Here is a 144,179-nt window from a genome sequence, read left to right as displayed (position 1 = left end):
GAAAGTAATACATGACATATTGAATAAAAACCCAAAGACTGCAGTGAGGAAACACACAAATGTAACGGCTGTGAAAGAGATGCCTGGTTGGACTAAGGATGTACAGGACCACAGAAAGGTGTCAAAGTGGGGCTGGCAGTAGCGAGAGCCCCAGGACAGTGTGTGCCCAGGACTGCATGGAGTTCTCTGTGCCAAACTCGGTCTCCTCAGACGTTCGCCACTGCATTGTCCACGCAATCTCTCCTTCCAGGGTGCCCCGTTCCTGCTCTTTGGGAACACCCCAGGAAGTGCCATCTCCTCGGCTGCCCCATCTCCGCAGCCTCTCTTCTGAGATGCATTCAGTCAGGCCTGGTACAGATTCCCTCACACATTTTTCCCGTTCGGGTATCTGTCAGCCTCCCTGTGTGTGATAATGCTTCTCTTCACACCGGTTGTGTGCTACAAGTGCTAAGGGAAATGATAAAACTGCTAAGTGCCTATTGTCCATTCCCAGTTTCCATGGCAACCATGATAAAATGTTTCTTTTCCCACATATCAGGAATGCCATTCACCTCATTTCTTCCCTCTCTTCAGTTCCCTTCAGGAAGAGGCGATACTTACCTGCCTGCTTCCCCGCAGCCAGACTCCTATGGCAAAGGCTCAGAGATGCCTGTGCTCCTAGACTGGATATTAGAGTGAACGGGGCAGTGTTGGGTAGCTACAGGACATCACCTTGATGCAAACTCCCCAGACCCCAAACAGGTCTCATCTGAAGAGGCAAGGGTCATGCCAGGACCACACTTGGAGCTGGTGTCTACCAGGCTGGCTCTCCTCATGGCTGCGGGAGTGAAAAGGGAGAGGCAGCTCTCTCCCAGGAGAACATTCTTGTCTTGCAGGAGTATGGTGTGCTATATGGGCTTTGATTTCCCTTGCACAGGACCTATAGATCAGCACAAGTGCACTGCAGATATACTGGCTTTCCCAGCGGTCTTCCTAAGCACTTCATGGTACCCTAAAATCTGCACGCACCTTGGTCAGCCTCGGTAGCTCGGTCACAGGAGCTCACCGCTGATAGCTCACTTTCTTAGTCATCTCAGCGAAATAGTGAGCTAGAGACCCTTTTCTAGAGAGGTTTTCTGCCTGGGATGTATTACTATTATATACATCCTGGGTTTGCAGTGTGCTTAATTATTTAACCAACGTGTTGGCAGTGCGCTGAACTCTGCATCGTGTGAGTTGCTGCGGGTGTACGGGGCTGAGGAAACCACCAGCAACGCAGGAACGGGATGCGAGGAGGGCGAGTCTGACGGATGGCTGCAGGGTGGACATGGTGGGCAGCAAACCTGTAAGAGTCTGATGACTTCATTTTGAGTTGGGTGGTGTGTGTACAAAGGGAAAGAGGGTTGAACACTAAGCAAATAGGGAGCCAGTACCTAGAGAAAAGAGTTTTTACATATTGCCTAAATATATAATTTGCACATATCTACTACTGGAGGATGTCTCTGCACTGTGTTCAGTGAGGCTCTTCTCAGGAACTCATCACCTGAATCTTCCAGGTCTTTGCCCATCACTGACTGCCTTTGCTCATATCCACCTTGGCAGACCCTGGGACACTTCTGAGGTCAAAAAAAGATGCTGGGGGTTACTTGTCTTGCTATTCACTGGCAACAAGGTAGTTCTGGGAAAACGCTCTATCCTGCCAGTGTCCTATCTGGCAGCATAATCTGTACAGCACACCTGTAGTATCGGAGATGTTATTTGCAGAAATATGGTCCAGCTCCCCATAAGCTGAACAAAGAGTGGGATCACTGTCTGCCTGCAAATACTTCTACCAGAGCAGTCTCGCCTTCCCGCAGCATGGGGCTGGCTCCAGGAGGGTTCTTCCTTCTCCATGGCCCTCCTTGTCCTGGCAGTGCTTCTCCAGATGGAGACTGAATACGCAGCTATGGAGACACAGCCTCGTCAGGCCCCAGCAGGGTCCGTAGAGGAGCTGTGCAGTGCTGTGAAATGAACATGCTCTTCTCGAGCATTGGGAAATGATAACACTGGAAAGCTGGCATCTAGTCAAGATGTCGCTGGAGTTGTAGTGGGCACGCAAGGGTACCGAGGAGGCCAGTCCCAATAAGGAGCAGTATCATTTGGGTAATGCTGGGAAACCTACCAGATGTGGCAATGTTGGTACCAGAGCTGGCTGAAGATCAGAAGTTCTGATTCACCAAAAATTACCTTTTTCTTGCCTTCTTTTTCCCCTTGGAGTTTCAGCAATTTGGGGCCAAATACCCGTAACCTCAAGGCTTCTGAGCCCAGGAACAGACTTTCCAAATACAGATTTCTGCCCCCACAGTTTGCAGTACCCCTAGCCTGGAGATGTTAGGGATGCAGAGGAAGGCACTCCAGAGCCTGGCCTCAGGTTTGGTCAGCTGAACCTAACACGTTCTACATGAAACATATAATCTTTGAAGAAAGCAGCTGTTGGGCTGAAAATTTACAGGAAAATTTCCAGCCAACCATAGTTTGAAAAGAGCCTTCATGAACCCTAGAGACAAAATGGCCTCATAGGGAAGTCAACGAGCATCTATTCATGGAGGTTTCTTACGTGTCCATCACCATGAGCAAAGGAAAGGCCCCAGGTATTGGCCATCATCCACGCTGTCTAATCGTTGTCTTGCTCCTTGTCCTGGTGCTGGCTAGTGCCCTGGCATGACATGGAGGGCAGCACGCACTGAGGACCATTCCCAAATGGGCAGTGGGGGCCAGGCTGTACTGGCTTCAGCACCATCCTCCCCACACAGTCCTTCATCAGTGCCACACTTTATCCGTACCCCATTTTCATAGTAATGAAATATCATCCTGCTCAACTGCAACACTAGTTCAGATGCTTTGAACTGAGAAAAAAAATCAATATAATAGTAGTAATATTATATTAGGGCCACAGGGGCAGCACATGGGGATCAGATGAGATTCAGAATCAGATGTGTTATGGACTGGACATGGGTAATCTGCGCCAGTTTGCTTCAGGTCCAGAGAGAATGGTCTCTGGCCTGATTTTATTTATTATTTCAGACCTAGACTGGCCAGCAAATTTGGTATAAAAGTGAGCAGCATGAGGACATCAGGCACTTTTTATGCAAACTAATTTAGTTACTCTGATGTAACATTTCCTTAATGAAGGTTTTATGGAAGCATCTGGAGGTACAGATGTGTTGTTTTTTCTGCATAATAGGTTCATAAGGGTGCTCAGGATGAAGTGTGCAACATAAGGGGTTCTTCAAATTGCCAAGGTGACCAAAATCCTCAGAGCTGCACAGTCTTCTGTATGATATATCGATTGTGATTTCAGTGGTGGTGTTTATAGGCTGCCCATAGTTTACCGAATTCTTCACAGACTCATTATGGGACAGTTTCTACATGTACTTACCCCCTAGATGGTCAGTGTACAGAACAGGGAGCTGGGGTGGTCCAAGGTTGGAGGATATTAACTCAGGTTATTTTGGATTTTCACTCCTCTAGTTTGCGAGTAGCTCTTTGGAAATTGTTGCTCACCAGCCTGGGCTGCAGCTCCAAGGGTGTTGTTGCATCTTCCGCAGCCAGGAGGAAATGGCCCGCCTTTTGTAGGCAGGGTCTAAACCTTAGTTAGTTTAATTATTCAATTCAATTCAAGCCAGCTGGGTAATAATAATCGGATGCCATAGGAAATAAGCCTGAGATTCCTAAGTCTGTTGAAAGAAAGGTATTTGAAGAAAAGGGCTGAAGAAGAGATTGGCTGCACAGCTAATTCCACATCATAGCTATGAACATCTTATCTGTCTCTCAGCCATTCCCATTACATCTAAAAAGACATGTTGTAATGAAGCATTGAGAGGTGAAAGAGGGGGTTAATGTACCAGTCTGATACTGCTGGAGATATAATTTCCAATTTTATGGAGGTCACACAGGAAAATAACTGCAGTCGTCTCAGCTGATTCTTCAGGGCATATCTGGTGGCTAATTTTCCTGAAATCCCCTGGTTTTCCATTAGTTAAGAACCTGCATAAGTGAGTTTGAGAGAGGAGATTGTGTTTATGTCCTCTTGGTTTTATTTAACATTGTACTCCTATTACCTGGGGTTTACTCTTCTAGTGTGATGCATCTCCCTTCTTTCATGTAAAGCAAAGTAACAGCTACCTGGAGGCCTGCAGAGCAAACAAACAGGGCTGAGTTGGAAAGGTTGGCCCTGCAGATATGTGGGACCACACCGAAGAGCAAGGTGAGCAGATTAAGCTATGTAAATATTTAAAGAGCTGTAATTAGGACTAACATGGCCCTGCTCCCAAGGTTCATATAAATGCACATGGCAGAAAAGTAACTAATCACGACCTTTTTCAGCTTGCTTTTCCTTATGTTTTTGACAGAACTTTTTTCACTCCCTAAGATGTCCCTGCTGGGCGCTGGCTTCATAGAAGGGCACAGGAGATTTGTCACGGCTTTCTGTGAAGCCAAGAGTAATCCCAGAGAGGTTTCATAGGCACGTAAGGGGGAGATGTTGGCTTTCACCCAGGAGTCACCCTGTGCCACTGGGGTCTGGGGCAAGGAGGCAGAGGTGTCCCAGCATGGTGGAAGCTCACGTCCAAAGCTCAGCATGACTGAGGAGCCCTTACTAAGGACACCAAGTGTCCCACTGTTGCAGACGTATAAACACCCTCCTTCTGGTGGGACGACTCCAGCTCATCCTTGGCCTCAAGTCCAAGTATTTGTGGCTCCTAGACTCAGCTGTTACAAGTTCCCTCAAGGCGTGCAATCTCACAAGCTAAAAATGCTCAAGTTGGTACAAAGCACAATTTCCTCTTTGCTTAGCAACGCACGTTTCCATGAACACCTCACGCCACGATGCTCACTGTTGCCACATCGCTCATCAACTGAGCCCGATGCAAGGTCTCTATGCTTGGATGGAGGTAATGGGTGGCATGGCCTCCCCACCTCCCCACTGCTGTGTCCTGCAGAAGCAGCCACCTTCCTCTGACACAGGAACCACTGGGACAGCCCAGGGGCTGGGGTACCATGGCAGCCGTCCTGAGCAGAGGGGGCCGGTCGCTTAAGGGGAGTTGCCTTCTCCTTCAGAAGAGGTCTGAGCTGTCTGCCTCAGAAGAAGAGGGTGAATGAGGGCCGAAGGCTTTTTTCAGATTGGGCACAGACAGACTCTGGTGCTGGATGGGGAACAGACCCGTAAATGCTCCCTGCAGGGCTGTTGGTCTGGGTCAGGGCTCAAGGCACACACCCACACCCACACCACATTTTTAGACCTCCTGCTTTTCCAAACACAGCGTTTTAAGTCAGTGCTTGTGCCGCTTCCCACTACGCTTGTAGCTCAAGAGGAAGAACCAGAATTGCCATGAATACAGCACAACTGGCACACCTGTTTTAAAACAAACGTGGTGGTGTTGGACAGCGTCAGACAAACTAAAGCAAAACTTCTGATGGTTGTGAACCAGTTTGGATGCCATTTCCAGTGAGACAGACTTACTGGTCATCTGACCAAAATGAAAGAAAGAAAGAAAGAAAGAAAGAAAGAAAGAAAGAAAGAAAGAAAGAAAGGCAGACTAAGGGAGGACGTGTCCCCAGAGAGAGTGGAAGCTTGCAAGCGCACCTATACTGCACTGACCAGCAGCCCATGCCCAGACACACGTCTCTGCAAGTGCTGATGGAACAAGAATCATAGAATCATAAAATGGTTTGGGTTGGAAAGGACCTTAAAGATCATCTAGTTCCAACCCCCCGCCATGGGCAGGGACATCTTCCACTAGAGTGGGTTGCTCAAAGCCTCATCCAGCCTGGTCTTGAACACTTTCAGGGATGGGGCATCCACAACTTCTCTGGGCAACCTGTTCCAGTGTATCATCACCCTCATTGAAAAAAATATCTTCCTTAGATCAATCTAAATCTCCCTCTTTCAGTTTAAATCCATTGCCCCTTGTCCCATCACTATACGCCTTTGTAAAAGTCCCTCTCCAGTTTTCTTGTAGGCCCCCTTCAGGTACTGGCTGCATACACCATGTATGTACACATACATGCACAGGGAAAAAAAAAAAGGAACAATAAAATTAAAAAAAGAAAAAAGAAAAGAAAAAAGCTTGTTTGCTACCCTGCTCTTCCCTGCAGCTAAATTAATTGGGTCTTACTCCTGCCGTCTGTACGCCGGCAGTACTCCCACAGCACTGACTTTAACAGGAGTGCAGATTGCAGGATCAGGCCCACGGTGTCTTGGAAAAGATGAATAATAATCACTATGTGGAGAAATACTGCAGTTTGCAACTCAAAGAACACTTTAAATCTGCTCAGCAATTTGTAACGCCCACAGTAGCACACTGTGTAAAGCTGCAGTTATGAGACAAATCACTTCTCCATTAACCGTGGCTCCAGGATGTGCCTTATGGCAGCTCACGCGGGGTGTGAGGGGATGGAGGGGAGGAGGACACGGCGCGAGGCAGTGCAAGAAGCCAAGAGGTTTGCTTTTTACAGCAGCAGCTGTGTTATCCCTTTACGGTGATTTTCTAGACTCACAGAAATTAATCTTTGCTGGCCAGCCCATCGGTGCTCCCTCAGCCACCCAGCACGCTGCTGGTTGTTATCCAACCTCACCTACAGCTTCACCCGAAACAGCCCTCTGCCATGCTGGAACGCAACAGTGGGGCTATAAAAACTTCTTTTAAGCACCTTTCTCTTTTCTATTTAAGCCTTTGACCTCCTGACGGTCTTCCAGAGCTGGAAAACATCTCCAGATGCAATGTGCCCTTGGTTGACTTGGGACTGTTTCACACTTGCAGGAGGCGCTGAGCCACTCAGGGCAGGAGTAAGTGGCAGATCTCAGTCTCAGCCACCACATACAGGCGTAATCAAATGGTGTTTGATCTGCACATGCTGCTGTCCTTGCCTGGACTGCACCGAGAGCAGGCAGGAGCCCATGGGGAGAGGAGTGTTGGGAGCCCATGGTGGGAAGTGAGAAGTGTTGCTGTTGGAGCTAATCCTCACCGTTATTGTGAGAGGGCTGGTTCTGGGGAGTCTTGCCATGGCTTGCTAGTGAGAAAAGTCTCAGAGGAAAGAGAGGCAAAATTGAAGAGGTCACACTGAAATAAGCCAAGGGAAGCCAAAGAGAGACTGACTCCGATGATCAGCCTCCAAAGCAGGTAAAGCCAGTACACCATAGCAAAACAATCCTTATCCACGGGACTGAAGCCCAAACCCATTCTCCCTAAATGGTCAGCTGACATCTCAGTGGTCCTTTCAGATTTAGGGGAGCAGCAGTAATGGGAGATCTTCCCTTCTAGCCAAGGGGAGGGGGCAAAGCTGCTAATTCTGGAGCCAGCAAGTCCTGCAGCTGAACACTCATCACTGCCACGGTGGTGATAAAGGATGGATTTAATCCACTCTTGCCAACTCTGACCCTCTTGTCCCCAAACTCTCCCATGTGCCTAGTGCAACAAGCCTCCACCACCCTCCAGTTTGAATTCGATGGTACCAAATGATGACAAAAAGGACCAGCAGAGACACTGCCTGAACCACAGCCATCAGTGGCAAGAGGCCATTTACCAACAAATTCTTCACTAAAGGCTTGGCCAGGGTGACCTGGCTCTGAAGTGCCACCAGGGCAGAGCAGGCTGCTGAGCATGGGAAAGACTTTGGACACATTGGAAATAAAAGTTGGTTTGAAATGCAGGGAGAGAGAGGACGGAGAGCTATCTTGAAGCATCTATGTGAACCATACAATGACATTTAAGTCTGACAAGGCCAGTGAGGAGATCCAGGTGGACTGGGAATTAGACAAAGGAGTTGGGGTCTCATTGTAAGCTTTTATCTCATTCCTAGGGAAGGTATTCGGAGACCTTGAATAAGAAGAAAGGGTAGCAAGATAAACAGAGCAGGCAGCTGAATCCCCTCAAGATTTTGAAACACTGATCAAAGGAAAATGCAAAAGAGGAACATGCCCTCAGAAAGTCAGAGGAAAAAGATTCATAGCTTGGCGGTGGAGATCAGGTATTAAAGGAGGTATTTCAACCCCTTTAGGGAATCCAGCCTGTCCTGCACCAGGGAAGCACACACTCATGCAGCAAGGAGAGGATGGGCAGGGCTGAGCAGAAAGGCCAAGCTTCTTGCTGCCTAGATTATGGAAAGTGCTGCAGGTCCTAAATGTTGGATCTGGGATGGCATGGGAAAAGGTATAAAAAATAAGATATTATACATAAAGGAAAAAAAATTCACAACAAAGGTGTTAAAAGGCTTGAACAGGTCATCTACAGAGATTGTGCAATCTCCATCCTTAGTGATTTTCAAATCTCAGCTGGGAAAGGCGCTGGGTAACCTCATTTAATCTTGAAGTTAGTCTTGCTTTGGATGGGGGGTTGAACCAAATGACCTATGTCAGTTCCTTCCAATCTAAATTGCTCTATGATTCTGTAACTCCATAATCTGGAATGATGTCAGGGTAATGTTTTAAAGTTCTAAGATGTTTGCCTGCACTGCAATGCTTGGACTTAGAGAGATGGAAGGGAGCTTACAAGAAAACACAGGCCATCCGCCAGCTCAGCAAAACCTAAGCCATTCCTGGAGTGACTCTGACAATCAAAGTGAAACTTCCCCAGTTTGGTCCCAGGCTGAGGCAGATTACATGTCTGTGCTCCTGTTGTGAACGTGAGGGATTTTACCATCCAGCGTTTCCACCGGCCAATGCATCTCCACTTGCAAAGGAGAAAAAAAGCATCTTTACTTCTTGCAAGCAGTCAGATATTTTTACTTTATATCCCAAAACAAGTTTTAGTGCTGAATTTGAGTAATGCTGTGCTGATGGAGTAAATGCAGGAACATTTTGTACACTCAAGGTCTCTTTGCAGACTACACCCTGTCAGCCTCAGGAGACAGTGTTTGACTGTAACATGTTTGAATCAGCCTGCTGGAAGAGTAAGCCCCAGGTCATGGACCTTGTAGCCCTGACTCAGAGCAGGAGCTAGAGAAATAAAGATGAAAATAAACCTGAAAAATAAAAGCGGAAAAAAAAATCCCATGACGCAGGCTAATCCTCAGTGAGCCCAACGGCAACATTTGATTTCAAGCTGGTCTTGCCTCGCATGTCAAGGCATGGCCAGGATGCCTTACCTTGAAGCTGTCAGTTACCCAGGACTGAATACCCCAAACAGATCACATTTGATCATTGTTTCTTCAGTAGCACCTTGAGGCTTCACTATAGGACAAGCACCCTACAGAGCTAGATATTATGAGCACAACATTCTTCACTCAGGGTGATGAGGCACTGGAACAAGTTGCCCCGAGAAGTTGTGGATGCCCCATCCCTGAAAGTGTTCAAGGCCAGGCTGGATGAGGCTTTGAGCAACCTGATTGAGTGGAAAGTGTCCCTGCCCATGGCAGGGGGCTTGGAACTAGATGATCTTTAAGGTCCCTTCCAACCCAAGCTATTCTATGATTCTACGATTTTTGTAGTAGGTGCTTTTAAATGAAGGAAAGAAAATGAGAAGCAGCTCTTTGGTGGCTACTGAAGGGCCTGGGATGGCAGCAGCAGCCCGGGCTGAGAAGGATTAACAGCCAGTGTGCACGTGAGGAGGTCAGAGGTAGCAAATAAATGCAGTTTATCAGAGAGTTACAGAAATAAAGGAGTGAATCACATTGCTCTCATCAGCATAGATGAGGTATAAATAGAGTTAATCAGCACTGAATGAAAGCATATTAACTCAAGGAGAATTATTCATTCACTGCAGGTGTTTTCCCAATCCCTGTCCATGGAAGTAATGAGCAAGACCAGTAATTGGTGTCCAGCCCATCTCTAGCCAGCAGCTATTGCCCCTTCTGGACTGAATTAATCTTCCAAATTGCTATGCTGCTTTACAACACATATTTCAACGTAATGATCTTTTACTTATTATTATTTTTGGTAGCTAGTGAGTTATCGAGATTGATAGCATCCTTTGCAGGAGAAATAAAGAACCCAAGGGGAACTAATAATTCATTGAACTTTTGAACTACCTCCAAGTCACCTCTCTGGGACTTGAAAACTATGATATATTATTTATGCAGCCCTGACTGTGCTTCTTGCAGTGTGGTAGGAAGCTTCAGGAGAGTAATAACAACACAGGTCCTATATGCTTTCCGTGAACATTCACTGGAGAGAGCCTGCTACTAATTTGCCTTTCAAAAGGGCAGTCTTTTTCCTTTGTAGCCACTTTTTAAAACAGCAATTTCTATGTGTCAGGTTACCAATGCAGCCTCAAGAGTTTCCTTCACCGGTCAGCTGAGCTGCTGCCTCACTGCTGTGGAACGGGTACTGGTGACCTCCTCCCTGCTCTCTGGGATGACACCACATCTCCCACAGACTTCAGCAGTACAAGGACCGTTCCCCAAATAAGCAATTATAAGGTCCTCTGGGCCCAGATATCCCCCTGTAAGGTGCTGCAGTGTGGATTCAGCAAAGTGCTTAAAAAAAGGCTTAACACAAGTGTGTGCTCACCTTCCTCATTAGCTTAGAGCTCAAGGGATCAACCCCGGGCAAGTCCAAGCCCCTTTTAGTTCCCAGCAAAGTGAAAAGGTGAACATTTCAGTGGGTGCTGAGAAAGCAGTTTCCACCTGTACCAGCAACACTGAGCTTTCTCACGCTGCCCTCCTCATCCTCCCTTCATGACATCAGGCAGGGGGAAGATGCTCGCTCAAGGGTTGCTGACGGGACCATCCCCAATGCGTTGGTCCTTGCGCTGGGAGCGGGGACACGGCAGCGGGGCCGAGACTGCACCGCTGAGACAGGCTCCTGCCCTGCCAAAGTCCCATTTCTTTGAAGTAGTTCAACGGGACGAAGAAGGGCGAGCACGAGAGCTGTCCGCCTGGGCCACTTCCACCGGGTTCACCCTTGACATCTCGGGTCACCTGCTGAATTTGTTCCGCGGGTAATCCCAGATATGTCACCGAGCCCACCTGCAGCTTTTATTTGGTGCTTCAGGCATCAAATGATGTGTGCGTACATTATTAACCCTTTGGGGGCCAAACCCCAGCTGCGCAGGTCGTGCGCAGCGCGATGGGCGCGGGGCCGGCGGGGTGCGGGGCGCCCCGGCTCCCCCCGCGGAGCCCCCGCAGCTGCCGGGCGGGGGGGAACGGGCGCCCCGCGGGCCGCGGCGGAGGCAGCCGCCGCCTTTCCTTTACTCCTGGCTCCCTCTCGTGGGCCTTCCCAAAAAGCACAACTTAGGCGGCCCCGCAGCTCCTGCCGCAGGGCTGCCGGCGGGGATCCCCCCCGCCCGGGGAGCCCGGCTGCCCCCTCCCCCGGCTCCGGGCCGTCATTCAGCCCGGGGAGCTCCGGGGGCGCGTAGGAAATGAAACCGCAGCTTGGGCTGCGGTACCCGGCCAGGTGCATGGCTCTGGCTGCAAGGTGAAATACAGTAATTTGAGTTTTCCAGGGTGCCTTCGGCTTCCCGGCTATGCTCATGCCCCCAGCTATGGGAAGTTACTCACTTAATGCTCCTACTTTCATGCCTTACGATCAATAAGTACAGATGCCCTTCCTTCCAAGAAAAAAGCTCATTCGTAGTTGTCACTCCTCTGCCCTTTCCTGCGCTCATTCCAACGGCAGTCTGAAGGAGCTGTGTCTCTGGCACTGCCGCTGCACCTCCTTCCCCTGCTGCCTCCCTCTGTCCCACGGGGTTGACCTGCCTGTCATTGTAGCATCCTCCGTTTACCCCACAGCTTGGCTTAAATCTTCATCTAAGTTTTCAGCTTACAGTGCTTTCAGGCAGCTGTCTCCTTCCTCCTTGTTCCCTGCCTGTCTGCCAGCTCCTCTGCCCCTTCTGGACCCACTTCACCCCTGCTCTCACCTCCTTTTTCACTGGCCATGGCCCTGCGCCTGCTGAGCAGCCCTTTCACCCCTCTGCCTTCTCTCTCAGCACCTTCTACGCTGTTGTCTGCCATGGCACTGTCAGCGCTGCTGTCTGCCTCTGTCACCTGACCCCTTCCTTTCATCCCTCTGAGCCCAAATCATCTGAAAATGTGCTTATCCTCCTTCATGCCTTCCTTTTATTCTTTCCTCTCTTATGTTTCCGTGTTTCGGTCCCAGCTGTTTGCCCTATTCCAGCCGTAACTCATTCTGAGACTTGAACAAAGACTGACAAGCCATGTTGCTGAAAGCCACACTGGGGACATGGAGCTGGCCAGAGGCTCAGGACATGCCTAAGGCTGCGGGGCTGTGAATTAGGGTCTCCTGCTTTGCTACATGAACTCAGATAGCTAACCAAAACCTTCCCGTGCCTTTCTTTCCCTCCGTCATGTCCTCTATATTTCAAACATACACTGCCGACCGCAGGACAATTTCTTGTCCTCTTGTGGTAAGGTGTCAGATTCAAAGAGGTCCTATTTTCTGTGCAAATCTAAGGCCTGGTAACAACACAAATAATAACAGCAGCGTATAGAGCTTGTAAAAGGAACCTTTGGCAAATGGATATCTTGTACGTGAAGCGATGCTTGCTAGACTTTTACACATTAAACGCCCATGAGCCTGCAGCTGCCTCCAGGACAATATATTTCAATTCCACCTCATTTTCCACTTGTGAGATACTCCATAAGGCTTAGTGACAGTATGTGAAAAAGGAGCTAGAAAGGGTTTTGGTGTAGAACAGCCACTGAGCCATCCAATATGCTTGATGTTCTTTATTCAGGAACATAAATTACTGAGTACTGAAATTTTACAGAGAACAATACCATTTGGTGATGCTTCTGCCTTGCCCTTCTCACCAGTCAGGTTTCTTTGGGTTCCTTGGTGCACGTAGCAAGGGGGAGTGTGCCAAGTCTGCCGGGAGCAGCCGGGTCTTCCATACCCCAGGTCGCTCCAAGAGCTCCTTTGCTGTACGGTACAAAGGGTGTAAGTGAAGTGGAAAACACACCTTTTTTCTCTGCAAGAATCACTATTTACATGTCACTTGCTTGGAAAATTTAACAAGGATTGCGTGTGTTAGAAACATCTGAAGCCTTTGTAAAACAAAGCAAGTCTATTTCTGAATGGTGTCGTTCACACTGGTGGGTTTCCCCATCAAAGTGGAACTTGGTTATTAGATAGCAATACAGTTCACAGCTGAGAGAGGAAATCGTTTTTGCTTTGACTGGTTTGGTATCTCTTTGGTCTGGTCATCCAGATCTCAGCAACATCAACTGCACAATAGCTGTCATGGGGCTAGGAGTACCTTTGTGTTGGCCTCACTCATTAACCATTGAAAAGATGCTGGAGGAAGCCCCAGCTCAGCTCTGCTCCAGCACGCCAGGCATTCAGTGAGAGGCAGCATGCCTGGGGACACCTTGTCCCCTTTGAGTCCAGGTGCTCTCAGCTTTGCATTTTCAGGCCCAGCTGTGCTAGAGGGCAAAGGAGTAAAGTCAGGCAGTTATTTAAAGCATGTCCAGCACCATGAGTCAATAGGAAGATGGCTTGAAATCTTTGGAAGTCAAAGCAATACAAATATCTATCTGCTGCAGGTCTCTTCCTTCAGTCCTTCTTTGTTTTGTCTGTTCCCACAACTCCACCTTTTCCTCCTTCTTCTCTTTCTTCTGGCAGTCCTCTCTCCCTCCTGTATCTGGGTTTCTGTCCTCTTGTTCTTAGACTCTTTTCTGCCGTCCTTTCCTCTTGACCCCCTGTGCTCCCTTTCAACAGAAAGCTGCCATCTTTAGCAAGTCACCTCACACCCAGCCTTGGCCTCCTGCTTTGCCAGTTGAAAGGAGACAAGATACAAGGTGCCGGGCTGAAGGCAAGATAAATACACCTTTCCAACCATCCCATGAACAATCAAATCCTGAAGAAGTGCAGGAGATAAGACAGATGAACAGAAAGACTCAGCCTTTTTTTTGTTTCTCATCGCTTGGTGCTGGCCCTTTTCTCCAACAGATCCTTCCAAAGCCACCACCAGCCCCACCAGTGGAGAGCTGCCCTCAGGCAGCACAGCACCAGCTGCTGTCCACTGACCCGCCACTGCCGTGACAGTGTAAACTCTTTCCTCTTCAAGAAGAGGTGGTATGCGTCTTGTCTCTCATGAAATGCCATCATGAGATGGGAAAGAGGAGCCTGTTCCTGCTGTCACTGCCATAAGTATGGGACTGGTTTTCAGTGCTGATGGCACGAGCTCCATCTCACAGCTGGCTGTGGTGGAGGGACCTAGGCTACTGGCTTAAAGGATCAGCTTGGCTCCCCCTGAGTCCAGCCGCTGCACCTCTACTCACATCGCTGTCGTCTCCACCCTGGCAGCCTGCGATTCGCTTCCCAACACATTCTTTTATTGGAGGGATAAACGCCGGCCAGTGGCTTGGCCGCTCAGTGCATTTCAAGTTGGGAATGTGCTGCTAAACGAAACAGCGCGTGCTCTCTGTCTGCCTGTCCCCGTCTCCTTTGTCTTCAGCAGGAATTATTTATTGCCCAGGAGCAGCAGCGAGGGGCTGGGTGTTTGTCTCCCTGTTAGAGAAAGGCCACAGCCAGAGCCGGGCTTTGCCTTTTGATTCCTTTGCTGTTGGATCCATTTTTATTTCAGAAGACCAGATACTCTCTTGATGTATAATAGAAATGAGTGAAGACATAGTGCTTACCCCAGGATCAGCCTCTTTGAATTCAGATGTTTGATTGAGCGGATAAAGGGTCAGAGAGCAGGGGAAGAAGGGGAGATGGCAGGACCATAAGGGTCTGGAGGAAGCCTTTGGAAACATCTTTGTGCTGTTTCCATCAGTGCAGGAAGCCTGGAGATTTTGATTCTGCACATCAAAGTCAACGGTGAAGGCAAGTAAATGGAGTTTATTCACTTCTCATTTGGGCAGTAAGAGTTTACTCATTCCCCACCGGGTGCCTGGACCCCCAAGCAGGGACAACTGCTTATTTTTATTCCCCCCTGTAGCACTGATCCTGTTTCAAAGGGAAGTTTTTTTTTTTTTCTATTTATTTTTTAACTTAACATTACACAAAATGGATGAACAGAGTCCTTTCTAGACAGTGTCCAGGAGTGGCAGCCAGCAGATACTTTGGGGAGCTGCAAGCACAAGTTTTCATCACCCCACAGCTGTGGGACTTTGTCAACTGTTGTGCCCAGACCTCTGTGCTGAACCCCCCCTGGGTGGTCTCTCTGACCCTGCTGGGTGTGCATGACACCCACCCTTGCTGCACCTGGCTGGGCTCCTTGGTGGGCCTTGGTGAGTCATGCGGGGTGAGGTGCAAACACACCCCCAAAGGATGATTTCCTCCTCCCTCAGGGTCTTCATGCCAAAGGATGGGACAGGGGACTTCAGTACGGCCATAAAGCAGAGGGCAGCAGTAAAACCAGCCCCTTTGCTGCTCGTGGTTACAGCCGTCTCCGTTTGTCCTGGTTTGGAGATGACTTAAGAGGAAGCACTGCAGTCAGCCGGCAGATTTGGGGAGGGCTTTCTAGCAGCTGCTGTGGTGGGAAGCAGAAGCGTAACCATAAAGCAGAAGACCACAAATTGGACATCAATATTGTCTGCATGGGCGAAGCAAAGTGGCCGAGGGGGACACAGTAGGACACATGATTTCAGCGCAGAGCCAGGCGTCTGGCTGGAGGAAGACTGAGCCAAGAGGTGAAACAGCATGGCCTTGGTGATACAGAGATCTTATGATATAGCATAGAAGTTGCTTTTTCTTCCTTTTTGTAATTACTTTTTATTAATAATTTGTAAGGGAGAGGTGGGGAAAGTGAACTATTTCAGCCTACATCTATGGTGGCAAGTTGCAAAGCTGGACTGCTGAATCTATACATCCTTAAAAGAGCTGGTAGCTGCGAGCTGGGTGCCCTGCTTGTCCCCAAGCCCAGGCTTGTGCTCACACGTCGGCTTGTACGAAACCAGGAGTGGCACCGTGGCTTCATCGGCAGCAATCTGAGCACTGGAAACTCTGACTAATTCCCTGGGGACTTGCGGGCCACTGACTTAAGAGAGCATTTGCAGTTATTCACGCTGGAGAAGTCCAGTCACAGGCAGCAATGTGGCATCTTATTGTTTGATTCATTCATCTTATGCGATAACAGTTACAGAGGAAGAAACATCCTGGAAAGACATCACATCTGACAGGTGGAAGCCTTGCCGACACAGTTTCTGCTCCCGCTGCGGTTACAACGCAGGGCTGCGTGACGATACCCACCATGGTTAGAGGGCACGGCCACGGTTTTGTGCTGCGGCGGGCAGGGACTGCAGCAGACAAGCAGAATCAGCCGGCACAGCGTGATTACTGTGCTCTACCTGGGCAAGCAACACAAAGGCCACTGGGTTTGGATTTAAGAGTGGGGAAAATGGCCCTTTGGAAAGAAGGTTCTGGCTGGAAATGATGGATAAATACTATGACGAGCTCCTATCCCCTCCCTGGGCTGCTGCTGGAGTGATTTATGAGCTAGTTTATGGACACAGACCTGCAGCAGCGATTGCCTGTTCCTCTCCGCAGCGCAACACAGGCTGCAGCTGGCAGCAGCTGAAGGGCGGCAGCGCTGCCATGTGATCCCACGGCTGGGAAGTGACAGGTCCACTCTCCCTGACCCCGGAAAGACCCATGCTGGGGTCCTGCTCTGGGATAACACCCTGCCCAGCAATCACAGCAGTCGTGTCCTGGCCTCTCCCAGGCAGTCAGGGCTTGAAAAATCGTATTCACAAGGCAGCTGCAATATTCAAGGGGTCAGAGGTGCAAGGATGCTCTTTTATAAATCAAGTGCATCTACTGTCTACATCTTCCCAGTGAGAGCTCCCAGGTTAAAAAAGGCTTTTTGTCTGGAATTAATGTTTGGAGGTTTGCTTTATGGTTCCAAGTCAATATGTTTAAATGCTTTGCAAAAGAGCAATGGAAAAGAAAAAGCTCTGCAAACTGGTCATGCATATTAAAAGCCTCATCCTTCAGCAGACTACAGCCAAGTAATAACCCGCTCCACTCTCGCTTATTTTAGGTTCATTTTTAAGACAAAATGTGGAAAACCATCAGAGCACTTGGAGTGCATTAGACAACCCAATATCACTGACTGAGCAGGTCGCAACCTGCAAACTTTCCCGAGGAACCGTGTGTGGCTAATTTGAATGTCCCCATCCTGCTGCGGCGCAGGGCTGTGTGTCAGGACCGCAGCCCGCTTAGGCCAAGGACAGTTTACAAGATCAGCTCAGCAGTGTTTCATTCTTGTCTTGCTTTGCCATAATAAACACAATAATTACAATCGGCTTTATCACCCTAGCTATTTATTATTGTTATTTGACTTATGGTGATACTTTGCATTATCGCATGAGAGCCTCTCTCTATTCCAAGCAACCGCATGGAGTCGGGAAGATATATGGGCAGTCAAACAGCGCATTTTAATTGACTCCCTCATCTTAGCAATGGCAGCGCCGGCCCAGCCTGCGCACAGAGCGAAGGCCTGCCAGCTGAGGACGCCGGCAATTTGCTCAGCTGTTCATCTCCTCACTTGACTTATTCCAGTAAACGGATTTCCACTGGGCTCCTACCCGAGCCTGCTGCAGGAACACGTTGCAATAACCCAAATGGAGAGATACACCAAAATCCCAACAAAAACTAGGGAGTTGCCTGGGTCAAGATGCAGTCTCCACGCAGGGGACAGCTGGAAGAACAGAGATTTCCTCGCCCTGACTATGTGCAGGGCTGCACAGAGGGAGGGGAGAGATGCCCATGGCCGCCGGCCCCCGGCTCGGAGCGGTGCCGCTGCAGCGTCAAGGGGAGTGGGCTGAGGTCTGGTGCCGCCGGCTGCTGCCCTTACATCCTTTATTTGAAAGGGCAGCTGATGACAGAGCGGCGAGGAACATTCGTCTGTGACTTTATCACTGGTTTCCATGGAAAATATTGTGTCACAGGGGAGTATGAATTCAAAGCAGGAAAAAGCCGAAGAATGGGAGAAGCTGGGTAGCAGGGCTCCTGCTGCTGAGCCAGGGCAGCTGGGAGAAGGGTGGTGAGGGAAGGCACCGATGTCTTACCGGGGGGCTTTCTCGGTGGTCAGCTTGCACGTACAGGCTGCACGACTGCTGCAGACAGCCGGGGTTTCCAGCAGATTACGGTGGCAGGGACGCGAGTTATTTTTATAAATCCTTACCCTCACAAGGTCTTCTCCCCTAAATCACCCCTCAAGGCCTCTTTGGGCTCCCACCACCACCCCTCAGCCAGACCCCCCCACCCCAAGCCCATCGATCCCCCCCTGGAGCCCCATCATGTCTCATATCCCGTATCACTAGAGGGCACTCGGGTTATTTTTTCCGCCAAGCCTTCAGTATTAATATTCATAACGGTGCGCTGTGCTCTTGGGGCGGGTTGGTGATGTTCTCTTACAGGAGCAGAGAATTTTTTTTCCAGCTGGTTTGCGGGGAGCAGGAGCGACAGCAAAGGCAGCGCCTGTTTTTGGAGGGGATGCTGCAGGGGCTGCCGACGGCTCAGAAGCAGCTCGCACGCATGGCGTGCTGCGCCAGCTCCCGTGCCCGCCATACGTGGGACCCCTTCTTGCTGCTCCTCGAAGCAGTGCGGGGGAAAGAGATGGGTCCTGGCCCCGCAGGGCTTTCAATAAAGTGCAACTTGCAGCAAACTCTCAGCCTCCTGGAGCTTCAAATAAAATCAGAGTACTGGCACATCCAAAGGTTGGCGCCTGGGGAAGTATGAACCAGCAGCGCGGGCTTTTCTTTATGGTCTCTGAAGCAGACAACTAACGCAACAGGGAGGTAATACACTTCTATGGGGACCTGGAAAAGATCCTTTAGAAAGAGGAGACGTGAGTGATCAACTGCCTGGATCCAGGGGCTGCATTCCAGGCCTCACTTGGAGGATTTTTCCTCCCTGTTTTGACCTGATGCTAAAGCTCCTGGTGTCCTGCCCTGGCTCTGGTGTCCCCAGTGGAGCAGAGGGTCCAGCTGCTGCCCAGTCCCCCCGGCTCAGTGCCGTGCCTGGCCCTTCCCCAGCTGCAGGATGCCCCACGCTAGGTCCTCCCCACCGCGTCCTGCGATTGCAGGAGGGTCAGTGTCATCACGACCCTCCAGCCTTCGCTGGCAGCAGAGCGCAGGTCTCCCTCCTCGGACGAAGCACGTTTCCCTCTCACAAACCGCGTCTCATTAGCAGTAATGCTTTCTAAGCTGTAACTGGTGTTCAAATCAAAGAGAAGTAGCATATTTTCCCATATTTATTGCCACTTTATTTGCACTGGAGTAGCAGCTCGAGGCTCTGATTGGGACCCCCTTGTGCAAGACATAATGAAAAGATGGTCCCTGCCCCAAAGAGCTTCCGGTTTAATTACAGAACAAGCGCCAACAGATGGATGCCCCATACAGACAGGGAGGAGCACAAGGTAACAGGGAGACAATTATGATTAGCTTAATAAGCCGTGGTCACAGTGCAACAGCTGCCTGCCATTGTCACTAATTGTCACTCCAGTTGCTATGAAAGGATTCTTTCAGTTTAATCGCAAAATGTTCTCTGTCACCCAGGGGGAAAAAAAACCAGGTATTTTCCTACGCCTTGCACCTCACCTCTCTATGGAACTGTCCTACCAAGCCTGGGGATGCAGGATGCATTACCTTCAGCAGCACTACTTCTGCAGGTATCACCCTGCCCCTGCTTGCTTCCCGCCTGGCCCTGGGACACGACTGCAGTTCTTGTCCCCTCCACTCATGTCCCTGCCTGGTCTCACCATGAAACAGATGGAGGAGCTACAGCTGACCATGCTGGCAGGAGTGCAGGGACAGAGCACCATGCACCCATGCACCCGGTCCCACACGGGAGTGAGCAGCCGGAGGTCTTGCTGCTGGAGGTCTGGTACTATTTAACCACAACCTGAGGGTTAAATCCATCTTTCTCTTTTTCTCTCTCTTTCTCCCCACCACGACTCAGCTACAGCGTATGTGTTTGCTCCCAGCACCTCTCCTGTGCTCTGACACTGTGACTGGTGCAGCATGAGACCAAACCACCGGCTCTTTTGTAGTTGAAGTAACCATCACGCTTTTAAGTGATACTTAATTCAAAACTGCCCCCCTCTGTAACTTTCTTGACTAGCTATTTTCTAGGTATTTCTGTGTTTTTTTCTTATGTATTTCTGTGTCTACTTCCAGATTTTGACCACTCAGATTAATGTTTTGGATGCCACTGAGCATCTACTGAGATTGGCTTGCCCATGTCGCACACATGGACACATGCAGGCTTGGAGGAAGTGGGATTCCTCCATGTCTACAGAGGGGGAGAAACAGAGGGCACATCTGGCCATCCAAATTGGATTTCTGCTTTGACTGAGCCCCAGAGGAGCATGTCTCCCTCCAGCGAGCAGGAAGATTCTCAGGAGAACAAGGCTGCTGCTTGGGCTTGAGCCCAGGCTCTGCCAGGTGCCACCGCCCCCCACTCCTCAATTTCTACAGCCACTGGCCGTTGTCCCTTCCTGTGCATGGGCATGAGTCTTTAAGGATTGAGCTGGCTGTGGGGTCACTCTGACCATCCTGTCTCCCTTCTCCACAGATGCCCATCTTAGGCTGGAAAAAATGACCTACTGCCTGCTGCGTTACACCCTGGCTCTCAAGGACCTCCACCAGTGTGGAGCCATGAGCTAATTTGGCCATGCCAGCTCTCGGTAGCATCTTTCCTAGGAAGGAGCAGGGCTGCACACATTGCCCCTGCTGGCTGCAGCAGACACCCTCTCTCCTTTCCAGGGGTTTGTATTGGCTTTGGTTTCTTTTGCTGCTCTCTTCAAGCTGAAGTAAAGGACACTTGTGTAGAAAGCATGGGGTAGGGAAGGAGGATGCAGCAGTGAGGACATGACCCCGAGGTCTCCAGTGCTCAGGTTGTTCCCCACAGCACCAAAACTGCTGTTGCAGTGCAGTGAGCGACAGCCAGCAACGAGGACCAGCGACTGGGCTGGATTTAAATGAGATCTAAGGAAAACATTTTTTACAATGAGGGTGGTGAAACACTGGAACAGGTTGCTCAGAGAAGTTGTGGATGCCCCATCCCTGGAGGTGTTCAAGGCCAGGTTGGATGAGGCTTTGAGCAACCTGATCTAGGGGAAGGTGTCCCTGCTCATGGCAGAGCGGTTAGAACTAGATGATCTTTAAGGTCCTTTCTAACCCAAACCATTCTGTGATTCTATGATCTCCCACCAGTGCTCAGGGAGGCTTCTCTGAAGTAAGATCAGCCACTGCAGTCCATGGGGAGGCAGGAGGAGCTCCAGCAGCTGGGATACTCCGGGCTCAGCTGGGCGGGCAGTGGGCTGCAGCCCACCTCTGCACACCGGCACGTTGTGTCAGCCACGCACACCGAAAGCGTTAGCTGTCGGCACTGCCTGGAGAGAAGGGGGGTGCCGGTTTAGCAGCTACCATGGAGCCCGGCCAGCTTCCAGTCAATTAAGCAGGAGCGCTTGCACTGAAGCGAAGGACGAGCCCACGTGCACTGCACACCAGCCAAGTGCCACGGGCGGCTGCTGGGCAGGCCTGGCTGCATCCTGCCTGTAAATGCCATGTCAAGGCACTTCATTCGCTTTGTAGCATCCTGAAAACAAGAATTAAGTTGCTTTTGCCTTGCAGCTCAGATCACTCTGCGTCCTTGGATATTCACGTCAGATTAAGTGTGAATTAATTGTACTTGCTGCTTTCCTGGACATATTGCTTTTGTTGGAACAGCAAACTGGCATGTTTATTAGCTAGCTGAAGAAAATCTCTGATTTTTGGTTTGGTTTGTTTTGTTTTTTTTTCTTGAGCGTTAATAACTCCTTATTTATTCCACTATCACAAAAAAAAAAAAAGTTCAGATATTCAAAGATTTTATGGCAGCTGCTGCTGAATCATTGCAAAGTGGAAAAACTTCTTCAGTAAAAATTAGCCCACCACATGTTTGTTTGCTGTGTTATCTGGGGCTGCATTTCTTTCCTTTCCTTACCTGGTAACTATCGACATGACAGGTACAAGCAAGATACAAGATAAAGGGAAAATGTAATTTTAAAATGAAACCTTCCGTGTTGAAAAGTGGTAACTATATCGCAATCAATCTGCTGCTACTGTTTTCCTTCTGCTCAAGTGGACATAAGTCACAGAAAAGGAGGATGCCACAGGACGTAGCGATGTGCTTGCCGCATCCCAGGCTGCCGAGTGAGGTATCTCAGGGCCTTAAAGACCATGACAGTTGGGAATGATTTGCCGGCGCATATTTTGCACCATATGTCCCAGCAGTTGAAGCACCTATAAAGTGTGCTTAAGCAATGATATGTTGCCAGGACGAAGGCTGGTGTTCCTCAGCCTTTCAGCAACTCTGCTGAGGGGAAGAATTACAGAAGCTGCAGAAATCTGTTGTTTTTTCTCCACCATGGGAATGAAGAGCTGGTTGAACTTGCCAGCCAGCCCAGCAAAAAGGTGAAAGACATCAGACGTAATTAAAGGTGAGTCAGCATAGAATTTGCAGAGTTCAATAATACTTGAACCGATCCTGTCAGAGTGAGGCAATATTCCCAAAAGAAAAAGGCAGCCAAATATGGGGAGGGGGAGGGAACCCAACATAAACATGCATAAGGAAGAAAATACTGTTATTTGTGAAGGATGCAGCAATCTATTTGAGACAGGTCTTGGTAAACCAGCGCTTCGGTGCCTTATTTACAATGATGAGACAGACGATGTGAAATGATGAGAACTCTTGCATAACTAATTCGTTGCAATGTTTCAAAGCTGTTAGTAGGATGATAGCAAGAGAAAATAGAGAGAATATTTTGTGCCAAGATTTTTAAAAAGCACTTCATAAAGAGAAAAGTTAAAGATTAATTAACTATTGGCTGTGGTATCATAATGCAGTACAGACAGATAACTGGCTTAAAACAGCTTATGAGGGGAGGTAAGACATGAGAAAATCGGCAAGCATTTGATTTTAAGACTTTAATTATCTGTAATATCTTGTATTTTTAAATGACTAGGTTGGGATACAAAATATTAGTTACCAAAATTTGCAGGTTAAGACAACAGTTGGATTTAATAAGCAGGAAGGGAGCTGGTCTGTATTCAATATAGCTCTGCTCTGAAAGGTGGCTATGAAAATTACATACTTGGATTTTTTTACACGGTTATATTTCATGTACAAGCAAACAACAGTTTCATAACCACCTGCTCTACAAACTGAACTGAAGATCCTTGAACACCAGTGGGAATATTTGTAGAGTCGGATGCTTCTCAAAGTGAATCAGGGCATCAGTCTCTGACCCGACGCCAATAAAGGAGAGAAGGGCTTTAATGTTGATGACTAATGTGAAACAATAAATCAGGGAGAAGTGCCAAGCTGCAAACAGCACTATCATGCAATACACTGCCAAGTATTTGGGAGTCCTATTCAGAAAAGTTTTGAGCTCATCAGCATTGTATGTAGCTGCAATAAAACTGGGAGAAATAACGCCGTGGCGGGTGGTACTGAATGCAGGATCTGCACCATATGGCCTGTGGTAGGTGCGTTTTCCTGAGATTACAGCACGAAACAAAAGCAGTAGCTCCATAAATGCTGGCTGAGGACTGGGTTAAATCTCATGAGCTATGGTAGGTTTCTATGCTGCTTTTCCATTTAAGGGATCTTTAGGACACAGTAAACATATGTTTCATATAGGGGAGGCTGCTCAGGAATTCGCCTGCTCTGGATAGTGTGATTTTGTCTGGATAGTGTTTGAGGCTGAGTGACAAGGGTTGAGAGACAGACAAGGAACTCATAGGCCATCCAGAAACAGACACAAGAAAATATATTAAAAACATGGCTCCAGCAGCCAGGAGGAGAGTGCGGGGCTTGTGTGTCTCTGTGTCTGCCCAGCCTGAACCCAGCTCATTCCCATCAGGGCACCGGCCAAAAGGCCTCCAGGGCTGTTGGCAGCAAAACCATCTCAGACCGTCGTGGGTTCTGTGTTCAGGAAAGCCTGACCAGCTCCCTGGCACAAGGGATCTGCCTCTTTCGTGTGTCACAGTTATCTTTTACAGGTCTTGCAGAACAGTTTCTGACATTCTCACACTCTTGTTTTCCTCCTTTCTCCAAACTGAGGATGCAATTTAGGTCACAGTCAACCCTTCTGTTATTGTTTCAAATCCAAACCAATAAAAATAGCTTGTTAAAGCTTTCACCTTATCTCCACCACCGATAGACAGGCTGAGAGATTTTCAGTTGTTCCTCCTGGAGAAGAGAAGGCTCTGGGGTGATCTTCTAGCAGCCTTCCAGTACTTAAAGGGGGCCTACAGGAAAGCTGGGGAGGGACTTTTGATAAGGGCGTGTAGTGATAAGACAAGGGGCAATGGATTTAAACTGAAAGAGGGCAGATTTTGATTAGATCTAAGGAAGAAATTCTTCACTCTGAGGTTAGTGGAACACTATAACAGGTTGGCCAGAGAAGTTGTGGATGCCCCATCCCTGGGAGTGTTCAAGGTCAGGTTGGATGAGGCTTTGAGCACCCTGATTTAGTGGAAGGTGTCCCTGCCCATAGCAGGGGAGTTGGAACTAGATGATCTTTGAGGTCCTTTCCAACTCAAACCATTCTATGATTCTATGATTCTATGATTTTTCAGTAATTCAGCAGAAACACTCTGTGTCCTGCTGCCTTGTTGGTCCTGAGCTTCCCAAGCACCTTTTGCATCATTTTTCAAAGTTTCTGCTGCAAACAACTCAGCTATTTGGAAAACAGCCACTTACTCTTCACCTTTGCCCACCTCTCTGTTAAGGAGCTCATTAAAGTGTTCCTCTGTCTCTCTGCAGTTGAATTCTTTATAACCAAAAGCTCCCAGTTTTGTTCTTTATCATACTCACTCCCACTTGCTATCTTTCTTTCACTGGAACTTTTGTGAAATGCTCACATGCTGTTAAGACTCCTACTCTGCTCCGCTGTGTCCGGCAAGCCACAAAAGAAATATCTTTTGCTTCACCCTATCAGCTTTTTGTACCCACTTTCAGCAGTGTTTCTCTTCCCTCTGCAACAGACTGAGTTGGATTTTGAATACAACTCATCATGCTGCATGTTGGTACTCAGCTGCTTCTGTGTCATCTTCCTCGTGTTGTATATATCTTATAGATACCAACCTCCTTCATAACTTTCATACAACACTCAGTCAGAACCTCAAGCTCTTCTTAGCATTTCTGTGATGTCCCTATCTAGATTGGGGTTCCTCAAAGCCTCTGGGGTGTTTCTATGGCTGTTCTTCATCTGCTGCTTCATCATGCAGGTATTTATGCCATCAGCATTCTTACAAGTCACAGTCAGAGCTCTTCAGGCTCCTGGTGTTCTGGTCGTTCCTGATTTCCTTAGCAACCTGTCTTCTGGTTATGAGTTCGTTGCTCCCCCTGCACCAGCAACCACTGAACCCGATTTCTACCAAATTCGGCAAAAGCACGGAAAATGCAAAGACGCTGTCTTCCTGCAAGTGCTGTGCAAATGGGTGATTAATAGAGGAGAGAGATGTTGCAGTTGCACCCTCTCAGAGAGAAAGGCAAGATTGCCTCCAGCCCTCACCTACCAGGTCTGGCAGCAAACACAGCCAGGATGCTCGCGGGCTTCAGTTGAGAGCCCACAAAAGGTAGGTGGGAAACAAGAGGGGAACTGGAAATACTGTGATTAGCCAGAAGGAACTGCTAAACACTTTGGCATACTGCAGGGCTGCAGGACAAAGGCATGGGAAGCATGGGTGGGAAAGGCAGGTACAGGACTGGAGTGTTGGATAGAATCATAGAATCATAGAATCATAGAATCATGGAATGGTTTGGTGTGGTGGTTTTAGGCTGATCTAGCAACTAAAACTCACACAGTCTCTCCTTCTCCAGTAAAGTAGAGAGGAGAGGGAAAAAAAAAACCAAAGGGACTGAGGGTTGAGACAAGAACAGAGGGAGCACCCACCAACCATGGTCCCGGGCAAAACAGGCAGAGCTTTTCTCAAAGCAAAAGAGTTTATTAATGATTACTTAGAAGGACAAAGGGAAACAAAACCGATTACTTGAGAGGACAGAAAGAAACAAAACCAGATCTTAAAACCGACACCTTCCCCCCCCACCTTCCTTTTCCTCCTGGCTCTACCTCCTCCCCCCAGCAGCACAGGGGGCAGGGACTGGGGGAGTGCAGGTCAGTTCATTTCGTGCTGTTACTGCTGCTTCTTTCTTAAAGGAGAAGGAGTCCTTACACCCTTTTCCCCTGCTCCAATGGATCCCCTACCCACGAGGAAAAATCCACAAACTTCTCCAGCGTGAGTCCAGCCCACTGGAAACAATCCTTCCCCACAGATTGCTCCAGTGTGGGCTTTACCACAGTCTCGGGTACTTAGGGAGCTGTAGCCACTCGCTCCAGCGTGGGTCGTCACGCAGACTCCAGATGCCTCTCTGCCTTGTTGTGCACCCCAACACGACCATCCTCAGGCTCAGGCATCTTCTCCCCACGGGCTGCGAGTGGGTCTCTGCTCCACTGAGGCCGTCCTGGTTGCAGGGGGGCCGCCTGCCTTCTCACCACCAGCCGCAGGGGAAACTCGGCTCCGGCACACCTCCTCCCGCTCCATCCTCACTGACCTGCTGTTGATGCGGCTGTTTCTCTCAGATCTCAGTCCTCTCCAGGTGAACTCAGCCCAGTGGGCACCCCGGGAGTGGGCTGCCCCCGAGTTCCCCAGCCGGCTCCGCCGCCGCCACTCTCCGTGGGCGGCGCCGGCCCGACGCAGGCAGCTGCCCAGCCGGGAGCCAGGGAGCGGGGGCAGTGCCCTCCTCCCTTCTCTGCTCGATCCTGGGCGAAGCACCTTTTCCGGTTCCTTTGTCCTGACTTAAATAGGGCAATTCCTCCTCAATAGAGGAGCCGACAAGGAGGGGTGCCATGCTTGACCTTGTGCTCACCAACAGGGAGGGACTGGTGGGCGATGTGAAACTTAAGGATAGCCTTGGCTGCAGTGACCACGACACAGTGGAGTTCAAGATCCATGGGGCAGCAAGGAAACCATTCAGCAAGCTCTGTACCCTAGACTTCAAGAAGGCGGACTTCGGCCTCTTGAAGCACCTGATGGGCAAAGTGCCGTGGGAGGCGGCCCTGGAGGGACAAGGGGCCCAGGAAAGTTGGTCCACATTCAAGGAGCACCTTCTCCAAGCTCAGCAGAGGTGCATCCCGACGAAGAACAAGTCGGGCAAAAAGACCAGGAGGCCGGCGTGGATGAGCAAGGAGCTCCTGGACCAACTGAAAATGAAGAGGTTAGCCTACAGAGGGTGGAAGCGGAGACAGATAGCCTGGGAGGAATACAGAGAAGCTGTAAGAGTGACCAGGGATCAAGTGAGGAAGGCTAAAGCCCTAAAGGAATTGAATTTGGCAAGGGATATAAAAAGCAACAAGAAATGCTTCTATAGGTATGTAGGGGACAAAAGGAAGTCCAAGGAGAACATAGGCCCCCTCCGGAAGGATACTGGTGCTCTGGTTACCCGGGACATAGAGAAGGCTGAGGTACTCAATGAATTTTTTGCCTCAGTCTTCACTGGTAAAGCCTCTTGTCTTACCACCCAAGCTGTGGAAAGAACTAGCAGGGACTGTGAGGATGAACCACCGCCCACTGTACTTGAAGACCAGGTTCGAGAACATCTGAGGAACTTGAAGGTGCACAAGTCCATGGGACCTGATGAGATCCATCCGCGGGTCCTGAAGGAACTGGCGGATGAAGTTGCCAAGCCACTGGCTATTGTATTCGAGAAGTCGTGGCGGTCTGGCGAGGTCCCCGATGACTGGAAGAGAGGGAACATAACCCCCATTTTTAAAAAGGGGAACAAGGAGGACCCGGGCAACTACAGACCGGTCAGCCTCACCTCTGTGCCTGGCAAGGTCATGGAGCAGATTCTCCTGGGAACCATGCTAAGGCACATGGAGAGCAAGGAGGTGGTGGGTGACAGCCAACATGGCTTCACCAAAGGCAGATCGTGCCTGACCAACTTGGTGGCCTTTTACGATGGGGTGACAACATCGGTGGACAAGGGTCGACCAACGGATGTCATCTACTTGGACTTGTGCAAAGCTTTTGACACTGTCCCGCACGACATTCTTCTCTCTAAACTAGAGAGTCATGGGTTTGATGGATGGACCACTCGGTGGATAAGGAATTGGCTCAATGGCCGCACTCAGAGAGTAGTGGTCAACGGCTCAATGTCCAAGTGGAGACCGGTCACGAGTGGCGTCCCTCAGGGGTCCGTGTTGGGCCCGGCCCTCTTCAACATCTTTGTCGGTGACGTGGACAGTGGCATGGAGTGCACCCTCAGCAAGTTCGCCGATGACACCAAGCTGTGTGGTGCCGTCGACACGCTGGAAGGGAGGGATGCCATCCAGAGGGACCTCGACAGGCTGGAGAGGTGGGCCCGTACCAACCTCATGAAGTTTAACCAGGCCAAATGCAAGGTCCTACATCTGGGTCGTGGCAATCCCAGGCATAAATACAGACTGGGTGGTGAATGGATCGACAGCAGCCCTGAGGAGAAGGACTTGGGAGTACTGGTGGACGAGAAGCTCAATATGAGCCGGCAATGTGCTCTTGCGGCCCAGAAGGCCAACCGCGTCCTGGGCTGCATCAAGAGGAGCGTGGCCAGCAGGTCGAGGGAGGTGATTCTCCCCCTCTACTCTGCCCTCGTGAGACCTCACTTGGAGTACTGCGTCCAGTTCTGGAGTCCCCAACATAAGAAGGACATGGACCAGTTGGAGAGGGTCCAGAGGAGGGCCACGAAGATGATAAGAGGGCTGGAGCACCTTTCCTATGAGGACAGGCTGAAAGAGTTGGGGCTGTTCAGCCTGGAGAAGAGGAGGCTCCGGGGTGACCTTATAGCGGTCTTCCAGTACCTCAAGGGGGCCTACAGGAAAGATGGGGAGAGGCTGTTCAGGAGGGCCAGTTATGATAGGACAAGGGGTAACGGTTTTAAAATAGAGGGAGGTAGGTTCAGGTTGGATATTAGGAAAAAATTTTTTACCATGAGAGTGGTAGAACACTGGAACAGGTTGCCCAGAGAGGTGGTGGATGCTCCATCCCTGGAGACGTTCAAGGCCAGGTTGGACAAGGCCCTGAGCAACCTGATCTAGTTGGAGATATCCCTGTTCCTTGCAGGGGGGTTGGACTAGATGACCTTTGAAGGTCCCTTCCAGCCCTAACCATTCTATGATTCTATGATTCTAATTCGCAGAGGCGCCCTATTGGCTCAACCCCGAGGGGGATGGCAGTCTGATCTGGTGGCCAGAACTAAGCCTAACCCAGTTCCAAAACCAGGGAGGTCACAGGGACCAAAACCCCTCTCCTGCCACCAGAACCACCCCCCCCTCCACATCAAACCATGACATTTGGGCTGGAAGGGACCTGAAAGATCATCTAGTTCCAAACCCTCAGCCACAGGCAGGGACATCTGTCACTATACCAGGTTGCTCAAAGCCTCATCCAACCTGGCCTTGAATACCTCCAGGGATGGGGCATCCACAAGTTCTCTGGGCAACCTGTTCCAGTGTTTCATCACCTTCATCGGAAAAAATTTCTTCCTTATATCTAATCAAATTCTACCCTTTTTCAGTTTAAAGCCATTGCCCCTTGTCTAATCACTACATGCCCTTCTAAAAATCCCCTCTCCAGCTTTCTTGTAGGCCCCCTTTATGTACTGGAAGACTGCTACAAAATCACCCTGGAGCCTTTGCTTCTCCAGGCTGAACAACCCCAACTCTCTCAGCCTGTCTTCACAGGAGAGGTGCTCCAGCCTTTGGATCATCTTCATGTCCCTCCTCTGGACCCACTCCAACAGCCCCATGTCCTTCTTGTGTTGGGGACTCCAGAGGTGAACGCGGTATTCCAGGTGGGGTCTCACGAGGGCAGAGTAGAGGGGCAGAATTGCCTTCCTCGGCCCGCTGGCCACGCTTCTTTGGATGCAGCCCAAGATACGGTTGGCTTTCTGGGCTGCCAGTGCACATTGCCGGCTCATGTCGAGCTTCTCATCAACCAGCACCCCCAAGTCCTTTTCCTCAGGGCTGCTCTCAATCCATTCTCCACCCAGACTGTATTGTTCTTGGAATTGCCCCAGTCCACATGCAGGACCTTGCACTTGGCCTTGTTGAACTTCATGAGGTCTCACAGGCCCACCTCTTCAGCCTGTCAGGGTCCCTCTGGATGGCATCCCTTCCCTCCAGCATGTCGACCACACCACACAGCTTGGTGTCATCAGCAAACTTGCTGATGCAGATGAGGAACAGATCTGAGGATGCTCCTGTGGAAATGATACAGAGGACAAGCAGAGGAGCTAGCACTAGTGCACAGGGCACAAAGCCACTGGAAAAAGGTTCCTTCCCTAGTTCTGCTCCTCATGAACCCTCTCCATCCTGGATCAATAGTGACTAACTGATCGACATGACTAACCTGATCTCCGGAGTTCTGCATGGCCAAATCTTGAAGTGTGGCACAGTTAGATGACCTCAGCCCCTCGTAACTGTTCATAGCTCAAGGACTCTTTTACCAGTGATTGATTTCTTCCTCTTTTTTAGCACTGTAGTTCTCTTGCCCATTTCTTAAGACAAACTTGAGAAAACCAGCAGGTATTGGTACAGTTCTTCATGGACTGTTCCTGTTATTTCATCATTCACTTCTGCAGTGACTACTGACAAAGCAGATACCATGCTCTCTTTTTTATCCTGAAACAGCAAATTTATTCACCAAGGGCTTCCAAACCGGTGACTGCTAATAACCCAGGCTCATCATAATACATGCCCATGCTGCATATCTAGCAGTCTTGTTTTTGCTACAAAACAGTGGGTTTACTCATTTTTAAAAGATAGTCTTCCAGCTCTCTCAGCTTTTACATGGCTGTGATACTTCTCTAGTTGCAATGCTGTCTTTTGGAGGTGGCCTGAACTGCATAAGATCAAAACATTCCACGTTCCAAATTTCTAGTCCTTTTCCATCATAACTAATTTGCACATATTATAGTTGGTGCTTTCCCAAGATATATCTCAGTTTCTTACAAATCAAGGCTTTCATAGAAGAGATGTGAAGCACATGCCCAGCCTACAACCTAAAGGACCAGGCTTCTTAACCTGGCCAGTCTCCTTCAGTGTGATGAGGCAAGAAGTCTGCAAGCAAAACTGCTCAAGGCTTAGCTGTGCGCCCATGGGAATATAAAAGCCCTTCTGCATGGTCATGCACTAACTAGAAACGGCCATTAAAACACCATTAGAGCTCATACTTTGTGATGAATGAGGCCCACAGCCCTGCCTCAAGGTAGTGAAAATGAAGCAAACCTTCACTGGAGCCTCAGGAGTTTCAAGGGGAAACATAGTAGGCAGGAGAGGTGCAGGCAGAACAGGACAAGCTGTTAACTTGCAAGACATCTGGGTTTGACGTGAGCTGCAGAGACCAGAGACTGCCTGCCTACTGCGTTAAAACATCATGGCCTGTCCCACACTGACGGGACAGCTACTCACAGCAGCACCGACAAAGCTAGAGAAGGGATGGCCAGTCTGACTAGGCTGTGTCTCGGCAAATCAGAGGCTGCTACAAGGTGTCTTAGACGTGAGAGTCTGCCTATATGACATCAAGGTCAAAATCCTGGCATAGGTGCCCACCCAGGGCTCAACTTGGCTCGGACCTTGGGTTGCTGCCCCATGTTCCTGTGTGTGCCACCAGCCAATGCCATCTTTGTGTTTTGCTAGGAGTCCAGCAGAATCCCACAATGAGAGCTGCACATCACCTTCCTCAGCAGTGGCTGTTCCTCAAGGAACACTAGTAACAACTCAGATAGTTTTGGAGCAAGATAGATGGGTGGATATGACTAGTGAGGACCTGACAAGGCAGATCCGTTGGTTAACTTACTGCACTCTTCGTTGTGTTCAGAGGAAACACCATATCAGCCCTGCTGAGCAATGTCTCAGCAGGTTCTCTAACTGTGAGGCTTGGCTCCAGGGGGTGACATCCTCTACACTCCTGCATAAAGCCTGTTTCCCCAGAAAAGATGGCAGTTACATGAGCCAGCAATGTGCCCTTGAGACAAAGAATGCCAAAGGCATCCTGGGCTGCATTAGGAGGAGTGTTGCCAGCAGGTTGAGGGAGGTGACCCTTCCCCTCTACTCAGCACTGGTGAGGCCATACCTGGGGCATTGTGTTCAGTTCTGAGCTCCCCAGTACAAGACAGACATTGACATAGTGGAGACAGTCCAGTGAAGGGTCACTAAGATGATTAAGGGACTAGAGCATCTCTTTTATGAAGAAAGGCTTAGTCAGCTGAGACTGTTCAGCCTGGAGAAGAGAAGGCTCTGGGGGGATCTTATAAATGTATATAAATACCTGAAGGGAAAGAGCAAACAGGATGGAACCACTTTTCTGACAGGACAAGATGCAATGAGCACAAATGGAAACCTGAGAGTTTCCATCTGAACATCAAGAAAAACTTTATCTCTGGGAGCGTGACTGAGCACTGGCATAGGTTGCCCAGGGAGGTTGTGGAGACTCTATCCCTGGAAATATTCTCTCATTCCTGGAGATATTGCCCATGGTCCCAGGCAAACAGCTGTAGGTCACCCTGCCTGAGCAGAGAGCTTGGACTAGATGACCTTTAGAGGTCCCTTCCAACCCCAACCATTCTGTGATCTGCGATGCTGTTATACAAGCAGCAAGGATCACACGTAACACCTGAACTCCCAGCACTTTTAAATAGGTGACCTCCACTTTCTACTAAGACAATGACTGATTACATTTGGAAGCTGTCCCTGAGATTCTGCTTGTGCTGAAACCTGCTGTGAGTACTTTGCATTTAGTCTTAGAAACTACACCCAGCTGGATGGTTCAGAGAAGAACTGTATTTAAATTAGGCATGTGGATTTGCATCTTAATCATGTTATCATGACTAAGTAGTACCTTGGTGTTACCTGAGGCAACCATAGGCTACACACCTAAATGAAACCTGAAATAGTCAAACCCCTCCTGCTTTACATATATTATGTCAGTACAGATTTTCACATCTGCAGGGCAAATCATAGATTCGCAAGCAGCGTTTTAATGATTGAAAGAGACAGCCTTGTCCAGGACAGACATCGATTAATAGCAGTCACAATGGATGCTTCGAAATAATGTATCCTGTTCCTGGACCATCACAAAATTAAATTTAGGTCTTGTCCTACTCCCAGCATAAACAATAGCAAAACCTCAGGGTCAGCTGGACATCAGAGGATTTCAATGAAGTTACGACCATTTCTACCAGCTGAAGATCAGCCCTGAGGGGTTTAGTTATTGACATTGTGAGTCTCTGCCATTTGCTACTGACTCCAATGAAGCCATGACTATTTATTGTAGCTGAGGATCTACCCTCCTGCTGCTTAACGTCAGGAACAGAAGCAATATCCATTTAATCGTTAATCCTCTCAGAAAGAGCAATCATGACTTCATGCCCCTCTGGCCTGTCCAGTCTGAGAACTCAGCCTGTGGCACTGGCCACTGCAGAGTCTTCATTTTTGTGCTCAGCAAAGTCCCTGTTTCCCCACCACAGCTAATGAACTCAGAACAACAAATGATAATCACAGCAGCTGCCTCCTCTTACACTGTACCTCTGCCTGTATCTCTCACAGGGGAGAAGTAGGTCTCTGAACTCAGGGCTGTTCGGGGAATCCCTCTTTGCTGCTCTTCCCATGGCACTTGCTGGTTGGAGGACCTCCTTGCCTGGGACTATGGGCTCTTGGAACCCCAGGGTGATCACTGCCTGGTCTTTTGTCATTGAAAATGGAGCTTTGATAAGACATGTGTGATGTCATAAAACATATGTTTGACACTTACTCACACTAGTGGGTGCAGTCTCTATCCCCCCATTAGTAGGAATTGCATCCACACCCAAAACAGGGAGCCTGTAACACTGCGTTTGGTCTTGTCTGCTGCAGAGTTGAAATCCCAACTGAGGCAGCTCAGCACAGATTCGATTTTCAGAGCTTCAAGTTGTTCTAACATGTGTGAATCATTTCAACATTCTATGGAGACAACCATATAGAGCTAAAAAGAAAACAAGATAAAAAAGTGAGGACTGCAGATTGCCAGGAGTGGATGAGGGCTGGTGACTACAGAGGCAGCTGGAGACCCATGCAGGACTAGCAGCTGTCCGTTTCTTCTCCCTCACTGAAGCTGAAGAGCAAAGCTTGCTGCTACTTCTTCGGAGAGGGGGGTGAATGCACTCCCAGGAGTATCGCCAGCCACTGCTCAACCCCCAACCCCAAACTACCAGCTCTTCAAGGTCCTCCCTGGCTTTTTGTCTCCCTTTCCTCTTGATTCGCTCAGGCAGCATGATCTTCACAGACCCCTGAAAAGTCCATTTGGGTGCCATCACCCACTCCTGCAGTATCTGCTACTGGAAGATGAGTAGTTCATCTCTAGTCCCGAAGAGATGGGGGTCAACATGGGGGATGAGAGGGAGCCAGACGCCAGCAGGGAGGTGAGATGGAAGAGGTCAAATATTTCCCATGGAGTGGGGGACTGGTGGTGTCTGAGAGAAGGAGAGTCACGCAGGGGTGGCATTCACGCTCACCTGCAGTGCTATGAAGTTTGGGTCTCTTCTGAATTGCTGTCAATGTTGTTACAAATCTTGGTAATTGCTGGCATAATGTGTGAGACGGAGGGCTTCCATGCAGCTCTTTGCTGAGATGGGGTAAGGTGGAAGCCAAAGATAGTAGTGTTTGTGTAAATCCAGACTGAGTGCCTCTGGATGTGTAATGGTGCAGCCAAGATCAGCGTGAAGCTTGGGTGAAATCTTTGTTCAGAGCAAATGAATAGGAGCAAAATATCTTTTTTGCACATTGTCAGAAAAATCACTTTGATTTTGGAAGAGGTTTTATTGAACAGAAAAGTGAGAATTATCAGGAGCAGCCTTTCAAGATATTTGATGCTGAAGTCGGTGTGCAGTTATTTTTTTACTGTCCTAGGATACTGTGAATAAATAGAAGCCATTTTGGTCCCACCTCTGCCTTCCTGAACAGTGCTCGGAAATTTATAATAAGGAACCATCAGCTGAGGCTGGTTTGCCAGGTCGTCATTACTGAGTTTTCTGCACAACATCTCCTGCTGCTTTTAGGGCAGTGTACAACTGTATTTTTCCTGAATGCTATTTATGCTCTGCCTGTATCTTAGAAATAGATTGGAATATTTTCTGATTTCAACTTCTCATTACCACAAAATGATTATCTATGGATTGCCCATTGTGGAGAGGGAACCAGGGAAGAGAGTACAATAGAACTTGCTTTTTATTTTGATTATACAGTCTCTGGAAATCAAAGAACACTTGTCACAGAAGAATGAAGTGTGTATTAAAGTAACATTACTTAAAATGCAAAAATATTTCATTCAAAGCAGACTAGTTCTTTTCCTTTTAGGTAGACTTAGTTGTGCTTATCTCCATGGGAACACTTCTATTAACGTCAGTGACAGATTTTTAAAGGTTCAAGAGAGAAGACTGGAGAAGTTTTATTTTTCATCTCCAGTCATTCTTCTCAAGACATAAAAAAAAATAGTTAAATGCAGTATTAATTTAAAATGCAATATGAATAACACTGCTACTCTCAGCAACCCAAGAGAACTAATCCTACAGATTAGCTAAGAAAAAGGGAGACATTTCCTATCTATTTTTTGCACATATCACCTAAAACTCATCTTATTCTCTGCAACGAACAGTACTACTGTCAGCTTGGCTGAACCAGAGTATCTAGAAAAAAGAAAAAAAGCCCACAAAACAAAAATGGGATAATCTTAGTCTAGCATCAACTCAGGCGCAAAAAATTGCCTCTAGCGACACGGCGCTTTCGACACTTTGTACAAAGATTGATCTGACCGAGGCTGGCAGACGCGAAGGTGCAGTAACGCATCACTGGTGAATGACAAAATGGCAGCTGTACAGAGAGCAAGGTATGGGACGGCTGCTCATGCGGTGTTACAATTGTTGACGAGTATTTGGGTTTTCTAATACCATCCCTGTACTGCTGCTTCCACCTTCTTTGAAGATCTCTGAAGCAGCATGAGTCTAAGGGGGGTTTTACATTTTGTTTTGCCAGTCTTTCAACATTACCATGTGCCTAAACAGACTGGACCATTGAGCCAATGCCTTCCTTGGGATATTGTCGATTTGAAATCAGCACTGAAATAAAATTGAGCTGTTGTGTTGCCTAAATGTGGTGATGACATTCTGTTCCAGATGTCCACGACAATGACCTCATCTAAAACCCTAGTTCCCTACACTTCAGTCATTTTTCAGACAAATTCTGGAAAAAAAAAACCAAACAAGCAGCCTCAGCCTCATAATGATTTTGATGGAAGCAGCTGCCCACTTCAGTTAATGCTGCTCTCAAAGCGTGAATGGAATGGGAAGCCCGTTAATTGGATGTGATCCATTTCAGGCTCCTTGTATTAAACTGCCTGTAATCAGGAAACACACTGATCAATAGAAATGATGGTTTCCTGAAGCAGCAGCAGGGAAGCAAGTTCCCTTCGTTCAGGTGAACTTTTAACAGGCATAAATTATTGAGAAAGAAAACTATGAAAGTAAGAAAAAATACTGAGGAAAAAACAATGTGTTTGGGAACCTGCTGCATCTAGGCTGGAAGCAGTGAGGGATTAGCACGGGTTTTTGCCTATGATGGCACTCTGCTCCCTAAATCCTGCAAAGCAAACTAGTCAGAAATGATAGTATCCCTAAAAGTCTCTACTAATATACTTGGTGATTTTTGGCTTCTTTAGGTTTTATTTTCTGTAAGAAAGCACACAGCAAGTGCAAAATCTTTCCATGCCCCAGTTTGCCAAACCTTCAGTTCAAAATGGTGGGTTATACCATCACTATGATCTTCATACTTACCGGAGCAAAACAGAAGCACTGCCAACAAACGCACTTAATGGCAGAATGCACTTAACAGAAGGTAGTCTGGCAAATGGCTTTGCTGCTTTTTTTTTTATTATTATTATTGTTATGAGAAAGCATTCAGAGAAAATTGGAAACGACCAGGCTCTCGGCCCTTCCCAGCACTTCTCCATGAGCAACTGCTCTTTCTTTCCTTCTGCATATCATCCTGTGCAAAGAGAGGGGCGTTTGTGAAACCCCCTTGCTCAGCTAATGCATTCACAGTGAGCTGAAGCAGACAGAGCTCCCTGGGAGCTGAAGCCAAGTTCTAGCATCCACCACTCTACCAAAAGAACAGAGACTTTGTTTTCTTTAAGGAATTTTCTATGTACTTCCCACCACAGCTAACATCACAGCAACGGTGACTTAGCTGTTGTTGGTTTTGAGCATGTTAGCTCAATGCTCAGGCTTACATGATGCAATGTCATCAAAGACAGTCCCCACTGACAGACTGTTTTTGGTTCCCAGTATGGATGACAGCTGTAGATTTACACTGCTTTTGGCAAGAAGGAATTTTTCAGAATATTGCCAAACCCAAACAGAGCTGGAAAGGTGACAGTTTCCTAAAAAATAATTCCAGGAAGGAAAGTCTATGATAACAACAAGATATAAACCAGTCCGGTTGCTTTTAGGCATGTTTAACTCTTTCTTGTAGTCTGCCTTTGGAACTCATTACTAGGAGCTTTCTCCAATTTCATTTTAATTATATTTTGCATTCTGAATCCTTAGAGAACTCCTCCCTTGCTCCATGTTAGTCAACTTCTCTCTTTAGTTTCATCTAATTTCCTTAATGAGTAGAATATATTTAGATCTTCTAGCTAGGTTTTCTAGCTCTTCAGAGTCTTCCCTTTGTCTATTAATGTAAAAACAATTAAACCAAAAAGCAAATAAAGGATTGCAACTTCATACTTTGTTCTCTTTTTCTAGAATTATCTGTGTGAAGGTGACAAAGTAGATATTTGCAATGTTTTCTTCATCTTTTTTTTTTTTTTTTTGTAGCACAGGGGTCTTCATTGTTAATGAGCTACGTTTGCAATTTCTGTCCATATTCTTTATATTTCTTAATTTTTCTAAATTCCAAAAAGATCTGTGGGTGGATTTTCCTGAAGTCATAAAGCGGTGACACAGCTATTTCCTGTTGCCATCAAAATTCTGCAACAGAATTTCTCCCTCTGCTAGTTACTAAGTTACTTGGAGTACAGCCAAAACAAGGAAAAAAAAAAAAAAAAAAAAAAGGAGACCTAAGTTGATTGGATCTGTAAGAACTTTTCAGTAGCCATATGGACTTTGTGCCTTCAGTTCTGTGAGTCTACAATGATTCCAGAAAATATATAAGTGAGAACCCATTCGCTTACATTTTTTCCCACAAAAAAAAAGGAGAGGATTTTTAAAATCAGATCAGTCCTAGAAAAAGGGGCTGTGTTTTTCCACTGAAATATACCACAGGAAAAAGGAACTGGTAAGACGAATCATTTAATTCATTTTAGCCAGATCACATTTATTTTTAGTATATGGAATTGGCACAGATGAGTAATAGAAGCAGGATAGCTTAAGCTACATTTTCAAGCTCACATACATTTTTTTAGTATATACACTGAACATCACTTTTCAGCTAAGTAGGTTTTTTGTAACTGCAAACCTTGCTGTGAAACCCCAGCGTTATTTACAATACACAAGGCTTTTAACTCTTCACAACAGTTTCTGAAATCTTTCTTCTAATTCTGGAATACTTACAGGATCGCTCATAAATAATCCTGCACGTGCTGGTCTGATACACTAAACCTTCCATAGTTGTTAAAGCAGGCTACAAAATCATCTGTCACCCATCTGCTGTTTTCCCAGAGCAGGATCTGATTCTTCCCTGTGACTGGTGTAAGTCAGGAATAGCTCCTGAAATCCCTGAATTCTACTAATGTAAAACAGACTGAGGAGACTGGAAATAGGCAGAAAATGGATATTTCTTCATCCAGTTGCAGTTTCCTTTATAATCTCTTCCTTGCTGAAGAAGGTGGTGATAAATCACCATCTGCAGGAACAGATAAAAAGGGGAAAGATAGATATTGTAACAGGATCTTTAAAACTCTGCTCGCCCTAGCCATTACTCTGATCAACTGCCCAAAAATGAGTCTCCAAAGTAGTATTAAGTGGAAAATGTTAAACTCTCCTTTTATTTAAAGCAACAGCACCAGAAATGCAATTGGAATTGTTAAAACACTATGGATCCTGCAAATGAATGTATCTATGGTATTAAACAGTTTGAGGTCAGGTGAAACAACTGTAACCAGGAAGGAACATCGAGAGAAAACAATGAAAACTTCTAGATATGCTGTGAAATATTTTTTCAAGAGGATGTTTGCAGAAGGGAGTACAAAGAGATAGAAGTAATTTAGGAAAAACAAAGCAAAATAAAACTATTTCAGTTCACTGTGGTTTTTCTTAGTTTTAAAATCATAGGTTCTCAGTATAGAAGTATGATTCATGGGAACTTCTATCAAATTGCATATTTTAGAATTAACAGGTCCCAAAACCTTCCTGATCCTGCTGGTAGGTCCAAATGCGCAGCACAGTATTATTATGACCTGAATAGCTCTCAGATATAACAGGTATTTGGTGTCAAAGAGACAGATATCAGACATGTCTGAGGGGCAAGGGCTCCTCGAAACAAGTATTTCTGTAGTCATCTGCTGGACCTCTCTGTCACTTTGGGAGTAATACCTGCTGGTACACAATACTCCATCTAGCTCTGTCTGGTTATGCTCCCGACCTTTCAAAAAGGGCAGCTCCCTGTGTGCAGCACCGGTCGGGTTTGGCCAAGCCATTGGCCCTGAAGGTGACAGTTGAGAACATTCAGGTCTTTCAACGATGACAGACATGTCACATCAGACAGTAGAGGACCCCTGGCGACTGTAGCTACCGTGGTGCAAACCCCTAACTCCAGCTCCTGGAGGCAGGGGGTTTCCCAGCCCTGACAGAACCAGCACGTAGTTGCCTCTCTCTCTAGTGCGATGATTTTCAGAAAGCATGCAGCACTCCATCTACTTGCCAGGGCAGACAAGCAAGGAAAAGGCATCCTTCCCAGTTCAGCTTTGCATCAGGACCTGACTGGCTGCATTCCTGGAGACGTAAACTCCCATCTCAAGCTATTCAGCATCTTGCCTTAAGGTGCTGCAGCCTCCGGAGAGAACAGTTCTCAGAATAAGTTATCATGCAAAACAAAAAAGCACTGCAGAAAGTTTGAGTGCCTTACACTGCGCTCCCTTCTCCTTCAAGGGAGTGCGGACACCAGCTGTTCACACACAGGGCTCTATTTGTGCAGAGAGGCACAGCTTCCAGACGCCACGTCCCGCTGCGGGGCCTTGTCCACCGTGCCAGCCCCACGCCTGTCGCCGGGCACTTGCCAGCCACAGAACCGTGGCCGAGGCAAGGAAAGGGAAGGGAAGGGAAGGCCCCACCACAGCCACGGCCGGAGACGCCTCCCAAGCACTGCGCTGGCCCTGGGCGGGCAGCGCCCAGCACAAGCCTGCGGGGATGGCACCCTCGGGGCCATCCCCGTCCTCCGAGGGAAGCCGTGGCCTGGCAGCGGGTGACTGAAGCGCGGAGGGGAACGCGCCCCTCACACCCTGCGCGGCGACTCTGCCGCGGCGCTGCGAAGAACGGGCGGCCAGACACATCCCCCACCCCCGCGCCGACCCCGCTACGGCGCGGCGCTCGGCCCAACCTTCCTGCGCAGCTTCGCGCGGCCCTGCCCACGTCGGAGCGCGCGGACGCTGCGTGGTGGGCGTGGCCGGGCGCCGCTGCGTGGGACGCGCCGGGCCGCGCTCGCCGGGCTCGCCGCTGCCGGGGGAGGAGGAGGAGCGGGAGCAGCAGCCCTTCCCCGCCGCCGGGGAGAGGCCGGAGCGGGGGAGGTGGCCGGGTCCGGCCCATGGACCGTCCGGGCCTGAGGCGGAGCCCGTGGAAGGAGGCGCTCGGCCCCGGCGCGGCCGTGAGGGGCGGGAGGCGGCGCGGGGCGCGGGCGGTGCGCCGCGGCTGAGCGCGGCGCCGGGGGCCTTTGCGCGCCGCCATCCGCCGGCTTCGCCGCCGCTCGAGCGGCCCGGCCCTGCCCTGCCCTGCGCCCGCCGCCGCGGCACCATGTCGGCCAAGGTGCGGCTGAAGCGGCTGGAGCAGCTGGTGCTGGACGGGCCGCAGCGGCACGACAGCGTGCTGAGCGTGGAGACCCTGCTCGACCTCCTGGTCGGCGTCTACGCCGAGTGCAGCCGCGACTCGCCGCTCCGCCGCGACCGATACGTCTCCGACTTCCTCGAGTGGGGTGAGCCCGGGTGGGAGGACGGGGACGAGCCGCGGGGATGGGGGAGACGGGGCCCGGCCGGGGCCGTGAGGGGGAGGGATGGGGCCCGGATAGCGGGGGGGTTGCGTGGGATCCCTGCTGTCCTGATCCCTGGGCGAGGGGCGGCTAGCTGGCTCGGGAGGGCGGCCCGGCCCGGCCCCGGGAGTGCGCTCCCCGCCACCGCTCCCGTCTAGAGCCGGGCGGGGTGGGGAGACGCCGCCCCTGGATGCGGAGCCTCCCTGAGGAACACCCCCGCCGCCAGCCGGGCCTTGACCCCTGCAGGTCTCCTCCCAGCTCCGCTCGGTCCCAAGCGGACCGCTTGGCAGCCGGCAGCAGGAACAGCACCGGAGTGTCCTTGGCCTGAAACCCTGCTCGGCTTAACCCGAAATGTCAGGCTAATCCGGTGCTCCTCGGAGGGTTTCCTACCTGGGGGAGGGGAGGAGGGGGAGAGCAGCAGGCGCAGGCTGTGGAATACTGCTCTTGTATATCCCGGGTTTGTTGGTGTTGGAGAGGGCGTGTGTGTGTCTTGAAGGAACAGCAGTTACCGTTCATCATGCAGTCTTTTTAATTTGGGCATGCCCCCGAAGGACAGAGCAATTCCAGGCAGCCTTTATAACAGCTTTGTTTAATAGTTTCCTACTGTTAAGCAGCCTGATAATGAGAAACCTCCAGTAGTCCGGAGCGTGCTGACAAAAGAAAACGTGAATATTTGTGGTAACGCTTAGGATAAAAGTTTTCTATCCAGTGTTGTTTAGTTAAGACTATTGACTACAAGTACGTGGATAGTAGAGATCCTTCCCTGCTGCATGCCTAAATGCATTTATGTTAAAACGGCCATGGTGGCTGACTGGTTTATTCAGCTGAGTAAGTTATGAATAATAATGCATGACAAAGGTGACTTAACTTCTCCATGGAATAAGAATTGGAGGGGAGGGAGGAGAGATCATTGCTTACCCCGTTTATCAGCTGTTCCATGCATGTACAGTTAATTAGGCTTTTGAAGAGCCCTCTTAAAAAAAACGCCACCAACCTAAAACAAAGGATTTCCTAAGGGAGGGGGAGGGAGCGACTTACTTCAGTAAATGCAAATGTGTGTCTTTAGCACTACAGGCCAGAGCACGAACGTGTAGGGACAGCTGGTTCTCCTTAATTTCTGTGGGGACCACCACTCTTTGTCATACACTAACAAACTAAGAGGATTCACTTCCTGGACTCTTCTATTTACGTCAGTAATGCGATTGCCAACTGAATAATTAACCACTTTATCACATCTGCCCTGCAAGGCAAGGTTGCAGCCTGGGGAACATTGATTATTTGTTTTGTGGTGGGAGCTTTGTACGTCTTCTGCAAAGTGCAATTTGTTTTTATACTCTCGTTTTCAAGCTGATGATTTGAATGAGGGAGTACCTACAAACTGTTAAATGCGATAATCGGACTAGAATAGTACTTTGAGCACTGGAGTTGAGGAAAAGATTTGGGGCAGGCCAAAGAATGATATGCTTTTTCTACAGCACTGCTGGTGGTTGTGTCTTACTGATTGATCCCCTCGTTGTCATTTTCTGTGTGATGGAGAGGCCGATTATCCAATTGTTTATAAAATCGCTTCTTTTAATTCTATTTATTGTGTTCACTGAATGTGAAAAGGTTACTGACTTGATGAAAAGCACAGCTCGCAATAAAAACAGTGTGTAGTTCTTACTGCAGTGTGGGATTACCCTAGTATAACAAAGTGCCTATTCAATAAATAATTGAAATGTATGTGAGCTACCATCTGGTGCTGCAGAGTGGGGATAAAAGTTTATAATCCAGGCTCTTGATGGTAAGGGGATGGGCCTAAATCTGGACTGCTGTATATTTGTGTTCCGTCAACAAGAAATACCCTTAAAACCAATTACACTTGATACTGTGTGTTATCCCGTTCCTTCAAGCTGTTAAAAACAAGTAAATGCCAACAACGAGACACCTTTTATCTGTCTCCTAATGCCCTCACAGTATGTTTCCACCAACAAGGAACTGGTTTCTCCCTCCAGCTAATGAGGAAAATATCATGCCAAACATGCTAATCTTCCTCATGTCACGATGTGCAGTCTTAAATGCAGCCTGATTCTCTGTTAGAAGATATTCTGGATTGATGTGCACAAGTTCTGTGTGCTGTTATGTGTCTGTAGAAGCATGAGAGTGTAGTTAAATATTTGGGATGTACTTTGAAGATCAATGTTTCTTTATCAACTGGAGACAAAAGGAATTTCCTTTTGACAAAATGGAGACTTATCACTGGCAGTGTAAATAAGCTGCGTAGGTATTAAGGTTAAATTAAGCTGATATATTTAACAAGTGTTTCTTTACTATTTTGGATGTAAAACTGGGTGTGAGGTATTACATGTGTAAAACTCCCTTAAAATGATTCGGTGTGGCTAATGGACTTACTTGCATTCTTAATTGCCAAGAGAAAATAGAGTTCAGGCGTGGTAGTTGAGGCAGAGTTTTTTCCTGGCTGTGGGGTGAAGAAGAGATGCTGAGTTGTGTCGTGTAGCTGCTGGATGTGGATATCTCCTCTCTGACAGCAGCATGATGCTGCTCGTGTTCTGGTGATTGTGGGAGAAGTGGAGAGTCCAGAAAATTAAATCCGATGTTTGTCTTGTGAGACTTACGCCACCTCCTTATTCAACATCTGTAGAAGCCTCGCACCTCACCTGTGGAGACTGATGAGCCCCAAATGGTGGATCTCATTGCTTGTATCCTATAAATCCCGCTGCTGCTTCCTGGCAGTCCTGCCACAGGCTTATTTCTTCAAAATCTTCTTCCTATTTGCTAACTATGGAAGAGTGTAGGGTGTGGCTGTTCGCCTTGAGGCAGCTTGTGGCTTCCATCGCTTTAGAAATGTTGTAAGAATCTGCCATTTTAACCTTGGCAATTGTAGCTTTCCCATGGTGAATGGAGCTTTCAAACAGACTATATTTTTTCCTTATACTGGAAGTATAATACACATATCTTTATGCCAAGCGTGTTTGGAGAAGAGCTAGCTGAGCTGCAGCTGAGGAGTTCAAAAGTCCTTTTCTTCTAGTTATTTTTATTTGTAACTCCTGTTGAATAAGGTCTCGCCCAGTTGGTTATCTCTGTGTTGTTTATATAATTGATATTGCAATAATGCTCAGTATTAGTGGGAATCGAATCCAAGTCTGTTAGATAGCAGACCCATGTCTACATGTTCAGAAAGAATCTTCCAAATCTGTGCTTAGTGTCTTTTAAACTGTTGCTACATATGCTGCTTCTAGAACAAGAAACAGCGAGGAGTCCTAACAGCGAGGGCTCCTGTTTATTCTAGTTATACTTGCTCATTCCTCTCTGAAAGTCGTTGGTGAAACTGGGCTGCTACAACCCTCCTGCCTCTGAGGCCAAAGTGCTTGACCGTCTCTGCTTATCCTTCCAGTTGTCAGGAGAGCAACCTAGCTGGCATCTGGGGAGATGCTGGAACTGGACAGTCCTGGGTCCTAGAAAGCCTGTAAAACAGTCTGCGTCGCCCTGGAAATCTATGGAGGTACTTTCCTTGGTAAAGCTGACCTAGGCCACTAGCGTGGCCTTTGGACTTAACCCGATGGATTCTGATGAACACCAGTGCGTGGGTGTTGTGGGTTGGTAACGTCCGTGCACTGCAGAGGGGCCTCCCAAGAGACTCTTCCTGCAAAAAATGTGTGCTGCTCCTTGTTTCACGTGACAAGAAGTCTTGTCCTTTGGCTTTCAGGTACAGCATGTTCCTCCCTATGGAGCCCCTTGTTCTGTCTTGTTGAGGGATCTGAACCTTTCATAATCCTGTGCTAGAATGGCTGCTGCTTGCAGGGCACCTTGCTGGCTGGCATCACATTTATGCTCGTCTGACATCACCTTGTTTTTCAGGAGTTGTCATAGTTGGCTGCGGCTGGTGCTCACTGCCCCTTACTTACAGTCAGCCGGGACTGGTGCAACCGGCTGCTCCGTTTTTGAACAGCTACTTGGTGCAGTTTGCAGCCAGTAGGCAAGCATGTTCAGGGAAGAGTCTAACAGGAATGGGCCTTATTTGTATTCAAAATGCTCTTGGTGCTGCATAGACTCTCTTGCTCCGGCCTTTGTTTCCTCTGACCCTGTTTTGCACTGCTGGTGTGCTACAGAGGGCAAGATGGCACATGTACCCACGTAGTTCATTCAGTGTTGTCTCACTCCTGGACTATGTACTGGCTGGTCCTCTCTGTGAGAGTGCCTCAAACCCAGTGTCAGAGTAGTTTAGACTGATCTGAAATGTGTTGTTTTTTTTTCCTCAAAGCAGGTCCACAGGATGCTTCTGTGGACTGTTTCTCCTGATGTGTTACAAGCCGTCTACCTGAATACTGACTTACCCTCTGCGTTCTCAGTTTGTGCAAGATCTGCTACCCAGCTAGACTGGTGTTCTGCTTCTGGATGGTGGTGGTGTTTTTTTTGGTTCGGGTGGTTGTTTTCATTCTTCCTGAGAGGAACTTACTTTAAGGGGCCTGAAGCTGCGGGAAAAAGAAAGAAGATTGCAGATGATTAGCACAAGTAGGCTGGCTGGGCACCTGCTGCCGAGCCCTTGAAGACAGTCTGGCATAATAAGCAGTAGATGCTAGTGTAGTAACAGCAGTATATTCCCAGTCTGGGCTGGAAGAGGGGAAAAATGTGCATGCAGAGCCCTCAAAACAGCCTCTCTAACCTAGCCTTGAGCTGCTAATTTTGGGTATGTATCTGTTACGCTTGAGGCTGGACCATAGGTGGGAAAACCAGGCACGGAAAGCTCACCAGAAAGGGTTGCTGTTGTGCTACTGCTGGTGCAGTGATTCACAATTTTAGATTGCTGTCAGGACTGGTGCTTCAAGTTTGGATCTTGCTGTTGGGGGGCTCTGTGAACTTTGCAAGTCTGGTCCCAGACCTACTTTCTTCTCCTTCCAGTTCTGCTTAAAGAGGCACCTTAACCTTTCAGATAAAAAAATATCTAATGAGGGAAGGGAGAACTTTGCAGGGTGGCCTTTCTGCTAGAAGAGTGTAGAGCGTGTTCTCTTGGCCTAAACACAGTTGTATTTAGAAGTGTAGATATGGACCTGAGCAAAGGTCTTCCCAGCCTGTATTAGAGCATCTTCAAAACTAGCTGCCAGTTAGACCTAGTCCTCTGGCTGCCACAGGCACTGAGGTACTAGAAAATGTGCTAGGTGAGGGTGGGGACACGATATGTGGCTGTGTGTGCTGCTAATATAGGAGGCAGAAACTATCCTTAAGTATTTTTGAGATGACCTTAGAGTTGTCAGACTTTGAGGGTTGCATATGAGGATCTTTCCTTTGGCCTTTTTGGGTTACACTAGGAAAAACTGTCACTTGATAACATGTCATATCTTTTGACTTGAGGGCTTAAATTCCTCTCTTCTTTCCCTTTAGCATTCCTCCCCCCCACCCCTCATGCTTGCAGAAATACACATAGAAAGCCAGGAAGGGACTTCAGGCTCTGCTAGCTTGTATAATGTCCTTCTCCGTGCGGGCAAATGCTGTGCAGTGAGCGATAAGCCTGTTGGGCACATGTGTGAAATGACTGTGGTTGGATAATGAAGACAGCTGATGGACAAGAAAACGGAATTTCAGATTCTGGCCTAAGTTCCTCTGCTTCCATCCTCTATCCACCAAAGCCCGTTCCGATCCCTTGCACTAGAGCTAGCGGCAGGAGAGTGTGGATGAGGGAGGGCCAACTGGGGCAGGGTGAAGCTACCAGGTGCCTCACAAAGTTTCTGGAAAGGCCACTGGTGGTGGCCACGGTTTCTTTGTGCACAGTGCAGTGTGGATGCAGCTGGAACCCATTCTTGATCCCTGAAGGCTTTCCTGTGGTTGGAGATGGGACACTGTAGCTTGGATAGCCTTGGCTAATGAAGTCTTTGATAGTCAACTGGCAGAATAGTGCGAGCATGGCCACCGAATCCCAGTTTCCTGCATTCTCTGCTTTGAGTAAACTGGTTTTGTTCTTTTGAAAAGTATACTTTAGGATTAATTCATGTTGAAGTAGCCCAAACTGCCATGTTAGCTTTGATAGCATTGTAGTCAGGGCTAGTGATCTGAAAGCATGAGATTCAAAGCCTGCTGCTGTATGTGTGATGGACCCTTTACAGTACATCTGTTCTAATCTGTTATTTTTAGAGTGAGGCAATATCTTTTAATGACTCTTTCTGTGAAACTTTATTCTGTGAAACATTGGCACTGGATGCCACAATCATGTTTTGAAAGTGGGAAAGTAATGTGGTCTGGAGGATGAGATACGTTGGCATGTGCTATTGTAATGACAAACGTCCTGGGTGAAGCTTTTGTCTCATAGAAGGAATTTGGTATTGCTTTTCTCCTGTGGATAAAGTTGCTAATAAATAGCAAGTCTTAGTGAGGGCTTGAGGAATTAGGTGGTATGTTAAAGGCTGTGACCTATATTTTGTATTTTAATTTTGTTTATATATGAAAACTCAGAAAGGGGTAAATAAGTCTTTGATAAATTTGTATTCATATAGAAAAAATGCATAGCTAGTACTTTCTCACTCATGGTACGTGGTAAGGTATAAAATGCAGAAGTAAGGTTTCATGACCGTCCATAAATCTAACATTTTTTCAGACTTGTTTCACTTAGCAGTCTAAATTATTATCATATTGCTTTTTCGTAGGTAATATTACAATATAATATTTTGAAAAAATACTTAATTTACGTCCTTAAAACTTGTGTTTGGCACAGTTATGCATTATCAGTGGAAACGGCTTAGATGTTGGTTTAGTCAGCAGATTCAAGTGCAATGATCTTTTTTATCAAATGAAGTTGAACTAACCTTTTTTCTTGAAAATAATTCACATGTTGGAGTGAGTGAGTTTCTTCTAGACCTACTAAAAAAAAGTATTTTAACTGTTTAAAGTCAGAACCGAAGAGACTTCATTAGCTTTTTTTTTAGCAAGTTGCTTTTACTGCATGGTGATATATTAATGTTTTGGGGGGTTTAGAAATGTTGATCTGTAGCTGAGATTTGTTGGGACTGTTAAACTACTACAGATTCTTCAAATTTATGTACCTTACATTTTATCCCTTGCTTGTAATTTGAGGCAATTCATGCAAACTGTTTTTAGAAGGGTATTACCAAAAGGAAGAATTAAAATACTTATCTAAACAATCACAAATTTTTCTGGACTGTTAACAGAATATAGTGCCTAGGATTAGGAAAAAATTTATGGGTTCGTCTTTTTCATTACCCATGTCTGAAAAGATGAATAGGCTGATGGACCACAAGCAAATCTGTTCAGAAAAGTAGAAGGGACTTGTCAAAGGTTTTTACTGTGTCTTGGCCTTTGATAATGCTTTAAACAGAGTTGAGATTAATTTTCTAAGTCTTTCGTAAGTTACACTTGAGAATTCCAATATATTCTTGATGTAGGTACCAAAGAGCTGGTATCATGCTCACTAATATATGCCACTGAAGCTCTAGGGTTTTGTTTTGTTTTGGTTTTGGTGGTGGTTGGTATCTTTTTAAGAAAAGGGATTTAATTTTAAAATGCTTTTCCTGGTCTGAGAATTTCTAAGTACGTTTGGTCTTTGGTTCGATGTGATCCGTTCGTTTTAGCTGTCTCCTATTACTAAAATATTCCACTCTCTTTTTTTCCTCAGCGTATGCAGATTGCCAGAACGCGAGCTTTCATTTACAAAGATCTTTGTTCACATAATGAATGTAGCTTTCTTCAGTAGGAAACTACACACTGTTTTCTTAAGCCCTGATTTTGCATAGACCTCAGTAATCATGTCTGTAGATAGAGTGCATTCAGATTAAGTGTGTGCATCCATCATTGCCAGCTGAGGCCTTAGGCATCCTGAAGTGCCTGAGATCTTAATTTCTGTCATTCATGTCATCAGGGTCTTAACACGGAAACCTGTTATTACTTAACCATGGCCTAAAGCTTCAAATGTGACTAGTGCCTCTGGATGCCCAACCCGAGACCTCTATAAAGGCGTCTGAGCTTTGGAAAATGGTGAAGATGTCTTCAAGAGGTATTGAATCATTGACAGTGTATGGAGCTTATTGATCAGGTGTGCATTAATGAAGGCTGAAGTATAGTTTTTAATTTGCTGAAGTCTGGTGCTATTGAGGGCTGAATATGTATAGCTGCCTTTCCTAAAAAGGCCAAGAAAAGAAAAGATCAGAAGCAGCATAATTTCCAGATATACCCCAAATTCTTTTCACCATTGATAATTGTTCTCCAGCATAAAAATCAACATGGATAATGGCTTTGTAAAGTCCTAGTTGAAACGCGTTTATGCCAGTTTAGTGAGATGTGCATGTTCAGGATTTTAGAAAAGTCTATAGAAAATTCTGTCTGGGCTTGTAATTCAGCTTAAACCTGGGTTATATTGTTCTAATTTTCATCAAAAAATTCAGTGAAAGATGAAGTAATAAGTAAAATGGAAATCAGTTTTAAACTCACTTAAGTATATATGTGGAAGTCAGTCTTAAAGGAGTGTTGCAGTTCTTCTGGCAATATTGTACTTTTATTTGGGACTGTGTAGTTTGTGGGATGTGGATTCACTCTTTTTATAGATGGTGTAGCTTTACCCAAAATACAGCAACCATTATAGAAGTATGGGGTTTTTTATTATATTATGATTTACCTGCTAGTAATGGTCCCTTAGCCTTAGAACTAAACTGCGTGCCTTCCCTGGATAGATGAGACTTAAGAAAAAGCTTTAGGTTGCTAGAAATTCTCCACAGGTACATAAAAATAGATTGTACTCTAGGCTGATTTAAACCCTGTAGCACTGGAAAAAAGGACAACAAATACCCTCTGCCAGCAAAGAACCTATTTTTTAATTGAAATCATTAAAAACTTGAATCCCTTTTAGAGTTGTGCTAAGTGGGGAGTGGGAAGTCTCTTTACTCTTCTGAGGAAGGACGAGGTTTCTAGTAACTGCGTGGTAATGATTCTGGGGCATCTGAAACCTTTTCCCCCACTCTTGAGGAACTCCTTTGTCTCTGGTTCCCTCTCTCTTCCAGAGATCCACATGTACCTTGGGGGAGGATGGAGGTGACCTGCGTTGCCTGCACACCTTTGGATTTCTGCTGTTGTTACAGCATGACTTCTGTGTTCTTCATTTTGCACATCCTTCGTCAAAAGTTGACTTCTTCATGGAGCTTTTCTGTGTGCTGCTGGCTTTATTGCTGCCCGTGTGACTTGGATTATCAATACTGAAAGCTGGAGTGTTCCAAGTGGTTTTTATTTTACTGTAATTAAGGCAGAGCAGAAACAGCAGGAGGGTGACTTTAGGCATGAAGATCCTGTTATTGTTTTGAAATATGTTCCCAAAGGTTTGCTTGGTCAGATGCATGTTTAGTCTTTAAATTTAGCTTTTTTTCTGATAGAATTAGTTAGGTCATCGTGTGTCATCGTTCCTTTGACCTCCATTTCTGTGTACAATAGCTACGTGGCTATGGTCTCCTTGGCTGTTAGTGCTGAGAGATGGATGGCTGGTGTGCATGCTCTGCAGGCTCTGTTCTGCAGGCTTCTCACCGTTCTTGGGCTGTGGATCTGAAGAAGAGTAGCAAATGTAGTTTTTCTACGGCTGGGTATACTTGAGTAAGAAGTTTGTATTGAAAATTTTAAATTAAGGATTTGGGTTTCTGTTACCTAGTCTGTGATCATTTGCACTGTGTCTGAGTGAAATGGGAATGTAACATCTATCCACATTTTCTTTATTTTTAGTTTGTATATTCCTTAAGGCAAGGAGAGGCTCTCACTGCACACTCTTTATCAGTGGTTCCCTTCAGGATGGCTTTGTTGCCCTGCAGCCCTCTCAAGTGACTCACCTAAAAAAAGGAAACTACATTTTTGTGATTCAGAACCTCACCCTATATGACTTGTTACAAGAGGCTGGGAGAAGAAAATTTTTATGTGTACAAATGACTGAAAGTGATCTGAAGTCCTAATGGAATAACGAGTAGCTAGTAACCACTTGATGCTGGGTTATAAATGCAGAGCGAAGGCTGGAGTCTGTGGTATTTAATCTTTCTGCCTTTTATGGATAATAGGGTATTTTTTCCTAAACTCACAACACTTCATCTTTCAGAGCAGACTTTGTGAGAAGTTGCAGATGAGTTAGCCTCTTGTGTCACAGGCAAGAAGCACAAACATTTTCTTTCCAGACCAGCTTTAGTTGTAGCAAAGTGTTTTCCTTATGTGGCGTGGTATCGCTGCATGGAAGAATTAAGTTTGACTGTCTTAACTTCCTCTGTTATGTAAGTGAAGATTTCCAGTAACAGTAAGTTCAGCCTTTGGTTTCCTGGACAGTTAATATTTAAGTTGGGAATAATGACAATGTCAAACAGCTGTTTCTAAACTGTGGTTTTGCTGACGTGGTACTCCAGATAACAGAACACAGGACAACATACAGTGGGATACCTAACTGGAGGCTGTATCAGGCCCACAGACTGTCTTTATCTTACCCTTACAAGTATTTACTGGTTATTAAGGCAACTGAACTGTGGCTATTGCTTTGTGTATGTTATTGCAAGCCAGCAGGATTTACTGGTTTGGGTGTAATGCTGTACCAACAGGGCTATACTGGTCAGGCTTGACCCAGGCAGGCAGGACGCAGTAAGGTCTACATCCATGGCTGGAAATAATCAATGCTTGTGCATCCTGAAGTTGTGTCTGATGTGAATTGTAAAGCCAAAAGACCTCACACTTTTAAGAAGGAGGGGAAGGGGAGGATTTTTCATGAAAAAAAAATAAATCAGTGATGGAGAAGCTTTTACTGCTCTTAGGAAAGGGCTTTGCAGTAATTATCCTCAGCGTTAAAGGGATGCATGTGTTTGAGTGGCTCAAATCAGGAGCAGAAATGCCCTGGTTGATTTGACAGAATCAGAGCTACAGGTAGTCTAGTTACAAGCTTCCTGTTCTTGTGGATAATAATAAACATCTTAAACATTTTGTTTAATGTTTCAGGCACTTTTTGAGGGCAAGAATAGCAGAGATTACGTTCTATATTTACCTTTTGCGTAGCAGCATTCTATTTCCTTCACACTGTAAAACCTCACAAAGTTCAGCATGACAAGCGCGAAGTCTTGCACTGTGGAGCTGTAAAAGTTGGGGAACAACCAACTAGAAAACAGCCTTGCAAAAAAAGATTTGGGGATCCTGGTAAATGATTAGTTGAAAAAGTCAAGTTGAAACAACGATTTCTAGTGTGTCATTGTAGAAGAGGAGGCTGCCCGTGTACTGGACTTCATCAGCAAGAGTGTAGCCTGCAGGTTGAGGCAAGTGGTTATTTTGCTCTTTACAGCACTCGTGAGGCCGTTTCTGGAGTACCGTGTCCAATTCTGGGCTGCCCAGAGCAGAAGAAACACTGGGAAACTGAAGTGAGTCCAGCAGAGAACCACTGGTGTGGTTGGAGGCCTGAAGCACGTGATGTGCAAGAAAAACCGGAGATACCTGGGTTTGGTGAGCCTAGAGAAAGAGAATCTGATCATGATCCTCAACTGCCAGATGTGTGATTATGGAGAGAACAGAGGCAGACTCTTCTCAGGTGCACCATCTGAGGACAATGGACACAGGCTGTGGCAAGGGAGATTCTGACTGTAGGGGGAAGAAAGTATTCCTCCTGAGGGTGGACAGGCACTGGAAGAGGCACCCAGAGAGGTGATTGTCTCTTCATCCTTGGAGGTAAACCTCAGCTGGACAAGGCCTTGTGCAACCTGATTGAACTTTGATGTTATCTTAGCTTCGAGTAGGAGGTTGGACTCTGATCACTTTCAACCTAGAATTATTCTGTGGTTCAGCGTCGTACTTCCCCGCCCCCCGCCCCCATGTTAGCAGATTAATTTAACATCATGGCTGCTTTAATAGAAAACAGTTGTTCCTTATACTTCTCAGAATGAAAAGAAATATCTGAAATAGAATCATCTTCTTCTTGTAGATAAAGTAGTTGATACAACTTATATGAATTTACTATTCATTTTTTTGTAATCTCAGGTTTTTACGCTGATTTGTTGGCATTTTATATACTCTGAACATAAGTATTGACAAGGTTTTAACTAAATTTTAAGCTTCTAAATGGTAGGAAACTAAACTTTGTTCATGTTATTCTGCCATGTATTTAATAAAAACACCAGTTTCCTTGTTGCTGGAGGAGAATTGCCAGGACAGGTTTCAAGAACTTTGAACCTACGTTTTATGTTTAGTGCTGTTTCCCAAGTGTGATTTCCTTATGTCCAGTTGTTAGCCTTGTTAGCAGTTGAAGTATTTCAAAGCTTTATTCCATGGAGCTGTCAGAAGGGCCTACAATCCCTGCATGACTGCAAGCCTGCATCATCCTTCACAACAAATACAGGTTTAGCTGTTCTGCTAGATATGTTCTCATTCATATCACAAAGGGATCTCTATCTAGTAGGGTTCCTAATATCCTTATATCTGACATTATAAGGAGTCTGACTAAGCAGTTGCTGACAATGGTGAAACAAATCTTCGTTATAGCTGTGAAGATCTAATGGGACATACTAGCTGGTTTTTGGTTTTGTCTGTAAAATAAGAGCTCGTATGACTTAGAGGAAGTTGGACTTGCAACATGGTTTTAATGCTGGTATTCTTTCATGATGATAGTGCGCTTAGCAAAACAAAACGCATAATAAACTCAGTGTTTCAAAATCCTATTGATATATGGAAAATGGCATGGGAAATGCTATCGATGATGAGGCTAACAATGTACAAATGGGACAAACCCAACCAAATCCTTTTAGTGGTGTGTTGTAATTATTAGTAGGGTATCCTAAGTGACACTTGACTTATATGCAATTAATTTATGTTTGTGTTTTTGAGTACATTGCTTGCAGCAAACTCCTGGGAAGATGGTACGATTTTCCAAAATTCTCATGATTCCTAAATGTCTGGCAGTCTGGTAGACATCCTCTCCAGAGAACATACTGTGTCAGCTATGTCATGAAGGCATTCATTGATGGTACTGTATAATGTAATGGTCCGTTACCCTTCTGGGGCAAGGACTGTGTCTGTGAGCAATTTATAATGTGTATTACTTTTTCAGAAGAAACTTTGTTCAAAAAGTGTTGTATAGTTGTTTCAGATGCTGTGGTTGTCAGCCCTCAGCTGTGTTTGTGATTGATGTATGGAAGTTGTTCACGCTATGTTCTAGCTGCAGCGTGTTGCTTCCCTCTTGGGAGGTACCTGCATGCTGTGCAGATGCCTTGAGGGGGAAGCGGATAGTGAAGTAATGGCAATAACTTCTTTTTTGGTCTGAGTCTTGCTGCCTAAAACTACTGAGAAATTTCATCCCGCTCCTCTCATGTCCTTAATTTCCTTTTTTGTTTCATCGTTCAGACTTTTTACTACTTATTTCTTATTTGAATTCAGAGAAGGCACTTAGCAGTGTTGCCTTTGAGACAGCAATGCACACTTGTGCGCACGTTGCTGCAATGGTCTTTTGCGTCAGTGGCTGTAGTATGTCATTGTGCACGTCGGTAATAATAACTCGTACTTCAAGTATATGCTTGATAGCTACAGAACGAATAATATGGAGACTTTACTGGAAAATGTGTTCTAGTAATTTACCTTCAGAGCTCTGTGGGGAGCTATGAAACGGGTGACAGCTGGTGAAAGATAATGGATTATCTTTCTGCACGAGAGAAGCATGGGCAAGACCTACTTCTTACTTCAATCTCCTTGCCCTCATCTCTCCCTCCCCCCTCATGGCCCATATGAGCCTAAGAACCTGTCTTCTCCATTTTCTGAGGGACTTAGGTGGAGACTGTTAGTTATCACTTTTGTGTTTAAGAAATAAATAAAAAAATAATTGGCAAGGAAATAAATTTTGCTGTGCATGACAATTCGTGGAAGAGGAAATCAACACTGTCTGGTTGTAGTCTTTTAACACTTGTCCAGAAATAGATTGTTGAGGAGTCATAGTATTTGAATTAAAATTTACAGCATTGAAATACAAAATAAGCAGGTACACGAATTAGAAAGGACTGAGAACAACATCACTTAAAGTCCTAGATATTTATCAGTGTGCCACAAACAGTGGTCAGGCCAGATTTCTTTACCTGATGCTTCCAGAAGTGATAGCCTGTACTTTAAGGAAAACTTCAAGCTGAGTTTATGTATTAAAATATCTGTTAAATAAGATTTTGAAGAAGAGAGATGGAACTGATGATAGTCAAAGAAAAATTTTGCATATGTGATAACTGAAAGATTCTAACTAGACTTTTGGGGGTTTTGGTATGTTAAAATATGTTCACATAAGAAAGATGAGACTCCAAATTGACTTATTGGTTTTTTGAAAATGCATTTCTCAAAGTGTTTTTTGAGTGAAGGACGACTTCTTCAATTTTGATTTTATATAATACAGTTGTAAATGCTCCTGGCTTCTTTCCTTCCTTTAAAATGCAGCTGAACAGTCAGTCAGGGGTGAACTTTTGCCAGCAACTGCACAAACTACTCAGCTATTACAAAATTTCTTACAATAATTAGGTACACTTTCGTTCCCATGTAAGAGTAACTACTAGTGCAGTCTGAGCAACGTAGTAGAAATTGTGATGAAGTTACGCTTGCTGCTTGTGCAAATAATACAGTGGAATAGCTGTTTGTGATATTTCTTTTTAAAGATTTTGTGACCTAGATTATTTTTTTTTCAAATGATACTGCCATGAACTTGGTATTAAAATTATAGAGGAAACAAGATTTAAGCTTCAAGAAATTGCAATAAAAATGAAATCGCATGGCTGTTAGGGTATGAACATTAGGATGGTTTTCAGAAGAATAGTCCTCAAGACTCAACTCCTTTACCAAAGCTTTGAACCACAAAAATGCAAGCTTTATAAGCACAGCCTTCTTTCTCCTCAATGCTGCATGGTATCTCTGTCTTGGAGACCATTGTCACAGATTTGTTTTGTGTGTACCTGCCCATAAGAACCAGATCAAAGCTCGCGTCTTGTTTTAAAGGCCATGAAACTACCAAGAGATAAAAAATATTTTTAGTGATAATCGTATCCTTGGTGGATTCACAATGGCAACCCGAAGAGGGAACGATGTGTTATTAAACAAGAAGTCCTGAGCACCTTTTCATGTACGTTAAAAAAAGGAAGATTTAAGTGGCATACATACTGAGAATGTTAAAAGATGAAAATGTAAAGGAAAAAAAATTAAAGACTACATCACTTGCAGACTTTTCTGTTAGAAATTCCAAAGAAGCTTATGGAACAAAAGGATTACATCACCTCAGCTCCACAATGCTAGCATCAGCAATGAAAATAGCGTGTCTGAACTACAGTATCAAGGATGAAAAGTTTGACAGTCTTTAAAAGATTGTGGTTTGGGACTGAACGTTTTTTTAAAGTGAGTCAATGCAAGTGGAAAATATTACTTAATAGCTAAAACAATCACTGAGTGGGCAAAGTAGCCAAGGTTTACTTAGATGACACTGGAAATAAATTAGTAAAGGAAAATATTAAATTCTGTGTGGAAAAAGAGAAGAGAATGGGGTAGAGCTAAAGTGATGTGTAAGGAAGTAGAAAGGCAACCATTCGGCTTGCCTCTGTATAGGTAATTGACTCAATGTCTATACTAGTTTGCAGTTACGTTGCAGCAGCTTTAAGCATTTTCAAGATTGACAGAAATTCCTTGTTCTTCTGCTTGTGGTTTCATCTTCTCCTTGTGGGCTCCTCAGAAGCCATGTACTATGTCAGAAGATTTCTGTAAGGAAGTTAATGCATCTTCACTGGTTCCTACTCTGGAAGTGGAAAGCTGTAAAAGCACATCTACGCTGGTAGGGTTTTCCCGCTGCATCTGTACTGGCATGCAGGTGCTCACCCTGGTGTTGCATTGGAGCTTTCCAGCATTTGGTTGTTAATTTCAAGTATGAGTAAAGGAAAAGGTTGGAAGCCAACAGAATAGAGCTTGAGGTATAGATGAAAATTTGAGATTACCATCCTACAACAAGCTGCTTCTGAATGTCCTGGTACTTGATTTTGTGTTTTCAAATCAACTCACCTGTCTAGACGGGCTGTAAACGAGGAAGGAAAAGGAATTCTCTACTTAAACACATGGAAATAGATCTCAGGGCAAAAGGATTATAGATGTAGTGCTTATTAAACAAAGATGGCATGCGGATAATCTTACTGTTATATTCAAAGTAAAGAGTGTACAAAACTGAAAAGTCATGTTCGGAACGATAAGCTGAAAAGCAGAGTGTTCTATCATATAGTGCATCTGATATAAAAACTTGTTGGGATGATCCTCACTTGATAGGCCTACCTTGAAAAGCTGAGGAGCGAGACGTAAAGATGTGACGTGGTATTTGCAACAGTGAGTGTAATGATTGAAATACTTTTCATATTTTAATGGCAGTAATTCTGATATCAGCTAAGGACAATGAACAGATTTTTGTTTCCTGCTGGCTTTAAGCATAGGCGAGACAGAGGGAGAAGCTAGAACCCAGGGAGCTTGGGCTGCTGCTAATCATGCTGGGGTGTGCAGTAATGGGAGGTATGCACAGGTTTGGAGTGGTAGTGTTGAGGATGTAAGCTTCCAGGAGCCTTCAAGAGGTTTGGGAATGCCTAGAAGAAGCATGTCCATTAAACAGTGTGTCATGTGGGCTGGCAATCTGTTGAGAGCTTGTCTGAAATCATGATCCAGAAACTGGATTTAAGGATTTCTGAAAGATATCACAGCAAAGATGTTAGGAAAAAATGGGCTAAAAATACTAAACAAAACCAAAAGCTTATTCTTTGCTACACAAAATATTGAGATAAGAAGAAAAAGCTTATTCAGTGTACTGTACATAAATTAGTGAAAAGTTGGATAAGAAAAGGTGACAAAAATGCAGAATGAGGGGAAGAGAAGAAGGGAGAACTCCATCCTGATTGTGCTAGAGAAAACTGAATTTATAACGCTTGGAGACTTGGAAACGTCTCTAGGAAAAGGCATGGCGTTCTGTTTTTAGATTCTTGTTCCGTATGCTTTGTATATACACATAATGTTAAAGCTCTTTAGTTGTGCTCTAAATCATTTGGATTTTAAAAATTCACTCTTATCTGTTGCAGGATTTGACTTCCCTAAGGAAGACTATTTGATTTAAAGGACAACTTAAAAATTTCAACATGTATAAATGGTCATATGTGTAATATTCCAAATTATCATTTATCCAAAATGTTTTCTTTCAGGGCTATTCAATATGTATTTTTCTAAAAAAACCCCCACCAAAACAAAAAACCTGCTTCCAAGCAAGCTTTAGGTGGATTTTTGTTCATATTTAATAGCAAGTGTTATGATCTTAGTCAGTTTGAAACTTCAGAATAATTAGTTGGTGATGTTTAGCAAACCAATAACTTAAATGGGCAATATTCTATGACAGAATTCTGCAGGCTTCTTGGTTTATTTCTTAATAATGACAGTTTTTGGCTTTTTTTTGAGCCATGAGCACTTCTAAAAAATCTGTTCTGCTGATGATCCATATACCACACGGTTTGACTCCATGTCTAGAAGTCTACTTCTAAGGGCAGGTTTAGGATCTCCTCATAGACTTCCAGTAGATTTCCCCCCACCCTGCAAAATCTAGACTTTCCTTTTTCAATTTAAATTTTAGCTGTAGTGTGTGGAAAGCCTGGGGATAGATCTAGTCAAATTTTGAAATGTGCTGAATTAATATCAGATCTTAAGGAAAAGTGAGATTAGAAGCACTTTGCTTTATCTGGATAAAGTTTTCATCACACCTTGGAAGGCTGAGATATATTTCTCTTCTCTTTCTGCTCTCTTTACATCCTTTCTGAGCAGGTAAGTGTCAGGAAGCATCCTCCCCTCTGGAGATGTGCTTGCCTTCTGAATACCCCAAAAGCCAGGGATTTTTCTGTTACAGATGGCTGACTGTGCTCCTAATGCCCTGCTTGCCCTGTGTTATGTTGGCAGTGACTTTTAGCACTTTGGAATCAGTGAAAATAGTGCTGCTGTAAATGGTCTTCCTCTTCATCACTCCCAGCCAGGAGCATTGGAGGGAGCAGAGTAAGGCAGAATGGCTGTGGCTCTGGAGTTCCTGGTCTAGAAAGGGAGCTGAAGAGGTGAAAGTATTTTATAATAAGAAAAAAGCCACTCTGAGCCTTCCACTATAACGTGTGGCAAACGTTAGCATGGGACTTGTTGGTATTCTCTGCAGATTTAAAGACAATCCTCCTCTTCACTTCTGAGTAACTTGAGCTACTCCAAAGATTCTAGTGCCTGGTTACAGTAATTGCTTGTCGCATGTCTTCGTGGCCTTTTCCTACGGCAAAAATCTGACTTTCATTGACCTTTTAATTAGATCTGGAGCTCTAAGGAAGTTCTGAAAAAGGGTGAGTAATGTCTGAGAAAATGTCCTCCTGCCTGCTGCCGTTCGAAAGGAAGTGGATTGAACAGAAAGATGTGCCACACCTGTGCTTTAAGTAGCTGTTGCTATCTGAACTCTGGAAATGGAAAAACAGCTTAGAGTATTTATATGCAGAGTGTTGCAGCCTTGAGCCATCAAAAAAAGAAAAAAAGTCAGGTGTTCTGTAGCACTGTAAGCTGATCTAATGCCCTGTTCCCTTAGCCTTGTATTTCCTAGCTTATGGTGTTGATCTGACTGAGAACTGAAGTATCAGGAAAGAGGTAATTGCCATTGGACTTGGCTCCTGTAGCCAACTCTCCGTGCAGGGCGTTAGCACCAAGGCAGGTCACCTCTGCACAATGAGGCTGCTGTGAAGGCCATTGCGTGGGCAGTTCATCTCACCTTGGTTGGTGCTACTTGAAATGATGCCCTCTGAAAAAGAGCTGTGCTCCTGTACCTTTCTTGCTTGCGCTGGCACAGCAGCCTCTCCCGACCCTTCAGTAACGACGGTTCAATTTGTGAAACTACAGGGTGATAGTTGTGTCTCGGTAGGTTGGATTTCCACTGCTTTACTGAGGAGAATCAGGTCAGTGAGGTGAGGCCACCTGAATTTCTTACAGCTGATTCGAGGAAGAGAGCAGATCTGTGGAACCGCTTGGATGGCTGTGACCAGCTTCAGTTGTATCATTGAGCTACATCTTTGATTCACTCTGAATTTATAAGCAGAGAAAAGGGGGATACCTTATAAGGTGGATTTCTCTCCTGTCACTGTAAGTGCTTTGTCAAGAACAGCTTATTAATAGAAGCCTCTAACCTTTAAGATAAAGGATGTGCCATGTGTTAAATATAGCACCAATGTAAAGTATGAATTGTTCTATTACATAATGCGTGTATTAAGTTTTTAGTAACTTGTGAGAACATCTTGCATATATCTGGAGAAAAGAGAAGATGTGCATTTACTGTAAATAATTAATAAAACAGTTATGCTAGTTGTCTTGCTAGGTTTTACTTTTAAGATGAAATAAAGCATGCAGTCAGAAAACTAGAACTTTGCTCATACATTGATGATGTAAGTGGTGACTTAATGTAAGTGTAAGCTTATATCAGCACAGTGTGGTCATCAAATTGGAATTGCTTTATTTCTCAGGAGGGTGTGCAAGAGGTGCTGGATGTGATGAAATGTAGGTTCATTCATATGTTGTTATTGAAATTTGAGTGAGTTCAAGTTTGAGATTTTCTTAATTTCTAGTTTGAATCTATCTGAAAAATAAGTGGCAATATCAAAGGGTTTTTCTGAGCAGTCATAATTCTCAAACTAGTCTACAAAAAAATTAACTAAGCTTTTTAGATTATTCATCATGCAGTAAAATAAGTGGATTTTAGCAATATTTGCAACTTTGTGATAGAATGAAAGAATTCGAGTCGTTGAAATTTTACTGTTTGAACTAGCAATTCAAGTAGAAGCCTGAAACAATTTTTCTATTACTGATGTGCTTCAATATGTGCTCGCCATTTGCTGTTGCTTAAATGACCTCTCCAACACCTCCAAAATCTTGCCCTGGGCTAGTAGTATAGAAAAATTCAGGTACAAATAAAGCTATGTTAAACAGATTGTGTTCTGTGGTGTTTGTTCCCATCCATTTCTTACAGTGTTTTGACATGTATCTTGGAAGACCCTGTCCTAATGTGCTGTAGGTTGGCTGGAAACACTCTTCCATAACACTTCCAGGGTCACTGCAGTCTGAGGCAGATCCAAATCAATTCCAGAAAGGCCATTTTACCCTTCTCCAGCCTTGTCCTGCTGCCTGCCTTGGGCTGGGGCTCCAAGGTCACAGCTGCATGTGAGTCACGTTGGGTGAATGGTTCATTGGGAGGGGATGGGACAGACAAGTTAGCTTTCGCCTGGAAATGTTTCCTGGTTTGACATACCACGTGAACACTAATGATGATCCAGGCAATAGAGTGGAGCGTGGTGAAGAGGAACAAGTAGGAGCTCTTTCAGCTGCAGAATGGGTTTCCTGGATTAAAGTGATCGTGTAGCTCCCCACTCAGTTGTCTCAAATATCTAGGATGTCAGACAGTCCCAGGGAAAACTGTAATTCAGAGAGCCCATAAATGACTGTATGTGCATGTGTCTTCTTGGCTGGGTATGATTGTCCTGAGGAGAATAAAAGGACTGAAGATGAAGCTTAAGAACGCATTGGATATCAACGGTTATTCAAGAGCGGAAAAGATTCTTTATTGTGGAATAATAATCTTTTCATTGCATTTTTTTAGCAAGGCTTAAGTGGAATGGAAGTACCACCTTTGAAAACCTTATGAAATTCAAGTAGAAGCAAGATCTGATACTTCAGTCTCTCCAAAAAGTGACAGCTTGCAGACAGTATTGGCCTTCTGCACAATAGATTAGTCAGTGAAGTCTCAAAGCCCAAAGAGGCCGGTAGTCCAGCGGGAATGCATGGTTGGTACCTAGTCTGCTGAAAGAGCTGAGAACCTTGGGGAGAGGCTAGAGAGGCGTGGCAGCTTTCCCTCTCCCAAACAAATGTGACAAGTTGGAAATAGCTGTGAAAAACTGGACTACAGACTGCAGTCAGGAACATGGTTTCTCTGAGAGCTTTCTTAATTCTCCTTTGAGAGCTGGCCCAGAACTTAGTCTCAAGCTGCTGAGTTTTTTGAAATGCCCTGGTTAGTATTCATAAAGGTGCAGGTTTTCTCGTTCAGAGTGTGTCATCCTGCTTAAAAAAAGTCTCTGTGTCCTGTTAGCTGTATGCTAAAATGTTACGTTTTGTGAAGCTGCACCAAGCTTGTGTGGATGGTAAGTCACTTCTGGATTTCCCAAACTAAATGCTATTCACAGTCATATGTTTTCTTCAGTCCTGTTACTCACAGTTTCATCTTTCAAGGTCAGCTTCAGTATTAAAAAAACCTAACAAACTCTGCCTGAATTGGTTCTAGAGACTGAGTTATAACTTCCCTAAATTATGGATCATTCCATGACAGTAACACAACATGAAGATGAGAAATTGGGTAGTGAGCTTCCTTCTGTTAGATCCCAGATGTAAGCTTCCACTCCCTTGTACTTGCATCCGTCATAGCATTAGCATATGCCATTACCTTTAGGTCTGACGTGGGTTTTGTTTTACCTGACCATTATTTTTGTAGGTAAGCTACTGTCTTTTATATGTATGAATGCAGCAAATAGTTGTTTGGTGTTTGTTCTTGAATACGTAAGTGAACGCTTACTTCCTCTCACCTGCTAGAACTCTGTTGCTGTCGAGTTCTTGGAGAAGGATGGTGGCTTTGACAGGAGTTAAACTGGCAAAGCCGTTTTGTCACTTGTACTACTCAACCATCTGCATGTTCCTCAATACTTGTCTGTACAAATCTTGAGTATAATCTTCGGTGTCCTTTGATTGTAAGTGTGAGGAGCAGTGAATGGGCACGTCAGGCAGATAGCCAGCAGATAGCCAGCTATTAAGCCTTTGTGGTAACATTCATCAACGAGCTGGCAAATGGTAATGTATTGCTGTGGATTGAGTCCTTCTGTGTGGTACTTGCTTTTGGGGCTTGCCATACAAAAATCTTGCTTAGTGAATAATGGTGAACACAGATGATGTTTCAAGGTAAATGCCTTGCTCTTCTGCTGTCAAATTTAGTGATGCTAATAGGATCAGCACCAGAACTACTACTCAGTACTTTTCTGCAAAACATTTTGCGATGCCATTACCCTTTAGCATGGTGATAAATTTTTCATGCAGTTATCACAAACTATTATACGAATTCTAAATGCCAGGATCAGTTCTTCTGTAGCTGATAAAGCCACTCATGGAGCAAAATGCAGAAGCAATGAACACTCAGTCTTGGTTTATGCCTAAAAGTAATGACACTTTTATCCTTTCAAACCTTTGAGGATTTTACATGTTATTATATGATCCAAATCTTGTCCAAACTCATAGTTCTGTTAAGTGCCAGCGAGGTATCTGATTGAAAGTGCTCACTCTATTTTACGCATGTCAAAAGGCTTTCATAAATCAAAGCAGAATCCATAATCAGAACTGCAAATGGATATGTTTGTGTGCTCCTTCTTCAGAAAAGTTTGGATTTTTTTATAAAAACATTTGTATACCAGATTAAGTATCATGATACAATATTTAATAACAGAAACAATATTTATTATTTTTTTATGTTATGTACTGATATTGTTCATTGATAAATATGCTGGCAAGCAGCCTCAAGATTCATACTTTCTTGGTGTTGTATTATTGTGTATGTCTGTTTTTACTGACGTTGCAGTTCAGCTGAGTACTGTTAGAAGAGAACATCTTAAAATTAGGGAGTACTGACTAACCCGGCACTACGAAAGTACATGGCCTTGCTCGGGGTAGAGGGGCCAGACTGTATGTGAAGCAGCGTCCTGTGTCAGGAGGCTGTTCTTGCAAGGGCTATAAACGCTTTGCAATAGGTAACCAGGTTGCACTTCTCAGGTTTTTAACCTGGTGGAGCTTGTGTCATTGTAATGATAACCAAGTCTTGCACTGCTCAATTTATTAGTCTAATAGATGTTGATGAATGATGGAGAATCAGATCATTGAGCAAGAGGCAGACAGAGTGAGTGAAGTGTGTGTATGTATGTTATAAAAACAGGAGGGAGGGCATAGCAGAAGGGAAAGGCCCAGGAGAAGGTGTGTCAGAGAACACAAAATACATCACCTTTTGCTTGTAAACAGCAGAACTTTGGTGAAATTTGGCTTCCTGTAGAATCGGGATCTACCTCCTTTACTAGGCTCAGTGGAATAACCCCTTGCCCTTCCCACCATCCTGCCTTCCCTCCTCTGTGTCGGTATCTCTCTACTGTTGCTCCATGGGTAAGGACAGCAAGGGATGACTGCTTTGCACCTTAGTACGTGATGGTTGCCCAGCAAAGCAGGTGATAGCTGTATTCCTGCTGCTGCCTTTCCCTTAGTGGAGATGATACTGTGGGTGTCTCCTATTCACTGCCAGTTTTTTTATGAAACTTGTAGCAATTCGGTATCTTCAGACGACTTCAGTGAAATTGCTATAGAGGATATTAAGGGTCTTCCCTGGGATCTAGAAGTACTGCGTGGGAGGAACAGACAGGCTGCCAAAGAGTGCGATCACACATACCTTATTTCCTTAGGAAACCAGGCTGAAAAAAAGCATTCACGGGGTGGACAGTAAGAGGAAACAGGAAAAGGGAGGCAAGGATTTATAATTAGAAAAATTAAGACTGGAGTCAGCAAAGCATGGAAGAATTAACAAAAAATTGCATTTCTAAAATACAGGGGAAATTGCACAATCAGGTAGCAAGAGGATTGTACTTCTTTAAAACTTAAGTGTGGGTTGTAACAAGTATTTATCACCCTAGTAAGCAGGTTGGGGCTACCTGGGTGTGGGTATCTCCCAGGACATGTATACAAGCACTAACTTGCTAAACCTGTCAGCCTACTGTTTTAGTAGCAATATCACAGGAATGCTGTTTCTTTGAAAAGAGTGCACAAAGGGCAAACAAGTTATTTGATTTCCAGAATGCGAGTTAAGAGGGGTGGTTGAGGGCAATGGTAAAACTTGCTGCTCTTTCATGTTCTTTCTCCACAGAAAGCATCTTAAATAAAATATTGGATCTGCCTGGTGGGAGTATGGCTCCACAGACAATTGTCTGCGTCATTTTGTTGTTTCCCTGACATTAGTATTTTGCAATTCGCATAGTTTCCTACCACAATGTTTTGTAAAGAGAGTGAGTAGGTAAGGAGAGTGTGGTGGCAGATGAATTTCTGTGTGACCAGACAGTTTGGACATACCTTCTGGGAAGATCGACCTGAATGTTATCGTCGTGTTATATAATGACTTAAACACCAAATCACTTAGTTTCACAGTTCAGAACTGATCTTCTATCTGGTGCAGGGCAGTCCAGTGTATGTGTAGGTTGTCCAGAGAGGCTATGGAGTCTCCATTCCTTGAAACTTTTTGAGACCTGACCAGGCAAAAGCCTGAGTAACCTGGTCTGAAGTCAATATTGACTGTGATTTGAGCAGGAGTTTGGACTAGAGATCTCTTGAGGTCCCTTTCAACCTGAATTGTTGTGAGAGACCTGTAAGTCTGTGTATTATTTTCTTGCAGTTGTCACATTTATTTAAAACTTGAAGCTGCCAATGATACAAAACATCAGATGTTCTTGAACATTTGGCAGCTTTGACTCAGTGATTTTTGTGACTCTGAATTTCTGGAAACTTGCACTGCTTAACAAAATGTGTGGGAGTCCTCAAATTAGAGCCATTGGGTAACTCCACCACTGAAGCAGTAGTTACCATAAACCCAGGGGGTAATCTTTTGTCCACTGTAAAGGTAAGGTGCTAGCTTTTGTGATTCCAGATAGTCAATTATTGACATAAATGGAGTGGTTCAGAATCTGAACAGAAAGTAAAAATCCAAAACGTACCTCAATGCTTCTCATATTTAGCTCTATTCTAGCTTGGAAAAAATTGCCCCATGATTTTTGAGGGTGATGTTGACAATACTACCATCCCTCCCTGACCTGCTTTCAGAAATGAGAGGAAATTCAATATATGCTTCTGACCTTGACAAAGGCCGGTGTGCGCCCGTTCCTGGGGTGGCAGTGCAGAGTGCCCAGTCTGCTGTGTCGCATCATCTCCACTGGCGTTTCCTGCAGCTTTTAGTTATTCTGAAACAGTCTTCAAATATCTTTTATCAGGTAGCATAATACAAATTGACTGCAGTGTAGATGCACCAGCTCACAAACCTAAATCACAAACCTATTTACCTATGACTGTGCTTCAAATTATGTTTTCAAATTATTCAAATTGATGTTTTCTTTTTGTTGCATCTATCACAGGAAGAGGAGAATGTGATTGGAATAGAATTCGTTTGTGGGTGGAGAATTATGTCTTTCATACATACTCTGGTTTTCGATGAAGAAATAAATGCTGGCATTTCACTTCCCATTATGAATATTGATCAAAACATCGACTGTTTTGTATCATATTCTTGAGAGCATACATTTCTTGGATCCTTAAAATTAGTTTTTTGTTTGTTTGTTTTCTTGTGTGGCCTTATGGAGAATGCTCTTTTTCCCAACGACTGTAAGTACAATAATGCAAAATCAGCTTGAGAGAGAAAAGGCAGTGATGCATACAAATATATTCCACGTAGAACGCCTATCCCAAATTCTGATTACAGCCTCAGAGTCATGAATAAACAAACTCTTGCAATTACTCTCAGCTAATGTTACCCTGACAACAGTATATATAACAAAATTCAGTAATCACTGCCAACAGAAACCCCCAGTACAGCTAAGGCTTCTGTTTGCCAGGATGAAATACTTCAAATTATCAGTTCTGCTTTTAGTATTAGGATCGAAACTAATCAGTAAAGTGTAATTATTCATTCCACTATGGAGAGAAGTTTGCTTTGAGTTCTTTATTTATAAAATGGTGATATGTAAATGGAGAAGCTGGAGCTTTTTACCATTTATATAGAGGTGGATATATCACTTGGCATCGCTCTGGCAAGCAGAGCGAACACAGCTGTCTGATATTTCTTGGTGCAGATTTGTGCTCACTCAATTTTGCCAGTTTTGTGTGTGCTACTGATCTAGGTATTAGAGGGTTGAGGAAGAGCAGCCTCCTGGAGGGGAGCAGGAAAGCAAATTGGAAATACTTTTTTATTTAACTTACTAAGAGGTAAAAATTGTGCAATCCAGTACTTAAAAGCAGCAGGTCGCATCCAGATGCAAACAGGTTTCTAGTCCAAAAGTCAATAAAGTAAATATCAGTTTAAATGAATTACTGGTGTGTTGCCTCCTCTGAGCTCTGATCTGCTGTGTAACCTCTATTGTAGTCTCTGTGATGATGAGATTCTATGGATATTAGGTTTTGTTTTCAAATTTTATTTACATATAAGGAATCTTAGATGGCTTGACAACAACTTGAATTTTTCTGTTTCAAAGGAAGTCCTATCCAATTTAAAATTTGTCTGTACATTCAAATATTCATGCTTGGTTCTTAGCTCTCCAAGAGAGAGACTGCTGAAGTTACAGTGTTTCTGAACACCAACACCTGCTAAGTACTAAAAGCCAATATTAGTTAGTTGCACAAGGAGTAACTTCCTTTTAGGAGGGAATGCTTTTTTTTCATTTACGTGTATTAAACTAATTTATTTTGAAGTGTAGTGCTTCAGTTGACCAACTGAAATGGAAAAAGCAGGACCAACCTAGGACTCTAGCAGTTTTTGAACTGAAATGGTGGTAAAGAGAATGAGGTCTGCTAATCCTTCCTTCTTGAAGGATGCAATTCCTAGAAAGATAGCATTAATGCTCTTCTCTGCAGACGCTATTTCTTCTGTTTACTCAAATTTAAATACATGCTCTGCTTGATAAATATTATTTATTATCTTTTAAAATGTAAAACTAATTGAATTCACTTGCTTTAATACAACTTAGTGCATTTCTAAACTGAATCCCAATTTTAGCGACGTGAAGATTGATAAACTTCAAAGGAAGGAAAACTGGAGACAAAATAATAAAATATTTCATCACCGGTTGACAAAACAAGAAAAATGTAAGAAACAAAGGGTTTTTTTTTAAGTGTACAGGACAGCTTAAACTTGTGTAGATTTGTATCTTTCTGCTTTGAAAGTTGCTTGTGATCAATTTACAGTATCAGGGTGTTTTATAAATACTTAAACCAATTATTTTGGTATTCTGTTTACTGACTAGAGTTATTGGTAAAATTGGTTATTTCTTTAAAAATTAAAAAAAAAAATAGTTCTTGGGTTGGTATCCCCCAGAAGTAAAATTACTGGATTTCATTTCCCCTTTCCTTTGCAGAACACCAGCTTCTGTTATTAAAATCAAAACTAATCTAATGAGTTGTATTCTGTAGTAGTGATCCATAACTTGATGGAACTTCCACATTGGTTTCTTATGTGTAGTTGTGTTTCCTCCATTTGTCCTGATTTGATGCAAAGGGAAGGAGGCAAGAGAGCCTTGCAAAATAAGTGATAATATATCATAGCCAATCGACAGTGGTATTTACTCATGTAGATGTCTGGTTGGACTGGTATAGCTCTCTAACTGATCTGAGCTGGTGTTGCTGGGTAAGTTTGTTAGAAACAATTTGGGGTTTGGGATGATAGTCTCAATGGCCTTGTGGTGGGGGAGACCGTGGTAGGCATTTCTGCCCAGCTGAAATGGAGAATCTAGCTGAAAATCTAGTAGAGTCTCATTCTTAAATTTTGTACTTTGGATAGACAGGAAGCATCCAGTGAAAGGGGTGTTACTTGTGGAGAAAACCTTTTCAGTAACACCTCTTCTAAGTACGAAGAAGCGGCATGGCTATTCTTCAGTACTGCTCACTCTTCATTTATTAGCTGTTATATGAATTTTCCTGAGAGGTTTTCCGGCTTTCTTGGTTAGGCTTCATGCTGAAGTCTGTAATCTCCAGTTCAGACTTCTGTATCTTCTGTGTGTTTGTAAGGTTTGGTTGATTTGTGTTAGCATCTGAAATGCATCATCAAGGCAGTGACCCTTCTTGTGGGAATACTGTTTGGCTTATAACTCATTAGCTTAATCATATTGTAAGGTAAGGTAAAACAAAAGTCTGGGCTGAATTACAAGTGGTAGTTCTGTGATGTTTTATTCAATTGCAAAAGGGAAAAATACGTATTTTTAGAACTTTCAGTCTTTTAGTGTTTGTGATGAGGTGAAAAAGAGCCATCTTTTGTGCATAGGTAGAAGTGTAAGCTGCTGCTTTGTAGACCACATACTTGCTCTTGTGCAGTTCAGTTTGCACCACTGTTTTTCCTTATTGATTTGTTCTTCGTAATTAGAGTTGTGAATTGTAACAAATGTTATATCTAAACAGTAATCCTCATCCTGAGATATGCTAGAAATAAATAAAATACTCTGAATGGGAACTAGAGAGGAGAAAATTGATAGGATCTGCAGGTACAGTGGAACTCATCAACCAGATGTTTTGAGAAATGTCTTGAGTCCAGTGAGACCACCAGAACAAAGTAAGTGCAGATTAGTTATTTGCTGGACATCTTTTAGGCTGCAGCCCTTCAACACTTGGTCTAACGGAGACCTGTTAAATGTTGCTTAACAGAAATGATAGTTCAAAGTAAAAATCTTAAATTAGCTACTGATCTTGTAGAAAATGGTCTCATTGCTATTGAGTAGAGACAGCTATCTCTTGAGAGTGGGTTGTTAAAGCTTTAGCTGGTACTAGCTGAAATAATAAAAAGTAAAGCTGAACTCTGCTTAAGAGAATAATTGTTCTAGTGGCTGAATGATGGGAGAGATTTTCTCTAGGGTTTACCAATAATGAACCAGCTCTCTCCCTTTCACATGGTCTTTCACTGATTCACAAAACCCTAAAGAAAGGGTGCGGAAAAATCCTTCTGAAAGACTACTTTGCCCTTTGCTCGCTGGCAGCAAGGCAGTACCAATCATAGGATTAAACTTTTTTAAAAATTCAATGTGTAAATGAGATAGCGTAATTCATGTTTTTTCCTTCTGTAATTCTAATAGGAGTTGAAAAAACTGCTGTTGCACTGGGGATGCAACAAGTACTTTTGACCTCTGGTTTATGGATTATTTTGGCTTACAATATTTCTCTTCATAATTGAATTTTTTTTTCTTTAACAGCAAGACCATTTACAAAATTGGTAAAGGAAATGCAACTTCATCGAGATGACTTTGAAATTATAAAAGTGATTGGAAGAGGTGCATTTGGTGAGGTAAGAGATTTTTACTCTCAGTTGCAGTAATAACTTCCATTGTTTCTGCTTCTGATTTCTTGCTACAGTTGACCTGTACTTGTCCTGAAGACAAAAGATTCACACAGATGTATTAAAATACTTCCCAGTGTGGGATGTAGCGAGGTACTAGTGACAGGTCCCTTTGAGACAGGTTATTTAGTGTCCAGTTCTGCCATTTCTGTGACTGCCTCATTCTGACTTCAGTGTAGCAAAAACAAATGTCTCTTCAATGTGAATGTGAACAGGGTGGTCCCACCTAGCAGCTGCACAGCTGAATTTGGGATCTCTTCTCCCACTTGCCATATGTACCCTTCTGTGCTGCTATAATTTAACACAGAACTGGACTGCTTATATGGTAGGAACGCGGAGGCTGCTCCACCCATCTGCCTGTCTCTGTAGCAATCTGGTAATGCAGAAAGACGCATTTGGCTGCCTCAAAGGCTGTTCCCTGTCATCTTTGAACATCAAAGACTGCTGGATCTGTTTTTTTGGACAGCAAGTTGAATCATGCTGGGATGATAGGAACGCCTTGTGTTTTGAGGACTTGCCAGTCCCAGGACCCTGGACTGAAGCTTTGCTTCTTAATATGCGTGATGAAAGTCTCATCAGTCACAGAAGTCTGATAGGGCTTGCCACTGGCAAAAGCATTCATGAGCATGTCACCTCCAGTAGGCATAGGATACCTGAGACTTCTGGAGAACCTCAAAGACAACCCTTCCAGCATTTAAGTACGTGTAACTAAAGCCATAGCTGTCGGCAAAAGAGTTATTAACTAGAGAATTTCTGGAAGTAAAAAACCCCTTAGACTTCTTTCAGGAAGCTTCTTTTAAGTAGTGCCACACTTAAGTCAAATGTGGTGACAGCCATTAGCGGCTCACTTTGGCCCATTAGCACTTCCTTACAACTTCTGCTGCCAGTGGCTAAGGCCAGGCTTCCTTACTTTCCTCTCTTGTTGTCTCTACAGGGAGCAGGACTGTGTGCTGTGCAGGGCTTTCCTTCCAAGCATGGTGTGCCCTGGACGTGTCAAACTCCTTCACATAGGGTTTAATTGTGGGACAAAGGTATCGCAGGCAGACCAGAAACTAAGCTAGAAAAATGCCAAGACCCTACTCAACTTAGGTTCAGGAGGCAATGAGGTTTCTATGTGCATGTGCACTCAGAAGTGGGTGAAGTAATAGCTTCTTATTCACATAATTTTAAACTACTTCAGAGACCGCTTTTCAGGAAAGTGGGCATCTAAGACAGAAATTAGTGTTTCAAGAACATCTCTTTGTCTGTACCATCAACTAATGATGTGATGAGATAACACATACTTCACAATGATTACACATGAGCATAGCTTCTGAAGGAACTTGAGCATTTTAAGTAAAATGTCCAGATAAATAGTAACATCTTGACCTATAAGACAAAAATTCACTTTCTAGTGGATGTTGAACTTGATGAGTTGCAACATTTATGACAACAAAAGAAGTGTTATCTTAGGGTAGTGGAAATACTGCATGAGAATCATGTTGCTTGTTTCACTTGAGTGTTTTTAGCTGATGTGTATTATTTGAACATGACTTTTAGGGAGAAAAGTTACTGCAAAGAGTTTGGCAGGAAAAAGCAGAAATGGAAGAAAATTTGGTGAGTCTGAGGAAGGGCTGAAAGCTACAAATTAAGTCTATAAAAGAGGTCTGAGCAGAGAGTTTTATGAGTAGATAAAGGGCTTAGAAAATCAAGACAGTAGTAGGTGTCTACCTCTCTGTCAGAGTTTTGACTCAAAGTTTTGAAGAGAGTGCCCCCACGTACTGCAGACTAATTTTGCTATACATGAGCTGGATTTCTTTTGGAGGAAACTAAACCAAAACCTCCATTCCAGGTGTGCACCAAGTGTGCTTCTGGCCCCAAAGAGTACATAAATATCAATCACTGGATTTGGCTCTCCTAACAGGTTCAAAGCATGTTTGATCCAGAAGATCAGGCTAGATACAGTCTAAAGCAAAACTCCTGAATCCACCTGCATACAGTATAGGTGGGAAGGCTCAGCACAGGCTACTTTCATCTGTTGTTCTGGTCTTGCTGTGCCAAATTACTTACTATAGTGGCTGTGACCACTGATATCTAAAGAATTTTAGATTAGTGTTTTGGCAGCTTGTCTTTTAGTGAGATTAGAAGTGGTTTCTGGATCTTTTCAGAACTAGACTGGTGAATGCTATAGCTATCAAGAATGGTTTCAGGTCAAGGGAACTCTTTATAGCAACTTACAGATGGAGTCAGTGTTGGGAATGCTTTCACACAATATAAGGAAGGGCTATTTTCCATAGTACTTTTTCTGTTCTTTTTCAAAAAGATGGTCTTTTCCACTTCAGCAGTTGACCAACTGGAAATCTCAGTAAAACAGCAGATGAAATATTTATATGAACTTCAAGAGACTTCAGTTTATACTTGCTGGGGGGTTTAGGATGACCTTTCTTACTTTTGGATCAAGAGTCTTAAGGTGTATAAAAGATAAAAATTCTGAGTGGAAACTTGTATTGATAGTGTTTGGAGTGCCTGAATCAACAATGTCTTTCGTGTTCTTTCGTTTGGAAGAGCATCAAACTTAGCTCAAGCAATTCGTACGTCCCATCCTCCCCCAATGGAAGTGAAATTTCACAGAAGTGAAATGAGAAAGTGTCTTAATTTCATCCTTCTGTTAGAGCTGTTATTGCTCACAAAGTCAGTGGTGTTAGTCAATATCACATTGTCTTGTTCATCTTTTAATTATAAAAGTTTTAATTTATAGTTGTAGCAGCTTGAAGCTTTTCGATCAGTTTAAAGTATGCAGGAATCATTGATTTTTAAATTCATTATACTTTAATCCCACTTGCCAAGAATATTTCATGCCATTTGCTTATGAATGGATCCTTTAACCCTTCTGTATACCGTACTGCTATAACTGCCAAATATTATAGGCGTTATAAAATAGTAATTATATGAAGGTTGAAATTCCATAATAAGAAAATAAAAACTAGTTTCTTGAGAGGGACTTGTGGCATCTGACCTGTGTAAAGCAACACTTCAGAAAACTGAATGGGGGAGCTGTAAGTAATTTTTCCATGGTACATTCGTACATGCTTAGGAACTATGTTAAAAGTTAGTTGATGGGAATACATTTTAGAAATACCTGTAAAATATTTGTTAGAATACATAAAGAAATTAATCAGAATTAAACTAAGCATATTCATATTAGAATTAAGTAGTTTAAATGCTGAACAGCTAAACAAGCCAGACTTCAAAAAGGATGAAAACTGCATTCAGTTCTCAGTTTAGCTACCTTGGACTCTTTGGAGAGTGCCAGGGGCTTTAGTCTTACCAAAGAACTTTTGCAGAAATCAGTAGCTTTGAAGAAAGATAACTTAAAATAAAGGCATGATATTAGCTATTAGTCAAGATCAGTGGTCTGTTTTTGCCACACAAGATGTAAGCCAAGGAAACATGGTATTTGACCAGAGAGAGGATTGAGACCACATGTGAGCTTGTCTCTGTGAACACAACTGCAAAATCGGTATCTAATTTAAGGCAGATTGGTATAATCACCAGTACATATCTGTACTGGCATGTCAGTGCCTTTTTCTTTCTTTCTCCTTTTCAAACCAGCAGAACTCAGCCTAGTTCCTTACACTTTTTTCAGCAATAGGAGAACAAAACCCAACTGGTAATCCAGAACCACCTGCGTGAAAGTTCTTACAGCACAGCAGATGTGACAGTGCAATAGAAAAAGTATTTCTTAAAGTTTTAATTATTATGGTAAGACAGAAATAGAGTAGCTCGGAACCTAGAGATTTCTTCTCTAGCCACCTGCCAAAACACGCAGTTCTTTTCTCATAAACGAAGCCTGCTACTTTGCATGCAGGGTAAACTGAATGTCTGACTATCCTTTACAGCAACATTTAAGCCTCTGACTCCTGGAGTCACTGACTTGAGAACATAATTTAATTTTTTCAGAAGTTTCATTGTTATAAAGAAAAGTTTGAAATATTATTTGAGTGCGTAACAGCTAGAACAGCATATAATTTGAAACGCTGGCTGTAAGAAGGATAAACTACTCATGGCTCTTCCCTGTCTCCTAGGGTGTATTTGCCTGGATGTATATCCAGCCAGGTGGAACATTTTTGTGAGTGCCCCAGTGTTACTTTTAGTCTTTCATTTTTGCAGATCATACAGGCAAATACCTCATGTGCAGAGAGGCAGCCTCCGTGAGGAATAACACTAATAATAATAATTAAAAAGCCCCTTGAAATAAAACCAAAACTAAAATGATTTTCTGTAATCTTAATTCTGGTTTCTCTTGATAAAATCAATGTAGAAGCCTGTCTTTGTAGACAGGAACAAGTATGTTGTGTAGGGTGAAGTGTTTTGTTAACTAGTGAAAAGACACGTTCTTTAGGAGAAGATTTAAAGAATATGAGCACAGAATGGAAAACTCTTCCAGCTTTTAGACCTTCAAAAAACCACACCAAAACAAAAAACCCAAACCTACCTGTGGCTTGAAGTTTGCATGTGCCTGACTACTCCTTCTGTCTGGAAACACTGTGGACCATTATTTGAGATGAAATAATGTCCTGAGAACCTGTGTTTGATGGGATTGTGCTTGCCTGAGAAATTTAGGAGAGCCTAAGAAGTGCCATCTGTGTGTTTGGTGTTTGCCTCTGCATGCTGAGGGATCTGGGAGTACTAGTGCTACAGTATGGTGAGAGGGAGAGGAGGAGGATCCTGTATATGGAGACTGACTGGCTCTAAATACTTACACTTGCTCCTTTGTGGATTTCATCTGACTTCTTAGTAATGTAAGTCTTTAAGATCACTTTTCCTCATTTTGTGTAAAGGACCATTTAGGCACGCTGCTGTAGAGTAACACATTTCAATGAAGAGCAGTTGTTGAAGGAGGAATAGTGTCAAGATGCACCTTGTTTGAGAACTTGGATTGTATAACGTGGCTGACACCTCCTGGAAATTTGGCAGCACAGGACTGAAACAATTGTTTTCCTTCCCTTTGTTTGTTAGCAAGGATTTCTTGAATGAGCAACGCTTACTGTGGTTCCAGCGGAAGGGCGGAACTGCTTGGTCTTGCTTAGCACAAAAATAACTAAAACTCTTAATGTGCCCCACCTAAGTATTACTGCTCTGGATGGATTAGAAATACCTTTTCATATAAATGCTGTTGTGTACAGACTTGATCTGTGTAGTGTTTAGTAATAGTACATGTCACCTCGACTCAGGATGCTTAGTCTGTTAGCTGGAATCAACAGACATAAAAATGTGTTTCCAGAAGAAAATAAATAATGGTCGAGAGAACAAGACTGATCCCTGTATACCACGAGTTTCTGATAAATTATATGGTTCCTAATGAGAAATACACTGGCTAAAAGCGCAGTGAGACTCAAAAGTGAATATGCAAAACCCAAGCTTCCTGCGGACAGCTGTGCTCGGCAGTGCGACGCAGAGCTGTTTGTGCCTTTTCCACCTTATAATCGCAGCTGTAGGGTACTGAGTTTAATGTTTTTATGTACTTCTAGAAATTAACCTAGGGCACAGTGAGCCTACAGACTGCAGTTAAGGCTGTCTCACCTATTCAGAAGCTTCGGTGATTGGTATTTGGTACCCAGCAGAGACTGTGCCTTCCTACATTGTAGATTAATAGAATTCCTAAGTATTGCACACAACATAGGACACTTTTCATCCAGCTGTTCAAAGAGTAAAAAGCGTTCAGAATACGATACAGAAGAAATATTTAATTAGCTTTACTTTTCTACAGTGTGCTCTTCACCAAAAATAAAAATCAAAGCAAGCTATTTTCTGCAGTGGAAATGGACGAAGGAAAGAAGCTTCTTTGTTTCGAAAATGCTTCAAAAGAGCTGGTTGCTATCTTAGTCCTCCCCAGCCCCGTGTCTGTTTGTATGGCAGCACCAAGTTACTATGGTGACAGGCAGGTTTCAAGGAGCTGGAGAGACACAGTTCATTGTAGTGCTGCTGCTGCGAGACCAGCCATTTGTCTCTGCAATCCTCCCGATTGCTGAGGAAGAGCTTAGGTGTTATTCGGGGCCTTTATTCTTCTTTTGCAGAACTTTTCTGGCTGGCACTTGCAAGCAATTTCTTATTTGCACAACACGAAGATCTGCACCGTTTGTTAAAAATCATGATTTTGCTTTGGAAACATGCACCGTGGCGTATGAGCCCTACCAAAAGACACTCTGGTTGCTCATTTTAAATGTAAAATAGACATAAAAAAACTGATAGAGCAGTCCAGACCAGTTTTTCCCTCAAAGATTCGGTATTAAAACTGTTAACTAATGAGCCGCATATCAAAGACTTTTCATGTCCAAGAGTATCAGGAGGATAAAGCAGTTCCTGCAGTGTTTTTTCAGTAGCTAGTGTCCAAAGTATCAATAGCATGAGACAGAAATAGTAGAGTAAAAGCGGCATATACAAGCTTTAACTGAGGGAAATGACTGTAATATTCAATTATGAATCTGGTAATAAGACATTATGGATAAATTGTTTACATCTGAAATGACATTTTGTCTCTTCTCCTGGTTGAAAGGCTTGTCTAAAATCTCTGCTCAAATGTCTAAAGCCAGTCCATGTTCCTGCCAAAGGTTAATTCATGGTAATTTTACAGTATTTTGTCCATGTAATTTTATTGTCCATTAGCCTGAGCTGATCTTTTATCTTTTATCATCCTTATTACTGATGCCCTTCCTTCCAATTTTATTTGTAGGTAGCAATCATATCTACTTTTTTACTTTTTTTTGAACCAGTAAAGCTTTTTCTATTCCCACGGTAGCATGAGAGGCTCTTTAGTTCCTTGATCACCTCAACAGTCCTTCACACCTGCTCCAGATAAAGTTTATTTCTCTGAGGTGTGGCTGTGTGTGGAATTTCCAGTGAGTTCGTATTTCTACAAGGCAGTAATGTTGACTCATCCCTAATGCTGTATATCTGCCTATGAATTCCAGAGTCCTGTTTGTCTTTTTCTTAACTACCTGCTGTTATGAGCTGATGGCAGGAGGATTATCACCTGTATGTCTGTGTTCCTCTTCTGAGAGGAAGCTGGAACATTCTGAGCTGAGAACATTTTGCATTTGAGTTTCACCTTATTCCTGAAAGTCCAGTCCTTACTAAGTTTTACTTGGAAGTTGAAGGTGCCATGAGCATGAATAGTGTCCCAATTAGCTCTTTTACCTTTGCTTTGAAATGGTTTCCAATAAATCTTTTTGTTAACTGTCTTAATTGTTTTCTGGAAATCCAATCGTGCATTTAAATGATTTCTGCACTTTCTTACACCATACTTACTGTTTACATAAAAGAAAATTTGTAACTCGATGCTGCTTGCTAATGCTGATCATGTCACTCAAAGGGCAGAGTACAGTGGTGGGAAGTTCTGTCATGTTTGTAGAGGCTGATTTGGCTCAGATTCCCACCCTGTAGGTTTCACTGGGGCATGAGGAAAAGCGGAACTTGGCCTAGGATGGCTTTGCACGTTGCAGCCCTAAATGTCAGTATCAACTGGGTTTTGAAGATCAAAATGCAGCAAAATACTCTATAAAACAATTCAAGAAGCACTTGCCAAAGTCTTGCCAGTTATTTTAGATATATTGGTTCTTTTTTTTATTTTATTTCAGTACAAGCGAAACAGAGCTTTGAGGCAAAAAATATGGGAAGAAAATGGATGTCAGAAATAAAAGAAACTTGCTAGGGTGTTGTGTGTAGCTAACACAGCTAGCTCTCGCTTATGCCTTAGCCCCAGTTCTCATACATTTTTTTTTGACATAAATATGTCTAAAGTTGAGAAGTGTAGGCACTAGGATTCATTAGGCTTTCTGTGGTCCTTGAGGAAACATACTTGATCTTTATTGCAGTGTCCCTGTTGCTGTGAGTCTTGAGCATAACGAGTCACAGTGACGGTAATTAAATCAGCTGGTGACAGCTTAGACCCCACAGAGGCTTGCCTGGAATGGGGGTTGCAGTGCAGTGGTGGGGGAACCCCTGCATCTGGAATTTTTCCTTGTCGATGTTGTAAGACTTGGTAAAACAGAATCACCTGAATCGCTTTACCAAACCCACTCTGTGATTGTCGCGTACCATTGTACAATTCTCCATTCCATCCTAGCATAATGAGATGCTTTTTAAAATTTTCTTATTCTGACACAGGTATCAAAAATAGTTGTTCTAGGTCAAAGATGTGTGGACTAGTTAGCCCACATCCCATCCCTTTGGCCAGGTGGAGAGATGTAGGAAAAGAATCCAAGGATAGAGCAGAGTTGAACTCTCTCAGCTTCCAGCGGCTGAGGATTTAGGAACTCAACTGCACTTGTAACTCAGTGGTCAGTAGTCTCTGAGACTTCTGCTATTTGTGTTAACTCAGGTATTAAACATGTACTTAAATACTTCCTGAATACTTAAGTGTCCACAGCAGCCGGTGGCTGAGTTCCAAAACTGTTGTGTGACAATACTTCCTTAATCTTGCTACATTTCTATTTTATTTGATACTTTTCAATTTCTATGTTAGGAGAAACAGCAAATAATTGTTCTCTGTTCGTCTTCTCTGTGACATTCGTGGTTTTGTATGCCTGTCATAGCTGTTATCTCTTCCAGGCCTGGATTATTTTAGACTATTAAATCTTCATAAGCTATTTTATACCTCTGCTTGTGCCTTTTTTCCTTTCGTTATCCTTAACTTTTTTTTTTTTTAACTTCTATTACAGTGTAAGTTGTAATAGCCTTGGAAATGAAGAAGAAGCATCAAAATTAAATCCTGGTCTTTTACAGTCTGCATAACATGAGCACTTGTTCGGCTAGTAGGCTTTTAAACTTTGACGATAGGGGCAATGCTTTTGTTCTTAAAATAGGCATTTGTAGCAGTGTAGAAATCTGCATCCTTTGGAATACCTCTGAACACCATCTGAGTATTTTTTCTTACGTTAGTAGATGTGTCGGGTTGGTACGTAGTACAGGAGCCATCGTATTTAAAACCTGACATCAGGCATGGTTAGCACAATTGCAATATAAGAGGTTTCTGTTGGATCTTGCAAAGTGGTCAGTGTGGTTATTGTAATTGAATTTGAGGTATGCCAGAGAGAGGGGAATTAATACAAAAGTAAGAAAAAACAACTATACCGCAGTATCTGAGAAGCATTATATCACAAATGTAAACTTAGAACTTCCACCTGGTGAAGAAAGTAAAAGAAAGGTAACTCAAGGAAATGCTGAGGTGTTTTGTGGAACAAAGGCTGCAGGATTTTCAATATTGCAACAGTGTTCTTGCTTGTGATAGTACTGAGTTTATGAAGGCATAATTTAATTTGTGCTTCCCTGTTTCGGTTCAGACATCAGTGAGGTTTGGGTATTGTATTGCTCTTTTCTTTAAAAAAAAAAAAAATTCCTAATGAGGAGAATGCGTTGAGGAGTCTGATCTAGTCAGGCCAAAGTTCTGTTACTTCTGTGAGGCATTTTCTGCACCTTTCAGATTTCTTTTCAGAGAAAAAATTCTTAAGGAATTACCTGTTTTGCTCTATAGTTGCATGATACTTTCTGCTGGCACAAGCAGCTGTCCCACTGTCGCCCTTACAACTAAAGCAGGAGTGTGTTTACTGGTGCTGTAACTTGATAACCGCTTAATGTGAAAATATGAGTCAACCTTCCTTTTATTAATTCTACTTTCTCTTCCACAGAAGGCAATTATCTTCCTCCAGAAAGTTTAAATTGGGCTTTTTTAAGCAGTTCTTTCAGTTGAAAATAAATAGCACTAATATAGATAGCAACTGGGGAATTACTAAATAGATCCTCCAGGTTTGGCGTCCTTTTTCTTTTCTTCTTTCTTTTTCCAGCCCTATTCTCATTCACTACTTTGTTTTAACGTTTGCGCAGCTCCTCAGCTGTGCATGTCCTCCATGATGCTAGGCTCACATCATTCCTCAGCAGTTGAACATGCTTCAAAACTTAGAATCATAGAATGGTTTGGGTTGGAAGGGACCTCAAAGATCATCTAGTTCCCACCCTCCTGCCATAGGCAGGGAAACCCTCCACTACATCAGATTGCTCAAAGCCTCATCCAACCTGGCCTGGAGCACTTCTACCGATGGGGCATCCACAACTTCTCTGGGCAACCTGTTCCAGTGCCTCACCACCCTCTGAGTGAAGAATTTCTTCCTTAGCTCTAATCTAAATCTCCCCTCTTTCAGTTTAAAGCTATTGCCCCTTGTCTTATCACTATATACCCTTCTAAAAATTCCCTCTCCAGCTTTCCTGTAGGCCTCCTTTGAGTATTGGGAGGCCGATATAAGATCTTCACAGAGCCTTTTCCAGGCTGAACAACCCCGACACTCTCAGCCTGTCTTCATAGGAGAGGTGCTCCAGCCCTCGGATCATCTTTGTGACCCTCCTCTGGACCCTCTCCAACAGCCTCATGTCCTCCTCTGTTGAGGACCCCAGAGCTGAACACAGTACTGCAGGTGAGGTCTCAACCGAGAGCAGAGTAGAGGGGCAGAGTCACCTCCCTTGACCTGCTGGCCACGCTTCTTTGGATGCAGCCCAGGATACGGTTGGCTTTCTGGGCTGCCAGTGCATATTGCTGGCTCATGTCGAGCTTCTCATTAACCAGCACCCCCAAGTCCTTTTCCTCAGGGCTGCTCTCAATCCATTCTCCACCCAGACTGTATTGTTCTTGGAATTGCCCCAGTCCACATGCAGGACCTTGCACTTGGCCTTGTTGAACTTCATGAGGTCTCACAGGCCCACCTCTTCAGCCTGTCAGGGTCCCTCTGGATGGCATCCCTTCCCTCCAGCATGTCGACCACACCACACAGCTTGATGTTGTCAGTAAAGTTGCTGAGGGTGCACTCGATCCCACTGTCCATGTTGTCGACAAAATGTCAAGCAGCATCAGCCCGCATAACGATGCCTGATGAACGCCACTTGTCACTGGCCTCCACTTGGACATTGAGCCACTGACCTCAACTCTCTGAGTGCAACCATCCAGCCAATTCCTTATCCACCGAGTGTTCCATCCATCAATTCCATGTGTGTCCAATTTAGAGACAAGGATGTCATTTGGGACAGTGTCAAATGGGTTGATGGTTGAGCTGTTCTAGTGTTGCGATGTACTGAAAGTTGAATGTTGCTACTTCAGGGCTCGCAGAGCTATGCTTGCAAATTTCTTCTGCCCTAGAGCTTTTGTTGAGCTGCAGCAGGTAATTGCACTCTGGTCTGATCTGTCCCTTCAGTGGAGATGGGGGTAGTTCCTGAGTCGTCATGTTCTGTATGGAACAAAGTTTAAAATGTATAGCGGGTAATGTCAGCATCTTGCAGTTTCCCAAAGCTTTTAGTGTGCAGTTTGACTTACAGTGTGCCTTCAGCTGTATCAGGCAAATAATTCAATTAAGTGTATGCAGAGAGGTTGTTACAATGGCTTTTAACTGCAGGGCTGTGACGAGGACAAGAACAAAGCTAAATGTTTTAGGCCATTACCGAAGGTCAGTGCTGAACACTTTCATATGTCCCAAAGAACCTCTTGTGTTCAGATGAGACATTCCCATCGTACTCATCCTCCCCCGTGCAGCACGAGCAATGTCTGTGGAAGATGTTTGTAGGTCAGGAGATGCTGGGATGTGCTGTAGCTGTGGACGTTCTATGTAGCTTACAGAAGCTGCTTCTTCATGCTATGTCTTTCCCAGCTGCATCTAGGGCCACTTCTCCATGGCTCTCCTGTGATGGATACTTGCTAGTCCTTTTCTTACGACATGTTTCTGTTACGTGACTCTGTGTGCAGGTGTGTGCTAGGTGTCACTCATGTCTTAAGTGACCTGGTGAGTGGAGCTTCATGCACTGAGAAGTGGGAGGCTTAGGTATGCATCTGCAGAGCGAGGTGTCTGTCTAAACGTGAATATCCCATTCTTGTGTCACTGGAGAAGCAGTTGTCCCCCTGCCCCTCATCTGGAGCTTCTTTAATGGTAAGGTGCAGGGAGATACTGTGTTTCTCTCTTCCCTTCTCAGGACTTTTGAATGTATAATGTTGCTCTGCTTGACGCATTATTCCAACCTTCTTTTATAGTCAGCATCTTCTTAGAGCTGCTGTAGCTCCCGAATCCCTTATAAATAAGAGTTTTTAAGCAGCAGAAGAGGCGAGCTGATGTGATTCCTGTTACTTTTCCAACTGCTGTTCAGAGCTCTGTTGGAAGCAATGACTACTGGTTGATTTTCTGCTTCTGAAATAGAGATGATCTGAGAAGCAGCAGCAGAAATATTCAAGCAGTCTATATATAGTCCTGTGAAAATGTTGCTGTCTTAGTCGTGATGCCTGCTTTTCTATTGCCAACTGGAAGAATTTTGTGGAAATGATGGCTTTACTACAAGAAGAATTAGTTTTGGTCTTGGAGAATACAAGTCTTGGTCAAAATAAAGTCTTTGCATTCCTAAGCCTTGAAGTTTTGTATTACTCTGTTTTTTCTTCCATTGTACAGCTGTGTGCACAGCTACCGTTCATAACAGACCAGTCTAAGCAAGTCTAATACGCAGGATGCATAGTAAAATGCTTCAAGCAAAATGATGAATAAGTAAATGAATACTGTTTTTGCGTCTTTTAAAATATCTGCATACAGTACACAAAAGCATGTTAATTTGCAAGTATCTTTCAAGTTTCAGAAACTTGGAATCTGAAAACAAATTAGTCAAATGTAGTGTATTTCTATTGACAGCAACATTTCTTGTTTTCTCAGGCTCCCCTTTTAAATGTTGCCTCCTTGGCTGAAGGCATGGTGTACAAGCATCGCTTGTTCTTGGCAAACAATGTAGCTTTACTACACATCTTCATATGAAAAGCTTCATGCTCCTCCTGTATCATCCCCTGTGTACTTGATCATGAGCACTTGGCCACACATGGTGTGCTGTGCATCGAGCACACGGTAGTAATGTAAGAGGAATATAGAAGGAGCAAAGAGTCAAGCTATAGTTTATCAATACTCAAGTGAGTTGATTGCTGATGACTCCTTAGTAACTTATTTTATTGATTTGTGAACTTTAAGCTGTTTGAAAATTGTGTTTCTCTGACCATGCTTTTGTGTGAATATTAAGCTGTTTAAATACTGTATTTCGCTGACCGTGCTCTTGTTAAATAAAGATATTTTATTATTTCAGGTTGCAGTTGTTAAAATGAAGTGTACAGAGCGCATTTATGCAATGAAAATTCTAAATAAGTGGGAAATGCTTAAAAGGGCAGAGGTAAGTAATATGGTTCTTTAACACAGAGAATTTTTAAAATGGCATTAGGAAAATTACATTGAAGCTGTTCCAGATTACGAAGAATTATTTCATGAGCATAGGAGCGTCATTCTTTTTTTCTTTTTTTTCTTAAGCTGTTGTAATGCAATCAAGTCTGACAGTCCCTTCCAGGCATCTGTTGTTCTCAGCATTACTGTGTATTCGTTTACCAGACAGTCTGCCCTAGTTCTTACCCTGAATTTATTGGCCAGATTTTTGTTTACAATAAAGGCAAGTTAAAGACTACATGAAAGCTGAGATTGGTGCTACTATGGCATTCACAACTGTATACAAAAACATTATGAAAAGGTCTTTTTTCTCTTGTATTCAGAAAGCATACGTTAAGGAGCTTTGTGTCCTACTCTTTGTAATAGGATTTAAATAACTAGTGAAACTATAATTAAATATTTTGGACTCACAGATTCAGATTGTAAAACAAAATGTGTTAAGAAGGTAAATCTGTTTTAGAAGGGTATTTTTAATGAAAGGAAATGTACATTGTCACAACAAATTATGTAAATGCGAATGGGTGCTTTGGAGGTTAGGAAAGAACCTACTAAGAATATGCCATGGGAAGTGCCATATTCCTAGGACACCTACTCTTGCATAGTACAGGAAAACCTAACTCAGCAGATAAACGAGCGATAGATTTGAGGGGAAAATACATGTTGTGCATCAGTACTTGCGGCAGCTCTGTAAGGTGCAAAGGCAGTCAGCTTGCTGAGGACTGAGCCTGCTTGACCCTTCCCTGTCCTATTCTTCTGTCCCCTTCCTGACACGTCCTCCCTTGCAGCCCTTCCTAGTCCCTCCCTTCCTTTCAGGGAGTCAGTGCCAGCTCTTTTGCTGTGAATAAGCTTCCTCCCTCTTGTAAAGCCCCTCTTCACCCTTGCCTTTGCCTGATTTAGCCGCGCTCCATCCATCAGTCCATGCTCTCCTTGAAGGAGCAGCGGCAGGCACTGCTGCTGGGCTGTGCTGTGAGCTGTCAGGGTTCATGCTCTTCCTTGGCTGTGCTGCATCAGCGGTTCTGCATTAAGCCTTCTGCTGTATGGAGGAAGTTGGGTGTCCTTTCTACACAGATTTCAGTTGGATTAATGCATTGGTCAGTATAGAATTGTTTTAAACTCAAATGCTTGTAGAGGGCTCCCAAACTCTAATGGAAATACAGCTATGCTGGCTTACTGCAGTCATTTTTAAAGTGACTGAATTCAGTGGCCTACTTAAATAGCTGAAACTTTTACATGTAGAGAACTCCTGAGAAGACAACTGTTTACAAATTGTCGTAAGTTATGCAACTAACTTCTCTTACCCTCTCAGGCAGGCGAGAGGCGGAGGAGGGTTATCCACCAAGAAAGGTGTATAATGAGCCATAGTTTTCCCAATACACACATAGGACAAGTAACAGTCCAGCTAAGTTCTCTTTCCAATGGTTTTCCCCATTTACAAAGGACAATAAAGGAACTCTCTTCTCTACTGTGCTCCTTTGTCTTTTCCTGTTTGGTTTGCTTGCTTGATTTGGCTTTTCTGGGTAAGCAAGACTTTATAACCTGCATATCAAGTTCATGAAACATCTGAGTGTTAAAATTTCCCAAATGTGGTGAAACTTCTTAGTTTTTAAAGTGAAGCCTGCAAGAATACAGTAGCCTTTTAAGTGGGCAATTCCACTGAAAAGCAGACTTCAGGTGTTTTATTATCCACTGTATGAGTGGTCTAAGAAGCACGTTGTTATACTGGTTTATGTTTGTTTTGTAAATTGTGATATGAATCATTTTATGACTTATTAAACATAGCAAAAAAGTTATCTAAACACTGTTTGTTTGTGTACTAGCTGCAAGGAAAAAAAACCCCACACGGTCAGAAGCCACTAAAATGCAGGAAAGATTAGTGAATATCAACTGACATCCTTAAATGGGTTGCAAGCAGAAGTAGGCATGCCAGTTATGTTGATAAGGTGGGCCGTTTGTATTGGTTGTTTTGACAGCAAAATACATAGTCCTTGGTGTATTGCTGTCGACAGTACAAATAAGACCTGCCTGGCCGATTAGGTAGCCTGTCACACTTTTTCAAGGCACTCTCGAGGCCTTTTAAGCTAGTGTAAGCAGAGAAGGAGAGTTGTATACTTTGAATTCATGATGCAAAGCGTTCAGCAGCGTTACTGGTTTTGAAGCATTCATAACATTCCCTTGCTATTTGAGGTTGCAGAGTGAACTGGATCAAGGAACTGATGTCTTTGAAAATAAACAAACTAGTTTTCTGTGTTGGCAGCTTCCTCGCATCGCAGTGGTGGAACTGAGAAGTGCTGTGCTCTGGTGCTGTGGGCAGGGGATAGCATTACCTGCAGCTGCTGTTGCTGCCAAACTTTTTTTAGCGTGATACTTTAGCCTTAAATTCATAAACCGTTAAACCGCTCTTAATTAACATTTAATTACCGTTTATGTCTCTTTGCACCAATAATTACTAACCTTACAATGTGGCCACAGCATGGTCGTCTTCAGTAGAAATGTAAATTTGACTTTTGCTTCCTTAGGGGGAAAAACGGTTGAGATAGCTTTATAAGATGCAATCTGTATATGGTACGGCTTGGCCTTCCCAGGCACGTTCCTTCTGTAGCACATTTTCTAAAACATCTGGACAAGTGGCAATGACAAAAAAAAAAAAAAAAATTATTATTATCTAGAACCCAAATGCTTGAATGTGCAACAACCAAATATCTTAATAATGGCTTTATGGATTGAGACTAATCCCAAGGTCTGCACCTTGATAGTTCTGATCCTATAAAAATGTTAATATATTTTTATTAAGGAGGACTCACTTGAAGTTTATGAAAGTTGGTTTTATGTAAAGATCCTGAGAACCTGTTACACAGAGCTTGCTTCTCTGAAGTGTTGCAGTGTGCTGTTTGAAGTAGATGAAAGATTATTGAAAATGAAAATGTATTATACTGGACAAAGATAAGACAGTAATAGTAAAATCTGCTTATTTCCTGTAGTGTGTTGGCAGTGTCTGGAACTGGAATTGTAATGTAAGAAAAGTATACATGAAACTCTATTTTCACAAAGGTGTTTTTCAGAAGAACCAGACTTGCTTTCCTAGAGCCATTGTCTTTCTATTGCAGTGACAAGTTATCATTTTTCTGGCTTTTAAAAACACATTACGGAACAAATATTCAGTGTTGACTGGAATTGGTTTGTGGGCTTTTTGGTGTTTTGGGAGGGGGGTGTTGGTTGGTTTGGTTTGGTTTTTTTAAGGTCGCAGTCAGGATTAGAGTGACTGAATGCCTGACTACAAGCCTGCAGAGATTCCTTGGCTTGTCACTTGTGCAGACTGAATCCAGTGTATAGAGACCTCTGTTCAGTAATTCTAAATAATCCCATAAAACATCCATATATATACATCCTGTGAAAACTACTTGTTGATGCTGACAATGGCTTTTCCCCTCTCTTCCTTTAGACAGCTTGCTTCCGAGAGGAGAGAAATGTCTTGGTGAATGGAGATTGTCAGTGGATTACTACGTTGCACTATGCCTTTCAAGATGAGAACTATTTGGTATGTTTGATTCATCAGCAAATAAAAGCTTTAGGTTATTAAAGGACTTTATTTTTGATACGTTTAAGGATATTAGTGCAATATATCAGTCCACCTCATGCCTCACAGCAGTGTTTCAACATTCTTGTTTTTTCCTTCAAGAAAAACTTCAAAGAGACTGACTGTAACTCCAGGAGAGTGAGGAAGTCATGTAGTACTATAGTATATAGAAGTTTAGTTAAGCACCTTAAATTAACTAATCTACCCTTGCATAAAATATATCATGCTTAAGTTTAATGTTTTGGATAACATTGCAATTAAATACTTTGAGAGGTGTTAACGCTGTGAAAGTAAGAAATATTTTTATTCTATTTTAAACTTTCAGAATGTCTTTTGAAGCAAGATTCTGTTGAAAAATGGCAAAAGTAATTAAAAATTTTATTAAAAAAGCTGATTAAGGTAGTATTTTAAAAGCCTCACGAAAAAAATAGCTTATTTCTTAAAAGTACTTGAATAAAATATGTTTTTAAATCAGCAGATTGGTCATCTCAGTAGTTTGAGAGACTTTAGCAACCATTTATAAAATCGTTACGCCTATTACATTTTTTAATAATGGATTATTAGAACTGTAACATATAAAATATGTTTACCTTAGTCACTGAAGTCAGGAGAGTACTAGTCAGGAGCAAAATCAGTAAAGCCCCAACATACTGCAATACACTGGACCATACAGCTTCCATGTGTCTAGTTGAGGCTGGGTTTGCAAACCTGCCATTCCTGTAACAACCGACATAGTTGTAGTGTGAAAGTTTTCACATCCTGTTCTTTATAGATAGTACCACAGTAGCAAGTCATGATTATAAATAAGAAAAAATGTATTGATAAAAGGCTGCCAGTGAGTTCAGAAACTGAGCATATGAAAGAGAAAATACTCAGACGTTTTCACAGGTGCTGAAACAAACCAAATTATTTCGACCGACATGTTAAAAGTATTTTCAGAATAAAATGCACATCGTAAGCAAATAAGCAGCCGGGTCTTAGACCCTCGTTTACAGGCTATTTCCATTGAATGCTTTGTGATAGATTCAGAGTTTCAACATCACAAAGTTTAGTTGTCTCTGGCACTGCCTTATGAAGGTAGCTCATAATTTCAAATTCTCTCAGAACCAAACAGCCTTCAAACTTGCATAAAAATAACCTGAGACATCCTTTAACGTATTTCCAAGTATCTTGTAAGAATGGAGCTACTGGAGAAAAAATTGTTGTCTGTGCAAGGTATCAAGCAGTAGTAATGACAGTATAGAGAGGGATCTAGTGTTGCTAATACCTTTTTATACAAATCTATTCCTAGCAAGCTATAGCAGTATAATATGTTTCTTTTCCTCAAATTGCCAAAGACATTTTGATGTTGAAGTTTAACTTGACAGCAGAATTTAGACATCTAGCATCTAATTTAAGATCCAGTATCTAAGAAAGCAACAACTTTGCCTGGCAGAGTCAGCAGATTCCCAGCTTGCCTGAGGTCTGGTTCTGCATGTGATGAGATGCTGTCTTCCAATTTGGGCTGTTACTCAGCATCCATCTCATGTAAGTGTCTGGTGCTCACAGATGGAGTGTATCTGCATCTGAGTCACGCTATTGTAAATGATGTATGAAGAAAAGGTGAAACACATAAGGAAGTGACTTTCATGCAAAAACCTGTACCGGAGGTTTTTTTTCCATCCCATTTTAGTTGGGCCACTTGTCCAGGGGCTAAAAGATCAGCTTGAAAAAGTTCATAGCCACGTTTTTCTGCATCTCAGGAGAATGCTACCATGTTACAGAACCTGAGCAGATTTGGTTTACTTTTTAGCTGTGCTCTTCATTCTTGATCCTTGTAGCTTAGAGTGCAAAGCTGACAACAAAACAAGAACAGACAAGAGCTCGGTTCTCCAGCCTGGATTGGACATGGGTCCTCTGAAAGAGAAAGCTCTAGGTTCTGGTGTCCGCTCCCAGTGATGTTGGTGCATTATAGTTAATGATTCTTAAATGCAAAACCACATAAGGTAACCTTGAAGCGGAGCAAGAACCTTGGTGTCTTCCCACAGCTAGGGCTTTGCCGTCCTCTGGCTGCATGATAAAGCGCTCAGAATGAGACAAATAAAGAGAAGATGAGATGTTAAGGTAGAAAAGTAGTAGCAGCCCTTGGAGAGTCTAGAAGTAATGTGGGTTTTATTCCCTCTATTTAATATTTGTACAGTGTGTGATGATGCAGAACTTACATATAAACAAGAAACACAAAATTACGCAATATGTCTATGTTACACCACGTGGTAGTATTTATAAACAGCCATCTCTTCAATGACATTACATGGAAATGCTAGGATGGCTTTTTTCTGGTTCCTAGAAAGCTTTTCATAGAGATAGTTTCAGTCAAGATGGGTTAAGTAAGCCTTTGGTGATTTTGCTGAAACAGATATGGTGTAGATAAAACATAGTTCGTGAATATGAGAAACATGTATGAGACCTGAAGTTATTAATCTCTTCTAGATTCAAATCTGTTAGTTTTCTGTTGCTTTACTAGAAAATTTTTCTTTCCCATGAAGAAGGACATCTTGTCTGCTGTCTTAAAGACTCCTGGGTATTCATGAATGTATTTTGATGTCTTTTTTTTTTTTTTTCCCTTTTGATTTCCAACTACTTTCCCCTTGTTTGATGTAGTCGCTTCCCTGGAAGAATGCAGTACCTCTAGATTTCAGTGTCTTAATACCCGTTATTTCAATCCCATGTGAAGGGAGAAGTGCCTCCTGGCAAGAAAATAGTTGTGAATTGGAAGATGAATAAAATTTGACTTTCTTACAGAAGAGGTCTTCCATCTTTCTCTGGTTCTAGTGCCTCATTTCAGGGGTCAGCTGAATTCTTGCTGAGTTATGAACGCTGTGGGAGCTGAGGGAAGTGCATTACCTTGTCTCTTTGACAGGCGGGCTGTTTCAGCTCCCACAGAAGCCTCTCTAAGCTCTTATATTTGAATTTCAGAGAAAATACTTTCATACAATATCTCTTTTAAAAGATTGCTGATTCCTGTCTGTAGCCTTTTGTTTTCAAACGTAATTGTTCTATGTGTACAGTGTGCCAACACGTGTTTAAAATTCCTTGATGGGTTATGCAATACAAACTGATTGATTTCAACATAAGTGATGAAATGTGCCTATCAGATTAAGCTATAATTTGAATGATATGGAGAAAAATATCAAAACCTATGCCCTTTGGAGTCGCTCTTTTAAGCCAAAAGACAGGGAGGAAGTTGTTAGTGTTGCTCTTTATGTTCCTTTGCGTTTATGTCTTGTTTAATTTTCGTCCTTTGTGGAAGATGAATCTGTGGCAGGGACAGTGGTTTGCAGGTTGCTTTACCTTGAGGAGAAGAATAAGATGACTGCTTATTCTGGAAATAACTTCCCAAAGCAAAGTTATTCCTAAAAATGTGCATCAAAGCATCTTGGGATGCATAGAGCAACATGGCTCAAGACTGGTAGTACCAGATAAAGTCATTATACTTGAAGTAATGGTCTGGATTTAGGTGGATATTGCTAGGAAATAACTAAAACATAATCCTCATTCTGTGGTATGAGAAATAGCAAGTCTGAGTCCTGTTCTTTCACATCACCCTATCTGTGTTGGTTCTTTCCATGGATATGGTAATGGCTGATTGGCCTAGGAAGCTGTTTACTTTTCTGTTGAAATATATTCAAAAGAACATTGATGTTTGATTTTTAAATTTCCCACTGTAGTGCCTCTGGCTTGACAGTGCTTCTGGCTTGTCATGGGCATCCGTAATGTATAGTGTCATCAAGCTCCTGCCAGCCATGTTATGCATCAATGATGTGGCATGTGCCAGGAAGAGTGTTTGAAGATCTTGATGTGATAAGTTCAACTTTTGGAACCACTAGTAGTGTTAAAATGACACCAAAACTAAAAATAGTAATGAAATGTGTATTTTAGACTAAGCTGTGTCAAGTACTGGTTTTAACTTAAGTTTTTTCTTTTTGCATCCTCTGGAAATTCTCAATTTAAGAGTCGATAACCTACATTAGCTTGGGTGATATTACATCATTTTCTTTGTGTGGCACTTTAGTTAAGATAGAAGTAAATTAACTCTGATTTACTAATTTCTTGCTGCCATATCTTGCTTGTTTTTTTATGGTAAGAACTGAATGCTAATATGTCATCCTTACTGTGATTGTTAAAGGAATAGGGCATGTTTTTACAGTAAATAAGCAAATAAAAGTAATGCAGTTGATTACCAATTTTGACTACTTTCCCTAGGCATAGAAAAAAAATTAGTGAAAGTGGTTTTTTCCAGGGGTTAACTGATTAACTTGAAATTATTTTTATTCTTACCACCTGTGTCTCAGTACTTAAGTGCTTTATTTCTCCCTTTTCAGTATCTAGTGATGGACTACTATGTTGGTGGTGACTTACTGACACTTCTCAGTAAGTTTGAAGATAAACTTCCTGAAGATATGGCTAGGTTCTACATTGGTGAAATGGTGCTTGCTATACATTCCATACATGAGCTGCACTATGTGCACAGGTAAAATACTGTCTTACTTGGGGAAAAAAAGATACATGTGCAGTTACACTAAGTTAATCCTAAAAATATTGCTACATATACAAATGAGCACTGTAGCTACAGGCAGACTACTGTGGGTACTTGCTTACTACATACTGTATAATAGCTGTATAAACTACTACACTTTAAATATCAAGTTTTGATGCATTGATATTAGAAGCAGTGATATTTGTCTGACTGACCTTTTACTAAAGCTTTTCTTTTTAATCAGGCTTCTTGACTTATTCTCAATTCACTTCATGAATATTTATCTGCCTTTGTCCAAGCCAACCTAGAGATCTGAAGCAGTTAGAATTCTCTGCAAAAGTTTAGACGTTCTGTGAAATTTATGCACAGTGAGCCTGTGATAGCGTCAGTGCATCTCTTTACCTGAGGTCATCCTCAAGCGGCTTTTATGATGAGTGGGCACGTACCTGCCTAATTGTTTCTGCACACAGGATGCGTATTCCAGATCCTGCCTACTATCACGTTAACTTAGGTTGTGTTCTGTAGTAATTAAGAATGTATAATATTCCTCATTCTCTGTCGGAGGAAACGGGTCAGGAAGGTAGGGTACACTTTGTATGCTTCTCTTTTGGCTTTGCCTTGGAGCAGCTGTTTTAGAAGAGCTGTGAGTAGTGCAAGGGAGGCACTCGATGGATATGTTGTTCCATTGTTGCAAGAATCTTGATCAAGCGAGAATTTCTATCTGTTCTTTGTTTTTCAAATTGAAGAGCTATGTATTATATGTCAATTAGAAAGCAAAGTTATACTAATTCTGAAAATCTCTGCAGTTGTCTCTTTATATGCTGATTTTATAGCTTGATTTCAGTAAACAGAGAAGTTAGAATATACAGAGTGTGAGAGTAGTGAGGTTTTCCAGTTAACTGAAATCTGCTTATGGCCATACAAATAGGTTCACGATAGGTCACTGAAAGTCCTGGCTCAGGGGAAGTGGACTTCCTACTAGCATTGTCTGACTTGGCAGGTACATCTTGGCCAGGTCCCTTTACCTCCTTATGCCTTTATTTCTTAATCTGCAAAATAAGGACAGTTCTACTGTCTCTTTTATGAAATGTATAGTTGAAAACTATTAGGTAAGTGAGGTGATTTTTATTTATAATTAATATTTAAAAGACACAGAGAATTCTTAAATTATAGTGCTTTCGAAGTCTTCTGTTTGGACTTTGATGACTGTTTCAAAAATTAAAAAGGTAAAAGATATGTAAACTTTAATACTCCTGTGATTAAATGTGGACAATATGTGGGGATTTAAGAACGTTACAGACTCAGAAGCTCACCAGAGAAACCATTGCACCCATTTCCGAGGAAGGTGGCCTCCCTAACTGACCAGCTACATCTTTACATGGGGCTGAATGAATGTCTGTTGTGGAAATCGGAATGAATGGCTCTGAGGCCAAAACATACGCTTTGAATAGGAGATGTATGAATGCCCAAGAAATTAGTGCTTGGCAACTGGAATGGATTAGGAGGAAGCATGATTGCTCTGGAGAGGATTTCAAGGACCCTTTAAAGGCTTATATGACCTGTTAGCTGTAGATAGGAAACAGTGGAGCTCAGAGATGAGGCATTAAGCTTTTCTAAACAGAAACGGTGTTTCCTTAGGCAAGCGAGATCTGCATGCAAAGCAGAAGAGCAGAGATGTGTTGGATGGCTTCGAATGGCATTGTGAGCAGTGTTCTTTAAAAAATAAACAAACAGAAAAATTGGTGTATAGTTGTACATAAGCTTTATTAGTCCTCTGCACCTACTGAGCTTGACTTGTGGTTATGGGACTATAAGGGAATGTTGACAATATCTGGAACTGAAATGTGTGGAAAAAGTTTAACAAGGGAATGGGTTTATTGGGAAAGCATAGTGAGCTGGTCTAATTTTCTGGGTAAGTGCATATTTTTCTGTACTATAACAAGTAGGTATGTGTTTAATTTATGTTGACAGGCATAGATTAACATTTACTATTTTGTCATAATACTGCTAATGAGCAACAGTATTACTGAAGTTTCAGCAGTTAATTTCAAAGCATTAGCCCTTCGTTAAAAAGTGTTAATTCAAGTTTGTGTTGGAAAAATTTATCAGATAGGCAGGATTTTTACATGTATGGGGACCCTTTTTTAAACCTGTCATGACTTTCTCTTAAGTCTCCTCAAGTGCGAAACTATAGAATTCAGCACCTTAAAAATCAGACATTGTCAACTTCCACATCTATGTAGCAAGGCATATTAGAGCACGTTTTTTTTTTTCATTATTCTTAGTAATTCTTGTCTCTTCCTCAAAGATTAAACTGAAGCTGTTGTACAGTTTTTAAGTTTTTGAGCACACGTAGTGGCATTTGGAACTTCCCATTTGAAAAGAAATACAGGATTTTATGGTGCAACAAGACTGGTGGGTTTAAGGCAAAGCACATGTACGTTTATTATTAATAGATAGTTTTTAAATAAATATGATATCTGAAAAAAAACCCAAACTGAAAATCGAATCAACACATTAATAAATTTGGTACCTTTTTTCGCAAGCTGAGATAAATAATAATATTTCAAAATGGCATGATGATATGCTAGCAAGTCGGGATCTGATCCTGGATAGTGTTGGCTAAAGAAGGGGAAGGAGACTGGTATGTGTTACCTTGGAAGACATGGATGTTCTCCTTTTTAGCCTGCAGAACTGAGTTGGTTTTGCTTTTAGCACTTGCTCTTTCGTCTTCCTTTCTTAACATCTTCCCCCAACATATTGGCTAGATGCTCTTAAAATAATTTGGGATATTGTGAAGCTATTAATTAAAAACAAAAACAAACAAACAAAAACAAAAAAAAAAAAACACCCACAAACTATCCAGCATAGTGTGTATCAGGTCTGTCGTCTTAAGTTGTCTGGATGGTTGATCTTCTACTGATACTTTTCTTAGTGTGAATTTGAGTACAACGTGGTGAAATAACGTGGTTAATTGGTGGACTAAATTGAATTAACATGCTCTTTGGTAAATCCTTTTGGGTATCTTCCTGATATCAAAAAGAATATCAAGTAATGAGCTATAAAAGGAGGATCTTAGTTCCATGTCACTTAGTATCTGTAGCATGCTGTATATCATTTTATACCCTGCTAGATATAGGTAAGAATAGGAAAGACACCATTTGATATTGAAGACTTTCTAATGTTACTGTATCCTGTTGAAATGGCATTGCCCTAATCCCAGAGTTGGGGGAATTCAGTGTCTTGTAAAGTGACCACTGCATGTACACAGGATGCAAAGGTATCTGTAGAAACAAATGTGCTGTGCAATAGCGAGTGGAAAGTCTTGAATAGCAAATTAAAAATATTGGCCAACAGAAATGCTGGACAAAATTTAAAGAAGCAGTAAAAAAATCTTCCTAGATAGGAATTTAGAAGTTAGTTATAAGTCTTGGCAAAACACGCAAGATTAAAACATTGCCATTTTTCTTTTACCTTTCTTGCCTCTAAACAATATTTCGTGATGCATATAATCTTTAAATTATGTTGATGAAGTTAAATGCCTGTCTGTTACAGTCAGTATGACTCATTGTAATTGTTCTGCTTGATTATTTGACTATTCAGAGTTCAATTTCTATGAGCTTGAATATCCGATGTAACCTAAGGTTTCAATATTGCGGGCAAAGTTTTAAGTTGGGCGGGAGGAGAGAGTTGGAAGTAGTGCAATAAACAGAGCTTGCATCAGTGGGTATCCAACATAAAATTCCGTGTTATTCTGATGCAGGATTTAAATATTTTCACTTCTTTCTATTATAACAGAGACATAAAGCCTGATAATGTTCTTTTGGATGTGAATGGCCACATACGACTGGCAGACTTTGGATCCTGTCTGAAAATGAGTGAAGATGGCACAGTATGTATAAAGAAAAATTTAATTGAGTTGCTGGTAGTGGGACCTTTTCAGTGAGTTGCAGGTCTTAAAGCTATTAGACATTGCCAGTGTGCATCAGGGAGGTGGTAGATAGTGAACTTACTAACATGATAAAAATTGAGAGGAGAGTAATACTCAACATACTTACGAAAACATTTTTGATATCTTCATCTGCTTGTTTTACAGGCTGCTACCTTTTAGAGTTATCACTTGCTGTTTTTCTTTCTTTCACCTTTTCTCCTACAAGCCATTTGAATTCTCATCAGATTTTTATGAACTGTCCAAAGACTCTGTGTTAAAAAAAGGATATAAAATTGGTGGTTTATAATTTGTTGGAATCACAGGTGAGCAGGAACACAGAAGCTATGACAGACTTGAGGTATAAGTCAGGCAAAATGAGAATATAAGTAAACTCAATAAGAAAATCTGGCTACTGCCGTAAAAGACAATAAAAAATGTTTCTATAAATACATTAGCAACAAAAGGAGGGCTAAGGAGAATCACCATGCTTTATTGGATGCCAGGGGAAAACATAGTGACAAAGGATGAGGATAAGGCTGAGGGTACTTAATGCCTTCTTTGCCTGAGTCTTTGATAGTAAGACCAGTTGTTCTCTGGGTACCCAGCCCCCTAAGCTGGAAGACAGGGAAGGGGAGCAGAACGAAGCCCTCATAATCCAAGGGGAAATGGTTAGTGACCTGCTGCACCCCTTAGACACACACCAGTCTATGGAGCCAGCTGGGATCCACCCAAAGGTGCTGAGGGAACTGGCAGAAGTGCTCACCAAGCCACTTGTCATCATTTATCATCAGTCCTGGCTAACCGAGGAGGTCCTAGTTGAATGGAGGTTAGCAAACGTGATGCCCATCTACAAGTAGGGCCAGAAGGAGGATGTGGGGAACTACAGGCCTATCAGTCAGATGTCAGTGCCGGGGAAGGTTATGGAGTAGATCACCTTGGGTGCTATCACATGGACACGTACAGGACAACCAGCTGATTGGGTCCAGTCAGCATGGGTTTATGAAAGGTGGAGCCTGCTTGACTAACCTGATCTCCTCCTTCTATGACAAGGTGAAGGAAAGGTTGTGGATGTTGTCTGCCTAGACTTTAGTAAAGCCTCTGACACTGTTTCCCACAGTATTCTCCTGGAGAAACTGGCTGCTCATGGCTTCGATGGGTGTACAAAACTGGGTGGATGGCCAGGCCCAAAGAGTTGTGGAGAATGGATTTAAATCCAGTTGGCAACTGGTCACAAGCGGTGTTCCCCAGGGCTCAGTACTGGGGCCAGTTCTGTTTAATATCTTTATCAGCGATCTGGATGAGGGGATCAAGTGCAGCCTCAGTAAGTTTGCAGATGACACCAAGTTGAGTGGGAGTGTTGCTCTGCCTGAGGGTAGGAATGCTCTCCAGATGGATCTGGACAGGCTGGATCAATGGGCCAGGGCCAATTGTACGGGGTTCAACAAGGCAAAGTGCTGTGTCCTGCACTTGGGTCACTGCAGCCCCGTACAATGCTACAGGCTTGGGAAGAGTGGCTGAAAAGCTGCCTGACAAAAAAGGACCTGAGGGTGTTGGTCAACGGCCATCTGAACATGAGCCAGCAGTGTTCCCAGGTGGCCAAGAAGGCCAATAGCATCCTGGCTTTTATCAGAAAGTGTCATCAGCAGAACTAGGGAAGTGATTGTCCCCCTGTACTTGGCACTGGTGAGGCCACACCTTGAATACTGTGTTCAGTTTTGGGCCCCTCACTACAACAAAGACATGCAAAGAAGGACCATGAAGCTGGTTGAAGGGTCTGGAGAACCCACTCCTTATGGGGAGTGGCTGAGGGAACTGGAGTTGTTTAGCCTGGAGAAAAGGAGGCTGAGGGGAGACCTTATCGCTCTCTGCAACTACCTGAAAGGGCATTGTAGTGAGGTAGGTGTCGATCTGTTTTCCCAGGTAACAAGTGATAGGATGAGAGGAAATGGCCTCAAGTTGCACGAGGGGAGGTTTAGACTGGATATTAGGAAAAATTTCTTCACCAAAAGGGCTGTCAAGCATTGGAACGGGCTGCCCAGAGAAGTGGTTGAGTCACCATCCCTGGAAGTATTTAAAAGATGTGTAGATGTGGTGCTTAGGGACATGGTTTAGTCTTGGGCTTGGCAGTTTTAGGTGAACAGTTGGACTTGATGATCTTAGAGGTCCTGTCCAACCTAAATGATTCTGTGATTCTGTAATTAATAAGCAGTTTGTTTTATATGCCTTTTACAAATGGAACAGCAACTTTATGATCGTTGGTCATCTTGTACACCAGATTGGATACACCCATAAAAACTGATTCACTTGTGACATTTCTTATTTGTTTTTCCTAATTTAGAGTGCATCCAGCGTGCCAGTCTTACTGTAGTATGGGCATGCAACATCGTTCACCAAGTTTGGCACAAACTCAGGTCTTGGTGATGTTCTGTAGTCATAAAATGCCTGTCAAGGATTTACCATATTAAAATGCAAAATAAATTGGAAGCAGCCATTATAACTCTATGTGAAACCTGGGAACATATTCCTAGGGATTAGAGCTGCTCTGCCACTGCCCTGAAGGTCAGAGCTTCCTTACTACTTGGGCACGGGGCAATTCCCCACCTTACCCCTGTATTGCATCCAGTTGCACATTATACAATAAGCATTAAACCAATTTCTGACATAATAAAAATAGGGGACTACTTGCTTGAGGAACGTGTTTAGTGATCCTCAAATGAAACTGTAATTTTCGGACATAGCACTTGAAGTCCCCACTTATTCATTTTTCATTTCAACTTCTGGCAGCCAATTGTGATTTTAAAATATAAACAAACAAAGGCAAAACACATTTTCTTCTTGTCTTTCTGCTTTCACAATAGGCTGTGATTATTTTGGGTTTCTACTGTGTTCCGAATACAACATCAACTGATTTTATGTAGAAGTAGACTGGAACTTAATTTTTGCAGTATTTGTCATTTTCTTAATATTTTCTTTATTTTGTTGCTGTGATTTTTATAAATCTCTTCCTTTTCCAAAATCATGTCCTGATATCTCTGTCAGAAATACTATTGTGTGAGTGAGAAAGTTGCTGAAAGAACATGAAAGCTTACAAGAATTATGTTTGCCTTGTTTTTAAGGTACAGTCATCAGTAGCAGTGGGTACGCCTGACTACATCTCCCCTGAGATACTGCAAGCAATGGAAGATGGAATGGGAAAATACGGGCCTGAATGTGACTGGTGGTCATTGGGTGTCTGCATGTATGAAATGCTCTATGGTGAAACACCCTTTTATGCAGAGTCATTAGTGGAAACGTATGGGAAGATTATGAATCATGAAGTAAGAGCTGTGTTAAATATCTGTGTATTCACTGAGTTTAGAACGTTTACAGAGAAACTGTTATCACTTAAAGATACTGAAGAAATAGTAGTTCTTTTGCTTTTTTCATAATGTTTTAGAAACATATTGTGTACTTTCAGGTTTTAGGAATTTTGGTTCTCCGAACTGCAGAAATTGAATTCTTTGTGAAATTGAAATTTTTCTCTAAATTCTTGTTGGAAAATCTAAGCAGTCATCACAAAATTGAAATTAAAACCAACTCTTGTGTTAGGCCCATTGAAAGTCCTCTGGACTGTGCAGGAGGAATTAAGTAATGTGTTATTTACACAGCTGTGCACTTTCTGTCACACTGATAACTACAAAAAAGGGAACAGGGAAGGCAACCAGTGTAGACATAAGCTGCATGAAGAACATGAGGTCGAGGGTGTAGCCTGGAGTGGAAGTGGTAGAAAAACATGAACTTGAGCTGCATGAAGAAAATGAGGTCAGGGAGTTTGTCCAGGGTCAAAGTGGTAGAGAAGCATTTGAACTTCGGGGTCCATTTTGAACGTTGGAGAAGAAGAATAAACCAGTTCATGTTGTCCTTTCAAGAGCTGTATTAGGAGGATGTGTTTATGTGCATACTCATCCGAGGTAGCCAGGAGCTGTTGCGTAGGGTCTATTGCTGCATTTTCATCTCCCCAGGATGAGTGCAGTTTACTGATGTTTACAGTGCTGTGCTCTCACAGTGAAGCGGTGATGGATAAGACGTGAAATCCTTGCCAGAGCTGACACGCTTGCTGTGATGAATATTACTCTCTCTCTCACTTTGATTTCTTCATAGAACTAGCTGGTTGCAAGTGTAACCAGCATAAATTCTGGTTACCTGGCTCTTAAATTGCTTGGGAGGAAATTTGAAGCTGTTGTCCTGCAGACTTAATATTTTTATCTCATTTGGACACACAATCAATATGATTGTATTTTTTTCAATGGAAGTTTTAAAGTTTAATTTCAGTTATACTGGTTTGGGCCCTAATGATCTCATTTTAAACTTGAAAAGTAGTATTATAAGAAGATACACGCTATCGTCCTTTATTGGGAAAAAAACCCCAAAACAACACAAACAAAAAAAAACAATGAAAAAACACACCAAAAAACCTTTCTTGACTATACAATAGTAATAGTACCAGGCTAAAATACAGAAAAAGTTTTCCCAATTTTTATCTAGAGTAATTTTGGGTGTTAGTGGTAAATACAATTTTTAGATCTTCTGATTGTTTATGACAGTATAAATCTTTGCTAAATGTAGGTTATATTTTGGTAAGAAAAATGGGTAATTAATGTATAAATTAGAAAAATACATCCTTAAATATAACAATGTTTTGTAAGAGTTGGCTACCATCAGAGGTTTTTAGGAGTTGAAATTAATAAAATCTCAAGGAGTACATCTTCAGGAGATCAGTGGATCTGTGACTAAAGAATACCCGTGAGGGTCTGTCTTTATTGTACAGTCTTTAATATATTGTAGTGTGTCAGAATTCCTGTATGTCTTTAAAAAAAAGTTCGCTTTTCCTAATAGAGTTACTGTAAGTGCAGTTGGTTTCAAACAGAACTGTATTAAAGAAATTGGGAAATGGTTACTTGTCCTGGAAAGCCGTGCTAAGGCAAAAAGTCTGTCACTGAATGTATTGCGTTGTGCTTTGCCACTGCTTGCTCGTACTAAGACAATGTTTGACTATTCTGCTTTCCAGTTTTATTGCTGTAGTTTAGCATGTTCTTTTGGAAACTACTGTTGAAAGTTATGGAATGGATTCCTTCTCTAAAAATGTCTCTATTTGTTTTGTTTTCTAGGAGCGATTCCAGTTTCCCTCCCATGTTACAGATGTATCTGAAGAAGCAAAAGATCTTATTCAGCGACTTATCTGCAGTAGAGAGCGTAGACTGGGACAGAATGGAATAGAGGATTTTAAGTCTCATGCATTTTTTGAAGGACTGAATTGGGATAACATCCGAAACCTAGAAGCACCTTACATTCCAGATGTTAGCAGTCCTTCTGACACCTCAAACTTTGATGTAGATGATGATGTATTAAGAAATCCAGTGAGTCTTCGTTTTTAAATATTACTAATGCAAGTATACAACCTTGCCACGCTATATAAGGTAGTACTGGCAACTTATTTCAAAGTAAGTAATGTAAGAGATGAAAAATAAATCATTTCAAATTTGAAAAATGCAAGTTTTTCATCTCTCTGGCATTTTGAGTTATCAGAAGTTGTGAGCTGCTTTTCTAAATGGTAGCACTTGCCAAAATGGACTCAGTCAAAGTTAAAACATATTTAGGTGGGGGGAAAAAAAACCCTTAGTTACCCTTTTGGTTTACCTTTACAAGGAGCTAGTACTTGAATTTATTCCTTTTCAAAGGTGAAAAAAAAAATTCTGTAGAAATACACAACATATTCTCTGTGCAGCTTGCAGTCACAGCTGCCCAGGTGAGAGAACTCACACTGCTACTTCTCCACTCACTTAACACTAGGAGGTTATTTCTGGAGTGGGAACATTGGTGTTCCCCTCCTCCATTTCTGTTGTGTAGTAGTTTACAAACTCGGGTCAGGAGGAGCAGAGGACTTTTGTGGTATTTTGTTTATCAGAATATGTTCCAAGAAATGAAGAGGTTTTGACATGTGTTTTTTGTTATCTCTAACAGTAACTAGCATACTAAAACTAACAGCATGCATTTTGATGCCAGCTCACTTTTAATTAGGAACTTGAAATTTTGCGTTTTCTTTTACTGGCTGCATTGTGCCTTGAACTTGTTGAAAAGCTGCCCTTTCAAGTGCCAGTTCAAGAGGCTCCTAAGTTCAGGTCATTATATTAAGTGACCTAATCTGAAATAAAGTTTGTCCAGGGACAATGGAAGGCTATACAATGAATTGTAACTGCCAATTGTCAATTGGTATGCGCTGAGAAAAGTCTTTCTGTTAGCTGCCTCTCTAACTGTTGAGGCTAAATCAAATGCCTTTAGCTCTGTATGGAGTCTCTTTTGGGTTTTCATGCATGTTGTTTTCATGCAGGAAGTGGTGCCACCAAGTTCCCATACAGGATTTTCTGGATTGCATTTACCATTCGTTGGGTTTACATACACAACTGATAGGTAAGCAAAAGATACGTTGTTCATTAAACTTGTTTTTCCAAATGCAGCTAATTCTAGGAAATTCTCATTTTTATAAACATGTAGAAAGGTCGATGTCTGTAGGTGTGCCTGTGGATAAACCTCTATCCCTTTTATTTTTGCCAAGTATCTGAACATATTTTGACAATGGTTGCCAAGATTAGATGTACTCGTATTTAGTATTTTGTCTATTTGAAATGAAAGTGCTATTTAACATCTTCCTTGGTGACATGGACAGTGGGATCGAGTGCACCCTCAGCAAGTTTGCAGATGGCACCAAATTGTGTGGTGTTGTGGACACGCTGGAGGGAAGGGATGCCATCCAGAGGGACCTTGACAGGCTGGAGAGGCAGGCCTGTGAGAACCTCATGAACTTCAGCGAGGCCAAGTGCAAGGTCCTGCATGTGGGTCAGGGCAATCCTAAGCACAAGTACAGGCTGGGCGGGGAACGGATTGAGAGCAGACCTGAGGAAAAGACTTGGGAGTGCTGGTGGCTCAACATGAGCCGGCAATGTGCGCTTGCAGCCCAGAAAGCCAACTGTATCCTGGGCTGCATCAAAAGCAGCGTGGCCAGCAGGTCAAGGCAGGGGATTCTGCCCCTCTGCTCTGCTCTCGTGAGACCCCACCTGGAATACTGCGTTCAGCTCTGGAGTCCCCAACACAAGAAGGTCATGGAGCTGCTGGAGCAGGTCCAGAGGAGGGCCACAAAGATGATCCGAAGGCTGGAGCACCTCTGCTACGAAGACAGGCTGAGAGAGTTGGGGTTGTTCAGCCTGGAGAAGAGAAGGCTCCGGGGTGATCTTATTGCAGCCTTCCAGTACCTGAAGCGGGCCTACAAGAAAGCTGGAGAGGGACTTTTTGCAAGGGTGTGTAGTGATAGGACAAAGGGCAATGGATTTAAACTGAAAGAGGGGAGATTTAGATTAGATCTAAGGAAGAAATTTTTCACTCAGAGGGTGGTGAGACACTGGAACAGGTTGGCCAGAGAAGTTGTGGATGCCCCATCCCTGGAAGTGTTCAAGGCCAGGTTAGATGAGGCTTTGGGCAACCTGGTGTAGTGGAGGGTTTCCCTGCCTGTGGCAGGGGGGTTGGAACTAGGTAATCTTTGAGGTCCCTTCCAACCCAAACCATTCTATGATTCTATGAAAGAAAGATGAGGGACTAGATGCGTCGCTTGCAGTTGGGTATAAACTTGCTCTTCCTGCATTGAGAGGTTGAGAACAAGTCTTGTCCACATTGCGTGTCTGCCAGGAACAGTTCAGGATTAGCTCATTGCTCCGAAGTCCTGCTGGTAGGTTAAGTTAACATATATGGTTCTGAGCATAGATGAAGTGACTCACTTTGCATGTCTCTGAAATGGCCTCCATCTGACTTCAGAGATCCATCAAACAAATCCTTGGCTGTGATCTTAAGGTTATTCTGCCCTGTTTGTTACTCCATTATTACCCTTTGCTGTTTTTTATTATCCCATGCAATACTATTTCAGACAGAACCCAGTACACAAACCTCATCCTTTTCAGAGTGAGATCATGTGGCTTAACTTAGATCCGTCTTTGTCACACTTTAAACTAAACTTTTGGGTTTCTCAGCTTTCTCAGTGCAGGTACACTTACCTGCTTACTTCGCGGTCAGGTATTAGCGACCTTTGGCATAGGAGAGTTAACATTTTCAATTGTTTAGGCAGTTTGTAAAGTGAATATTAAAGTCCTGAGTGCAGGTATCTTCATTCTACAGCAGCATACATAGTAGCTAGAGAATAATAACTTTATCTACCCTGACAATTGTCTCAACAGTAACAATTATGGCACTAATTGTTCTTGTAAATTTAAGGTGCGTATTTGGTGGAATCCCAACATGTCACTGCTGTAGAATTCTATAGGTACTTATTAAAATGTTATAACTTTTGTATTTGTTTTCAGCTCTTTATCTGATAGAGGAACTTTAAAGAGCGTGATGCAGTCTGACACTGTAACCAAAGATATGGATGTACAACGTGACTTAAAGAACACTTCACAGATAGAAGGCTATGAAAAGAAAATACGAAAATTAGAGCAAGAAAAGCAGGATTTGAACAGAAAACTGCAAGGTTAGTGGTTTGTATTTGTTTGGATTCTTAGTTCTGCTCATTAGAAGGAATTGGAATGTATTTTATTGAAAATCTTTTCCTTCCTTTTCTGATTTAAGAGTCTACACAGACGATGCAGAACCTCCAAGGTCCAGTGTGTGTTACAGTAAATACAAGCCGTGATAAGGAGATTAAAAAATTAAATGAAGAAATTGAACGATTGAAGAACAAATTAACAGGTAAGCCTCTGGCATGGTAATTATAATAATGCAATTTATTTTGCTGCTCCTGATAACATTATGTACTGTGTTTTTGCAATAAGTAGAATTAATGTACTTGAGGTGCCAGAAAAACAAAGGCATTTTTAAAGTCCCTGCTCAATATTAAGAGGCATTTCAGTTTTTCCAGATGAGCACTTAACTTTTTCTTCCACTTGCTTGGCCTGACAGCATATACTAGAGAGGGGAGTCTAGAGTACAATGAATTGTGTGGATGGGTTCAGTTAAATATTTTGCGTGATGTTTGTTTCCCTAAAAATCTCAAGAGATCCAGTTCTCTTACTCCTCCCTTTTTGGAGAGAGTATTGTTTTGGAGGGGTTTTACTTGGGGGCAGGTGTAAGGCATAGTGGGGAGAGACTAGTTGCTTTTTAGTAACATAAGGGAATAGGTAGGGAGGATGTATAATAGCTCACATTTCAATATTTCTGAGCTCCTGCTCCCTTTGTATTTCTGTCTGGTGATGCATTAATTAGGAAGCACTAAGCATTACAGAAAAACAAATACTGGCATCTGTCCTGAGAGAAGGCTGACTCATCCATATCTCTGAAAATCTATTGCTCGACAATGCTATTAGTTTATCCATACAAACCTCCTGTTAGTGTCTAAATTTTGAGTGGGAATCAGTGATAAACAAAATGGTAGTTTTGAATCCTAATGACTTGGCTGAGAGGTTTATAGGGACATGTAGTATAGCATAAGTAGGTTCAGCTGCTAAATTGTGGATGCTGATTTTTTTTTTTTTTTTTCCCCACTCTGCAGTTTGGCAATATACTCCCTTTGTAAGTCTATGCATTGTTCTCCTACATAGATTATCCAAAAAACCCCTATTCTTCTGTATTCTGGAATTAGGTTTGAATCAAAATAGTTAGATTAAAGTGCTACTTCTGCAAATGGTTCAGGTTTATCTATCTCTTCAGCCAGTGGTGTCCTGTTAAGTCTAAAAACTAGCAGTATAGCTTGGTTTAAAAAGAAGTAGTATTGGCTCATGTAGTGTGGGAGGAGGCTTGTGCTGAAGTGAGAAAAGGAACAATACTTTAATCATTACAGCAATGCTTGGGATCCCTGAATACATAGGTCCAATTTCCTGTTCTGCCACAGACATCAGTGGAACTTGAGTGAGACAGTTATTCCTTGTGCAATTTCTTATTTGTTTGTTTAAAAGAAGTATTAATTAAAACCAAATGGAGAACGGCAGTTCTAAGACTACATAAAGGTGGTTAGTTTGTTGCACCTAAAGGTGATAATTTCAAATCAAATTTGTTTAATTTTCTTTGAGAGCAAAGAGACAACTACCAGAACAGGCTGCCAGGAATATGGGCAGTTGGGTCTCCAACCTGCCTCGTGCAGGATGGTGTTTCCTTCCCAGATTGTTAGTTCTTGTCTGCTCTAGGAAATAAATAGACCTTGCCTGTCTTGCTGAACACACTAATGACTGATTGTAGTCTTGTTTGTTGTATAATGAAAACTATTTAGGAGACAAATTGCTAGAACTTGATTTAGAACAACTCAAGTTTGTTTCAATGTTTTCATGGGCTATAAGTTGCATTCCTCAAAAACAAAACAAAGACATGCTTTAAGCTTCTTCCTTTAAAGACGTCATAGTCTTTGTGAGGATTTCTTTAATAGACTGAGAAAATTAAAATTATTGGAGGTGTCAATAACCCAAAATTACCTTAAAGTCTAAAATGGCAGGAAGGGGAAGGAAGTTTATTTTCTAAGCAAAGTGATGTCAGTTTGAGTAATGTTGCTTGCTTTACTGGTGTAGATTAGTAACCAGTTACCTTTAATATGTATTAATCTACAGATATAAGTAAACTGGAAGGACAGCTTGCGGATGCAGTGGCTTTTCGACAAGAACATGAAGACTCTATACACAAATTGAAAGGACTAGAAAAACAGTGCAGAGTACTGCGGCAAGAAAAGGAAGACCTTCATAAGGTACAGTTCCAAAGATGCATACATTTAAAAATGGTCATGTAAAGTAGTTGTAGACCAGTGCTGTTGTGATTGCAATTTTAGTGTTTTAAATGCTGCTTTTTAAAACTATACGGAGATGTTAGTGAACCTGCTGATTTCATTAGCAATACGGTAGTTTTCCAAAGTAGCACACTTTCTTTTTTGATAGGCATCTTATTTTAAATGTGTTCTGTTAGATTGAGCAAACACCTAAAGAATGGTTTTAGTTTAACTGTTTAATTATTTGTAACTGTTTCAATAGAGGTCTGAGGACAATCAAGAAAGACTTCAGGGCCTTGGGATAACTGGTTAAGGGATCAGAAGCACAAGTAGTGTTCTCCTCTATCCTTCCAGTTGTAGGGAATGATGAGGGGAGAAACAGGAAGAGCCAGCAGATCAATACCTGGCTCTGAGCCTGGTGTTGCTGGTAGAATTTTGGGGATTTTGATCATGGGCCTGCTGGTGACAGATGGAGTACACTTGTCTTGAGGGAAGGAAAAGGATCTTTGCACAGGAGTTAGTGGGACTCACTGAAAGAACTTTAAACTAGATTTGAAGGGGGAAAGGGATAAAACCAGACTTGCTAGAGATAAGCCTGGGGCTTCACACCAGTGTTTAAGGGTGTGGTATCGAGGTCCTTTGGTCTGCCGTTTCTGTGAAGGTAGGGGATGGAGAGCCATGCAACAGCAAAGACGCAGGGGCTATTGATGTGTTAGAAACCATCTGGGAATAGTCACGTAGGAATTAGAGCTTTCCCTCCGAAAAGGTGGCAGGATCGATAGCCATCTACAGCAATGCACACAGCATGGGCAACAAACAGGAGGAGCTGGAAGCCATTGTGCAGCAGGAAAACTATGAAATAGTTGCCATCACAGAAACATGGTGGGGTGACTCGCAATGGATATGCTGCAATGGATGGCTATAAACTCTTCAAAAGGTATAGGCAAGAAAGGAGAGGTGATGGGGTAGCCCTGTATGTTAGGGAGTGTTTTGACCATCTGGAGCTTGATGATGGTGATGATAGGGTTGAGTGTTTATGCGTAAGAGTCAGGAGGAAGGCCAAGAGGGCAGATATCATGGTGGGAGTCTGTTATAGACCACCCAACCAGGATGAAGTAGCATACAAAATGTTCTATAAGCAGCTGGAAGAAGTCTCAGAACTGCTAGCCCTTGTCCTCTTGGGAGACTTCAACTTACCAGATGTTTGCTGGAAATAAAACACGTGGGAGAAGAGACAGTCTAGGAGGGTTCTTGGAGCATGTGAAAGATCACATCCTGACAATAGTTGATGAGGGGAACAAACTAGGGAAGGCACCCCACCAGACCTGTTGTTTGTGAACAGAGAAGGACTTGTAAGTGATGTGATGGTTGGAGGCCATCTTGAGCACAGCAATCAGGAAATTATAGTTTCCAGAACGGCCAACAAAGTCTGGAGGGGAGGCTTTGGCCTGTTTAGGAGCCTGGTTGACAAAGTCTCTTGGGAGGCAGTCCTGAAGGGCAAACAAGTTCAGGAAGGCTGGACATTCTTCAAGACGGAACTATTAAAGGTGCAGGAGCGCCAAAAGACAAGCTGATGGGAAATGAGACCAGCCTGGCTGAACAGAGGACTTTGTCTGGAACTCAGGGGAAAAAAAAAAAAAGTTTATGACCTTTGAAAGTAGGAGCAGGCCACTCAGGAGAACAAGGATGTGAGGTTATGTAGGGAGAAAATTACAAGAGTCAAAGTCCAACTAGAACTTAATCTGGCTACTGCCATAAAAGACAATAAAAAATGTTTCTATAAATACATTAGCAACAAAAGGAGGGCTAAGGAGAATCACCATGCTTTATTGGATGCCAGGGGAAAACATAGTGACAAAGGATGAGGAAAAGGCTGAGGGTACTTAATGCCTTCTTTGCCTGAGTCTTTGATAGTAAGACCAGTTGTTCTCTGGGTACCCAGCTCCCTAAGCTGGAAGACAGGGAAGGGGAGCAGAACGAAGCCCTCATAATCCAAGGGGAAATAGTTAGTGACCTGCTGCACCCCTTAGACACACACCAGTCTATGGAGCCAGCTGGGATCCACCCAAGGGTACTGAGGGAACTGGCAAAAGTGCTCACCAAGCCACTTGTCATCATTTATCATCAGTCCTGGCTAACCGAGGGAGGTCCCAGCTGACTGGAGGTTAGCAAATGTGATGCCCATCTACAAGTAGGGCCAGAAGGAGGGTGTGGGGAACTACAGGCCTGTCAGTCAGATCTCAGTGCCAGGGAAGGTTATGGAGCAGATCACCTTGGTGCTATCACATGGGCACGTACAGGACGACCAGCTGATTGAGCCCAGTCAGCATGGGTTTATGAAAGATGGAGCCTGCTTGACTAACCTGATCTCCTCCTTCTATGACAAGGTGAAGGAAAGGCTGTGGATGTTGTCTGCCTAGATTTTAGTAAAGCCTCTGACACTGTTTCCCACAGTATTCTCCTGGAGAAACTGGCTGCTCATGGCTTCGATGGGTGTACGCTACGCTGGGTACAAAACTGGGTGGATGGCCAGGCCCAAAGAGTTGTGGAGAATGGATTTAAATCCAGTTGGCAACTGGTCACAAGCGGTGTTCCCCAGGGCTCTGTACTGGGGCCAGTTCTGTTTAATATCTTTATCAGCGATCTGGATGAGGGGATCAAGTGCAGCCTCAGTAAGTTTGCAGATGACACCAAGTTGAGTGGGAGTGTTGGTCTGCCTGAGGGTAGGAATGCTCTCCAGATGGATCTGGACAGGCTGGATCAATGGGCCAGGGCCAATTGTACGGGGTTCAACAAGGCAAAGTGCTGTGTCCTGCACTTGGGTCACTGCAGCCCCGTACAATGCTACAGGCTTGGGAAGAGTGGCTGAAAAGCTGCCTGGCAGAAAAGGACCTGAGGGTGTTGGTCAACGGCCATCTGAACATGAGCCAGCAGTGTTCCCAGGTGGCCAAGAAGGCCAATAGCATCCTGGCTTTTATCAGGAATAGTGTGGGCCACAGGACTAGGGAAGTGATTGTTGCCCTCAGCGCTGGTGAGGCCACACCTTGAATACTGTGTTCAGTTTTGGGCCCCTCACTAAAAGAAAGACATTGAGATCCTGGAGTGTGTCCAAAGAAGGGCCACGAAGCTGGTGAAGCATCTATAGTCTTATGGGGAGCGGCTGAGAGAACTGGGGTGGTTTAGCCTGGAGAAAAGAAGGCTGAGGGGAGACCTTATCACTCTCTGCAACTACCTGAAAGGAGGCTGTAGCGAGGTGCATGTTGGTCTCTTTTCCCAGGTAACAAGTGATAGGATGAGAGGAAATGGCCTCAAGTTGCACGACGGGAGGTTTAGACTGGATATTAGGAAAAAATTCTTCACCAAAAGGGCTGTCAAGCATTGGAACAGGCTGCCCAGGGAGGTGGTTGAGTCACCATCCCTGGAGGTATTTAAAGGATGAGTAGGTGTGGTGCTTAGGGACATTGGTTTAGTGGTGGACTTGGCAGTGGTAGGTGAACAGTTGGACTTGAGGATCTTAAAAGTCCTTTCCAACCTAAATGATTCTATGATTCTATGATTCCATGATAATATATGCAGGAGTTAAACTCAGATCTATTGCTAATCATCAGTCCTGTAGATACTAAAATGCATATATATGAATTATAGAGTTACGTCGTTGTTCCAGCTTGAGCCCACTTACTCTTTGTAATACCGAATGGTTAGTTATGGCTTAAGACTGAGGATGACTTTTATGTAACTGCAGAGTTTATTTACTGTTGTGTAAATTGCACCTTCATTTGCTTCCTACAATGTAACTATTTTGCAGTATAATAAATAATTAACTTTCCATAATATCAAAAAAAGCTACCTGTATTCGGACAGCTAGTTTTGGAAAAGCCTAGCAGATGTATTGTTCACGTGGCATTTAGATGGATCCAAAAGTTGTCCATGGGCCAAAATCCCTGGGGTTTTTGTCCACTAGAATTTAACAGTCTTCTGTCACTTAACTACTGGGAAGGGTGATTTGCCAGAGTGTATGAGTAGCAGAGGAAGGGATATCTGCTCCTCCTGCTTTGAACACATGCCTTTTGGGAAGTTAATGAATGCTCCTGCAATACTGCTACTAATGACAAATTTTTAGAAGTCCCTTGGCTAGTATCGTTTATTCTGTTGTCTAGTTTTGCTCTTTTTCTTGTTTTTTTTCTTCTACTTTCAAATGATTTTATGTAGAATGTTCAATTTGTATTTTAATCTCGTTGATTTTTGTTAACTACTTGCTGTAAAGGAAACAGCTTTTATAGTTTCAATTAAAATATTAGAGCTTCACAGCTTCTTCTGAGGAGTCTTCCTCAGTTTTCTGAAGGATTTAGCAAGATATGCTGCAATGTCTTAATGCTGGTAGAGTGTTAATGCTGGCTCCCCTGAATCTGCTGTCTGCTAGAACATTCCTTTAAAAAAGGTTACTATTGTGCAGGTACAAGGTGGCAATCTAAAGTTATTTAGAAGTGAGGTGGCCTTGTGTAGTCAGGTTTATAAGACTTATGGAACTCCAAAAGTACTCTTGGAGCTGCCATGGTAGAAGCAGAATAACTGCTGTCTTGGTATGTTGCTGCAGCTGCTTAGCCAGGAAAAAAAAAAAAGTGTGTGTTAAGAATTAGAAATGATATTTAGAAGTTACATGAGGTGTTAGAGCTTTCAAGTTATGCTTATGTAGGTCCAGTTCCTTTCTTCTTGGAAATCGTATATGGCATTCAAATGACTCTTTTTATTACATTTTTTATTTAAACCAGCAACTTGTAGAAGCCTCAGAGAGATTAAAGACCCAATCCAAAGAATTGAGGGATGCCCACCAACAAAGAAAGCTAGCCGTGCAGGAGTTCTCCGAGCTCAGTGAGAGGATGGGAGACTTGCGGTCTCAAAAGCAGAAGCTGTCCCGGCAACTTCGTGATAAAGAAGAGGAGGTGGAACTGAGCCTGCAGAAAATTGATGCTATGCGACAGGACATCCGTAAATCGGACAAGATCAAAAAAGAGGTAGCCTGACAAAATAGCTAACAACAACGTTTCAGCTGCTGCTTATCCAGTGTCTCATATATGATTGTATTGAAAAATTGAGACTGTTAATGATGATGTACATTGTCCATCTGTACGAAATTGCTCCACTAACTCTTCCGTATAACTTTGCTACAGTTCACAGAATAGGTCTTGAATTTGTTTCTAAATGTTTTACTGATGTATCAAGAAACAAACTGAGTCTTCTTTTTTTGTTTGTACTCGAGCTGAGTTTAATCTGGAGGAAACTATCCTTGCTATATGTCTAGCTTTTTAGTTCTTGCATTTTCATTCTTTTAGGTTCTGACTCATACTCAGCTTGAAACCTAGAAAAGCTTAATGTCTTCATGTGCTTTAAGGTTACAGTATTCCGACTTTGTTATTTTTTTTTCCGAATGAATTTTTCTCTTCAGCTGGAGGGAGGAGTAGTGATACAGACTAAATATGTGGTTTTCCTTCCATTGTACAGAATGTCAGTAATATCTTTAAGCAAGTTAATATCCAATTAGGATTCTAGGCAATTTATAGTTTTACATAAGATGAAGTGGATACCCAGAAGAGGGCATAAGAAACAGCTATTGTGGTTAACTCAGAGTGTTTTAGTCACTGAAAAATCATCAAATTTTATGTATTCTCCGGGTGAAATGTAGAAGAGAAACTCAAGAGCTTTATAAACATTGCTAGAAAACTAGCAAATTGAAGGGCTGTCTGTGAAAATGTAAGAGAGAAGCTTCTCAGGCTTTTATCCATGAATAAGAAGTGGTAGTTAACTGGGAGAGGTGAAGGGCTGTGGCACCATATCTGATGTGTAGGGCTGTGGCACCTCGTCCCTAGAGCAGAGTGCAGCGGCATTCAAGTGTCGTTGCTTATTCAGTTAAGTATTTCCATGCAGGGCTTTGTAACCTCCTGTCTTTGTTCATATAATTCCTGTATTCTCCCTTTCCTAACAGCTGTATCAATCTTCTATTCAGAATGTAGTCTATAAGTTCATTATCTTGACCCACAATTCTAAACACAATCCTTTTAAAAACAACCTTGCTAGTTGAATTTGAATGCAGAAAAACAAACCTTACTCTTCCTGTCAGGTTTTAAAACTGCTACTATTGCTTGAACTGCAACAGTTGCCTTAGTTGCCACTAAATCTGCATTGTCTTTCTGATAGGCGTTCATAAGTTGATAAATGGATGATCAAGCTTATTTTGTTCCATAATTGCAAGGTAGAAGTGTTCATTGTTCATATCAGAAGCATTTTGCGATAATTTGGCTCAAAGATTGGGATTTTTAGGCTGCCTTAGTAAATACTGAGGCATGGAGCTGACCTGTAAATGTGAGAGACTTTCTTCTTTCACAATTGCAATTACTTCCTAGTAATTTCCTTCTCTTAGCATTGATAGAAGCTGTGCAGTATCCCTGCACATACTTGGTGTAGTTCATATCAGTACAAAAGGTCATATAGTAATAGTTCTACTGCGTGAGACAGCTGGATGCCTGGATCACTGAAGGCAAAAGAATTAACATGACATTCTGAGATGATTGTTGTAGTGAAGTAATGTAAAATAGAAATAAGGAAAACTTGCTGCTTGTCCATATGGAGGAGAGCAAATAGATAGCACTATCTTGTGTTGAAATGACTTAAAATTACTCTTGTTACAGCTGGAAGCTCAACTTGAAGAAGTTGTAGCAGAAGCATCAAAAGAACGCAAGCTTCGTGAGCACAGCGAGGTCTTCTCCAAACAACTGGAAAACGAACTAGAAGCTCTAAAGGTTACATGTTTTTTGATAAATATTTCCTCATGGCACAGGAGCTGCAACAGTTTTGCTTACTCAATTGTTGATAACCTGTGGGAGACTTAAATTAAAACTACAGCATTCCTAGAAACCTGACCTAACCTGTTCAGATTTGTTTGCTTTTTGCTTGAAAGACTTTAATATCTTGTTGGACACTAATGTCTTGAAAATGTCCAGTTTATATAACTTCTAAGCAGATACTAAACCAATGTGGTCCAAGTCTGTTATCTCTGCAACCCATTTGAACCCCTTTTTAGGGTCATGTAAGCAGAGCAGTCACTTACGTGGCATAAAGCTTGGAGACAGGCACCTTTTAAATCAGTCAGTGCCCAAATAAAAATTTTTCCCAAGTGTCACCAGTTGGACAATTCTAATTTAAAATAATATTCCCAAAATGTAAAGATCATTGTCTCCTCCTGATGGTTTCTCATTCTCTTCTGCAGCTGAAGCAGGGAGGCCGGACAGCAGGTGCCACACTAGAACATCAGCAGGAGCTTTCCAAAATTAAGTCTGAGCTGGAAAAGAAGATCTTGTTTTATGAAGAAGAGTTGGTCCGACGAGAAGCATCACATGTTTTAGAAGTAAAAAATGTGAAAAAGGAAGTACATGATTCAGAGAGCCATCAGCTCGCCCTGCAGAAAGAGATCATGATATTAAAGGATAAATTGGAGAAAGCGAAGCGAGAGAGGTAAGGTTTTGGGCATGATTCATCAACTATGGATTTCTTGTGTGTATTGAATTGCATAGGTATCTGTGCAGGTTGGTATTTCACCTCAACTCTGTTTATTCCTTTTTGAAAATCCCAGTCTACAGGTTCAGCAGTGTTACAGTATAAGTCTTTCTATTTCTTGTCCTTCTCCTTAGGCACAGTGAAATGGAGGAAGCAATAGGAACAATGAAAGAGAAATACGAGCGTGAAAGGTCTATGCTCTTGGAAGATAACAAAAAGCTAACAACAGAAAATGAGAGGGTAATTATTTTAGGAAACGTTTTTAAGCAAAATATAATTCTTACTTTGTTACTCTCTGATGTTGAAATAGTCTACTCATTGATCAGAACAGGATCTGTGAATGTTCAGGCAGTATCTGAATAAAACAAATGTCATTTTTGCCAGTGTCAGAGATCTGACTAAATAGTAACTTACCATCTCAGTACTGCTCTTCGTGGGATCGATTCCCACAACTCAGAGGGCACCACCTTCTGATTTCTTCATGAAGGCCGCACAGAGAGGAGCGTTTACAAAGACTTCCTGCCTTCCTGGTGGCTTACAGTTAAACCTCATTCCTTTCAAGGACCTCTACACTTGCTTTTTCTTTGCCTTTGTTTTGGATTGTTTTGTGTGAACTGGCAAGATGTTCTACGCTCAGGAGCTAGACTCCAGTTCCACAAAAAAAGAACCTCTTCCAGTTGTTTCTTCTCTGTTAGAACTTCTGGGTAGTCCAGAGTGGTCTTTTTTGTTCAGATTCTATAGGTGTGTAGACATACACATATGTAAAAAGTCTGAAACTGACATAAGTCACAAGTGAAATTAATCTTTTGTTTCAGCTCTGCTCCTTTGTGGACAAATTAACAGCACAGAACAGACAGCTAGATGATGAGCTCCAAGACCTAGCAGCAAAGAAGGAGTCTGTTGCTCACTGGGAAGCTCAGATTGCAGAAATTATTCAATGGTATGTGCTGTTTAGGGATCCAGATGGCCACTTTCAACTTTTGAAATATTGATTAGCTTTTTTTAACGTATAGCTAGACCCTTTCTCTTTGTCTGGGATCAACAAAAGCATGGTACTTCTGAGTGATGATTAACTGTTTCTCTTCTGCTTGCTAGTATTGCTGAGTGGTAATGACAAGTGAAATTGTCAGATGCCATTAAATATGAAGGAGAGGGCTTTAGTGTCAACTTGATTCAGTCTCTAAAGTGATCATTAAATAATGTTTTGATAGATTCGTTCAGGAGGCTGGTCATGATTTAAAAGGTCCATGTTAACATATAGAACCTCACTAGCTGCACTAGACAAGCATTTGCATTAAATTCATGGTTCAGTTCTTCCCTCTGTTATCTGCTGTTTTAGCAAGCTGTGTGCAAGTATTTGCAGGAAGACAGGAAGGACTTGAAGGTAGCCCTTATAAAAATTGAGCAAGCAATATGTAGATCATGTTCCAAACAATAACAGTGAATCTCTGCAGAACTCTTACTGATGGTGGAAGGGAAACTTCAGTTTCCCTAGCAACTGCCACAATCAAGAGAATCAGATAAAAGAAAAATCTAAAGCAGGCAATCTAAGATATATTCAGTTTTCTGTTGTTGGGAGAGTTTTCCCTGCCCTTTCCATTTCTGTTACGTCCCTGAATCCAGTGCAGACAGTCTGATTATTTGGTGGTACAGTATTTGGTGCCATGAAACTGTAAAGTAACAGTTTTTTGTAATTGCACAACAGGGTAAGTGATGAGAAGGATGCTCGTGGCTATCTCCAGGCATTAGCTTCCAAGATGACAGAAGAACTAGAATCATTGAGAAGTTCCAGTCTGGGATCACGAACACTGGTAAGAAAATAGTAAGCATCCAGTTACCCTGGGGGTGTCTAAGAAGCTACGTTTTTAGCTTCAGCTATCTGTTCACAATCAGAATTATTTTCTAATAAATCCTTTGTTCCGCTTGCTAGTTTTTATCTATTGCTTGTGAAATCCATCTAGGTAATCTGATCAGAATTGGATAATTACAGGGGGCAGTTGTTTCATACTAATATCTGCCATCACAAACTGCTTTAAGCACTACCAAGGAGAGAAGAAACGATAACTTACACCATTGAAGGGGAGAGTACAGAAATGTACCTCACCATGTTAGATGCAACTGAATAATTTTAATTACTGTTGCAGGAGATGACAAAGTAAGTTTTCTTTTGTGAATAAGTATTAGCTGGTTGATATTGTTACAAACTGGTGACACACTGAGAGCATGTAGTTATATTTACATGCAGAACAATGAGACCTTGTGCCATAATTTTCCCATACAGTAGTGACGTCAATTCATAAAAAAAAGTCTGCAAAATAGAAGAGCTCTCACAAAGGAGTATGGTTTCAAAGATGAAAACACTGTTTTGCCTTGGCAGGTACTAAACACCTGCATGAGGAAAGAGAGCGCCATTTGCAGCTAGATGTGGAAGCCCGTGTCCCTAGCAATGCCAGTCAGCACAGTCTGCCATGCACAGAGTCTGTCTGCTGCTGGTTTACACAGATAAGTTACTCGCCCCTTCCAAACCTATGAATAGGAGAGAGTAAGAGAAAGTTATGACTTCTATGAGCTAACATTTGCCTACATCATCAAGAGACAATTATAATATTGAGAGGTTTAATAGGAAGAAAGAGCGAATCAAACGTAGTTGGTGTTTTCTTCTTAGCTACTGCCAGAATAAAGAAGGCTCTATGTTCTTTGTATTACAGCTGGTTTTGTAACTTCAGCAGAACCTGATCTAAGGCAATTATTTTTCAACATTAAAAAAAAAAAAGTCTCTCATTTTCATGACTGTTATTTGCAAGTTCGTGTCTGATTAGAGAGGTGTCTACTAGGGAATATCAAAAATGTAGTTGGTGCTGAAAAATGCCGGAAAAGCTCAGAATATCAGCTTTTGAGGGTAGTAGGGTGGAATTGCATGATGTATGCAGAAGTATAGTGTATACTACTTAGCAAGTCTAAGAATTGTTTAGACAAATGTTCTAGGTATCTTGGGTATTTCAAGACCCAGATTATTTCATTTTTTTCATGGTTTTGCCACTCTTGGTTGGTTTTAGATTAGTAAGTTTTACCTTAAATTGAAAGCCCAGTATGTTGCTGCAAGTTTTATACTCTTTTCTAGATTGGACAATGAAAACTAGCCATTTTCAATGAGTTCTCTCAGTTTGACTTCCATGCTTAGTGATCCAGCGTTTTGGTTTCAAGCATATTGTGTTAGTGGTTCAACCAGTATAAAAATTGCTCATTACTTCATTTTTGTGTAACAAAGTCTGACTATCAACTGATTTCCATGCAGCAGGTGTACTGTCCATAAGTAATTAAAAGAGCATTCTCTGAACCAGTGTGAAAGCTAATTTTGGTTTTTCAACAAGAACAGAAACACTTTTAGACAGTTAAAATTCAGTAACTTTCTGCAACAGGATCCACTTTGGAAAGTGCGTCGCAGTCAGAAGTTGGATATGTCAGCTAGGCTGGAATTACAGTCTGCCCTTGATGCAGAAATTCGTGCCAAGCAACTAGTTCAAGAAGAGCTACGAAAAGTTAAAGATGCAAACATATCTTTTGAAAGGTAATGAGGGCTTTAGTTCTGTTTGGGTTTTAATGTACTGCTCTAACCTGCTGATTAGAATAGTAACAACTTTCTTAAAATGGTCCTTTGTGCCTGGGATACTGGACTTTGCCAGAAAGGTCCAATTCTACAGGCTACACACTTCTTACATACTCAAATGAGAACTGTAAAAAAATTTTTCAGTAAACATTTCACTGCTGTGAATAGCTTTGTAATAAGATACAGATCTCGGGCACCTAAGGGAAAAAAAGCGTAAGAGCAAATTCAGAGCAAATTCAGTACCTTTTCTTAGACTAACTGGAGAGCAGATACATTCTTGGGAATTAAAAGCCAAGCTACTATTAGAATATTTTTGTTTGGGAGATATCTGCAATGATAGCAGGAGTCTCAAGTACAATTTTCACTGTCTAGTCAAAAAGTGAGGTGCCTATTCAGGGGGGAAATAAAATTAATCAGCCTTAAAAAAAAGCATAATAAATTTAAAAAAACCACCACCACACCTCAGAAAAAAAAAAAGAAAAAAAGGCATTTTCCAAAACTCTTGAGATATAGAACCAGAAATTAACAACTCTGTGCACTGACAATCCTGCCTTTGAGATATTTCAGATTGCATTTTGATCATGTTGTGTTGCTTTAGCAAATTAAAGGAATCAGAAGCAAAAAATAGGGAACTGTTGGAAGAGATGGAAGGTTTGAAGAAAAAACTGGAAGAAAAATATAGAACAGATTCAGGTAATTAAGTTACTTTGTTTTTAACAGAGTTCTAACACCACCTGTTATGTTGCCTGTTAGCTAAGCCTGTTCTGCTTTGGGTTTTAGGTCTCAAACTTCCAGACTTTCAAGATTCCATTTTTGAGTATTTCAACACCTCACCTCTTGCACGTGATCTGACTTTCAGAGTGAGTTATTATGTAAAATAACTATTTAAAATATTTAGTTATTATTTAAAATAACTATAAAAATATGATAACTGAATCATATTTTTATTACATAAAAGTAAGACTTGGGCACTATATGGTGCATTTGGATCTGGCATATTAGCCAAATTAGCGTGACACAGAATTGGATGCCCAATATCAGATTGCTTGACATTTTGTAGAGAAGCTGACACCTTTGGGAAATAATTCCCACAAGTTCACGTTAATTATTTCCTTTTCTAGCTTTTCTGTTTAGGTTAATCTCAAACATTTGGCTAAATAAATATCTATTGAGGGCTTTTGGGGAAGGTTGGCACACCCTGTTAAGGGATTAAATGCTTTGCAGTTGGAAGATGCTGGTTAATACAAGGAAAAGTATTCACACAGTTCAAGGAGTATTTAGACAGATATGTAAAATTGTTGGCTCCAGATCTTAATGGCGTGGTTAGAGTAGAAGGAGCTGGGAAAAGAATCAGAGGACCCACAGATGTTGGTGTAATAAGTTTATCCTGACACACCCTCTGATCCGTAGAAAACTAATCATACAAATCAGAGCTCCAAGTGAACATTTTGCTTCAAAAGATTTGTGTGTTCCCTGAGGAAGCAGCTGTTAAATGCAACATTGAATCACATTTCATTACTTCATGAACTCTTGATCCATGAAGATTTTCTGGGATGTTTTTTTGCAAAACATGTAGGCAGTTTAGGATAAAACCAAGAGCTTGAATGGGAAAGAATAATTTGTTTTGTTTATGGAGCTGAGTTAAAGGGGCTCAGGTTAAAACCTCATCAGTCTGGTCAGATTTTATATCTGAAATGTGTACTTTCTATATTTTTTTTTTTTTCAAAATTGTCACTGTTGCTGATAAGAGAGCCTGTGGACATGCTGTGATATTTACGTACTACACTTTGTGTATGTGCTGTTCCTAGTCACAAAATGTCCACACTGGCTTTCTTGCTGAAGCAGCAAGATATGCTATATGGATGGGGGGGGGGGGGGGGGGGGGGGGAAGCAAAAAAGATGATATATGCTACTATCTGAATAGTAATTTTTATCTACTGACCTTGATATTGTAAAACATTGCTTTAAAAAGTACCAGATATACTTAAAGCAGTAACATGTAGAATATCAAGCCCGTAACTAATCAAGATTCCATTCTACAGATCCTGCAATAAATATATAGTCGCTGTGGAAATGCAGGTGGCATTTTCTGATGAATTACATTACAATTGCTGATACTGTACTTAATGACTTCCATTAACAGGTTTCTTTCACGTGTACTTATAAAGATAGTCCATGTCATCTGCTCTGGGTTAATTTAGTTTGAATAAATATCATTTGGCCATATAAAACATTTTATTTAGCTCTCCTATTAGTATTCTATCTGAAGTTTTCCTGTGGGTGATAAGTGATCGTTTTTATCCCTCATATCTGTTACAACAAAGGATTCTGTTTCTTCTTCGTCTACATCTTCTCTGCTAGCCTTTTGGGAAGAAGTAAGTTTTTGCTAGTAGTTTTGTCTCCTTATTTTGTTGTGATCTGTCATAGTAAAAATGGCCCTCTAAAACTAGATATTTTACTTCCTTAACTTCTCTGTAACTTAATCCACTAAATAGAGCTAGTTTAGTTTTCTTTTAATACCTATTTACAGGCTTACTATTTTATATTTTGACTACCTATATGGCTAAAGCTGAATCACACTTAGCTTTTTTTAAATAGTTCATATTACATAATGGTACAATTTGATCTTAAATGGCCCAGCCCTACCAATCAGTTAATAACAACAAAAAAAATAACAAATATCTGAACATACTTAGTGAGCTAACTGAACTTGTGCCATCTTCCTGTCTAAACTGGCTGGGAAGTGAGTGATTCATTACTTGTTGCCTTTAGTGCTAATTACATCATTGATGTGAAGTCTGATCTGATGTTTGTTAATCATGATTTTCATGATGTCCTCAGAGTACAGTAATATAGTATCCTAGTTCCACACCCAGCTTCTTTAGCTCTGGAATTGTAGCATACTTCCCCCTTGTGCTGGCAATTAGTAGTTGCTAATTTAAGTGTGAAATTAATAGAAGGCTTGTAATAGATGCTAGTCTTAATGTTAGTGAAATATAAGACAGTGTGATTAAATAGGTATGATTCTTTTGGTGACACAGGCCAGCCATTTTTTAGGAACTTTGAAAAAGACTGTGTAGTACTGCTTTAAGAATTTTATTTGTGGCAGAGTTGCTGGCTGCTGTGTGCTAGAAAAACCCTAGTGTAGTAAGCTACCATGAGAAATAATCTATTTTATGGATGATTGCCAAGGTTCTCAAACATCATTCCATACCTGCATGCAAGAGATTAGACACAGCCTTGCTGGGAGAAGGCGGCTGTTTACAGCATTTATGCTGCTTACTATGAGGTTTCGCATTTCAGTACTTCCAGCTTTACAGCTTTTCTGTCAGGTGGCAGGATCTGTTTTGAGGAAATATTTTTTTTTTTTTCAGAGTGAAAAGTTGTTAGATGTATGTGTACTGCGTATAGAAATCAGCATTGTTTTTTCTTTCCGTTTTGTTGGTGTGAGAACACTTCATCAGATCTGTGGTATCTAATCTAACATGTTTTCTGTCACTTTTGCAGACCAGTTCTGTTAGCGAGCAAGAAACGCAGGGTCCCAAGTCAGAAGTTTCACCATCTACTTCAGTTGTAACTGCAGAGCAACAACAAGAAGTAAGAGAGCCGTTATTTTCCCCTGAAGAGTAATTCACTAGAAAGTCTCTCTTGGTTCATGATAAATACATATTGCAGCAGTCATTATGAAGAAGAAGAATTGAATGTTGCTTATTTGCAATGTGTCAGTGTTAATTGCACCTGCTTTGAGGACAGTTGCAAATGAAACCTTTTCACTGCCTCTATGTATGTTGATGTACCTCATTTTCATATGTTTTCTGTATTGCTACTTGTTTGTTAGTGTGCAGGCTTTCCTGTGAGTGCTTTAAAACACAATCTGTTTCTATAAAACAGAATGACTATGTTTATGATGATTAAATTTTTGATAATTTTCAAAAAAAAAAAAAAAAGAAAAAAAATTAATCAGAAAACAATAAGCTTTGCCACCCCAATCTTGAAACAAATTCTTGAAGCCTCCTTTTGCTCAATTACAGTTTTTTGTGATTCAGGAACCAATTCGGCTTCAGAGGATGCCTGCTGCTCCTTCCCCCACCATTCAGTCCATTTCTCTAGCTGTACCAAAGGTAGGGGGACTGTGCTAACCATGTTCTAAAGAACAAAGGAAAAAAATGTAATTTGTAAATTAGCCCTCCATGTTTGTTCTTGTCCTGTTTGGGTTTGTCATGTGTGTGTTTGTTAGGTCTGTGTTTTTAATCAAATGTTTCCATATGCAAGTTGATGGGTTTTGATTTGTCAGAAGAGAGACAAAATATATTCGATTGTAGGTTTGAGTGTCTTATGCAGTCGGAAATAAAACTGTTGCTGTTGTCTCACAGCACCTTTTACAAGCTGTCCTTACTTAAAAGAAGCCCAAGTTTCATCATGTACTCTGATATAGTGGAGGGTGGTGAAGGGAGATGCTTGCATAAGTTCAGAAAGTGAAAAGTTGTTATTTTTTTTATCCCGAATGTGTCTTTCAGCCTAAAGCTCACCAGCTCAATATCAAGTCATTCACAAGCCCTACTCAGTGTAGTCATTGCACCTCTCTTATGGTGGGATTGGTTCGGCAAGGTTATGCCTGCGACGGTGAGTCAGTTAAACTTTCTTTGTATTTTCAGCAAGTCCCTGAAGAAATCATCCCAAAACACTCACGTCTTTTAAGGCAACCGTTTCTTTGGGGAGAGAAATGTAAGAGAGGGATGGCTACCACTGAATGGTTCTCCTTTCTTTTGCATCATCATCAGAATTCTACAGTCAAAGAATTTAATATAAGCCGTCATGGTTCTCTTTTGCATTACTAGTTAGTTCTGATCCCATTAGTGCTGTTATAGTGCGAGTTGGTGGGGAAGGCAGGACTATTTCCTGTTTCTGTAGTGGAGAAGACTATGGGAATGTTCTGGTAACATGAATCTGAGTCTGTCGGTTTTGTGCTATCCTGATCATAAACCCTGGATGTTGGGAGGACTATTTGCTAGGTTTTTTGGCCTGTAGCTTGTCTTGCTGTTCATTAGTTTTATTTAAAATGCTTTCTCTGATGTATGTGTCACTATTGAATTCCATGTTTGAGTATATGGAGGTATTTTTATTTCAAAATACATAGCTGTATCTTGATCAGAGACATGAACTCAGTAAGTAGTCCACAAATCTGTTGAAGACACTGTAATATAAATAACTTTATTGTATTTCTGTGCCCAGCTTAGTTCTTGCTGGTGACACCCTCTCCACTGGCACCTTCAGTATCATATTCAGATTACCTTATCCGCTCTTCAGGGTTTTGTTCCTGGCAGATCTTCTGGTGGCAGTTCTTCCCCAGGAGCACCTGTCGCTCTTCCAGCACTTGCCCTGGAGCTGCCTTTTGTCTCTTGTTGCTGACAGTTCTGAACTCTTTGTTTTGCATCTTTTTCTGCAAGTTCGAAACAGTCTTTTTCCCTTAGTGTAGCTTTCAACTCTTTTTTTTCTTGTGTGTTTTGATTAAGCTCTGCATCATTAGTTTTCCAGTTTGCCTCTTCTACACCAGATCTTGATATCTACAGAAAAAGCTAGAATCACATTGACATAAGAATAGATATATCTCCAGAATAGATACGTCTCTAGAACAAAACTTTGCCATGTTCCACTCCCAATCACTTGATTTTTCCAGTTCCTCCTCTTTTTTGTGTTGGAGACTATGGTAAAATACAGCTGGGCTTCCAGAAGCCTGTGGAATTGGCTCTGTTCTGTGGATTTTCCCTATTCTGCAACTGATGTGCCTTGATATGCACAGTCCCAAATAGTTGTTGCTTCCTGAAAACGCTGAATCTATTATCTGGTCTTGGGGAGCACCTACAGTACTTCGCATGCATGACTCTTTGGTAACCCCTGTCCTCCTGGGAGCAGACTGTAGCTTAGAGAACAAGCCAGACAGCCTGCTCTGGCCTGCCCTCTTTCCTGGCTCTTCCCTTGGGCATCGTAAGGAGGAGGTTTGTAGCCCAGTCTGTGGCTCTAGCAGAAGCAGGCTATTTCCAGATTTTGTGGAATCCTTTGACCCTTCGTAATTAAGGTGACTAGATGTGCATAATGTATCTGCCAGATGCCCGCTTCTGAGAATACGATTAGGAGGAAGCACAGGATAGATCACAGTGCCGTGCCACTCTCCCACTGCCTTCCCAAAGCTACTGGTGGAAACAGGCAGTCAACCAGGCAAAATCTCTGTAGAAAGATCTGGCCCATTAACTGTGCGCCAGGTGCCTCGATATACATGCTAATTCATTCCACAGTTCTTGTAGTCTACCTCACGTGATGTTTTTTCCTGTGTAGTGCTTCTGTGCGAAGTGCTCTATCAACAAGAGACCTAAAGACCTCTGTCCCTTACTGGTGCAGCACAAAGTGGTACAAAGTGTTGTAACTGGCAAGTAAGGATGCAACAGTTAGTGTAGATGTTTGCTCCTTATTTGAACTCTGAGAGAGAGAGCGAGAGAGAGATGTTTGTGTATATATATGCCCTTTTCACAACATAGCATTTCAGTCCTTGTCCCCTGGTTTCTACTTTATTATGCTTTCAAGTCTGTTGCCTGTGTTTAATAGTTTAGCTCTTTCTATTTTTTTGGTCAGTTTAGTTTTACTTTTGTCTTTGCAGTATTCCTGCATGCTTAGATCAAATTAAACACCTGCCATGTTTATCTTGTCTCCTATCATGGCCCCGTAATTCTTATTCCTCCTTTATTAATACTTTTTCTGTTCTGTGACTGGGTTAGTTGTTGCTTAACACTAGCGAGCTGACTAACTCCTTTTCCTTCTGGAAAATGCTTTCATAAATTCCTTTGAAATGTGGTCTCAGTTCCTGCTCTTTATGGAAGTAATAGGCTTGAAAAAGAAAATAAAAGCATTTCAGGGAGGCTCCTGTGATATCTAGGTGTGTTCACTCCTTTAGCATAGTGGGTTATTGCAATATTTGACTGCCAGTTTCAGTGTGATTAATTGATTTGCTGATTGTACGGGTAGACTACGTTAATCTCCTGTTACGACTGACTCATACACGCATTTCACTGTCAATTTTCTCTTTTGTACTTAGTGTGTTCATTTGCATGCCATGTTTCCTGCAAGGATAGCGCACCTCAGGTCTGCCCCATACCTCCTGAGCAAGCCAAAAGGCCTCTTGGAGTAGATGTGCAAAGAGGAATAGGAACTGCCTATAAAGGTTATGTCAAGGTAATAGTCTTTTGTTCTTGGAAAAGAGGAGAGTACTAAACTTCACTTACAACTGTGCAGCTTGGAACCTCTGTGTTTAAACAGATCTCCTAAATTGTGCTAAATCCTTAAGGCTTTGTGTGCCATCCATGTAACTTACTTAACCTTCGTTGCTTTAGATGTGGGAGAAAGAGTTGTTTTTACTACAAGAGCTAAAGGTTAGTAGATTAGTAGCTACAATGTCCATAAGCAGCAGCGGGGGACAAAAAAAACCCCATGCTTTAAGGAGGAATTCCTGTCATTGTCAATGTAAGCATAATCTAAAGGTAAACTGTCCTTCCATTTTGGCATTTGCGGAGTATAAAAGCCCCATCTTTTGTCCTAATACTACCTGATACATTTGTTAAACTGTAACAGGAAATGGTTGAACTTAAGGAAGGAAAAATGATTGCTTGATTACTTGACATTTTTCACTCTGTTTTGAAGGGCAAGTAGAACGTGTTCTAATTCCGTTGATCTAAGTATAAGCTTTTCTAAATGTCCCTGCTTTCTCCATCTACTACACGTGCTTACATTTAATAAGCAATCAGTTATTTATACGCAGGTCCCAAAGCCTACAGGAGTTAAGAAAGGGTGGCAGAGGGCTTATGCAGTTGTCTGTGACTGTAAACTGTTCTTATACGATGTGCCTGAAGGAAAATCCACCCAGCCTGGAGTTGTTGCAAGTCAAGTCTTGGATCTCAGGTTTGTATTATTATGACAGAGTAGAAATCCTCTGTATCTGTTTCTCAACAGGAACATTTATTTATAGTACACAAGAAACTTTATGGGTCATGACAGCTCTGTTCTGAGGTTGCAGATATAGACTGCAGCTAAGTTTAGGCTGAATGAATTGGTTCAACAACAAGTCACTGAAATGACTTTATAGTCACTTACACTACAGTCAGTAATATTTACAATATTAGCATACTTCTTCCTAGAATTCCATATGCACATGTGGAAAACAAACAGACTTTGGTAGATTGTTTTTTCCCCTTCACTCTGACCTCAACATTGAGTCACAGATCATCCCATAGCCTGTAGTTTTAGGAGCATTAGAAAAAACTGAAGTCGTCTTCAGAAAAGCACCAACTAATTTACAATGCAAGTAGCTCTGACCCTACCTTGTCACAGGAGTCCTTTCTTCATGGTGAACCGTTGGAACCGCTGAACACTCTACGAAAGATCTAAGACTTACATTGATCAGAGTAACAAAGAAGGTTTTTTATTTCAATTTATGGAAATATCAAGAAAGTGTAATAGCTTTTAAAGTTACAGCACCTTCTATCTCTGTTGAATATAAAGTTTGCATTCACAAACACCTTGATGTATATTTTTTCCAGACAGTAGTACTGTGGGGTTGCAACAGTACTGCTGTTCCATTTTCACATTTGTTTTCTGAGAACCATCAGTGTCGGCTTTCTCTGACTTGCTGGCAGCGGGCACAGAAGCGTGGAAGCATTGCAAATAACAGCATTCACATCAGTATATTGCTTGAAGCAACTCAGACAGATATTATAGCAACTGTCCCATGCTTTATCTGCTTGTTGTACTGCCTCTTTGAGTCTGTCTTCTGAGGATTCTTAGATGTTTTAATAGACATTAACCACCACAGCTATGAATTCCAGCACAGGCAAGTTTCAGGCATTAGTGTCATCTTTACACTAAAATTGGCAATTATGGTGATCAACTTGGTCAAATTCAGTTTTAAAAGGCTTGTGTAGACAAGCCTCTGGGGTGGAGCACTCTGAAATGCAAAAGTTGTTCTGATGTCTGTTTATTTTACTGTAATAGAGAATAAAATCTAGCTGTTTTGAAAACCCTTATTTGAATCCCACAAACTATAATTATGTTGCCAAGAGCTTTTTATGTGATTTTTCTTTTTTTCCAAAGGCCCCTCTCTTGCTACACATTGAGGTATGAATTATTCATTTCTAATGTGTCTGCTGGGCTGGAAGAGCAATATTCTTGCTGCTAATTGTAGAATAGGTGTGGTTGGTAAACCAAAACTACACAAAGCCACCCCACTTAACTTTAGGTGGACTGAGTTACACGTACTGAGTGCTGTAGAAACATAACTAAAGCTTGTGAGTTGTTTGGGTCAAGGATGGTTAGAGCATAACAAAGCAGTGATGGCAGTTGTGACCTCTGTGCGGTGTTAGGAGATTGCAGCCTATTGAAACAGCTATGATATCAATTAGATTTTGCTGAATAATGTTAGCGTGTGCATGTATGTGATTGCCTTGCTCTCTTTCTTATTAGAGATGAAGATTTTTGTGTGAGCTCTGTCCTAGCATCGGATGTAATACACGCAACTCGTAAAGACATCCCTTGTATATTCAAGGTATGGCTACCAATTTACTCTTAAAGAAAATACAAGTTAAATACCAGTGTTTTGTTTTCATAGTGAAGTATGTTATCCATATTTATTGTTTATGAGGTTATGCAGAAGTGTAAGAATTTACAAGGGATGCTGAAATGCATAGAAGAACAATATGGTACTCTTCTTATAACTGAATTGTAAAGAGCAAAGTCCTTCTTCCTTTGTTACTTCCTTGTATATAAAGTTTAGCATTTTTATTTTCTTGATTATAATTCAATATATTTTTGCCTCCTTTTCCAGTGATATTACCAGATCCTGGTTTTTCTTTCTTAGCTTTGGAGGACTCTTGCTTTAGGAACTGATGCTATAACAGAGTAGGCTGAAGCTGGGTTGTGCTCACTGATTCTAGTTTGCCATGTATTGTCTTGTATAAAAAAAGGAATTTGAAATTTCAGTTTCCTTAATTTCATATTTAAGCAGAGCAGTAAAAAATTTAAAATAAGAGAAAACAATTAGTTTAGATATAATATCCTCTTTAATGTATGTAACAGGAACTTATTTCCTAGGTTTTATGTGAATTACATTTACCCTGGACTTTTAAAATATAGAGAAAAGTATGTTAGTAGCCGATATCTATAATCCCTTGCATTTGAATACAGAAGCACTGTTTTCAGCGTCTCTGATCCTTAGTCGTTTAGAATCAAGCCAGTGGAACATGGAAGCCAAAGAGCCGACAGTCACATGCAGTCCCAGTTTTGGTCCTTTATGGTTTTACAACCCTCAAGGGTTGGCTATTTGAATGCTTCTGTGGCTTGGCTTTTCTGCTTTTTTGTAGAAATATTTTCTGCAGTGGATTTTCATCCTTTAATTTACTACTACTTTAACTTTCATTGTCTTCTTACTTGTTTCTAAATGTATTTCTTTTGTTACCATCTACCTGCTCTCTTCTCAAATTAGCAAATGTCGAATACTATGGAAAAGGACTTCTGAGGAGAGAAAATGAGCTGTGCAGAATGGTGGTTGATTCATTTAAGGACAAGGCATCCTGACTTGCTGCTCTAATTTCTGCCTGCAGTTTTTAACTGAAAGGGTATTTAAGAAAAAAACTTTTGTCAGATATCCCCATTTAAGAATACTTGTAATACATGACAAAATGCCTTCATGGTTTGATCAGATTATCCCCTACCAAAGAGATCTGATGAATTAACTAGAAGCCTGGTGTATGAGTATATCTATTTAGATACCTTGTACAGGGACCAGAGAAGATGCTGCCAAAGACCACCTCTTTTCTCGGTATTTATGTCCTCCTTCCAAAGAAGGAATTTCTAAAACTGGAAACCATTAACATCTGGTGCAAGAGAGTCTATTTTCTCTATTTCATTTAATGCTAGATTTGCATCTTGCTAACATAATGACATTGAGTTGCTTCTACACAGCAGTTAAAACTGTTACTTTACATCATCTCTGTAAAATATGTGGTCCTTCTTTTGTATGTGTTACTTCATGTAACACATGATATTAGTGGCACACCAAAGACAGATTTTCATTTCTTTTGGGTCTTCCACCAGCAGAAAGCAATACCAGAATGCTGTCAAACACTAAAACACTGCCACCTCTGACCCCCCGTGAAATCAAGAAGAGGAAGAACTTGTTTCCGACTCCAGCATCTCTCCTTGGTAACCAGTTTTTGAAGCTGGATGTTAGGCCATCCTGGCATCCAGACACTGCAGTCTAAGTGCTGCAGTGGGTACACTTTTAATAATAGTGTAAGAGTGTCTGTAGTGGAGTCCTTCCACAGGTTAGCAGTTTGAGTTAAGAAGCCTTGAGTTTCATAGCAAATACTGAATTTTTGTGTGATGAATAACGCTAGGTGTATTACGACCAACTTCTCCTGGTTTTTTACGTATTTGCATGTAAGGTGCCACCTTGAAAAGACTGAGGAGTGATACATAGTGGTACTTCAAAGAGAAAACCAGAGCTGAAGTCTGGTTTCGTTTTGTTTTGTTTTCAGATTTAGAAATATTATCTGTTATACCTCCATCCATCTTTAAAACGTTAATGCTTAGTTACGGTTTAGACACGAACAAAGCTTCATGCAGGGTAATAAGAGCTATGAGCATCTGCAAACTACTCCATTCTTTTCCTACTGCCCTTCACTTTCATCTTAATTCTAGAGTTCTGTCTTTGACATGCTATTGTCTCAAGTTTACTTTCAGATATATTTTATCTTTAAGATGAATGTTATTGCTTAAGTCACTCTTTCAGGAAGTATATGTTGCATAACCACATCAACCATCTTTATGGTGATTTTCTTACCAAGGCATAAAGGCTGAAGGTGTGTTATTCCGTGTATGAATAGTTACAGCCTTCAGTTTTGCACCTTTTCACCTTTTGCTGTTTTTTTTTTTTCTATTTAACTGTTGTTATTATAAATGTCTGTTGTGAGGGGTGATACTGGCTGATGGCCTGTTTGTCCGTGACTGAAAAGATAGTTCTTGTGATCTCACAAACCCTTTGATCTCTTCATACAGGACACAAAACTAATATTAAGAATTAGTAAGTGCAAACCTTGGTCAACAGAAAGTTCCCGGATAGTTTTTCTATGCAGAATAAATTCTACTTTGACATATATAGGACAATTTACCTCAAAATTAAGTGAAGCCAAAGTGATTTTCTTTTAACATAGGGAAGTGGGAGAATGCAGTACTTCAGTCTCAAAACATTGGTTTTCTCCAGAGCTTTTAGTGCAGATATGATGTGGTCTTCCCTCTGGACAAATATTTTGAAAATTAAGTAGCAAAGTCAAAATCTAGATCTAATCACAGCAATGCCATTGGGTTTAAACGCATTTTACTCGGAAAACCTGTGTGTCATTTTCAATAAGTTCTTAAAAGATGATGAGGGAGGGATCAGGATGAATTATGGCATGTTACTGAAATTTCACTCCAGTGCAGGAAGAAGCCTTTTACTGCCATGTATTGATTATTGTAGGAAATGAATGTAGTGTTCCTTGCCCATATTTTAGGATTCAGGATGATTGAGCAGGACTGAGTGTTTTTGAACAAAACCACTGCAGCTTTAGTGGGTTTTTTTGAAGTGCTGTGGCCGTATTAGCCGTGTGCTGTGTAGTGTACCCCTGGGGTACATCATCGCATCGTTACAAAAAAGCGTATTTTACTTTCACAGTTCTGTGAAGTGTATAACAGTGACAAAAAGAGCTTTTGTATTCTTACTAATTTCTCTTTCTTTGTCTGTTAAAAGGTGACAGCTTCTCTCTTAGGTTTGCCTTCAAAGTCTTGTTCTCTACTGATCCTGACGGAAAATGAGAATGAGAAGAGAAAGTGGGTTGGAATCCTAGAAGGGTTGCAGTCTATCTTGCACAAAAACAGACTGAAAAACCAGGTTGTGCATATTCCACAAGAAGCCTATGACAGTACACTGCCTCTTATTAAAGCGAGTTTAACTGCTGCTATTATAGGTATGCTTGTTTTAACTCTTACAAACACGTGAGGGTTGTTGCAGCTTTTAGATGGGCTTCTATAATGAGAGCACTGACACCATGAAATAAATTCCTCATCTGAATTCCTTCATAATTCCTTCATAATTCCTTCATAATTCCTTCATAATTCCTCCTGGAGCGAGTCCAAAGAAGGGCGACTAAACTGATCAAGGGGCTGGAAAATAAAACTTATGAGGAGCGGCTGAGGGAGTTGGGGCTGTTTAGCCTGGAGAAGAGGAGGCTGAGGGGAGACCTGATTACGGCCTATAAATACTTGAGAAAATATGGTGGGGAGTTAGGGGAAGGGCTCTTTACATTAGTGATGGGAGATAGAACAAGAGGAAATGGGCATAAGCTTAGTCAGGGGAGATTCAGGTTGGATGTTAGGAAGTATTTCTTCTCTGAAAGGGTTGTCAGCCACTGGAATAGGCTGCCCAGGGAAGTGGTTGAGTCCCCATCCCTGGATGTGTTTAAGAATAGGGTGGATGAGCTACTTGAGGATATGGTTTAATGGGGATTAGGGATGGTTGGACTCGATGATCTCTAAGGTCTTTTCCAACCTAGAAATCTATGAATCTATGAATAAAAATTTAATAATGGAGGGAAAATGCTAATCTTGCATTGATATTCAGATTTCTTCATCCACTCAGAGTAAATAATACTGTTTAGTTGTTTAACAGGTTGTTTTAGCAATACAGTATATAGCATGCTTTTGACAGACTGCGTGAACTTACGCAAAATTGATTTGCTGTTAAAAATCTGTTTGTCCAGAAATTTTTCCAACTGTTCAAAGCAAATAGTCGGTTTTAATGATAAGATTAAGTGTAGCTGAATTAATAGCCCTTTTTTTTCCTTCCTGGTTTAGATCGAGATAGAATAGCGATTGGTTCAGAAGAAGGACTGCATGTAGTAGAGGTGACCCGTGATGGTAAGTTAGGCCATAACCATGCAGTAATTACATACAGAATAATGAGCTCCATAACTTTTTCTGCTGTTACAATATAGGCTACACAACAGCCTTTCATGTATAGTATTAAGCACTCAGTTAATTGATGAGAAGGAAAAGTGAATGCGAAATACAAACACTAATTCGGTCATTATCATTACATTCAGTTGACTGGCTGAAATTAGAGGGATGAGTTACGGGACATATTCTGACACATTCTCACCTTAACCGTGTTCCCACAGCAGGTAGCAAAATGCTTCAGCACACAGAGCATGCACAGCACACACAGCAGCATTTGATACGCAGTGAATTATCAGGCACTTGCTAAATAGAACTTAAGAACCGAGTGAGGAAGAACTTGACGTGGAAGCAGACTTGTTCCAGCCTACACCATCAGGGGACTTAAACTGTCATGAATCAGAAGTTAGCCAGCCAGTGCAAACAACATAAGAGTTTGTAGACTTTCCATTAAGGCCACCGTGTATCGTTGTCTGTTTCTTCCAGAAATTTGGCAACCACTCACATTCTCTTTCAGACTGATGATGACCAAAGCAAATGCCTTGCTTACCCCTTTCCATTATCTCTTTATTTCCCTGACCCCGTGTTTCCTCCTAAATCTTTTTCTTTCCTGTTCTTAATGCGCTCTGCTCTCTGCTTTGGGAAAAACGGGATCAGTTTAGCCTGGTCTTCCTGAAGACTTACCATGTCCATTCAAGAAATTCGCACAGGCTGTGCCCCAGGTACCACAGCAAAGTGCACGCTGCGTGGTCACTGGGCAGTACAGACCTATCACTCTATCGTTGGATTATTAGGGATCACAGTAAACTAAATTTATAGACGTTAAGTAATATATTTCTACTAAGCAATGCAGATTTAAAATACAATAATCTACTACTACTTATCCTTTTCCAAGTTACCATAGGAAATATTAGTTATTTCTTTGTCTCTGATTTTAAAAGCACCAAACATACCTTGTGAAATCCATGCTTTTGTATAACTTCTGAGACACTCTGAATTTAGACAACACTCTAAATCCATGCTTTTTTGTGGTAGGAACAGCCTTGGCTCTCTGATAGGATTTTTTTCTAACAAAATACCTAATGTTTTCTTCACCTACATTTATAACCTCTGAGCTTCGGTTCTTCTGGTGTCTTTAACTATCTGAGAGTTGAGGATGTTGAGGTCAGCAATGCAGATTTGTAAAATTGAAAGGTACCTTTTACAACTTTGGAAAAATGACTGAGACACTTCTGAAATAACCCTTTGACTGTTTTTAGTCATTGTCATTCAAATTTCAAAAAAAGATATTTCTTTAAATTTAGCCTTGATGGAAGAATTTTAATTTCCTTTTTCAGTGCAATTTAGTTAGTGGCTATTTGCAAATTGGATTGTCGTTGTGCTAAAAATTGCGTTTCAATGTAAAATAAAGCAGTGAATACAGGTTTCTAAAGACTTACTTGACTTTCAAAATCTATTTAAGCCAGGGATGTGGGTTTGGGTCGAAAAGCAAAATGTTATTGCTTCCTCTTGCTTAGAATAAGCCATTGCCCAGTTCCAGAAGAAACTGGTTTGTACACAGAGACAGCAGATATTTGAAATTCTTTTTAGCAGTAATAAATGCCATTCCTTTGAGTAAACATCCAGTCATTACCATTCTGTAAGTGCTTAGATATAAACGTAACTTCAGATGCAAATAATTCCAGAGATTCCAGTACTGCTTCTTGGATAAAATAAAATTACACACTTAATTTGAAAGGTTATTTCATAAAGGAACAATTTTCTGTATCACTGTGTCATATGTAAATGTGAAAATGAATTATCAGTTTTGGTTTTAAGTGAAAAGATGTTTTGCAGGAGATTTCTATCGCCATTTCCTGTGTGTTAATAGCATTTTTATAAATTGTAATCTCTTTTTCATTTTATGGCAGTTGTAATTTTCAGTGTTAATTAACTGCCAGCTGCTTATATAAATGGTCTTTGGTTAGAATATCACTTAGTTCTTGACAAGTAAACTAAACTGTAAGCTGGAGTTGGAGCTAGGGCAAAAAAGTCTTTTCTCTGTGGCAAAGTTCCAACAGCTGGTTATTTCATAGAACGTTTCCTCAGACATATCATCTACTTGTGCAAGTGAGGGGAGGCCACAAAAGCACTTGCCTTTGTGATCTAAACAGACAAAGTTTACAGAATTTGGTAACTTAACTAGGTTACTCAACTGTTACTGAAAAAAATCCCTATAATTTCCAGTTAATAGCCTTTTTATTATTATTATTGTCTTTCACAAATATTTTGAATACATTCAGCTAACAGAAAAAGGAAAGTGATATTTTAATATAATTGGCTTATGCGTATTATGTTTCCTAGTTTGGAATTGCTAAGTCTCACTACTTCCTTGAAGGTGCCTGTAAACCCACGATCCCAAAAGCAGAATACATTGTACCTAACCCCCTTAGCTGCCTCTAACCCATTTTTAAAAAACCCTTCAAACAGTGAAACTCCCCAGCTTCCATGGTAGCCTAACTAGTCCTTACTGTGAGAAGACATTTCCTGGTGCTTGTCCTGAACCTCTCTTCCTACAGCTTAAACCCATTCCTTCTTATCCTTTCCCCCTCACACTCAGCATTTTTTGCCTTTCCATATAGGTGTTTTACGCCTGCTTACTGTACTGCTTTTGTATTTAGCTGAGACGTTTGCCAACAGTACAGCGTTTCGTATCCTGAGTTATCAGCGTTAAATACTTTCTTCTCTTTATGTTCTGTTAATTGGGTCTTCCTCCATAATTTAGTGAAGGTGCTCATGTTTTCGTGAAGGTGGGACCCGTTTCAGAAGATACAGCATCTTGCAATGTATAGATAGTACAGATACTATTATATAAAAAGTTTTCTCTGTTTATCCCAGATGTTAAGCAGCCTTTTCTTGCAAAGCATTGCTGAGACTTTGTATCAGTAGAGAGGGTTACAAGAATGCTTTGTTTCCTTGTTTGTTCTGAGAATTAATAACAGAGCGTGGAATGTGTAATAAGTGCTGTTTCTGATCTGATATGCGTCTGTGTTCCGATGCGTTTCCAGACGTCGGTCAGTAACACCGCAGTGTTCCCAGGCCTGGCAGTTTTCTTGTTTCACTGACGCAGCTCTTGTTTCCTTTGCAGTGATAGTCCGCGCAGCTGACTGCAAGAAGGTGTACCAGATAGAGCTGGCTCCCAAAGAGAAAATCATCATCCTCATCTGCGGTCGGAACCATCACGTTCACCTTTACCCCTGGGCCTCTCTGGAGGGGTCGGAAGGAAGCTTTGACATCAAGCTCGCAGAAACTAAAGGCTGCCAATTGATTACAACTGGAACACTAAAGAAGAGTTCTTCGACTTGTTTGTTTGTGGCTGTCAAGCGACAGGTTTTTTGCTATGAAATTCACAGAACTAAACCTTTCCACAAAAAATTCAGTGAAATTCAGGCCCCAGGAACTGTACAGTGGATGACAGTGTTCAAGGACAAGCTCTGTGTTGGCTACCAGTCTGGGTTCTCTCTGTTGACCATCCAGGGAGATGGACAATCTATAAACCTGGTAAATCCTAATGACCCCTCGCTTATCTTCCTCTCACAGCAGTCTTTTGATGCCCTTTGTGCTGTGGAGCTCAGTAATGAGGAATACCTGCTTTGCTTCAGCCATATGGGAGTATACGTCGATTCGCAAGGTCGAAGGTCACGCATGCAGGAACTAATGTGGCCTGCAACTCCTGTTGCCTGTAGTATGTATATGTTTTTCTGTTGCCATATCCCTGTTGCTGCTTTACTTGTCTAAAAATAATCAGCATTGTATTCTATTTTGCTTTGGTTTGTCTTTCAATATCTACAGTTTAAGTTTTGGTGACTTAACAGGATACGTAGTTCTTCCTGATGGTAGTTTTGGACTTGGAGAGATCCTGGATGCGGCAAGAAAAGAAGCTCTGTCTTGTTACAGGACACAAAGGGACAAATAACGGAACGCAAAGTAGCTTTTACAGAGAGTAGTCCTGGATGCGGGACAGTGCAAGACTACTGGTCTGTGAAATTCTGTAAAGGGTTTTGCTCCACTAAAGAGTGTAAATGTCTAGTTGTCTGTAGGATGTCTTCTGTGTCCTGTACTCAAAGTACAAAGTTGAAGAAGAAATGTAACTGCAACTCTAAAGGTTCATAGAGATAACAAAACGAGAGGTAAAAATACTGCTTTTGGCAGAACTGGTAGCAATTTTTCTCCTTTTGGTTTTATTTTTAGGGGGAGAATTTCCAAAAATAATATAGGCAGGTAGAGGGTAATTTTTCAGCCACTCTGCTCGTTTCAGGAGCATTAGTTTATCGGCTAGTTAGGATAGAAGCACACGCAGAGCATTTTTCAGTAGTCAAAGGAAGCTCATGATAAAGCCGCGATTTCTATTTGGAGCTCAAACAGCAATTAAAATGTTTTGAATGATTGAAGGCAAGGAATAGCTTTTTGTTTAAATAGTACAGCGAGCAGTTAGGTGCATGTTGGTTTGATTAGGCCAGGCCCTAATAGCAGTTTGTTTAATTTTAATTGTCTTGAACTGAAATTGTTTGCTTGCTTTGCTCTGACCTACTTCTGTACAGAAGTCTGAAGCAAAGGCCCAAGGAAACAGTGCAGTTGCAAATTCACTTTAAACCACCATTAGCCAAAGCTCGTGTTTCCTTTTCCTTTATCAGCTTTACAGTTGTTTTTTTTTGTGTTTCAGCAAACTCGACTTGCTAGTTAATGGTTTTGTCTGTTATTATTAGACGCTGTTCTTACTGTAAACTATTTTATAGCATTCTTGCGTGTGTGGTCTCGAGTGGCATTGGCCTAGGGCATTTTTGTAGAACGAGCAGCTTTTTCTGCTGCCAAAGGAAACTGGATTTACATCTCTTTTCATTAGCCTTGTCCTCCCTCCTGGTGTCTCTCACTAGTGATGGTGGCCTTTTTTAACTGTCCCATCAGGAGATCATCAAAGTGGAAACGGTTCTACCTCTGTTGCGGTTTCTGCTGTGGTAGAGGACCATGTTGTAGATACGATGGAGAATTTCTCTAGGGCGTTCAGTCCCCTCATGCTAGGAGAGGCCAAGGTCTGAGCTAACACAGTCTTACCTCTTATCTCGAGTGGCCTATCTAGGTTGCAGTTAAACCAGCTTAATGTGCTGGTTCTGAGCTGAGTCAGTGCAGGCATCGTGGGGCTGCTTAGCTTGAGTATGGCGCAACGCGAAGGCTTGGAGCCAGCAGGTCTCAAAGCTGTAGTGTGGGCAAGCCCAGTGCAGACACTCACATGTCTCTCTGAGAACCAGCTGAGGTCTGATGAAGCTCATCAGCTCTGACTGGTAAGTGCCGGCCTTGGCTACGAGCTGGCCAGGCAGAAGCAGTTGGTGTTTCTGTCCGATGATCAGTGGTCTCCCTTGCTTTGGATATTCAAGCCAACTGTGACCTCATACAGTAAATACTTGACCATTGATCATTTCTGGGATACAAATTCATGATAGCTGTCCAAGACTTTCTGTGAATGAATTTAAATAACAGCACCACAGCCTCACTTCAGTTCTTCTAAGAAGATTCTCTGATGTGTTTAGTGTCCTACTGGGTTATTCTCCTTTTGTTTATTGAAGCAGCTCTTTTCTCCATTAAACTCCATAAATTTCTAGTAACTGCTTTTTGCATCAGGACACAGTCTTTACATGAACAGAAGCACGTTGATATGAAGCTCTAGGGATCTCTGCTTTTTGTTTGACCTAAAATAAACTTGTCTGCTGATGCCTTTTATGCTTTTTCAAAAAAAAGTTGAAAAGAGAAGACGGGTTGTGGGCTTTAAGCATTGTGACATTTTTCTGTTAACTTGATGAAAGCAACCCATACTTGAATATCTAAAGGTACATAATTGTTAGCAAAAGAGGAAGGAAATTGAAAACAGATCTGTGTCATGACTCCATGACCTACCTCACAGATGGTAGCCCTCTCTTTTCCCCTGCACACAACAGATGTACAGTTAGTTTGCTGCTTCCGAAATGAAGTAATCTGCATCTGTAGAAAAGCTAGCTGCTCAGTTCCTACCAAGTAGCAAATTTGTATGCATCTGAAAACTTCGGATGCCATTTTGCGATTTCGTAATTTGAAGTTTAAATTTGACCCTTTCAGTATTTTTAAATCTTCCCATGATGTTAGCAGTTGTCTTTAGCAAATCTATTATCGCAAAAATATCTGTTGGAAAGCGGGGCTGAGGAAAAAAGTGTTTTAAAATGTATCTTGCAGATAGTGCAAAATTTGTAACTATCGAAATTTGCTCAAATACGTGTCAGTTCTGGACTACTGAAACCACATTAGTGTTTCCTGTTTGTTTCTCATCTGTACAGGTTGCAATTCTTCGTACGTAACAGTGTACAGCGAGTACGGTGTTGATGTATTTGATGTTAACACTATGGAATGGGTCCAGACTATCGGCCTGCGGAGAGTAAGTAGTTTTCTTTGAATATAGAACTTAATCAGGTTAATTCCGAATTAGGTGTTTCTTCAGTGTGTTCCAGGCTTGAGTTAATTCTCTGCCTCCTTCCTCAAAACAGATCAGACCGTTAAACATGGATGGCACACTGAATCTCCTGAACTGCGAACCGCCAAGACTAATATATTTCAGGAACAAGTTTGCAGGTGAGTGCTGTGCAAGGGGAGAAATGGGAAAATGATACAAAGTAGCTGGGTAATTTTAAGCAATGTTACCTTTGTATGAGTTGAAACTTGTATCGAGCGCGTCTGGGTCAACATGTACCTGTGTGTGTGAAATTGCCTTGTGATAATTACAGCAGAAGCTGTCCTCAGTGTACCAGAAACATCTGACAATAGCAAGAAGCAAATGCTTCGAACTAGGAGCAAAAGAAGATTTGTATTTAAGGTTCCCGAGGAAGAGCGAATACAACAAAGACGGTAAGAATTTAATCGTGGTACGTAACTCAGTATACGTGATGACATGCAGAGACTGGGAATGCTGGTAGTAAAAATCACTCTGTTCTTTCAGGGAAATGCTTAGAGACCCTGAGCTAAGGTCAAAGATGATTTCGAACCCAACGAATTTCAACCACGTGGCTCATATGGGACCAGGAGATGGAATGCAGGTTCTCATGGACCTCCCACTGGTAAAATACATTTAAAAGGGAGGGAGATAAATGTGCATTTGTTCTTGCTCAGAAATCTGTGGTGATGAGCTGTATGGGGTTCAAGTATTATCTCTGCACCAAATTCTTCTTTTAATCATTTCGAGAAAGGTGAACCTTCCTGTTGCACAATGCTTCTAAATCCTGTGCAAGGACATTCTGTTAGCTGACTTACGAGTGAGACACTGCAGGAAATAAGTATCACTGCCAGGAGTTTGTTAGTAGTTTTGTAAATAATCAGTCTCTCCTCCTTCCTTTTTCTTGTTTGTCTTCTTAAAATAACAGAATGAATTTCCTTCCCCCTCATCCTCTCGACATTCTGCTCTGATACCACCTCCAACAGGCTTTGAGCACATCATGAGCCCTATCTCTGCTGAAATCTTTCTCCAAAGTGATCATTCCTCACTGCAAGGCTCCCCTCTGCTTTCTTCCTCTTCCCGTCCCTCCTCTGCTTCCCTAGCAAGGGTAGGAGTAGCTACAAACTGTTAGGAGCTGGAATGGTGTGCTTGTGGCACCTCGCCAATTCTAGAGCAAAAACAAGGGGGGAAAAGACTAATGCTGTGGAGGCAACTAAAATGCATGTAAGTTGCAGTGCTTTATAGCATTGTTTTTATTTTTTATTTAACAAATACAGCATTTTGTGAGCTACTTCAGTGTTAAAGCCACAAGAGGAAGGTGTGAAGGTACACTTTTATGTTCAGTACGCTCCATTTTATAGCTGCTAGTCAGGGTTTCTCTTGTCCTTCTCAGCTAGCCCAGATGAGGGTAGGTGATGCATTTGTCCTTTCAGCTGGAGGAGGAAGGAAAGCAGAGCTGTTGGGACAGCCCTTCATACAGGGTTTACTGGCTGACAGGTTCCAGTGGCTGCTATGGGGCTTAGTTCTTTCTCTGTCTTTCTCAGGGTTTGTGTCTGTTACTGAAAATATGTGGATGTGGTCAAGTAAGTTCAGTGTTTTTCTACCAACACTAGGTTGTAATAGCTTCAAAAGCACAGTAAAAGTTTTCATGAGTAACAACTGCTAGTTGGATAGCTTTTGTTGCTGGCTAACAAGGTGTTTCATTTCAACTGCAGAGCGTCCTACCTGCTGCACAGGATGAAAAACCGTGTCCATCTACAGCTAACCTCTCACGGCAGCAGCAGCAGCAGAGAAACAAAACCTATATTTCGTGGCCCTCATCAAGTAAGGCTGGAAGCAAGCTTGTCAGTTCTGAGCTGTAATTTATGACTTCAACTGTAGGTGTAAACCTGCCTTTTTTTCCTTCCTCTCTACAGGTGGAAGTGATGTGGGAGGACCCATGCCTTCCCGAAGCATGTCTGATCCTGATCAGGAGTTTGACAAAGAGGTAAAGTACCTTTTTTTAGATGGAGACTGGTGATATCCTGTTGCCATAGATTGTTTTCTTTCTCCAATAAATGAAATTTCTGAGGAAATGCTTCATAAAAACCATGTTCTTTATGGAGATGTTTTCCTTCCACAAATGTTTTCTCCAGCCTGTAATATGTGATTGCAAGTTACATATGCCAGCACAAAAGCAGAGCTGTGGAAAGATCTTTTTATGGTGATATTTTAAGAAGTATTATGACTTGGATTAAGCTTTGTAGACAAGGGAAATTTGACTAATTGATGAAATGTACTCAAAGCTCCTAAAAATGTTCTTCGGACTATTAACATAGAATAGCAAAGACGACTAGTTAAGTAACTTTCTGTGCTGCCTTAAGGAAGACTTTTTGTCATATAACTTGAAAATGAATCATATTTTTAAATACATAAAACTGCTATTAGTAGAACTATTTGCCAGTAGTCACCAAACTGAAAATGCCCTGCTGTACAAAACTGGTGTCCCTGAATCTAAGTAGAGAAGATGTATGATTTTTGTTTCCTTGGTTTATTGTGGGTGAGCCTTCTTCAAAGCTTTGCTCAAGCAAAGTGCAAGGAAAAGTGTTAGGAATTGTTCCTGGGAGGTAAACTTCTAGATCAAGGTCTTTGCATCTTTTTGGTACCCAACTACAGGTCTGTGTAATGTTCTGGATTTTGAAGGGTGTTTTCCTGAAGCCGGACCTTTGCAGGATGACTTAGTACACCCCAAGTCAGAGCATTTGTCCAGAGTCCTGATCACAGCTGTGCTCTGACTTCCTTTGTCACTTTGAGTAAGCAATTAAAAAGCATGTGAAAATAGGGATTTCTAAATATAGGTATTTTTGCAACTGTCTTGATTTTCAAAGGTGCCGATGACGGTCTATGTCAGTTGACAGAGTTACTCTGCGGCATCCTTCCCAAATGCCATTACATTCCATGCTCTAATGATAATTGCTGTTTGTAGGCACAAGTAGTGACGGATTCTAAGGTTTTTACGACATTCTCTTTTTTGGTATATTTTACTACTTCTTATGATTTCTTAAATTAAAAAAAAAAAACTTGAAAAAGGAGGCTCTAATAACACCTTTTGGCTTTATGCTGTTTTTCCCATGGCTTTTGGCTTTATCGCAGCATGAACTGGATCATATTAGAATAATCTTGTTACAGATGATCTTATTATTGTTTGAGCCATGCAAAACCTTGTGAACAGCGTTCTTGGAAGATGTTACCTTTCAATCTATTTGCTAAATATATATATTCTCATTCTTGAGAATAACTTGCAGCGATGGTACTAGTTTTTCCCGAGCAGTATTTCGTTAGCTGTGAAGGTGTGCAGTGCTCAGAGTTGTAACTCACCAAAATAGTGGGAAATTTGCCAGCCATCCTGTTGAAGTGAAACCGTTCTGTGAAGGCAAACATCCAACAACCAGTCTAACACTGGGGAAATAACTGTGGATAGACTGTCTGTATTAGATATTGACATAGGGTGTCTCCAGTAAGTATATTCTGTTTCCAGGTGTCCAGCCTGATACTTGGCAACCTTCACTCTTTTGTCAGGCACTTAAGATGCTTGTTGCTGTTTTGTAAGCAGTTCATATGCTTGTTTCCTTCCTTCTCACCAAACTGAAGATACTTTGACTGTAATTGTTTACTTGTTTATATGGACAGATAAATCTACTCCTGGGCTATAAAAATTGCTTAAAAAATGCAGGCTGGTAAATCCAGAGCACCAGCGGACAGATGGATGCGTTCCATCACAAAAGCTTTGCAACAGCTAAAGGAGAGGATCCTGAGATGTAGCAATTTGCACATACTTTGCCATCGTTCCTGTTGTGTCAGGTGGTCACCTTCAGGACCGCTCTGTGGCCTATTGACAATAGCAAAATTATTTGCATGAATGTTTAGCTTTGAAATTAATCTAATACACGCTGCTTTGTAGGTGTTGCTCACCTTAAATTTTGAGTGCCTTTGAGAGCCTTTGAGTGTAAAGAACTGATTTTAAGTAAGCTTTTTTTTTTAAATGTTTCTCATCAACAGCCTGATTCAGACTCCACCAAACACTCTACTCCATCCAACAGCTCGAATCCAAGTGGTCCCCCAAGTCCCAACTCTCCTCATAGGAATCAGCTTACGCTAGATGGACTGGACCAGTCAACCTGTGACGCGTAACACTACCGCTCTCACCGTTCTGGCTTTGATCATCCACTACTCCGTGGAGTACTCAAGAGCAGGGCAAAGCTGTCTCAGATGCTAGTGCCAAGACTGACACTGAATCTCTAGTGTTGTACAAGAATAATTATATATCCAGATTGTAGATACAAACTATTGAAATGAAGAAATTTCTTTACTAAATAGCGATCAAGCTTTTTATGCGGAATTGTTCACTGCTCAGTTACGGTCGATTCCTTTCTGCACAGCTGTGACACAGTTTTATTGCATAGGAGCATTTAAGGCCACAGTAAATAGTCTTATTCTTATGCTGAAAAAGAAATAGAGAGAGATACTGATAATGTTGCTACAATATCAGGAATATTATTTTTCTATAGAATGATGTAATGTCTCATTAGCAGGAAAGCCTTTTAGACACAATTTGGACCTCTAAATAGGAAATGCAAGCAGGTCTAGTTACATCCTCAGATGAATACACTTTTCCCTTTTTCCCATAACTCTTTATTTCCTAAATCTTAAGGAGAATGCTAGGAAGCTGTAGGTCGTTTCCAACATCAATAGAATCACCAGGGAAGTCAAATAAAAGTTGGTTATAGTTTTGTGGCCTTCTAATTCATTTAGCCATTACGTATACAGCTGCATAACTGTCTTTCTATCTTTCTACCAACTTTTTAGTCTTGTACATAGGACTACTGCCAGTTATCCTTTACCCATACCCTGCTTTTTAGTCCTCATCAATCAGTCGTTAGTCAGGGCTTTTAAAATATTGGTAATTACTGCTGTGAAAAAAACTTTACTCCTCGTTCCTGCCTATCTCCTTCTGAGAAGTTGTTTCTCCTGGGTTTTTTGGTGTAAGGACACAATACATTGTTTAGCTCGCAAGTCTTCTCGTGGACACGTTGCCCTTGAAGTCTGCTTGATCTAAGGGACTATATCGCACTAAAACATCGGTCTGCTTTATTGGTTACCAAAGTGGAACGTGAAGGATGTGTAACTGGGGGTGCTGCTTTTCTCATTAATTGTATCCTCACCTGCATGAAGACCCCATGGTTATTAATCAAGTATTGATCATGTAGAAAAATGCACAACACACTCCTGTATATTTTGCTATGGCCCACGTGCAGTGGTGATGTTTTGCGTGTATATTTAATCTCATGCTTCCATGTATTATACATTTAGTAATCAAAGATTTGTGACCATGTTTCATTAAAAGCTTGTAATTAATTCAGTGGCTGGCATATCCAGTTTGTCATTGTCACACTAGTGTGCCTTCCGTGCCAATTTAATGACAGTTGGATGTCACTTATTTAAAATTTGGTTTAAATGGGCTAATGATATACCAATGGCTAATGTTCTTTTCTGAAACACTGTATAGGACGTGCACTTATCTTTAGTTTAAACTGAGTGTTCTAGTCAACATTTAATCCTGTTACATTAAGTGTTCGACAGTACTCGCTCTTTTTCTCAGATTCTTGATAAAGGGGCTCAGTAAGAGCTGGACACTACTGCTTTGGGGGTTTTCTGGTTTTTACTTTTTTTAATGTAAGTCTAAGTCTTTGTAATTATTGAATTGTGAGAACATTTTTGAACAATTTACCTGTCAATAAAGCAGAAGAGGGAGGTTTTAAAGTTCATAGTCGTCTGTCTTGACGTGTGAAAACAGTCTACCACTGATACTTGCTTTAGTTTCATGGTCAATTCACTATGTTCACGTGGACGTTTTAACGTAAACTGAAAGGTGCTCTGAAGCTCCGTACCCGAATGCTACGAGAAAGGTCTGTGTTTCTGCACGCAAATGCATGTTCAGGAGCAATGGAAATCTTTTTGGTGGAATACAGTGTTGAAATTTTGTTCCCTCGGTTTGTGTTAGAGTTGTCATTTCATCTAGTCACTGGTCCCGCTAATTCGTTTCTAAATTATTTCTATGACTGTTTCCTTATGGCTGAAGCATAGCAAGGAGGC

At 42.3% G+C, this 144,179-nt stretch overlaps 1 protein-coding gene across 11 annotated transcripts; it reads left to right on the top strand.

Annotated features, from left to right (window-relative positions):
• Positions 1 to 40,927: 40,927 nt before the first annotated feature.
• On the top strand, positions 40,928 to 143,846 carry CDC42BPB (CDC42 binding protein kinase beta). Of its 11 annotated transcripts, XM_086613545.1 has the most exons (39): positions 40,928 to 41,105; positions 70,190 to 70,281; positions 83,458 to 83,541; positions 87,028 to 87,123; positions 91,524 to 91,672; positions 95,477 to 95,570; positions 98,726 to 98,926; positions 100,757 to 101,005; positions 101,977 to 102,056; positions 103,994 to 104,160; positions 104,259 to 104,378; positions 106,223 to 106,356; positions 111,144 to 111,386; positions 113,058 to 113,168; positions 113,636 to 113,880; positions 114,057 to 114,162; positions 114,738 to 114,862; positions 115,628 to 115,733; positions 117,342 to 117,490; positions 118,128 to 118,222; positions 118,310 to 118,389; positions 119,854 to 119,904; positions 121,037 to 121,126; positions 121,561 to 121,650; positions 122,047 to 122,152; positions 124,617 to 124,753; positions 125,337 to 125,476; positions 127,034 to 127,115; positions 130,356 to 130,572; positions 131,459 to 131,521; positions 134,685 to 135,281; positions 137,899 to 137,996; positions 138,106 to 138,190; positions 138,343 to 138,463; positions 138,555 to 138,672; positions 139,592 to 139,630; positions 139,763 to 139,871; positions 139,964 to 140,034; positions 142,086 to 143,846. In XM_086613545.1, exons 1-39 carry the CDS (start codon positions 40,928 to 40,930, stop codon positions 142,215 to 142,217), a joined length of 5,250 nt encoding a protein of 1,749 aa, XP_086469671.1. In that variant the 3' UTR covers positions 142,218 to 143,846. The 11 variants fall into 11 exon arrangements, with proteins under 11 accessions (XP_086469671.1, XP_086469669.1, XP_086469668.1 ...); XM_086613543.1 differs by lacking the exon at positions 139,592 to 139,630 and having other exon boundaries at positions 121,576 to 121,650; positions 138,346 to 138,463; XM_086613542.1 differs by lacking the exon at positions 139,592 to 139,630 and having other exon boundaries at positions 121,576 to 121,650.
• The last annotated feature ends 333 nt before the right edge of the window (positions 143,847 to 144,179 follow it).

Source organism: Tauraco erythrolophus, chromosome 6, assembly GCF_009769465.1.
Source record: "Tauraco erythrolophus isolate bTauEry1 chromosome 6, bTauEry1.pri, whole genome shotgun sequence".
Taxonomy (NCBI): Eukaryota; Metazoa; Chordata; class Aves; order Musophagiformes; family Musophagidae; genus Tauraco; species Tauraco erythrolophus.
Note: the sequence above shows the minus strand (reverse complement) of the source record. Positions and strands in the feature narration are given on the sequence as shown.

Coding starts and splice junctions, on each gene's coding strand:
- CDC42BPB (XM_086613545.1), top strand. CDS start 40,928: ATGTCGGCCAAGGTGCGGCTGAAGCGGCTGGAGCAGCTGGTGCTGGAC. Junction 114,863..115,627: donor ATTGCAGAAATTATTCAATG/GTATGTGCTGTT, acceptor ATTGCACAACAG/GGTAAGTGATGAGAAGGATG. Junction 140,035..142,085: donor ATCAGGAGTTTGACAAAGAG/GTAAAGTACCTT, acceptor TCTCATCAACAG/CCTGATTCAGACTCCACCAA.